General features: G+C 40.7%; 2 protein-coding genes across 3 annotated transcripts; both read right to left on the reverse strand.

Moving 5' to 3' along the window:
- Positions 1 to 56,851: 56,851 nt before the first annotated feature.
- On the reverse strand, positions 56,852 to 99,518 carry IDO2 (indoleamine 2,3-dioxygenase 2; the record flags this gene model as incomplete). Of its 2 annotated transcripts, XM_079909256.1 has the most annotated exons (10): positions 56,852 to 57,409; positions 58,689 to 58,837; positions 64,850 to 64,901; positions 75,078 to 75,195; positions 76,484 to 76,583; positions 78,019 to 78,033; positions 78,978 to 79,096; positions 81,268 to 81,387; positions 88,443 to 88,538; positions 99,420 to 99,518. In XM_079909256.1, 10 exons carry the CDS (start codon positions 99,516 to 99,518, stop codon positions 57,054 to 57,056), a joined length of 1,224 nt encoding a protein of 407 aa, XP_079765382.1. In that variant the 3' UTR covers positions 56,852 to 57,053. The 2 variants fall into 2 exon arrangements, with proteins under 2 accessions (XP_079765382.1, XP_079765381.1); XM_079909255.1 differs by lacking the exon at positions 78,019 to 78,033.
- A 6,550-nt stretch (positions 99,519 to 106,068) lies between these two features.
- IDO1 (indoleamine 2,3-dioxygenase 1) lies at positions 106,069 to 119,313 on the reverse strand. The gene is made up of 11 exons (XM_079909262.1): positions 119,219 to 119,313; positions 118,509 to 118,772; positions 114,361 to 114,456; positions 114,130 to 114,249; positions 113,539 to 113,657; positions 112,868 to 112,882; positions 110,678 to 110,777; positions 110,006 to 110,123; positions 108,876 to 108,927; positions 108,276 to 108,424; positions 106,069 to 107,112 (listed from the first exon to the last, which is right to left on the reverse strand). Exons 2-11 carry the CDS (start codon positions 118,605 to 118,607, stop codon positions 106,748 to 106,750), a joined length of 1,233 nt encoding a protein of 410 aa, XP_079765388.1. The 5' UTR covers positions 118,608 to 118,772; positions 119,219 to 119,313; the 3' UTR covers positions 106,069 to 106,747.
- Between the last annotated feature and the right edge of the window lie 15,752 nt (positions 119,314 to 135,065).

Genomic DNA, 135,065 nt, shown 5'->3' on the forward strand with positions numbered 1-135,065 from the left:
TCCACAGTTATGAATCATGAAAAGGTAGCATACACCAGACATCAAGGCACATGTAAATGAAGGTTGTCAGTCACAACCCTGGAGGTGGGGGGCGCTGTGTTTTGGTAGTGAATTCCTCACAACAGCCCCAAGAACAGCTGTCCTTCCAGGAAAGGACAGTCCATCTCTGTCTATCTCTGCCCAACTCCTAAGAACCAGAACCAGACGGCATGCATAGAATCTCAACAACAATGTACTTAACCTTGTTCATACAAATCAATTAATGGGAAATAGTATCACCCCACCAAGCAGGAAAGGCCTCATTATTGTGGAGTGAAGATTTGTACTTGGAAATTTAATATTTCTCAATGTAGGAACTTTTTCAGAGTTTGACTTTTTTTTTTTTTAATTAATTAACTATTTAGTTACTTTTGGCTGTGTTGGGTCTTCGCTGCTGTGTAGGCTTTCTCTAATTGCGGTGCGCGGGCTTCTCATTGCGGTGGCTTCTCTTGCTGCAGAGCACGGGCTCTAGGCACGCGGGCTTCAGTAGTTGCGGCACGCGGGATCAGTCGTTGTGGCTCTCGGGCTTAGTTGCTCCACGGCATGTGGGATCTTCCCGGACCAGGGCTCGAACCCGTGTCCCCTGCATCGGCAGGCGGATTCTTAACCACTGAGCCACCAGGGAAGTCCCCAGAGTTTGACTTTTTAATAAAAGAGTGTCCTCAAATAAAGGGCAAAATCCGTATATTTTGCTAGTGGCTAGCTCTTCGTATCCCGTTATTGGCCTCTGAGCCATTCTTCGAAGAATATGGTGAAATAAAAATGAAATAATGTATGTGCAAGTTCTTTGAAGAGGTAAAGACTACCTGATGTTTAGTAAAGATAGCGATAGTCTTCACTCTCTCTGCAAAGTCCTGCAAAGTGCTCAGGGTGTGAGGAAGAGTCCAGAAAAAGGAAGGGGCTCCTAGAACAGAAGGAGTTTGCATTCGCCTGCAGCTCTTGTTTCTTTTTAAATTATGCCACACCCTGAAATAGTGTGTGATTCTCTTTTCAAAATATTTGCAATGGTTTTCCATAGCGTGAAGCGTATGCTTTTTAGTTGGAGTAGTCTTACCTAAAGGGTTATTCGGCTATACGTGTGTACAGGGGTATTGAAAGCTGTAAGGTAAAATATTTGCCTACAGGTTGGATTTTCTAGAAGTTTTGGTAAAAGAATGCCAAAATTATTATCGTAAAATGAAAATAAATAGAATGGAGTTATTTTATTTTATTTTGAAAATTATCCATACAAATTGTTATCATAAAACTTGAAATTTTTCCCTTTACAGTCAAAAGAGAATAGAAGTGTGAATGAAAAGTGTTGCCTGTCATACCAGCAAACAAAGATGCTGAGGCCACCAAGCTATCAGCCACTGCTGCCGCCAACCGTGAGCCTGAGGGCACTCAGGATGAGAAGCACAGGATACTGGCCCCAGTAGCTGAGGTGCATTTCAAAGGAATGATTTCAGTAAGCCCAGACTCTTGAATCTCCTCATACATAGAAAAACTCTCAATTCCTTAACTTGAGGTGTCTGGTTTTCTTTAACCAACAGTAATCTTTTGATGCTCTGACTATCTGCTTTTTGTTGCAAAAACTCCTGTATATCCCAGCTCCCCCCTTGCCTCTTGGGAGCAGCCCCTCAGAGCTATATGACATGCTGTGTCCTGGGCTTGAAGTCTTCAGAATGTCTGCTGAATAGAACATAATTCTCAACGTTTAGGTTGTGCATTTTTTTTCTTCAGTCAATAGAAACATTCCTATATTCTCACCAGCCTTGGGCATACTTCTGTGGAAAATTTTGAGAGGCATGAACCTAAGAGTAGAGGACAGACTCCCAGCCTGGTATTCAAGCCCCTTCATAATGTGTTCTCCATATTCCTTTTTGAACTTTTCCCACTACCTTTCTCTCTGAAATCTGAACAGCAGTTGGCAAGTCCACCCCTGGACTGGATAATGAGCCATGCCAAGCTCTACACACGCCTCACCCAGTTTCCCTCCCAGGAAACTTCCCTTCTGTCACGTCTGGTTCTCCAAATTCAGCTCCAGTAAACTCTTCTGTAACCCCCAATCCCTTGGTGGTTAGTCCCTCCTCTGTACCACATCTTTACTTTTTTTCACCTTGTTTGTCATTAGTGGCAAAATACATTACCTGGTTACAAAGCATATAGCTTCTCATTTTCACTGTATGTACTGTCTACCCAATTTAGACTGAATATTCCCAGAAGGGAGGACTTTTATTATTCTTCCTAACTCTTGATACAGTGTCAAGCACTTTGGAAAATCGATGACAATACATGGACAGCACTTTAGAAACCATTGAATCCGAGTTCCTCCTTTTATAGATAGAAAATAGAGACCAAAATTAGAGAAAAATGAGAAAACCTGGAGGATAATACAGAAGAGGGATGTTCATTTACTCTTTTGCCTTTACTTCTGTTAGAGATTAGTTTTACATGAAGCCCCGTAGCAACTGAGAGAGAGAGAGGCTGTTACTATAGCCTGTGGTACATAGGTTAAGTCAGAAATATGGAATTTTGTCTAATAGAAAAGATTGTTTCCTTCTGGCCTCTGAGGATCTTTCATGTAGATCTGAAATAAGTCTGGTATTTCCTGAAAGCAGGAGGCATGCATTCTTGTAATTTTGCTCATCTCTCCCCAGCATTAGTGTGGCCTTCATTTTGGGCATGGATCTGTGCTTGGAGTTTTACCCGTCCCTATGCAAAACCATAAATCTCACACCAATCCTCTGCAAAGTTCTCTACAGTCCTTTCTGAGATTCTTACATCACCACTAAATGTGTTTGTTTAGGTGTGTCAAGTCTCCTAACTTAGGGTGATGTCATTTGAGAAGTTGGTGGAGGGTGAAAGTTGAGAGAAGTGAAGATGTTGGAGATTGGAAGTGAGACTTGTGGATACTGGTGAACAACTTGAGAGAGAGGGCAGGCAAAGTAAGAGGAAATCAGTCATGTATTATTTTCTTTAGAAGAATAACATTGGTATATGCACCCTGTATTTATTAGCTCATTGAATCCTCATAACTAACCTATGAGGCAGGTACCATTAGAGTGAGAAACTGGGTTCCAGAAAGGTTAGAACCCAAGTAGGCCAGCTGAATAGGTGTCAGCACCCATATCTGAGCCCAGGAAGTCCAGGTCCAGAGCTACGTACGCTTCTATCTATGACACTACAGTGCCTCTCAAAGGAGATAAGGTGTACACACACACACACACACACACACACACACACACTCACACACAGAGGAATATTACTCAGCCATAAAAAAGAATGAAATGCTAATTGTTAATCAACTATACTCCAATATAAAATAAAAATGAAAAAAAGAATGAAATCATGCCAGTTGCAGCAACATGGATGGACCCAGAGATGATCAAACCAAGAGATGTCAGACAGAGAAAGACAAATATCATGTGATATCACTTATATGTGGAATCCAAAAAAAAGGATACAAATGAACTTACTTACAAAACAGAAATAGACTCACAGACATAGAAAACACACTTATGGTTACCAAAGGGGAAAGGGGGGTGGAAAGAGATAAATTGGGAATTGAGGATTAACAGATACACACTACCATATATAAAATAGATTAAAAAAACAAGGACCTACTGTATAGCACAGGGAATTATATTTGATATCTCTAATAACCAAGTGAGATGGATAGGAGGTGAGTGAGGCAAAGAACTGGAAAAGGAGAAGCCCACTAGAAGATGATGCCTGTCATCCAGTGATTCATTGGTACTCAGGTTAAACGGGAAAAAACATGGCCATGAAAGACTGGAAATCTAGGACTGACCAGAATGAAAGTTGAAAAAAGGAAAATGACCCAAAGTTTGCAATCAGAGAGTTGAAATAGTGGAAGTGTTAGCAACAGGAATGAGTCTGTGTGGGATGTGTGGAATGTGAGAGCTCTGAGCGGGAACTGTGACTGAGTCACATTTGTACCCCAACTCCCATCACTTGTGACTTCTCAGTAAACAAAGAATATGAGAATGAAAGAATGAGCTTGAAATTTTCTTTTTTGAGAAAGAGGAATCACTTTTAGGGGAAGGGGATGTGCTCAGTTTTGTAAAATGACTTTGCTTGGGCTGCCATAACGTAGTACCACAGACTAGCTGGCTTAAACAACAGACCTCTATTTTCTTGTAATTCTGGAGAGCAGAAGTCCACGAGCAAGGTGTCGGCAGGTTTGGTTTCTTCTGACGCCTCTCTCCTTGGCTTACAGATGGTCGTCCTCTCCCTGTGTCCTCACAAGATCTTCCCTCTGTGTTAGTCTGTGTCCTAATTTCCTCCTGTTTTTTTTTTTGTTGTTGTTTGTTTGTTTGTTTGTTTTTGCAGTATGCGGGCCTCTCACTGCTGTGGCCTCTCCCGTCGCGGAGCGCAGGTTCCGGACGCGCAGGCTCAGCGGCCATGGCTCACGGGCCCAGCCGCTCCGCGGCATGTGGGATCTTCCCGGACCGGGGCACGAACCCGTGTCCCCTGCATCGGCAGGCAGACTCTCAACCACTGCGCCACCAGGGAAGTCCCCTAATTTCCTCTTTTTGCAAGAACACACTCATATATGGTAGTAGAACACCAGTCATATTTTTAAGAACACCAGCCATAGGACTTCCTTTTACCTTAATTACCACTTTAAATGCCCCATCTCTAAATGCAGTCACATTCTGAAGGTACTGGAGGTTAAGACTTTAACATATAAATTTAGAGGGAGACACAATTCTGCCTATAACAGATGGTTACCCAAATGCACATTCCACAAGAAACAGGATATTCAAGATTATAACCTGGGGAAGAGTACCACACTGAAGAGAGTGATTTGAAGAACTTAAAAGTGGATGAATATGTACAATGGAATATTATTCAGCCATAAAAAAGAATGAAACCATGCCATTTGCAGCAACATGGATGGATCTAGAGATGATCCTACTAAGTGAAGTAAGACAGAAAGAGAAAGACAAATACCATATGACATCACTTATGTGTAGAATATAAAAAAAAGATACAAATGATTTCATTACATGATTAAAACTGTTTTATAGTATTAATAAAAATGAATAAAGTTTATTTTACCTTTTAAAAAACTGCTTATGATATGTGGACTTTAAAAGCATCTTTAAACTGATTTCTAGCTGCATTTTACTGTAATCAGAAAAAATATTCCGCATGGTATTCTTTGAAATTTGTTGAGATTTGTCTTATGGATAAGAACATAATCTTATTTTGCAAATAATCTATGTACTCTATAATGATATACTCTATAGTTTTGGCTTATAGGATTATAACCACGACAATTTCATCAGGTTTGCTAGTCATGTTATTCAAATCTTCCATATGCTTACTGATTTTTTTTTGTATACTAGTTTAATCAATTACTGATAAATTTGTGTTGAACTTTCTCACTATATAAAAAAAAGGGATAATGAAGCCATGAGAGTTATAGTCTTGCATGCCAAATTGCTTCTAATAGAAAAAATATATATATATATACATACATATATAAACAAACATGGGAGTTTCTCAGATAAGATTTGGGATTGACTGAAGCTAGGTGGGTCCAGGAAATAATGCAGAGAATGGAGCTAAGTCATTAGTACACTCACAATCCAAACAGTGCCTATCAGAGGAGTTCCCAACCTCTGCCCCAGCTGTGTGGGTTTCAGGACCATTACTCAGCTGAGCTGCACCATTGTCCCTAGGCAAAGACTCATGTGGCAAACAGATTTGGTGAGTTCCCCGTCTACAAGAGAAATGTTAGGTGTGTGACTGTCACCCTAACTATTACTGAAACAAGATTAACACTGTTTTCTCAAAAGAAAAATTTGTGTGTTTGCTGCATCTTAAAATCAAAGGCACTGTCTCTTCCATCCTGGTATCTTTCACTGTCCTCTCTTCTAATACTGCGTTTGTATAGTTGGGTCCACCTGGTAGGATTGCGCCAGTAGCGTTCTCCCAGCAACTAGCTCTCAGATTTGTGCCAAGTCATGGCTATTTTGATGTCAGTGTTACAAAGGTAAGTCCAGTGGTCTCTAAATTGGCTTAGTGAAGAGGAAGAAAGGAAAAAAAATAGTTGCACTTTGCTACCAGGAAAAGCCATAATGTTGATTTTCCTGTTTGAAGCACTGCTGTTCATTGCTAAGGGTCTCAGGAAGGTGTAGGAATTAAATATAAAATCAATACCTTGTAAAGGCTTCGCCTTACACAGGAGATCTTAAACAAAGACCTACAAACATGGCTTTTTTTAACATAATCTGGCCCATGTTGACCTCTCCTGGACGTCCCTAGCTTGTCAGCACTCAACAGGGTTTCTCCTATCACCTGTCAGCACTCAACAGGGTTTCTCCTATCATCACCTGTCAGCCCCAACCAAGCTCATCCCATCTCACCGACTGCTGCCTCTCTGGAGATTTCTGTTCCAATAGATTCCATCATTGAATTTCATACCAAGTTGGGTCCTTCTTCTTATATCCTTCTAGAACCCCGTGTTACTTTTCCTCCATAGCTCTTGTTAAATATGACTATTTGATTAATATCTAGCAACTTCATAGGACTGGAAGCTCCACAAGGGGCAGACATCATACCTACTTTATTGGCCAGTCGATGCCCAGTGTCTAGATCAGTGAAGAATCTACCAGCTGTGGGATCAACATATAATTAGTGCATATATTTCTATGCCTATAGGTATTTGACTTGTCTTTTCAGGACCTCGGGTTTCTTTGTACGTTTGTTTGATTTTAATAACAAGTAGCATGGAACGGTGGAAAGATCACAGATTGTGGAATTAGACACGCCTAGTTTAAATTGAGCTGTTACATTTTATTTGTCTAGATTCAGATGAGAGAGATACCAGTAACCGATGTTCAATTCTCATCCTCTTTGATCTTTCAATCGAATGTTCACTTTTACTTGAAAGTGTCCCCTTGGCTTTGTGGTCTCACTGTCTTATATTCTCTTCCTAAATCTCTGAACACTTCCTAGGTTTTCTTTCCTTGTCCCCAGAGTTGCATTCTGTGTCTTCTTCACATTGGGCACCCTTTATACAGAGCACTCATTTTTCTCTTGTAGCTTTAGCAGTCCCAATCTGAATTTTTCAGCTGCCTCACTGATACCTTCACGAGAACACAATAGGAAAGTATTGTAGTTAACCCCAGAACCATGCTGTAGTGATGTTTGCCCATCACTTGCAATTCTGTATAGTTTGAAGCTTTAGGTAATATTTTAGTGAATCACTTATAGTTTATTCTTAATTGCTGTGGAAAATGTATTTTGCACAGTATTAGTTCAGGTTCACTTACTTTGTAATAAGGACAATTCCTGTGTGTGTAATATATAATATACAGCTGCATCCATCATCTATTACAAAAAGAATCATCTAATATTTCACTGAATTACCTCAGAGACCACGGATCTCTTCTAATCCATCCATAGGACTTTCTGAGTGTAAATACTCTTCAATCAGATATTCAGACAACTTTTCAGGGCACTCAAACCTATAGCGAGGGAGATATGTATTCTAAAAATAATTCCAATAGAAGCAGATATTAGGATAAGAAATATATTCTGGACATATTTCTGTGTTATGGAAGACATCCCCAAACTTACTAAAACGATCTGAAATGGAATAACCTTCCTTGATGGGGAGGATAAAGATTTGACTGATGATGATCTAGCAAAAATCAAACCTGCCATCAGCAAGATAAATGATTTTTTGTGTGTGTTTGAATAACTTCTGATAAGTCAAGGCATTTTCTTTTGATAAAAAATGTATTAGTTACATTTTGAGCTTCACATTACGCACTTTGGAGTGAGCCACATATGCTTTTAAGTTACTCTGCAGCCCTAGAGAACAAGAGAGACAAAAAATAATCAGGTCCTGGCTGTGGAAGGTACAATTGGACACCTTAGACATTGAGACTTACTCTCCAAGGTACTTTTGCCCAACTACTTTCTCATGTCATCTCTAAAATCAGTTGCTGCTTGGAGACACGTGGAGACCAGGTAAATAAGAAGATAAAAATTTTCCCATGAGAGCTTCCCTGGTGGCGCAGTGGTTGAGAGTCCGCCTGCCGATGCAGGGGCACAGGTTCGTGCCCTGGTCCGGGAAGATCCCACATGCCGCGGAGCGGCTGGGCCCGTGAGCCATGGCCGCTGAGCCTGCGCGTCCGGAACCTGTGTTCCGCAACGGGAGAGGCCACAACAGTGAGAGGCCCGCGTACCACAAAAAAAAAGAAAAAAAAAATTTGCTATGGCTCTTCTAAATACCTACCCACCTAAAGTAATAAGACAACCATATACTAGAAAAACAGCTGTCTTCAAAGTTAAAGCCTAACTTCTTTTCCTAAACAGAAAAAAGAAGGAATAGAGAAAAAAAGAGAGAAATACTGAAAACATTCTATACTTAATACTACCCCAAATCAGAAATCAGGTGTTCAACAGGCTTACATATCCAGAACTTAGAAGCAAAGCCTCTAGGTAACTATAAAGGATGATGGTGCCTCCAATGAGATTTAGCCATTTGACTTGTACACAAACCCTTCGGGAATTTATTCAAGCCCATTTATGGTTATTTTATGCCACACTAAATACATTTTCACATTTGAGAGCTAAGTCAGTATCAGTTTAAAATAAAGACATTAGAATAAAGAAATAGGCAGGGTTCAGTTTCAGCAATGATGTAACTCGTTTGAACCTATTCAACAGACAGAAGAAAAAAACTAAACAATCAGTAGTATCTCAAAGAATACAGAACATGTGATATTGGGGGAGGGACATGGAATCTTATCCAGCAAAATAGGTCCTGAGGAAACAATATATGATAAACAGCAAAAAACCCTGCTGATCATAAGACACCAAGAAAAATTAAATTTAGAATCTTCTGTGAAAAAGAGTGCAATTTTTAATTTTTATTTAAAATGGATACAATTCGGGACTTCCCTGGTGGCGCAGTGGTTAAGAATCCACCTGCCAATGCAAGGGACATGGGTTCCATCCCTGATCCGGGAAGATCACACATACCATGGAGCGACTGAGCCCACGAGCCACAACTACTGAGCCCACATGCCACAGCTACTGAAGCTGGTGCGCTTAGAGCCCGTGTCCGCAACAAGAGTAGCCCCCTCTCACTGCAACTAGAGAAAGCCCGCGCGCAGCAACAAAGACCCAACGCAGCCAAAAAATTAATTTAAAAAAAATGGATACAATTCAAGGTTTGATGTTCAAAGAAGTCTTCAGCAGTTCATAATTTTTCCTGTGCTATTTACTTACTCTCATTCCCAAGCCCATCCTCTGTCCTCTGCATGTGATGCTGGGGCTTCCCATTTTGCTTCTGATGAGCATCTGACAATGAGAGGCAGTGGGAGACAGAACGGAAGAAGGAAGGAAGAAGGCACTTCCTCCTGCTTTCCAGCACCCTTTAGCTCTTCTCAAGCAGCAACAGACAGTTGGGGCCAGCCTATCAACGCTCTTAGCACTCGCGACACCTGCCTCTGCTGAGTTCTTCCTCAATAACCAATTCGCAAAAGAGTGAGCACAGTTAGAAGGCTGCTGTTTTGTACCACTACATTTTGGGATAACTTCCTGTGCAGCAATAGTAACCAGAACATCAGACTTCTAAAATTTGTCCTCCACAGGAGGTGCTCAAGTAATATTTTATTGAGTAAAAAATAAATGCTGAGAAACTAGATGGCAGAAGATGGTGGCAGTATACCAATGGTATTCTCCATTTAGTCCCTAAGTTGGCATTACATTGACCCTAGAATGAACAAACTATCCCAGAAACAGTTCAGAAAGCAAATTCCACTCTACAAACTGAGTAGGTTGTTTTCCTTTTCTTTTTAATGAAGAGGAAGGTATTTTTCTTACCTTACAATTGAGGAAGCCTACTTGTGAAATATTGAACAGGAATTCCCACATTTCCCATACTACAACCTCAAATTCCCTTTTATTCTCATCCTTTCCTGAGACTGGACTTGATTTTCACGGTATTTGAAGAATTTCTAGGAATTGGTATTAATGAAGTGCTTATACTACCTCATCATCCTAGAATTTAATTGATTAGCATCAACATTCCAGATGAAACTCAGATTTTAAATATTTACATGAATGACAGTAGCAAGGCGCACAGCTAGCACCCAGATCTTGGTTTCTAATATCATTCTCCAGCCAAATAAACCAAGGCTCCCTGGAGACATGGCTGACTGTTGGATTAGGACAGGAAATGTACAAGATGAGCCTGGGTCATCTTATAGTTCCAGAAAGTAAAAAACTGCTCAAAATTTTAAAAGCCCAAACTGATGGGGGTATGTTGAAGGAACATGGGCACCAAAGAAAAGAAGTCCCAATAGTCAAAGCTAGAAAAATTTGAGCAACAGAATAAATAAAGTAGTATTGGATTATAATCCAAAGTATAAAATTAGTATCCATTAATCCATACTTATACAAATAAATGATTGAATAAATAAATAAATGGAGACAATAGATAAATTCCTCAGGCAGAAAAATTCCAAATAATTTATACACACACTCCACTTTTAAGGAAATGTACTATAACTTCCCACTCCTTAAGTGTGGGCTCCACAGAGCAATTTCTTTCCAAGGAGTACAGTATAGAAAAAGACAGGGGAAGAAGAGTAACTTGACATTGGTGAAAGATATCAAGGAAGAAACAAATAAATGGAAAGATAGCTTATGCTCATAGATTGGAAGAATTAATACCGTTAAAATGTCAATACTACCAGAAGCCATCTGTAGATTCAGTGCAATCACTATGAATATTCCAATGGCATTACTTAACAGAAATAGAAAAAAGTACTCCTAAGATATATATGGGACCTCAAAAGACCCTGAGCAGCTAAAGAAATCCTGAGAAAGAACAAAGCAGGAGGCATCACATTTCCTTATTTCAAGCTATACTATAAAGCTAAATTAATTAAAACAGTGTGGTACTTGCATAAAAACAGACAAATAGACCAATAGAACAGAACTGAGAGCCTGTAAATAAACCCAAGTATATACAGTCAACTAATATTTGATGAGAGAGCCAAGAATACTCGGTGGAGAAATGACAGTCCCTTTAATAAATGGTGCTGGGAAAATTGGATATCCACATGTAAAAGAATGAAACTTAAAATCTATCTTACACCACTCACAAAAATTAACTTAAATGAACTGAAGGAAAAAACCTACTTACTTTGTATAGTGGAACTTGCTTTCTGAACTGTTTCTGGATTGTTTATTCATTCTAGGGCCAATGTAATGCAAACTTTCTTTTCAAGTTAGTGTTTTTGGATATATTCCCAGAAGTGAAATTGCTGGATCATATGGTAGTTCTATTTTTAATTTGTTGAGGAACATCCATGCTGTTTTCCATAGTAGCTGAACCAATTTACATTCCCAACAGTGCACAAGTGTTCCCTTTTCTCCACATCCACTCCAGCATTTGTTATCTCTTGTCTTTTTGATGACAGCTGTGCTAATAGACATGAGGTGATACCTTATTTTGGTTTTAATTTGTATTTTCCTAATAACTAGTGATGTTGAGCATCCTTTCATGTACCTATTAGTCTTTTATATATCTTCTTTGGAAAAAATGTCTCTTCAAGTCCTTCACTTATTTTTTAATTAGGTTATTTGGGTTTTTGTTTTTGCTATTGAGTTGTATGAGATCTTTATATGTTATGGATATTAACCCCTTATCAGATATACGGTTTGCAAATATTTTTTCCCATTCTGTAATTCGTCTTTTCACATTGTCAATGTCTTCTTTTGCTGTGCAGATGCTTTTTTTAGTTTGATACAGTACCATTTGTTTATTTTTTATTTGTTGCTTGTGCTTCAGGTGTAATTTCCAAAAAATTGTAACTAAGGCCCACATCAAGGATCTTTTTCGTTTTAATTAATAATAATGTATTAATATTGGTTCATTAATTGTGACAAATGTACCATACTAATAAAATATTATAATCATAATCAAAATGGCAAACAGGTTGGAGTATATGGGATCTGTCTGTACTACCACCACAATAATTTTGTACCTCTAAAACCATTCTAAAATAAAAAGTTTATTTAAAAAATGTTCACATGTGCTGAGTTTTGTCAACATAAAAAAAAATTGACAAAACTCAATAAAGTAACTTCACCATGTGTACAACTGCCCTGTTGACTGTCGTCTCAATGACTAGACTTACAAGTTAAAAGCCTACACAAGTGTCCACTCATAAAGGGCAACATTAAAATCCTGCCAAGTTTGCTGATTAATAGTCTGGGTGCTGTCATAGCCAGGCTGTTCCAAGTACTTAGAAAAAGGAGCTTAGTCATCTGCCTACTCTCTCCTTTATTGTTTAATTTATGGACTGTGAGTTTCACTGGAGCGGAATCTTGAGCACAACAGCAAATTGTTGAACAGAAAAGGGACGGCATGGAGGCTGAGGCCCACGCTTCTCAGAAACAAAGTGGAGATACAATTGTTGAAAGACAATAAGGGCTCCACATTGTTGAGATGGTCCCGGAACAGAATAACCACACCTAACTTTGTCCCCACCCCTTCCCACTTAGCCCGGCCCAAAGAGTCCTTTGAAGGTCCTAGATTTTCACTGTTGCCTTAAATTTTGTGAAACAAATAAAATAGCACTTAAAAAAAAAGGTTAAAGCAGCAACATATCTTAATTGTATTCATACATTTGCAGGAATTTAAATAATTTTTCATCTGTAATATTTAAAATAAACTCCTAAAAATATGTGGTACTAACAGGAAAAGTCTAGGCACCCTTCCAGAAGGGACCTTGAAGACCATCTTTGTACCACCTGGGCCACATGTCTCTATTAGAGGACAGGAAAAATAAATCAAGACCTAATAACTGAGGAGGGGTGAAGGCCATCATTCAGGGTGTTGCATTCATCGTAGAGCTTTGTGGCTTTCCACTGGCTTCAGGTCAATTTGCTTTAAGAGCAGGGTCCTGTGAATCCAACTGAATGATCAATTTATTCAACTATTGTATTTCATAAATTTAATAAATTATTTAATTGTCGAAGTGTCTTTCAAAGTTTTCTTTTCAGTTTCAACCCTTACCCCTGCTCCTCCTACCTTTTCCAGCAACCCTGCCCCTGCATTTTCTTCTACTCCAGCCTGTTAATTTTTTACGAACGTAGTTGGCCTTTCCTTTAATCACTGGCACAGAAAGAGTCATGGCATAGTGCCAGACCCTGTAGAAGTGTAAAATTTCTCATAACGTCTCGGGCTAAAGTAAGGACAGAATCAAGACCCAAATCTACAAAAATAAAGAGACTAAAAATCGTAAAAGAAAAGGCTCTCCATCGACATATAAAATGGCAAGAATAGGAACAAGAAAAGATGTAGGTGCAAGGGCTGAATAGGAGCTGAAACAATGTCAAAACTTTGAAATATCCTCACTACTTGGCAAATAGGATTTTAAAAAAAACCTGATCTATTGGCAAAATGGCTTTCTGCAAATTGACCAATTCTCTTTTGACAATACTATACGGCCTCATCATCAAAGCAAACTGGACTCCTCTTGGCTTTACCAAGGACACATAAGAAATTAATTGAGAAATAAATGTTCAAACAGCCATGCACATAATCCCATTTCTGGTTTTCCTTTGCACCTTACTGTGTGCCTTGAGTAAGAAGCCAGAGCTGGCTGAATTTCAACATTTCTATTGATTTAAGAAAAGGGAGAAGAAGGAGAGACAAACTTCTTTCATTTTCCTAACTTCTGAATAAAATCACCTGACATATAATTTGTGCCTGCTTTTGTTGCTTGAAATGAACCCACTATGATGCCAGAAACCTCTTGAAAAGAATAATAGGACTTATTGATTGTCTATTTTATATGCAGTAGTGTGTATATTCAATCCCAATCTCCCAATTTCTCCCACCCCTCTAAACCCCAGTAACCATAAGTTTGGTTTTCTACATCTGTAACTCTACTTCTGTTTTGTAAATAAGTTCATTTGTACTCTTTTTTTAATATTCCACATATAAGCAATATCATATGATATTTGTCTTTCTCTGTCTGACTTACTTCACTCAGTATGACAATCTCTAGGTCCATCCATGTTGCTGCAAATTATTTTGTTCTTTTTTAGGGCTGAGTAATATTCCATTGTATATATGTACCACATCTTCTTTATCCATTCCTCTGCTGATGGGCATTTAGGTTGTTTCCATGTCCTGGCTATTTTCCATGTACATAGTGCTGCAATGAACATTGGGGTGCATGTATCTTTTCGAATTATGGAGAAAACTAATAAGGACCTACTGTAGGGCACAGGGAACTCTACTACTCAATAATGGCCTGTATGGGAAAAGAATCTAAAAAAAGAGTGGGTATATGTGTATGTATAACTGATTCACTGTGCTGTGCACCTGAAACTAACATGACACTGTAAATCAACTATACTCCAATAAAAATTAAAAAAAAAAAAAAGAATAATGGGATTCTCCAGTTATAAAATCATTTAGGAACTGGTAAAGACAGTGGAAGAGGGGACTTGCCTGGCGGTCCAGTGGTTAAGACTCCTCACTGCTTTCACTGCAGGGGGTATGAGTTCGATTCCTGGTCAGGGAACTAAGCTCCCATATGCCACGTGGCCCAAAAAAAAAAAAAAAAAGACAGTGGAGGAGGGTACGCTAGGAATTTAAGGCAGCACAACCCCCAACGTTTTATAGGCTAAATTCCCACATCCTTAGAATAATAATATGAAGTCATGAATAATAGAGTCTTGTTCTACCCAGCAATCTGTTGGAAGGAAGAAAAGACTGGAAGGAAGGAGAGAGAGAGGAAAAAAGAGGACATGGAAGGACGTTGTGTTACATTCTTGATACGGCCACCAGGGAGCCCAGCGTTGTGGCCACGACAAGATAAACATTTTCCCACTTTTTTCACACTAGTCACCCCCAGGAACAACCTCGTCACTGTTCCCTGAGCACACTGTCATTAATCGGACCTCTCACCCGTGATTACCTTTTCATTCTGACTTTCTGAATCCCACCTATTTTCAGGGTCCAGTGGAACGGTCCCTTTTCCAAGCCTCTCCCAGCCGTCCTGCTACCTTACCTTACCACCCTGGTATCTTCACCCCTGCCATAAATTGACAGTGAGTTTAGGAAAGAAATTCATCTGAATTTTGACCCCTTTTAGTTTGTATAACTTACTTAGAAATGAAGGAGCAACAAATGCCCTGGACATGATTATTTCCTGTGTGTATTGTCTAAGAGGTCACTAAAGTACAAGACTTTTTTCTTTCAGCAGTGCTGGACCCATTGCAGGGGCTCTGTGAACACCTGCTGGGTGAACATACAGATTAATGAATAAATGAACAAGTGAATGGGTGCCCTGAGCTAACAGTTGCAGACAAATGGAAGAAGCATGAGGACGTAGAGCAAAGAGTCAGGTCAGGGCCCTTTCGCTGGCTCAGCGGGCTCTTTCCCACAGAACTCTCAGCTTTCTTTAGAGATCAAAACTCAGTTGCTTTGAAATAGTCATGGCAAAGGAAGTGAGAAGACTTCAAAAGAAATATGAGTGATTTCAGAAACACGGATCCCTACATTAACAGCCCTTTATGGGCAATAAAAAGTCATAGGAGGCAAATTTAAAATAAGTCTCCTTTCCAGAGCCCAATGGAAAAATAACCCTTAAACATCTTTCTTCTATTAAGTCTACATTTCCAGTAATGAGGAAGCTCAAACAACTCCATTTCCTGTTTATGTAAAATTTTTTATCACTGGATGCAGGGAAAAATATTCATTTTGTTGGCCTTCTCATGAAGGTATCACCCACTCACCAATGCCCTATTCTTTCAAAGGACAACTCATTAATGTCACCACCAGTCACCCAAAGACTAAATTGAGGCAAACCTCATGTTTTCTTTGTGTCCTGCAGTTTCACAAGGGAAGAGATTGCACTTGCCTAATATTTCATCTTGTCCCATGTCTAGGGGTTTTGGAAGGTGTACTGTAAAGTTCCACCTGGGGTCTGTGTGAGTGATTCCTGGATTTGGACTGGTTTCATTTTCTAAAGCAAGCCGGCCTGCCTTGGTGCCCTTTTAGTGATGGTCTTTGCTGTAAACTGAGCCAAGATTGATAACTATTTATGTGGCATTCGCTCATCGCCTGCTTTCAGCTGGCAAATGCCAAAACTCTGCATTTGTTCAAACTATATTCTTGTTCTGCCAACACACTGTAGAGATAGCATCGTCTAGAGCTGGCCGCTGTTCCTGCTAACTCCCTCATTCAAGAGGGCAGGGAAGCATGTGATTCTGGTAATTTGCCTGTGATGGAACTTTCATAGCCTGCATCCTTTTGCTTGCTGTGCCCAGATGTTACATGATACTTCACCAATAATGCATATTTGAAGGAATTTGTCTTATGTGTTTGTTTTGAAAAAATTTTATGCTTACTCCATGTTTTATCATTCCCTCTCTTTCTCTGTCTCTCTCTCTCTTAATGTCTGTCTATGTAAATTCTTTTCTCAACCATTTGAGAGTAATTTGCAAAGACAATGCCCCTTTCCCTCCGTGTGTATTTCCTAAAAAACAAGAACATTCTCTTACGAATCCAGAGTGTGTACAGTTTTCCAAATCAGGGAATTCGCATCAGTACAGCACTGTTATGTAATCTACAGGCCTTAGTCAAGTTTTGTCATTTGTCCTACTGACTACTTTATAGCACAAGGATTTTATACTTTTTTCTGGTCCAGGATCCAAGCCAGGATTAATGTTGCATTTGGTTTACTTGTGTCTTTATTCTCTAATGATTCAAAATAGTTCTTCAGCCTTTCTTGGTCTTTCATGGTCCTCTAATATTTTTGAAGAGTAGTGGCCATTTATGTTGTAGAATAACCCTCAGCTGGGAATTTTCTGAAGCCTCTTCATGGTTAGATTGACGGAACTGCCATCAGGAGGTGTCTGTTTTTCTCATTAATGGTGATGCTAACTTCGTTCACTTTGTTAAGGTTCCTCATCAAATTTTCACCCACCTGTTTTCGTATCTGTTGATGATTCTTGACTAAAACAATTATTACTGTGGTGGGTTTCAAATTGTGGTTTTCTGAATATATTATGCCATCTGCACTTGTTATTTGCCTTTCTACTGTAAAAAAGGACTTTTCCCTCTTGTTTATTTATTTATGACTAATGTGCTTATTAATTTTAATATGCATATTCAACATGGATTCATGAATTCACATTTTATATGTTTATGTTGATGCCCAAGTTACCTCAGATTTGGCCGGAGGGGGTCTGTTCAAGCTGGCTCCTCTGTGCTTTTGATGCATCCCATTATTCTGTGAGCACTTCCTTACTTTTTGGTATAAAAATATATTCCAAAATTATCTTGAACTTTTCCAGCCCCAGCTTTAGAATTGGTGATTTCTATAAGGGACCTTTTTTTTTTTTTTTTAATTGGAAAACGGTACTTAAAATCCAAGATCTGGGGCTAGGTATGCTAATTGGCAGTGTCACTGTTCTAAGAAACTCCCAGTGGGCAGAGTTAAGAACAGTATGCATGTATGTGTGTGTGCGTGTGTGTGTGTATGTATACACAAATTCACATTTATATTTATTTAAAAATCTATGTATTTTATATCAAAAACTGAGTTCTAACTGATAACCTCATTTCCAATCTAAGATATAAGTTCTCAAAATGAAAGGTCTAAAGAATCCCGAGCAAGATAAACGAAACAAACGTTTTTAAAAAAATCCCATTCAGGGCTTCCCTGGTGGTGCAGTGGTTGGGAGTCCGCCTGCCGATGCAGGGGACGCGGGTTCGTGCCCCGGTCCGGGAAGATCCCACATGCCGCGGAGCGGCTGGGCCCGTGAGCCATGGCCGCTGAACCTGCGCGTCCGGAGCCTGTGCTCCGCAATGGGAGAGGCCACAGCAGTGAGAGGCCCGCGTACCAAAAAAAAAAAAAAAAATCCCATTCAATTCATATCTATTAGAATGTTTCAGCACATCGATTAGAAAGAGAAACTCAAAATGGGATTTGATAGAATGCCTGGAAAAAATGAGAATCTAATTAGATTTAAAAAAAGAAAAAAAGAAGCTATTTGGGTTTGTAGTTCTCTACCCAGAAAAATCTGTATTTTTTAAGGTTAATAATATGAATAAATCTTTGGTGACTGTGGTCAAAAGAGAGAGGAAAAAATCATGAACAAAGGGGGGATTTTCATGGAACTTGGTAAGCTATTTCTAAAATTCAAGCAAAAGAGAAATGTGTAAGAATAACTAAGATAGCTTTAAAAAAAAAAAAAAGAGGGAAGTCTTGTCCTAACAAATACCATGACATACTATAAACTTTTCAATAGCAAAGCGGTCTGCTAATAGAAAAAATAAATGCAAACAAGCCAATAGAAAAAATCAGGAAATCCAGAAGCAGAAATTATGTATACAAGGGAATTTCTTACATGATAAATGTTGTCTTCATATTGAAGAGAAATTCTAATACATTAAATGGTATTGGAAAAACTAGCTACACATTTGGGAAAATATTAAATTAATCCATAGTTTTCAACATTCACAGAAATACATTTTATTTTTAATTTGTTTTAACATCTTTATTGGAGTATAATTGCTTTACAATGTTGTGTTAGTTTCTGCTTTATAACAAAGTGAATCAGCTATATGTATACATATATCCCCATGAAATACATTTTACATGGGTTTTAGACCTACAGGTAAAAAAGTATACAAAATACAAGAAGAAATATGAGATAATATATTTATCAACATAGGGCATGGTGTACATAAAGCAATTGATATAATGAAAAATATTGAGGTCAATAAACTTTCAAATTTTGTGAGGTAAAACAAAAGCCAAAAAAATTGTAAATCATAGACTGTAGGAAATATTGATTGTAGCACTGTAACAAAAATTATTTTCTCATGAATTAATAAAAAAATCAAATAAACAATGAGCAGTTCATAAGAAAACTGGCAATATATATTAAGAAGAAATTCAAGAGGAAAAAATATAAATGACCATTAAACATATAAAAACTAAAAGAAAAAAATGTTAACCTCTCTAGTGATCAAGAAAAATGCAAATGAAAATAGAAATGAACCTTTTCTACCCAACAGTCTAACAACACATGAAGTTTGATAATAGAAAATACTGGCAGATCCATGGAAACTGGTTGCCATAGATGGGACATTGGTATGGCCCTTTTTTGTTGAAAATTTAACAGTATCTATTAAAAGAAAAAATGCATATCTTAAGTCTCAGCAATTCCACTTTCAAGACCTACTCTGGAGAATTATTTCAATGTTCAAGACAATGTATACAATGATATTAATTGCAGATTTATTTGTTGTAAGGAAATATTGGAAAAATCCTGTGTCTATCAATGTGGGAATTACTATCAAATACTATAAAACAGTTAACATGTATTTGTAAGGTATATTGTTTAGTGAAAAAAAAAGCAAATTTCAGAGTGAAATACACAATATTCTATGTCAAGAAAACAATCCAACCAATACAAATTCAGTGGAACAAACAGATGCATTGTGAACATACAAAACATTATTTAGAATACATCTCACACAATGGTAAAACCTGGGTATCTCATTAAAACCTGGGAATGGATTAAGGTATCTCAGAGTAAAAGTTCATTTATGGTTGTAGCAGATCTTAGTAAAGATCTGCATTCAAGAAGAAATGAGGGATGAAGTTACCAGTAAGAAGCTGAGCGACCATCATACCTCAGTGCTAATGTATCAGTTTTATAGGCTCTCTTGTAGCTATGATCACGTCCAACATAAGATTCACCTCCACCCCTACCAACTTTCCAGGAATTGTTTTGGAATCCATAAGATTTTTAAAAAGTAAAAACAACAACAAACAATATAAATTTGCATATGATTTATTTTCCTTCTCTAGAGGTTGACTGCTTGCCTTCTCCCATCAGAGCATAAGCTCCACAATGAAGACAGAGACTTCTTGTTCTCACCAATCTATTCCCAAAGCCTAGAACAGAGACGAGTACTCTCATAGAAGTTTGACTCCCATTTATGAATTGAAAGAGAGGGAAATTTGATGATGATGATTATCATTATTATATTATTGTGATGTTCCACATTATTAGTGACATTACATTTCTGAGGGATGACAAAATTTCTTTTGTACCCAGGTTTCAGATCATCTGGCTTCCCAAGAACACTAGGAAATGCCGCTTCTCTCAAGAAATCAATGATAAATCTGTGTCATGGGGAAAAAAGTCCCTTCACCTGTGTTTCAGCCACTGTTACTGCCCCATGGTGGTGGTGGTGAGGTGTTTGCAGAAGGACCAGATAAGGCCTCTCAGGGGTTATTGGTGGAACAGGAAGGACAGATAATATATATTTGAAACCAATTCAAGCACACATTTTGAAAAAGGGAAGTGATAATAAAGGAAACCAGATATACAATTTGAAAGCAAGGGCAGTCCGAGTGAATAAGGTAAAATATATACATAAAGATAAATTTCGATAAATGTTTGAAAAAGAAAATGGTCCCAGTATAATATTCATTCAGAAAGACATACAAGAGTATGATATTTAATGTAGGTAAAAGCATCATGACAGTTGTTCGAGGGATAAAAGTTGCATTTTCTTATTAGTGTCTTATCTATTGATTCCAATCAGGTCCACGTGGCGGCAGGCACACTTAGAGGCAACCAGACACTCCACATTTAATGGAGCTTTGCACCAAATATTCTGAAAGTTAAAAGCTCAATTAACAAAACTCTAAAAGAATTTTTGTTTGAATTTTATTGTCAAAAGACTCATCTGCTTGCACTAAAGGAGATTGTCTGTTGTTTTTTTAAAATTTTTATTTTATATTGCAGTATAGTCGATTTACAATGTTGTGTTAGTTTCAGGTGTACTGCAAAGTGATTCAGTTATACATATATCTATCCTTTTTCAGATTCTTTTCCCATATAAGTTATTACAGAATATTGAGTGTAGTTGCCTGTGCTATGCAGGAGGTCCTTGTTGATTATCTATTTTACATATAGTAGTGTGTATATGTTAATCTCAAACTGTCTGTTTCTTTGAAATTAACCCTTGTACCAGCCTGCAGTTTCTGGGCAAGAAGTGGAATGAAGAAAAGCCTCTTAGTTCCTAAGGAGGGCAATATTCCACAATGCCCTTTCCATCATTAGGGAAGGAGGATAATCAAAAAAGTACTTTCAGAGGACCACAGAGAACAAAGGACAAGTGAGCCCAAGCTACTCCCAGGGCACTGACTGAGGACCTAATCGGGGAACATTCCAAACATTCCACACTCCCCAGATAGGGGGCCTCTGAATACATTCTCCCCGTGGAATTTAGGAATTGCTGCAGACCTTTGCCAACTGCGTGTCTCCCATTCTTCTTTCGGAAAAGCAGGGCTTGGTGTGTTGGGAGGAGCCAGGTAGGTTTGCTATCTATCTCCTAAGCCTCAAGAGGTCCCAGATTTCGACCAGAGCTGGAGACGACCGCACACTCTCCCTGGTGATGAGATGATTCAGTATCCTCCAGAGATGCTGGACCTTGAGCTCAATGCCACTTCAGGACTTCAGCTGGTTACCTGTGGAAGAGGTGTGAGTATTTGCACATGGAAAGGCGAAGGGACAGAAGGTTTGGTTTTCAGAAGAGAAAACCTCGATTCCTCATTAAAGTTGTTGAGAAATATTCAATTTCTCCTCCTTCCAGGCATACAGTAGGAACGAATTCTATATTTTATTCCCACCCTTGTAGTGAAATGTGGCCACGTGCCCTGTGCTGACCGATGGAATGTAAAGCAGGAGTCTGTGTCCCTCAACGTGTAAACTTTCAGGGCGGTTGTGCTTATCACTAAATACTTCTCTCTGCCCTGGCACTGCCTGTGCTCTGGATCCTCCAGATGGTGGATCGTGGCTGCCCCAGTAGCCTGTGTCCTGAAGTGAAGGACAGAGCAAAATAGAACCCAAGATGGCCCTCAGGGCCTGCATCAGGGGGAAGAAATAAACCTCACGGCTCTGTCACTGAGATTTTAATATTTTTTATTAATGCAGCATTTCCTAATCTATGCTGACTAGTTCACTGATGATCATTTTTTTACATAAAAATGCAATTAAATATTACCTATATAATTATCTTTTTTTTAAAGGAAGATCAGAACAATGTCTAAAAGAAGAGAATTAAGAGAAAAGGCAGGTGATTTCTGTCTGTGAGGGGCTTGTCTAGGAAGGAAACTGGCAATACAGGGTGGAGCCCAAGCAGCTTTGTGATACCCTCGTGGTCATCCAAAAATAACTAATTTAGCCCTCAGTACAGGAGGTCATGTGCAAGGGGACTTCCTACAACCCGCTGAGCTGGGAAGATGGGAAAGCAAAACACCAGTCAAATCTCAAAATAACAAGGGTTAACTTCTTGGACTTTTTCTGACTTTAAAAGCTGTCTGTGGTTAAACACTAGAACAAAGAAAAATGGAATTTCTCTCTTTTCTCACTATCAGCAAAAACTTCTGGGAGATAGGCGTGAGCAAGTCTTGTTGACCTTTACATTCCTCTGCCAGGCAATAAATTATTAGTAAATCAATAAATAATCAATAAATTATTATTAACTGGGAAAGTAAATGTGAAAGAAAGGATAATTGAATGAAATGTATATCAATGGTTTGGGCTAAAGGCGTAACATTTGGGGTATGTATAACTCATTTTTTGGTAGCCAAGTGGAGGATATAATGTAACACCTCACTGTATACACACTTAACATGTACACATTTAGTTCTTCTTGAAGGCTATGGATTCCATCACTTAAATACGCCATACCTACCTGCTCTCCAACTCCAGTGACTTAATTTGGAAACCATTATCTCTTGCTTAGACTACGGCCATTGCTTGCTAATTGGACTACAAATCTTTACCCTGCGATGCATCTCTCGCAGCCCTCTGAATGTAAAGCAGACTAAGCTTCTTTCCTAATAAAAAATATTTTAAGTTTCAGCTACAACAGAATCAACTTCAACTCCTTAGCAGACTAAGCTTCTTTCCTAATAAAAAATATTTTAAGTTTCAGCTACAACAGAATCAACTTCAACTCCTTAGCAGGCTAAAGGAAGCTTCATCTGGGTCCACTTACATTCTTCAGTAAAATTTTAACTCATTCTGGGCCGAGCACTAAATTTACGGCATCACTTAGTTTATTGCTTTTTCTTCAACATGTTGTAAGTGTGCATGAACTGTGCCACAGGGCATACTATTCCTTTAGCAAAGACCTATCCTGAAGGTGCCCTCCGTATAACAGAACATAACATCAGCTGACTACTGCTGTTTATTAAGTGCCTACAGTGTCCCAGGCAGTGTGTTGTACATTATACGCATCCTATTATTTAATTTCCACAACCTTCTGAGATGAGTATCATTAGGGGCGTTGGACAGCGAGGAAACTGATGCTTAGAGATAAAGAATAACCTCACCTAACTTCACACAGCTAATAGATTTGAGAGGTCGAGTAGACCCTGGGCTGACTCCAAGTCCATTAACCGCTATGTGATACTGCTTCAGACCAAGCTCAGACGTTAACTCCTACCTCTATACTGCCTTTTCTGGCACCTTGAGGCAAAGTTAGCCATAAATTTTGCCCAGAATTACCTTACAGAACGTAATATATTATAGTTATTTGTTACGCATCTTTCTCTTTAAGTAGACTATGAGTTCTTGAAAATAGGTAATATATCTTATTCAACTTTGAATTTTCTTTTTGGACATCACTGTTGAGCATAGTGGTTGGGCAAGAGAACGTAACAAGTGTTTGGGATAAGAAAAGTGGAGAAAGTATGAGAGCAGAAGTTTGTTTACAGTGCAGAGAAAGAGAGAGGAATATGTACTATTTCAAAAAAAATGGTATAAGCACTGGAACCCTCTATGGGTGTGAAGATACTGTTTTATAGAGAGACTGCATTCTCAAAGGAAGGAAGGAGATGTAGCAGAGATTAGAAATGACAATATAAGACATTATAGAGTTAATGGATTTGGGCATTTTTTGACTTGGACTTTTTTTTATAAATACACCTTTAGAAATATCACAGCCTTTACGGTTGCCACTGTAATGGGTGGTCAAAGTGGCAAGTAGATTCAAAATAGGTATAAATGGAAGAGATTTCCAATGCAGCAAGCCAAAAAGAAAAACATAAAATTAAGATTCCGAATTAAGGGTGCCAAAGACTTGCAGAGGGAAATAATAATAACATATTGACTTTGAGCAAAGATAATTTGGATAAATCACTAATCAAGAGAGCAATTCAAAGAACTTAAGGATGCCATTAGACACTTCAGGAATGTCAACCAAGGAATATTATCACGACTGGAAAAGCCTTCCAAACATCGAGGAGATAGGCTAAATTGAATATTAATTAATATTAATGGAGATCCTAACAGTGCAAATATGGACCAAAGCACCCCTGACTTGGAAAGCTAGGGCAGAGGTATTCTCTACACAATTTGCTGAAAAACAAACCAACATCAACAACAAGGCTAGAATCATCTGACGCATCCACAAGATCTGGTTCTAGGACATTAACTAAACGTGATAGAAACAGTTAAAATCAGGAAGCATCTCCAATCCAAGTGTTTTCAACCCAGGTCAATTGCAGATAAGCAGGAATAAAAAGTAAAAGAAGGCAAGCAGGAAGAAGATGTATTTGTTCTGTGCAGATGGATTCAGGGACCGTGGAATATCCCCAAGGAAGGCAAGTGGAATCACCGTGAGGACCAGGCAACTACTGTAAGTGGTGGGAACCGTTTCAGAAGCCCTAGGCTGTACTTGAAATGCAAATTTCACTTTGTGCCATTCTCAGCATGGGGGAAGGGTGTCCAAGGTTAGCCAGAGCCGGAGCCGGAGCCGGCTGAAGAGAGACATCAGATGAGTGTGTGAGCAGAGAGTGAAACGCTTAGAGTCAGCAAACATCCCAGACTTTTCAAAGGAATCTTTTTTTTTTAAATTTATTTATTTATTTTATATATTTTTTATTTTTGGCTGCGTTGGGTCTTCGTTTCTGTGCGAGGGCTTTCTCCAGTTGCGGCGAGCTGGGGCCACTCTTCATCGCGGTGCACGGGCCTCTCACTGTTGCGGCCTCTCCCGTTGCGGAGCACAGGCTCCAGACGCGCAGCCTCAGTTGTTGTGGCTCACGGGCCCAGCCGCTCCGCGGCACGTGAGATCCTCCCGGACCGGGGCACGAACCCGTGTCCCCTGCATCGGCAGGCGGACTCTCAACCACTGCGCCACCAGGGAAGCCCTATCTCCTCCCTCTTGAGCTTCCCTCCCACCCTCCCTATCCCACCCCTCTAGGTGGACACAAAGCACCGGGCTGATGTCCCTGTGCTATGCAGCTGCTTCCCACTAGCTATCTATTCTACATTAGGTAGTGCATATATGTCGATGCTGCTCTCACTTCATCCCAGCTTACCCTTCCCCCGCCCCATGTCTTCAAGTCCATTCTCTATGTCTACGTCTTTATTCCTGCCCTGCCACTAGGTTCATCAGTACCATTTTTTTTAGATTCCATATATATGTGTTAGCATACGGTATTTGTCTTTCTCTTTCTGACTTACTTGACTCTGTATGACAGACTCTAGGTCCATCCACCTCACTACAAATAACTCAGTTTCGTTTCTTTTTATGGCTGAGTAATATTCCATTGTATATATGTGCCACATCTTCTTTATCTATTCCTCTGTTGATGGACATTTAGGTTGCTTCCGTGTCCTGGCTATTTTAAATAGTGCTGCAATGAATATTTTGGTACATGTCTCTTTTTGAATTATGGTTTTCTCAGGATATAGGTCCGGTAGTGGGATTGCTGGGTCGTATGGTAGTTCTATTTTTAGTTTTTTAAGGAACCTCCGTACTGTTCTTCATAGTGTTCATTTGTTTTTATTGCTCATTCCTGCATCTAACAACACTCTCCTGACTAGTAGCCTTATGGTAAATTTCACCTCTTCTCCCTCTTTTGTGTAGTTTGGCAATTCTTGGCCCTTTATTCTTCCATGTTAATTTTAGTATCCATTAGTTAAATTTGTTTGTAAACAACAAACAAAAATCCACTGTGAGAGTACTGGTTACTATTACAGATATTTAATGTTTCCATTCATAAATATGACTGATATCACCAATTATTTTGATCCTTTTAGAATATCCTTCAATAACATATTATAACTTTTCCATAAAGTTTATTCTCTACCTTTCTAAAATATATCCCTATGTACTCTTGCTGCTATCATGGATTTGTTAAATTATATTTTCTGAATTTTTACTGTCAGTGTTAGACATTATGGTTTTTCGAGTAATGCTGATGCACTTTTATTAATTTTAGTAGTTTGTATTTTCTTTCTGTGTAGATAACCATATCACCTTTGAATTATGTTCATTCTGTTTCTTATAAATTGCACACCTTTTACGTTTTCCTATCTTATTGGTCTGGCTAAGACTGAGGGTTTAATTCTGAAAGGAATTGCTGATAGCAGGCAGCCTATATTTTTCTTTACTTTGGAGGGAATGTGTTAATGTTTTAACATGAAATACAATATTTGGTTTTGGATGTTGATTGACAAGCTTTGTAAGGTTGATGCCATTTTATGTCTTGTTTGTTAAGAGATTTTTAAAAATCATGAATAGAGAATTTTAACACATGCTTTTTTGCAGGTGTTAAGATAACCATAGTTTATCTCCTTTAATCATTAATTTGTTAAAGTAGCGAGTGAATTATAGTTGTACATTTTATAATGTTAAACTCTCTATGAATTACTGGGATGCGCCCTGCTCATTCACTGAAAAAATGGCTGAATTCAGAATCATTTGCTAGTATTTTATTTAGGAGTAATGCATCTGTGTTCCTCTATAAGAAAAGACTGTCCTACAATTTTTCCTTTTGATATTTACTTGGTCCAATTTAAGAACTGAGATTATATTAGCTTTATAGAGTGATTTGGAGAGCTTCTTCTCTTTGCTTGTTTCCTGGAATATATCGTGTACTGTTGCTTCATGTTACTTTCTAGGTAGGATTTTTTGGAGGGGTTTGGGAAAAAGGAGGGATGGGTAGATTTTTGACCATCAATTGAATAACTTTAATGACAATTTCTAACAAGGTCTCTCTCTCTCAGGGATGTGCCTATATCATTAATCTTTTCAAAGAACTGGCTTTGATTCTTGTTCATCCTCTTTGTTTTTCTTGCTGTTGTCTTTCTCCTCTTTATTATTTCCCCTTCCTTTCCTCATGTTCACTCTCTTAGTCTTTGCATGCTTCATGAATTGAACAGAGAGCTCACTAAATTTTTTATTCTGTGTTCATTCTTCATTTGTGCATTTAAAGCTCCAATCTTCTATATTACTTCGGTTGCTACTCATGAGCTTTGATATATGGCTTTTCAGTTCTCTATTTTAATATCCATTCTGAATTCCTCTTTGACTTGTGAAATACTCAAATGTTCAAATTTTTAAAATTTTTGAATGAGTTGTTTGGGTATTTGTGGTCATATTTTTGGTACTTGGATTTTACAAAGTAAAATGTTGTCCATTCCTATCAAATTCTGGCACATTGTGAAACATGGTCGATTTTTATCAGTATTCTATATCTGTTAGGAAACAACGAATATTTTAATTGTTGGGTATAACAATTAAAATTTAATTGTTTAAATTTAATTTAATTGTTTTGTACAACAATTTAGGCAAATTTGTTATTGTGCTTTTCTGATGCTTTTTTACTTTTTTCCATTTTTCCTGGTTGTACTGTTTGTGACAAGCGAAATCTTCTATGATTTTATTTTATCAATTTTTCTTGTAATTTTGTCTACATTTTGCTTGATATATTTTGAGGTTAGACAATAGTTTTAGAGATGGATGGGTTTAGTATTATTTTATTTTCCTGGGAAATTGCTTATTTTATAATTAAGCTCTATGGTTATCTTTATTGCAAATATTCATTTATATCTTTAAGTCTGATTGGCTGACATTAATGTTGTCATACAATTCAACATCTTTATTTAGATTTGTATTTGCCTAATGTATCTTTTCCCATTTTTCATTAGTATCTTTTCTCTGATGCCTGTAAATTGCATATAACTTAATTTTTCTATATCAACTAGAGGATCTTTATCTTTCAACTGATGAGCATGCTCTATATTTATTGGAATTATGGATATGTTTGGAATTATTTGTATTTTTTGTGTGTTTTCATGCTATTTCTTGATATTTTTTCTTTTTTAAAATCATCCTTCTGTTGGGTTATTAGAACTTCTTTCTGCTTTTTCCCTCTCTGCCAACTTAAAAGATATGGTTTGTATTTTTTCTGATATAATGACATCATGTTAAAATGTTAACAGGTTCTTCTCATGAACAATAAAGGACTTTCATATTATTGTTGTGTAGCACTTTAGCGACATCCTGTGTTACCCCTCCTCCACAAGTAGGTGTTATTTTAATTATAATCATTAGTTTTTACAATAAAGTTTATTTAGATGTACTCATGTTTTCCTGATTTATTTTCTAACCATACATTTTTGCTTCCTTTTCCTTTCTTAGGTTCAATTTCCATCTTTATGAGATAAACCCTTTAGTGGCTCTTTCAGCAGGATATCTGAGTGGTAAAGTCAGCATTTGTGTGAAAATATTTCTATTTTACATTTGCTTTTGAAAGAGAAATTTAACTGGGCATAGAAGTCCAAGTTCACATTATATTCCTTAGCAACTTTAAGATATTATTCAGTAATCTCTACTTTCCATTTTAGTTGATGGAGCATCTAACTGACAACCTAATTATTCCCTATTTTGCAGGTAAAATGTCATTTCTATCTGATTATTTCTGAGTTATTTTGCTTTTCCTTTCCTCTGCAATTCCACTATGATGCATCTCATTAAATGTTTATTTTTATTTACCCAGCTCAGGAATTCATATCATTTTTATAATGAAGATTCATAGTTTTTAAAATCAAGTCTGAAAATTCTTAGCTAGTTATCATTTTTTTTCCCCCAGCTGTTCCCCTGTTCTTTTCTTCTGGAGCTCTTACTAGACACACATCAGTTACCTTTATTCTACTTCCCATGACACTCAGTCTTCACTCTTTCCATTCCTCTGTCTCACTGGGTTATTATTTCCTGTAGTAATTGCTATAGACTATTCTTTCAGTTCACTAATTTTTTGTGTTCAGATTCTTTATTCAATTGTGTTCAACATGATATTTAACTAAACCTTTGAACACCTAATTTTGATGACTACATTTTCTTTTTCCTTAAAGTTCATTTTGTTTTTCTTTCAAAAACATTATTTCAAAAATGTTGCCTTGGGCTTCCCTGGTGGCGCAGTGGTTGAGAGTCCGCCTGCTGATTCAGGGCACACGGGTTCGTGCCCCGGTCCGGGAGGATCCCACATGCCGCGGGGTGGCTGGGCCCGTGAGCCATGGTCACTGGGCGTGCGCGTCCGGAGCCTGTGCTCCGCAACGGGAGAGGCCACAACAGTGAGAGGCCTGGGTACCGCAAAAAAAAAAAAAATGTTGCCTTTTATTATAATTTTATTACATCTTTAAATCTTTAACAATTTTAAGCACATTTTATGATTTTTCTATTACTTCTAATTCTTGAAATCTTATTCCTACTTTTTGCTTTTAACCTGCTTTTAACCAGATTCTCCCTCAGGGTAGATTATTTTCTTGTGTGGTTTGTAATTTGTGTGTGTGCCTATTTAGCTGAGATGTGTGTGTGTGTGTGTGTGTGTGTGTGTGTGTGTGTGTATGCTAGGAGAAAAATCCTCCTAAATAACGTTTTGTTTTGTTTTGTTTTCCTGAAGGATCCTGTTTCCTTAAATCAGGATCTCAGCACATCTTTATGGGACCAGTATTTATGCCAGCTTTTTCTCCTGCTTTATCTAGAGCATAAACTGGGGCTTCCATTTCCCACAGAATATTTTTTCCCAGTTATATTTCCAGGAAGTAATCAGAATTTTGTCTGTTCCTCTAGTTAGTGATAGATACAATTTAGCTTTCCTTTTAGTCCGTGAGCAGCCCTCCCCTGTTCTGGACTTTATGCAGGAGTCTGGATTACATATTGCTTTTTCAAATGTGCCTGAAAAAGGCACATTTTTCAGAACCCCTCGGCTACTCAGACACCATTGCCCCAGCCCCCAAGATTGAGTCATATCAGGAGTCAATTCCCTCCTGGCTACCAGGACATCGCGCGTGAGCTTTGACTTGGTTGACCTCCCCCAGCTTCATCTCTTCTTCTCTGCCCGGATTTTCTGTGATGCTGCTGTGCTCACATCACCCCAACCTTCTTTCAGCTTTCTTCTTCCTGCAGGTCTTCAGTGTATGGGTTCTTGTGTCTGGAATGCTTTTTCCTCTTTCCTTTTCCCAGCTGACTCCCACTTGGTCCTCCGATATCCACTTCACCAGACCTTCCTCAGAGATGCCATCTCGGACATGATGAACTAACTATAAAACCCGTATCTCAACTGCATGTCACACAATGGGCAACTGTGTGTATGTTTTATTTTTAAAATGTCAATCCCGTTCATCAGGGGGAAAGTCTACTTTATGCATCATTATATATGCAGAGCCCAACTTACATTAGGTACTTCATAAATTCGTATGGCCAGATGAATATCAAAATAATGTAATACACAAAGATAGCTGACTTCAAAAGTCAGGTTGACTGCATGCCTCAACTAATAAGTCCTCGAGCTGCAACTAAGACCCGGCGCAGGCAAAGTAAATAAATAAATAAATAAATATTTGAAAGTCAAGTTGAGCCCTTAAACTACTGATTATCTAACTGTCCTTTCCTGGAAAGCATGCTTTCTCATGGTTACTTTCGAATCTGCCACCTTGACCTTTAATGATGGTCTGGGATGTGTACACCAGAAATAATTCTTCATCTTGTGTAATCCTGCCACATTTTATCCTAGAGACAGCCCCCAGAGGAGCCTGTTAGATAACTTCCTGATTCTGGGACTCTACCGCTGACAAGGTGTAAATCACATCCCAAAACGGAGAACAATCTCTTTACGGCAAGATCCCAACGCTTTAGATCAGCAAGCCCAGGTAGACTGTGCTGCTGCTACTACAAATAATAACGTTGTCATGATTGAGTAATGCCTGCGTCTCAGTCATTTTACATATAATTTCATTCATTTCATTCGTTCACTTATTTCAGCTAACTGTGAGTTAAATACTGTGGTGGATGTTATTGTTTTCGGTGTTCATACCTGAAAAATGAGGACAATAGTACCACACTATTTGCTTCCAGATGAGTCGACTGAGCAACAGAACAGTTGATTGCATGGCGGGCTTTGAAGCCAGAGGGGTCTGACTCAGAACTTCCTAACTCTTGACTTTTGGACACTCTCTATTATTCTAAGGCAGGTTCTGTCCGAACTGCCTACACATTCATACAATGTATACATACAACAAACGTCTAAAAGGGCTTGTGAAGTAAAATTCATATTTTATGGCAAGAAAAGAGAAATTTAAACATAAAAATTTTTCTCTGCCCTTTGGCCTCCTCTCTCCCCGCACTGTGCACTGTATATCTGCATTAGGCATCGACCAAACCTCCCCCATCGGCAGAAATACCTGCTCAACCATGGAGAGCAGCATTCTCCTAGCATCAGCAAGACAACTCCTTAAAAGATAACATTCCTTCCTGATCTTGCAAGGGGTCACATGACCCACCATGATGATGCTTAGATCTGGATTATGTCAACTGTCAATCATACATCATTTGATGTACAACCCTCTGTCTCAAAAAACTTATATAATGGAAGGAACAGTTCTCAGAGCTTTCTGAGAAGCTCTTTTTGGGTCATAATCTTCAAATTTGGCTGGAATAAAATTTTCCATTTCTTTCTTAGATAGACTGATTAATTTTTCATTGACAGGCTAAAACACAAGGAGAAAGCATAAGCCCTCTAACGTATGATTTGCCACATCTGTTGCTAAAAGAAGCCTCTTCCAGAATTGTGTGTGTCGGGGGAGGATCTTTTCTAAATCTCATCACCCTTCACACTTCCTCACCTGGCCCTTTCTCAGCGTCGGGAACTACATGCCTCACTGCAGCTACATCTCCATTCTGGGCTCAAAAGAGGGAACCTCGAGGGAACGGGGGATTTGCCTGTTTCAGACTCTTGGGGAAGATCTCTGACATTCATTTTCCCTTTCTAAGTGCTTCTACTGAGGTCTGGGAGTGAAAAGCCCCAGGCTTCCCTGAAGTGTCACAGAGTTAGTCAGCCCTTCCTGAAAGCAAAAGGTACTCCCATGGAAGAGTCACCAGGCTGAATCACCTGTTGTTAGCACTTTCTAAAAGGAAGTGCCTGCAGACAAGTGCCTTCATTTGCAGAAACCACTGGTGTTTGTTTTGGAGACTGCTTGCTCCAGAAACTCCAAGGAAACTAGCCTTGGACTAAACATTCTAACAACCTGTTACAATTGCTGGTACGCTGACTTCCGGACTTGGGCGCTGTGGTTTTAATGGTTTTTTTTTACGTTGAAATCGGAGTGACAAAGTGGTCACATGTTTCCATCTTGCAAAGTTATTTCCCATGAGTGGAACAATGCTCCCCTTTACTTGCTTCTTACCTTAGAGACTAAGATTTGATAACCTTATGAGAAAGTTCATCACCCATAAATTTTGGACGTGTGATGGTGATTTCTGGTTTCATTAGACATTGACAGAAATTAGAATAAAGTTTTTGTTAGAGCCTGGAAGTATTTTTAAACCATAACAGTATCGGCTTTGTAGGATGTCCATCTCCAATTAAAATCATATATTTTATATTCTGACATCCAAGTACTATGGTTAAGTACCAAAGTTGGTATTGTGTCTCATTCTGTGAAAGACTTGAGTCTTGCTTGCAAGATTGCTTGCAAAATTGCAAAGGAAAATTTTGATTGGAATATAAGATTGAGCTTGTGGGGAGTGTAAGAAAACAGTCTCGTGACTGATGGGGGTGGGAAATGTGTCTTGACTGAAAAAAAAAAAGCCTGTAAAGAAATGAGGCAACATACCTGAGCAAAAGCCCACCCCAGGCTCTGCTGGACTGTGACAGAACAATGGGAAGGTTTTACCTTTCGTGTCTCTTCCCCTCTACCCCAGTTACATGTCCAATGCTAATGAGTTGACTTTGGGAGCCTCTGTGGAAAGGTGCCACGTGGGTCCTGTGTCACCCAGACCAGGGTGGGCCTGCAGCATGGTGGATGGAGACCATATCTCAGCCACCTGAGACGTATATATATATATATATATATATACGTTTTTAAGAATACTCATATAGATATATGAATCACTTTACTGTACACCAGAAACTAACACAACATGGTAAATCAACTGTATGAAGCAAGGATAAAGATCTTGGTTGGTGTGAGGTCTGCAGGAGCTGTGGGGAAGGCAGCCCTGTGTCAGAAGAGATGCTCTGCGGGAGGTAGTTCTGGTTATCCAGCTCCAGTGGTGGCCTCGCTGCAAAGCCATGGGATCAGGACAGTCACATCCATAGTCAGCTTTTCCTCTGTCCGCAGCCAAGGTGATTTTTCTGTGCTACAAAACAGAATTACGTCTCCTCTTTCCAAAAAAAATGTCCTTGAGTCCCTATTGCCCTCCAGATAAAGTCACACCCCCGATACGGCTCCAAAGTCTTTGTCATCAGAACGCTGGGGACCTCTAGGTCCCACCCTCTCCTGCCTTTCCCACCCCTCACTCCCTAACTGCTCACTCCAGCCCTCCTGGACCGTGTTCAGATCCTTAGTTATATTATATTCCCTTAGATCTAGGCTGGGCCTTCGCATGCTTCAGGTCCCCTCTGTCCCCACGCCTCTCCATCAGCCCTTGTTGAAACACTCCTTTCCCTGTTCACCAGGCTAACTCCTCGTCTTCCTGTAGGACTCCGCCTAGACACTGCGTCTTCCAGGAAGCTTTTCTTGAGCCTCCTCGAGCTTGAATAATGTGCTCCTCTTTGCATGCCTCTAGTACCTTATACTTATGCCATTATGGCTACACTTCTGCTGTGACCACACTTCATTAAACTTCCTTTCTTTTCTTGATTTATATCCTCCAACAGACTACAAGCTCCATGAGAACGAGAACTATAGTGGTCTTATTTACTGTCCTACCTTTAACGTTTAGCACAGATTCTGACATGTAGTAGGCAGGCATTCAATAATATTGGTGGAATAAATAAATTCAGTGTATAACACTGTTTGGTTTTATGCAAATATCTACACAAGTACTTTCTCATTTTGTTCTCTTAAAACTTCTGCCAGCGAGACCGCACAGATCTTACAGATTTCATTTCACAGACATGGAAATTGAGACCTAAAAACACTCAGGCAACAGTGTAGAGACACAAAGAAAGAAAGTGGTGGAGTGACTACCCGTTCCATCGTTCCATCGCAAGCGCCTTGTTTATATCACAACACTTCTTGCCCTGGCTTCTTCTTTCATATAACGGAAATTCCTCCCCTCTAGGTATCTCTTCAGATGCAAATTTTGTGTGTATCTGCTGACTGCAGCAGACACTACTGATGCCCCAGTTCCCTGTCCCCATGGCCCACCTCTGAGTCCACCTGTGGTGGCAGTAGACAGCTTCCAGAATGTCGAGAACTTTCCACCTCAAGCCCCTCCATGTCTCTTACCCTCTCCCCCGGGATTTCTTCGGCACCCCTTGTGCTCGCTGTCTGCATACCAGTGCAACCCAGCGGTGTGTGGAAGGGGTTTCAGTGACCTTGGGAGCAATCCGCAATTAATGGGGACGGAACCTGCTGCAGACATCATGCAAGCTTCCGCACTCTCTGGTGGCACAGGTCTGAGGTGAGTTCCCTTCTCATGTTTCCTTACAGGGTCTCCATCGGGGTGGAGCTCAGCCGCCTGCAGAGCTGAATCCCCACAATAGCGCACCTCTTAATGGTCATCACTCTCTCATCTGTGCTTCTACAGATTACGTCACAGATAAACTACGGGCACCCAAGCCTTTGCCTCAGGGACTTCTTTTGGAGAAAACCAATCCAAGATATTGATAAATCCATAACAAGTAGGAAGGACATGGGGAAAGGACACTCTCCCGCCACGTTCCCCTCCTGCCTCCTTACCAGATGATCTTTCGGAACCCCTTTCATCTCTGAAAGGTCACCCATTCTACCCTGGGTCCTTCTGGTCCATCAAATGCCAAGCTTGGAGGTAATTGTCCTTCCCAATGCAGTGTTCCTATAGATACCCAGGCCCCCTCAGGGCACTGGCCTGTGGCAGCCTGGTAACTGGCACAGAGCAAGCAGTTTCCTACCACTGTGCCAGTTCTCTCTGTCCTTTGTTTATCAGAACTGGCTGGAATTACTGCCTAGATTCCCTGGGGGAGGACAGACATTGCAAACAACCATGGCCATCACCACTTCAAGAGCTGAAGCAGACAGAGCCGGCAGCACAAGAGGGCATTAACTTCCAGACACACACATTTAATTGCAGAGAGTCTATGAACAAGGGTGGACGGTGCACAGGAGAAAACATCCCCACGCAGCAAAACGCCAAGGAGCGGCACACCAACCGTCCTGGGTCAACTCTTGCACAACGGGTTCCTGAAACCAGTGTTCCCAGAGTTGCTGAAATGTTTGTTTGTTCAAGGGGCCTTTCTCTAAATTCCAAAGGTCAATTTCGTTGATGCATGTCAATGCCATCTCCACCAAGAGATGTGTGCTTCTGACTCGCGTCCTTCTCTCCCCTCTCCCCGGGGATAAGGGTGGCTACCTGCTTAGCGCCACTGGGCACCAGCTTACTCTCTTCTTCACCCCCAACTACCTTAACTGACTCTTTGAACCCTGCTCCACCACGCACTTGGCCCCAGCAGGAAGAACTCGCAGGCACAAGAAGGCAAATGAGTTTCACAGGCAGTGCGTTATATTGGATCAAACTTTGGGCATCTGACTAAATTTGCCTGTTTTATCTTCATATCCCTTTCCTAAGTAGAGGCTCTGGCCCTTAGCAGTTGCTCATTAAATATGTGTTGAGTCTCATTAAATGTGTGTGGATGCACGCAGGAGTGGATTCATGAATATATGCATAATTCTTTCAGTTTGAAGGATTGGGGCTAATGCTATGAATATATTTCCTGAATAATTAGCTTTGTGCATAGTGGGTGCTCCATAAATGTGCATTAATGGATCAATAATGTGCCTAGAGAAGAACAAATCACTACGGAAGCCTGTGGGTATGCTCCCACCTTGCTGTCGGAGGGCTTCACGCTGTACCTCCTGAATGATTATAGTCTCGTGTAAGTGATTTTCATGGTAGTTTGCACTTCTGAGACTGGGAAAGCATCATTTGAGTTGGGCTTTCCATTTTGGCATATACCCTTTATCCGTATCCTGTTCTATATTAGTCTTTTGAGGCATCTAGGAAGAATTAGATAGTGGGGGGAGATCAGGGCTATAATTAGGTTCCAGACAAATTCCCTAATTGAATAAGAGTTTATCTGTGATCTTAAGTGTAGCCAGTTAGTCCCCACGGGCAAGTACCAGCTATGTTATCTATAGTACACTGTGGGCACACAATACATTTTATAAAACCATAATAGAGTAATGGGTACAATCATTCATTGTTATCTTTATCCATTTAAGGCTGTTTCAAAGTGTCATATCAAATACAGCTTTTTTTCACTTTATAATAATACTATAGAATTGAGGTAAATTTTTCTTCTCTCATATAGCATTGAATATTTCCAGAAAGCTGTATAGCTTGGGCCAACCTCTCTTATGTAATAATAATAATAATAGTGCTAGCACCTGCCATTTTTGAGCCTTTACTGTGTGTTAGACTCTGTACTAAATGTTTTATATATGCATCATCTTATTTATTCCTTGAATTAAGCTTTTGAAGCATTTATCGTAATTTTCAGTTTACATATGAGGAAATGGAAATTTAGAGCAGTAAGTAATTTGATCAGTATCTTATAGTTGGTAAATAGAAGTCTGTTTGATTCGAAATCCTTTGCTGTTAATTACCTTACTAGTATGCATGCAGGAATACTTTACAGAAGGCTGAAATTAGGGCCATCACTTTAAAAACTGGGACTTAGACTAACAACAGCTGTCATAAGATGCTGTGCTATTATGTAAGTTGTCTCAGTTAAAATTTAGGCTGTGTGCCTAATAAATTAGGTACTATAGCCCCTTTATACAGATGAGAAAATTGGAGCTCCCAAAGGTCATGCGATTTGCTACAGACAATCAGAAACTAGGTAGTAGAACTGTGACCTACACCAACTCTGTCTGACCTTGCAGCTGTATCAGCACCCTGATAACACTCTACTGCATCTAATTGCCAAAGCGTCTATCTAATAGACATTTGTCATTCTTTTGTCTGTATAGCATCTGTTCCCCCTTCTTAACAACACCTTGATTTTGCATTTTACTTTTTTGTGGGAGATTACCTCTTCTCGTGTATCTGGAGCTGTTGGGATAATGAACCCATGTTTCTACATTTTACTAAAGAAGCTGAAAGGACCAGATTTTACCTTCAATCAACTCATGTTGACAAAATGTGGACAGAAGATCTAACTTGACAATTGGAATACGTTTTGTTTGTTTGTTTGTTTTTTCAGGAACTTGAATCTTGACAGTCTGATGCAGGTAGTGGAACATTGTTGGAATGTGTTAATCGCACTTCTTTTCCATCAAGTTTCCCTGCTATGAGATTATTCTTGTGATCCCCACATCACTTTAACTTCCCTCTGGCATAGCCCTGAAGCATAATGAAAAAAGAAAATACTTCCATGAGCCGAATTCTAAAGAGCTCATTTCATCAGCTTTGATTAGGAGAGATGGTCAGAGACGAGACCCTGCCTTAAACATGGGCAGTGGCTAACAGTCTGCTCAGACAATGAGGATCTTGGAAGGATCCTGGTTAGGGAATCGATGACAAGGACCTTTTGAGAAGTATGTCGACGGATCTTGATGAATAGATCCTATATTACATATTTAGGATTCGTTGCAGCTTACTACAACAGAAAACCCTACAAAACAGTAACCAAACAACATGGAAAGTCAGTTTTTGGTTTGCTTTGTTTTCTGTTCACATAAAAAAGAATTTGTAGGTGGGTGTCCAGGACTGATATAACTGCTCCACGGTCATCATGGTTACTTCCTGGTCCAAGATGTCTGCTGGAACTCCAGCCATCATGATGGAAAGAAAGAAGAGGAGAAAAGCAAAAAGGGAAGCATGTCTCAGCTGAGTCAGCTTCTGTTAAGCAATCTTCCTGGATATTCCATATGGTATTTCCGTTTCCATCTCACTGGCCAGAAGTTAGTTACATGGCTACACTTCGGTACAATGGCAGCTAGGAAGTACAGTTTTGTCAGGTAGATGGTTTGATACTCTAAATAAAATCAACATTCTATTTCACATAAATTAGCACCAGCAATTCACCACTGCAAAAGGGAATCTTAATAATCAGGTGGACAAACTTGTTTTGTGCAATGCTAAGTTCCTTTACTGGTCACCCCAATTTGCTCAGTACACTCTTGAGCAAAGACCAATTTCTTGAAAAGCATAAACCATCCAGTGGTTTGAGTTGAAAAGCACAACTCATCCAATAGAAAATATATTTTAAGGAGAATTGAATACTCCTATAACTATTGAGGAGATCAGTTACCAAAAACAAAACAAACCACTCTCAAATAGAAATCTCTAGGCCCAGATGGTTTTTCCAGAGAATTCTATCAAATATTTAAAAATTTATTTTCTACATAATCTGCTCCAGAAAATAAAATAAGAGGGAACACTATGCAATTATTTTATGAAACCAGTATTTACCTAAAACCAAAATCAGACAAAGCCTGTACCAAAAAACAAAGCAAACAAAAAAGACCCACAAATTATAGAACCTGCATAAAGATTGTTCCTTGCAGCTCTATTTGTAATAGCCAAGAACCGGAAACAGTTAACATCGTCCACAATGAGTGGATGGTTAAGCAAACTGTGCTCCATCAGTATAATGGAATACTGCACAGCAATCCAAAGAAACTAGCTTTTGACAAACAACAACTCGGATGGATCTCAAAGGCATTATGCTGAGTGAAGAAAGCCAATCTTAAAGGGTCACATACAGTGTGATTCCATTTATATAACAATTTTGAAAAGACAAAATTATAGAGATGGAAGACAGGTAAGTGACTTTTGGGAGTTAGGGATGTTGAGGGGTGGGGATGAGTGTGACCATAAAAAGAAATAAAAGGAATCCCTTGGTGGCGACTGAATAGTTCCGTATCTTAAGTGCAGTGGTGGTTGCATGAATTTAGGTAAGACCATACCAATATGCCAATTTCAATGTTCTGTTTCAATATGTTACACTGTTAATTACATAAGATGTAACCTTTGAGGGAAACTGGGCATAGGTTACATAGAACCCTTCTGTACTACCTTTGCAACGTTTTGTGACTCTGTGAGTATATAAATAAAGTTTTGACAGAGCTGGTTATCTAGGCTTCCTTCAGTTCCATTAATTCCTAATATCTTTTCAATAAATCCCTCTTTTGTTTAATATAGCATGTCTTGCTTTCATCTGAATTATCCTGATATGCAACATTGATGTAAGTGATTCATCTTACCCTGGGAAGGGTGAGCAGGAAAAAAACTTCTAGAAGATACGCATTGGAAAAAGGGATCAGAAATCACCTGTCTCTTTCTTCTAAGTCAGGTTGCGTTAAATTTGACTCGTGTTTTCCTGTCTGCTGAACACAATTATACATTTCACACACACACCCTCACCGCCAGATCCCACCCCATGCCACTGTGTCTTCGTCTGTCGGGACAATCACAGTCATCTTTATCTTTGGTAAAGAAGACACTACAATTTTATAACACTTACTGGACTTTTATGGTTGGTTGCAAGGGGCAGAGAGTCACTGCGCTAGGTAAGCACCAGGAGCTCAGTGGGAGAATATTAATTTCTTTCGTGTAGAGTAGTTTGGGAAATGGGCTTTCCATAGATATCCAAAATCAGGATCTTCACACTGTATTTTTTGAGTCAAAGTGATTATTCACGGACTTTCTTTGAAATTGTCTAGTGTTCCTTCTTCGGCATGCATCAAATATTCAAAATGTAGGTGCTTCTCTCTGTCTTTTCTACTGTCACCTGTTTGACTCCGGATCCCAAGAGGACAGGGTAACACAGTACAAAACATGCCCCGTTAGTTATCAGGAACCATAGGTGGAGCAGATTTCCTTAGAAGGGAATGTGAACAGAGCAGGAAGTGACCAACATCACGAACGTGGCTTTGCTTGGAGAAGCCTGGGAAAGCTTCCAACCCCGCTGACCTGTCGCACTGCTTGAAATCTCATCTGTACTCCTTTTCAGTTGAACACATCTTGGGTTTCAGAATGCAGACGTACCACTGGAGTACTAATGTGGACATACGCCTTCAATTAGGGTATTTTCTTTTCCAGGGTTACCTGATATCCTGAATGGGGATTCAATATCATCTGTCCATGCATAGACACAATCTGTGTGCTTTCAGGACAAGTGAGAAAAGTAAAGAAAACCAGGAATGGGATGAGATAGAATGTGAGCTTAAATGGGCTGGTGGGCTTAAATGGGCTGGGGTCATGGGGGCAAGTGAGACTCTCAAACATACTTATGAAGAAAAAACAGAGCCAAGGGCGTGGTCAGCATGAGAAACCTGCTTATCACCAGGGAGGATATAAAACCTTATCCTGGAATCTGTGAGTGTGAAATTCTCTTGATAGCTTTGAGGTCACATCTAGCAGAGTTTAAGAAAGAAGCCATGTACAAATTCCAGGACAGGTACATAGTGAGGAGAAATAGCTGTAGACAGCAGTTCATTGTGTCTAGACCTTTTTTTTTTTTTTTTTTTTAATGTAATGGAATTTATTGGCTTATGTAACCGGGAAGTCCAAGGGCAGAGCTGGCTTCAGTTGCTATGGCTTGGAAGGTGTTTTCTAGGTTCACTCTCTCTCCCTCCCACTTCTTCAGGCCCTGCCCCTCCCACTCTTGACTCCCTTCTCTTTTTCTGTTGGTTTTGTTCTCAGACAGGTTCTGTCCACAGCCATCCCCAAAGTGACTTTTCCATTAATTTCTCTCAGCACCCAGATATCTAAAGTAAGAAAAGTGTCCATTGACCCTGTGGGTCTGGCCTGGGTAACAGAACACTCTGTTCAAATGTGATCATGTCACCTATCCATCTCTGTGGGCAGGAGAATTGCAATTGGCTCCACTGTAATACATGAAATGGAAAAAAGCCACTCTCACCTTGACCTTAAACGACTCATGGGACTGGAAGGTGCTCTTACAGGTAAGATAGACCCAGTCTGGAGAATTAGGACTTGGGCATAAAAGCGTTAAAATGCTTGAGGGATGACAGAAAAGTAAACATAGATGGGGGAGGGCACTGCAGGCCAAAAACATTTCCTTCAGCGTTTTGTCAGAAAAGATGTGTGTGGGAGTGAAACCGTGCAACTCAGACGGGGACTCAAACCCACATTCTTTTAACTGAGATCACACACCTGGTCTCAGGACTTAATGAAGCTCAGGCTCTTGATGTCTCATCGCAGAAAGAATTCAGTGAGAGACAAAGTGATAGGCAAGGAGTGGATTTATCTAGAGAGAAACACACTCCACAGACAGAGTGTGGGCCACCTAGAAGGCCCCATGGGACGGGGTTGTCAGTTTTTATAGGAGTGGGTAATTCCATAGGCTAATTAGTGGGAAGAGTATTCCAGCTATTTTGGGGAAAGGGTGGGGATTTCCAGAAATTGAGCCACAGCCCACTTTTTGACCTTTATGGTTGGCCTTGGAACTGTCATGTCACCTGTGGGTGTGTCACTTAGCATGCTGATGTGTGGCACTGAGCAGCTACTAAGGCTCAAGGTCTAGTGGAAGTGGATTCGTCCTCCATATTGGACTTATTTGGTCCTAATCAGTTTATATCGTGTCCTCAGGCTATGTCATTCTTTTACAGGTTGTGCCCTGCCCCCTTCCCTCCTGTTTCAGGAGGAGGCCACACGTGGAACAATTTTGACATACAGATGCCACATTGGGAGAGTGACACAGAAGATCAAAGGAGGAAACATGGGAGCTCTGTTTCCCTGTGTCCACACCAGGCTGTCTCTGCACTTAACAGTTACCCTTAGGGAGTGCTGACATGGAGTAAAAGTCATCCAGCTCAGGAAGAAATGGAAGACAGATGTGCTAGGCCAGCCTGGAATACTCCTCAGCACTGAAGTGAAGGAACTGAAAATCTGGACCCTGGAGTAGCTTTTAGCTACGCTTCAAACACGTGTGAAATAGCAAAGGAACAGGTCAGGGGTACAGCTCATAGAGCAAGTCCTATTAAAACACTTAGTACTCACGCAGTGAAGGATGCTTTGGAGCTTTTCACCTGATAATACCACCAAAAGCTAATGCATCATTTTATGCCTGAATCTCATGGTTTTTAGGTACAAGACAAGGCACAGAGTTAGTTCTGGTGTTTTGAAAGTTGCCCCATAACACCAGCAGTTGATCCACACTCTTCCTTTTTTCTTTTAAACATCTTTATTGGAGTATAATTGCTTTAGATCCACACTCTTTATCTGACTTTCTGTGTAGGATCACAGCTCTTTGAGGACATGTCTTGAGACGATGCTATATGTATAGAGTATAGAATGTATATTATCTAGCGCCTGACATGTGAAAGGTGCTTTAAAATTTATCATAAGATGATACAGAAATGAATGCTCTAAAGACAGGCACCTGAGGTATGTCTTTGGTTTGGAAGCATAAAATCTAGTGTCTATTGTTTTTTTTTTTTTTTTTTTTTTGCGGTACGCGAGCCTCTCACTGTTGTGGCCTCTCCCGTTGCAGAGCACAGGCTCCGGACGCGCAGGCTCAGCGGCCATGGCTCACGGGCCCAGCCGCTCCGCGACATGTGGGATCTTCCCGGACCGGGGCACGAACCCGTGTCCCCTGCATCGGCAGGCGGACTCTCAACCACTGCGCCGCCAGGGAAGCCCGTGTCTATCGTTTCTAGCCCTTTCTAAAATCACAAGATGATTTTACTGGGCTCTATTGAAAGGTTATACGCTGACACTGATTCCGCCCCTTAGCTGTAGGCAGCACCCACCTCAGGCGGCTCTTTGACCGTGTGGCTGAGAATTTCAGTCTAGGATCTACCCCTCTGTGCTTGGGACAGGAAATCAAGCCTTCCTCTCCTCTTTGGACAGAATAATCGAGGTATATAGCTTTTTGATAATACCATTAGGGTTTCAGAAATGGGCACTAAATGGAACCATGCAGAACCCTGTGGGGCTCCGGGGCAAGGGGGCGGTTCAACCAGTTGCTCATCAGGGAAGGGAGGGGATGCGGAGACAAGGGAGGAGCAGCCAGGAAACAATAGTGCAGGCTCGGGGCAGGTCCTGGTTCTGCCTCAAGGGACACACGTGACAATGTCTTTGCGCTTCTACAGCACAAAACCCCCACCAGATGGAAGATGTTCCAGAGAAAAGGTCACAGTTTGATAAACACAGAAGCTCATCAGGAGACCACCTGAGGCCAGACTAAAGGAGTGCAGGTCCTGCACACACCCTGATCCTTAGCAGCAACCCAGCCCTGGAACTATTCCTATGAAACGCCTCACCAAATCCCCCTGAGTTGGACACAGAGTTTTGAGAGGCATGAGCCTGCTGTGTCCCCACTTTGCCTGGCAAAGCAATAAAGCTATCCTTTTCTACTTCATCCAAAACTCTTGTCTCCAAGATTCAATTCAGCTCTGCTGCACAGAGGCCGAGGTTTTGGTATCATAAAGAAGCCCCGAACCAAATCTTGCTCTGTTTTCTCCACCCAGGGCAGCCCTGTTGAAAGCTGGGGAACATACTTCAAAGCCACATCTGTGGAATTCCTCTGTCACTGCTGCAATAAAGGGTGATTTATGGCGATGCCTGTCCTTGGTTTATCCCAGAGCTAGGAGGACAGATGACGAAGGCACTCTGTATTACTACCTCTCTCACCATCGAGGAGTCCTGGAGGTGACCACGAGGATGGGCATGGTGGAGAAGATGCTATATTAATGGTGATTTTTACTGAGAACAAAAGGGGACCTCTGCTTTCCTCTTCTGTTCTCTTTTCTCTCTGTAAGGGGACTTCTGGCAATGGGCATTGCCATTGCTCCCGACTTTTAAATGAAAGGCTTCTGAAGTAACTGGCACTGTTTATGGAGTATGAATTAAAGATGGAGTCAAGTGGGCTGACTCACTGGCGATTGGTGGGTGATTCACTGCAGGGGAATCGCTCCCCAAAGCCCTTAGTGTCGAGTCACCAATTAGGGCCATCACGTTGGGACCCTGTGTCTCTGTGTTTCGGCGGCCAGAGCAGCACAGAAGCTCAGAAATGGACACCGGGACAGGAGAAAAAGCTACAGAAAGCTGACGCTAATGGACTGGGTCTGTTTAAAATAAAGAATGTTGCAAAAGACAAGGAAGCACACTACATGATGATCAAGGGATCAATCCAAGAAGATATAACAATTATAAATATCTATGCACCCAACATAGGAGCACCTCAATACATAAGGCAACTGCCAACAGCTATACAAGAGGAAATCGACAATAACACAATAATAGTGGGGGACTTTAACACCTCACTTACACCAATGGACAGATCATCCAGACAGAAAATTAATAAGGAAACACAAGCTTTAAATGACACAATAGACCAGGTAGATTTAATTGATATTTATAGGACATTCCATCCAAAAACAGCATATTACACTTTCTTCTCAAGTGCACATGGAACATTCTCCAGGATAGATCACATCTTGGGTCACAAATCAAGCCTCGGTAAATTTAAGAAAATTGAAATCATATCAAGCATCTTTTCTGACCACAACGCTATGAGATTAGAAATCAATTACAGGGAAAAAAATGTAAAAAACACAAACACATGGAGGCGAGACAATACATTACTAAATAACCAAGAGATCACTGAAGAAATCAAAGAGGAAATCAAAAAATACCTAGAGACAAATTGCAATGAAAGCACAATAATCCAAAACCTACGGGGTGCAGCAAAAGCAGTTCTAAGAGGGAAGATTATAACAATACAAGCCTACTTTAAGAAACAAGAAAAATCGCAAATGAACAGTCTAACCTTACACTAAAGGAACTAGAGAAAGAAGAATAAACAAAATCCAAAGTTAGTAGAAGGAAAGAAGTCATAAAGATAAGAGCAGAAATAAATGAAATAGAAACAAAGAAAAGAATAACAAAGATCAATGAAGCTAAAAGCTGGTTCTTTGAGAAGATAAAAAAAATTGATAAAACTTTAGCCAGACTCATCAAGAAAAAGAGGGAGAGGACTCAAATCAATACAATTAGAAATGCAAAAGGAAGCGTTACAATAGACACCACAGAAATACAAAGCATCATAAGAGACTACTACAAGCAACTCTATGCCAATAAAATGGACAACCTGGAGGAAATGGACAAATTCTTAGAAAGGTGTAACCTTCCAAGACTGTACCAGGAAGAAATAGAAAATGTGAACAGATCAATCACAAGTAATGAAATTGAAACTGTGATTAAAAATCTTCCAACAAACAAAGGTCCAGGACCAGATGGCTTCACAGGTGAATTCTACCAAACACTTACAGAAGAGCCAACACCCATCCTTCTCAAACTCCTCCAAAATATTGCAGAGGAAGGAACATTCCCAAACTCATTCTATGAGGCCACCATTACCCTGATACCAAAACCAGACAAAGATACTACAAAAAAAGAAAATTACAGACCAATATCACTGATGAATATAGATGCAAAAATCCTCAATAAAATACTAGCACACAGAATCCAACAACACATTAAAAGGATCACACAGCATGACCAAGTAGGATTTATCCCAGGGCCACAAGGATTCTCCAATATATGCAAATCCATCAATGTGATACACCATATTAACAAATTAAAGAATAAAAACCGTATCATCACCTCAATAGATGCAGAAAAAGCTTTTGACAAAATTCAACACCCATTTATGATAAAAACTCTCCAGAAAGTGGGCAAAGAGGGAACCTACCTCAACATAATAAAGGCCATACATGACAAACCCACAGCAAACATCATTCTCAACAGTGAAAAACTGAAAGCACTTCCTCTAAGATCAGTAACAAGACAAGGATGTCCTCTCCCGCCACTATTATTCAACAAAGTTTTGGAAGTCCTAGCCACGGCAATCAGAGAAGAAAAAGAAATAAAAGGAATACCAAGCGGAAAAGAAGTAAAACTGTCACTGTTTGCAGATGACATGATATTATACATAGAGAATCCTAAAGATGCCACCAGAAAGCTAATCAATGAATTTGGTAAAGTTGCAGGATACAAAATTAATACACAGAAATCTCTTGCATTCTTATACACTAACAAGGAAAGATCAGAAAGAGAAATTAAGGAAACAATCCCATTCACAACTGCAACAAAAAGAATAAAATACCTAGGAATAAACCTACCTAAGGAGGTAAAAGACCTGTACTCAGAAAACTATAAGACACTGATGGAAGAAATCCAAGATGACACAAACAGATAGATGTTCTTGGATTGGAAGAGTCAATATTGTGAAAATGACTAACTACCCAAAGCAATCTACAGAACCTTGCAGATCCTCCAGCCCAGCTCACTCTCTTCACAATTGAGGACCCTAACTCTCAGTGAGGAGGGGTGACTGGCCTGCGATTGGCAGGCAGAGGGAAGTAATGCAACCATCCCACCAGGCAGTTTATATTTATTTGCAGAAGAATCCTGATTTATATGGAACATTTTTCCAGTGCTGTCTTTTCTCACTAACAATTTCTTTTTTAATTTTTACCTTATATTGGAGTATGGTCGATTTACAATGTTGTATTAGTTTCAGGTGTACAGCAAACTGATTCAGTTTTATATATATATATGTGTGTGTGTGTATATATATATATATATTTTTATATATATATATATATATATATATATATATATATATATACACACACACACACACACATCCATTCTTTTTCAGAATCTTTTCCCATATAGGTTAATATAGATTATTGAGCAGAGTTCCCTGTGCTATACAGTAGGTCCTTGTTGTTTATTTTATATATAGTGTGAATCCCAAACTCCTAATTTATCCCTCTCCCCCCTACCCCCCCCTTCCCCTTTTGGTAATGATAAGCTTGTTTTCTGTCTGTGAGTCTGTTTCTGTTTTGTAAATAAGTTCATTTGTATCATTTTTTAGATTCCACATATAAGTGATATCATATGATATTTGTCTTTCTCTGTCTGAACTTTTGAAGGCGTATTTTATCCATTAATTTTAGCACCACTTAAGAAATATGCCAAACTTGTTTCAACTCAAGTACCAGAATCAGTCTCCCCTCAGATAAAATCATGGTTAGTCAGCAGCTGATTTGGAATTTTACCATTTTGAGGAAACTCTTCATCTCCTTTCCTGTGTCTTTTGGCCCAAGCTGTCTTGCATTTTTTTTACTATGTCCTTCGTTTAACAGTAGTATTGTTTTTTTCTTTTTTTTCCTGAAACTTGAATTTGTGTTCTATTTCAGTTGAGACTTAATGGTGCAAGAGAATGATCAGAAAGAATTGCCTTTTACATAATAAAAACAAACACTTTTATGCAAGTTTTTGGAGAGGGTTGGGTAGCCAGGCTATCAGAAGAGACGTAGGCATTTTTTGCTTCTTATTCAGATGATGATAAAGAATTTATGTTTTCTGCTTCAGAAAACAAAACTCTTTTTCATTAAATGTGAGGTGAATTATAGGTAATGGTTCATGGTCTCCTTGCCAACAAGGGAAAGAGGAGAACGCCATTAACCAGTGGGTCTCAAACTTTAGCTTATAATGCCGTCACCTGGAAACGTGTTAGAAAAGCAAATAATCAGGTTGAACTCCAAATCTACGGATCAGAAACCCTGCGAGTGCTCCAACCCCATGTTTTATCAAATTTCAGGCAATTCTGACGTAAGCCTAAAATTTGAGACATACTGGGTCAGCCAAAAAGTTCGTTCAGTTTTAAGTAAAAATAAAAGATGCAGGCTTCCCTGGTGGCGCAGTGGTTGAGAGTCCGCCTGCCGATGCAGGGGACACGGGTTCATGCGCGGGTCCGGGAGGATCCCACATGCCGCAGAGAGGCTGGGCCCGTGAGCCATGGCCGCTGAGCCTGTGCGTCCGGAGCCTGTGCTCCGCAACGGGAGAGGCCACAACAGCGAGAGGCCGGCGTACGGTAAAAAAAAAAAAAAAAAAAAAAAAAAATGCATTTTTCATTTTCACAAAGAACTTTACTGAACACCATATTCACTAACCAAACGAACTTTTTGACCAACCCAATAGATTGCTGGAAACTAAGGAATACAACCCATTTAAGAATTTACTCCTGACTATGAGAACAGGTAGAATTTCTTCCAATCTGAGAGCAGCTATTTTACCGAGGCAGGACCTTTTCCATATCAGTGTAGCTGCAAGGTAAAGATAATATTACAGCTTTTAGTGCAGGCTGACTGGCCCGAGGGGAGGAATGAGTTGTCAGTGTGCGGTGATTTCATACTCTGCTCCTATCAGACACTGCCTCTGCTCCCTGTATTTGCCTCTCCCTCCCTTGAAAGTTTACTAGTAACATTTAATAACTATACTTAAGGCTTTAATCTTATTATACGTCAAATACCTTAGGGAGGAATACTTTCATCCTTTACCAATCTCTTATACAATGAACTGAGTTTTGGACTCCTTTCTGAGGAAAAGTTTGGAGAACCATGAAAGACACAGAGAAAATTAGACTATTTAAGGAAGGTATAATAAAAATATGTCTTGTTGCCTACCTCAACAGGCATTCATGCCTTCTTCCTTTTTTTAACAGAATCCTATTTTTTGTTAGGTATACGGCAATTCTGCCTCTGTTGTAGCTGGGAAAGCTATGAGATTAAGATATAGTCAGCAGAAAGTAAAACATCCATAGAGGGCTTCGTGGAAGTCTTCTAAAAAAAGAAATTGTGGGGGCTTCCCTGGTGGCGCAGTGGTTGAGAGTCCGCCTGCCAATGCAGGGGACACGGGTTCGTGTCCCGGTCCAGGAAGATCCCACATGCCGTGGAGCGGCTGGGCCCGTGAGCCATGGCTGCTGAGCCTGCGTGTCCGGAGCCTGTGCTCTGCAATGGGAGAGGCCACAACAGTGAGAGGCCCGCATACCACAAAAAAAAAAAAAGAAAGAAATTGTCCGTATTTCCCTTTTTCTTCCCATCACCTGGAAGGCAGATATAAAGGCTGGAGCTCCAGCAGCCATATTAAACCATGAGGCGGCAGAAATGTCTTGAGATGTCTGAGTGGAGAGAGAGCAACTTGAATTATTAATGACTGAATGGAACCAGCATTCCATTCCTAGATATGTTAAAACATGAGAGAGAAACAAACTTCTATTCTTGGGATTTTTTTTTTGATTATATAAAATACAACATGATATAAAAGATGGTGCCAAGATGGGAGTGGACAGCACAGAAAGGGGGGATTAGGAGTGTGGAAGCTAAATTTTCCTACTTACAGCTTAGCCAACCCTGTCAAGCAGTAGGATATTAAATTCCTTCTCCCAGAAAATTAGCTCCCCCTTGCCAACCAGCTCATGAGTCTTTAACTCTGTAAGTACTTGTTCTAGTTTTTCAAACTCTATAGTATCTCCACTTCCCTCAAAGAGTGTTGTAAGGTCTCACAACAACACTGACATGATTTCAGTTATATGTTTTAAAGCTAGATATTTTATGTCATTTAGAATCTAGGAGTGGGATTGGAGAAGGTCTTTTATAGTGAACTTGACAGTAATCAAACAGTCAGAAAAATATTTCTCTAAAAAGATGACAATGTAATACCATAGAAATTTCTCAGTTTTCCCCGCGGCCTTCCTCTGGGGTTCTTAGGGCAAAAATTCCCTTCCAGGTGAACAGAAATGAGCAGAGCTCTTCTATGACTCTATGCCTCGGGTCTAAGAAAGCACGTTTCCTTCCACACTGTTCAACTGTGAGTCTAGCAGTCCCTGGAAATTCCTAATAGCACCAATCATAGCAGCAAATAGTTACATGGTGTTTGCTCTTTGTAGACACTGGTCCAAACGTTTTATATACAGTATAGTAACTCATATAATCATCATTCCCTATCATGTATGAATCGTCATCACCCTGAAATTGACTCACAAAGATGTCACAAACACATTGAATGGAGGAACTGGAATTTGTACCCAGGCAAGTGACATGGAAAGGAGGATGTTATGAGGAGATTTCCGTGGGCTTCGTGCTCTGTATCGAAATCCGTAATCCCAGATTTGTTTACTACGTGGCTAAGGGGCATTTGCAGCATAGAGTCTACATTTGCCTTTTTTCATTAGCTTCACATCAGAATTGATTCTCTGTTTTAATTTCTGTATTGGAAATTAATGGACAAGGGAGATGATAAATACGGACTCTTTAAGTTTGTTTTCTTTTTATGCTTGTTTTGTATTTTAGAAGAAGGGTGAACATGGTGACAAGGAGCAGATCGGTGGGATGTCACATTGTCTGTTCCTTCTCCTGTCTCTGTCCACCCGAAAGTTCCCCTCCAGAGTCTGAATACAATTTCAGTGATTGCCCTGATAGGACACGTTTAAGTGAAGCGTCTATTTGCCTGTGCAGATTTCATCCCTGTGTTCTTACCACAGTAGGAATTCCACAGGAGTCACACATGGCTCCGCGTGCAGTGGATCGGGGTGGGGGGTGAAGGAGGCAAAGAGGAGAGAAATATGTCATCAGTGATGACATTTTTCCTTTCCTGTAGGCAAAGCCCCAACTAGTCTCTTTCTAAGCCCAAGGCAGTTATTTGGCTTTTCCTGTTTGTAGTATTTATGTGATCTTCCTTTTCAATCCTTAGTTGTGTTATTAATCTTCTTTTCCCAATCCGCCAGCATTTAAGCTTCCCTGACAGTAAAGATTCTCATATAACAGTGGTCACTGAGGTAGGAAGAAGAATTCCTCTCCAACTTTCAAAACAACAGGGAGTAGAGTTTTCTTTTTGATAAAGGAAACTCTTAAGAAGAGGAATCCAAGTTATCCACAGTTCTACCACCCAGAATACCCCTATTAAAAAATTTACAAATAAATAAAATAAGATTTGCTTTTATTTATTATTTTTGGCTGTGTTCAGTCTTCATTGTTGTGCACAGGCTTTCTCTACTTGCGGCGAGCAGGAGCTACTCTTCGTTGCGGTGCGCAGGCTTCTCATTGCGGTGGCTTCTCTTGTTGCGGAGCACGGGCTCTAGTCGCGCGGGCTTCAGTAGTTGTGGCTCGTGGGCTCTAGAGCGCAGGCTCAGTAGTTGTGGCGCCCGAGCTTAGTTGCTCCGCGGCATGTGAGATCTTCCCGGACCAGGGCTCGAAACCGTGTCCCTGCAGTGGCAGGCGGATTCTTAACCACTGCACCACCAGAGAAGCCCTGATTTGCTTTTGGACACACAGAGAGCTGTCTGGATGGATTACTGTGGCTCTGTCTGGTGCCATGGCCCTGGGGGATAACCTCTCAAAATTCCCCAAGTCCTACTGTGGAGAAAGAGTTAATTCTACAACATAGGAAAAGCTTTTGTAAGGTACTTGGGAAACCACCCTTGCTCGGGCTGGTGCTGTCTTGCAGGTCGCTGTTGCCCTCTGGTGGTGACAGGGCAGACTTGCAAGCAAAGTTTAAACTTTTCAAGCCTGGGACAGAGCGAGGCAATCCCCACCCCTGATGTCTGCCAGGGCCTTTGGGGTAAATGGACATCCACATGTCATGTCTACACATATGTAAAAGTGATAAATCAAGATAGCAAATTATTTAAAAAGGTTTCCATCATCCCACCTCGAAAAAGATACTTTTGTAATGAGCTGGGGGCCCATCTTCAAGTTAAAATTCCCAGACCCCTGAGAATCCCATATGAAACCCAGAGGCCTGGAGACAGTGGGTGTCAGGCGTGGCTCACTCTTCCCAGCCCCGCTCTGTTGCACATCTCCAGGGACCGCACCATCGCACCATGACACCCCAGCCTCCTGGCCAAACACCATCCCCATCCCTGCTCTGCAAAGAGCCCCTCCTTCCCACGCACTCGCTGTGCGTCCACGGAACGAACAGCACTGACCTCATCAGGACCAAGCCCAGCAGAGGACTATGCAGGTTTCAGAAGCAGTCTTGGGACCCCTTGTGCAAGGATTCTGTGTTTCTCGTACCCAGAGCATGATCTAGAAGGTGGCAGTGGTGGAAGTGGTGTGGACTCTTGGGGGCAATTAGGGTGACCTGACTGGGTTGCCTGCGTCTGTCCTGCTCTCAACACTGAAGTTCCATGTCCTGGGAAACCCTTCATCGGGATGTGAAACGTCCCACTTTTCAATCTTGTGTCCAAAGATTAAAGGAGAAGGGCAAAATGCACATGACAGTCGCCTAAATGGGAGCTGAAAGTAACACTGTTTTCAACGTCAAACCGATGTGTTGTAGCTTATCCCTCTTCTACAGTCGTGGTCACGGATGTTGGCAACTGTGGTCTGTGGTTCACAGCCATAGGTCCCCCACGGATGCTCACTCCGAGGGATGTGCCTTATAATTCCAAGTGTTCACAATCCGTCCAACTTTGCCTGTGGACTGACTATGGTGTCTTCTTTGTATTGAGACAGTAAGAGAGTTTGATTTTTCACAGTGTTTGCAATCATGTTTACTGAACCCTATTGAAAAGTTTAGATAATTAAAGTGAGAATAAATACATATTATTGGTTTAATCAGTCCTACTCTTAACCACTACTATTCCCACAGTTAAGTATATTTTTGACGATGCTTATGTTCAAGAACTCAGTTTTTTAATGTTGCAGGCAAGCAGATGCTAAGCTGCAAAAATTAGAGATGGCATTTCAGAAAGCGATGATATCCGACTTCTTTATTAAGTTTGCTGTTAAGCGAACAAAGAGAAAAACATTTCTTCCATTAGCAAAGCAAATAGGACATCTGTGCACAAGGAAATGCAACACACAATTTGGTGGGTGAAATTCATTGTCGTGGAAGGAATAATTGGCTTGTGGGTACAGAGAGTTTTCTATCCCAGATCTTAAATTGGATAAGATCTCACAGTCTTTAAACATTTCTTTGTTGTCATAGTTTAGTTTCATTTTGATTTTAACCCTGGTTCGGAAACAACGGAAAGCAAAGTACAGATTAACAGTGAGGAAAGGGGAACTCAGTCTCTGAACCTCTCTGTCTTGATATCCTATAAGTTGAGAGACCTTTGCAGATCTTTGCATCCAAGTTTGACCCAAAGGCAGGCCGGGGATCAGGCTGGCCCGGGGCTTGTGAGCCCACAGAGAGAGCATGACATGTTAGCTGTGTTTGTTTTCTTGTAAAATCATTCCGGAGTCTTCAAGTCCTCCCTTTCTTTCAGGCATTGTTGTCGCTCTTTCTTCTGAAAAAGACAAATAAAATTAAGTCTTGCCCCGAATAAACGCATCATTTTGAATGAAACAGTGGCTAATCCTTCATGTCCCTGAGGCCCCATCTAAGTAAAGACACTCATTTTTCAAAAATAAAAAAATTGTCATGACAAAAATAAATAAATAACCAACATTTTTGGTTATTTATTTATTTTTGTCATGACAATTTTATCAAAAATAAAAATAAAATTGTCATGACAAAAATAAATAAATAACCAACATTTTGGGGGGGTTACAAAACTTCCTGTAGTCTGAAAGCCTGAATCTTTAAAGTCTCTTAAAAAATGACCACACCCATCCTAGCCAGACAAGGGCACAGGATGGAAAGGACTCAGTGCTTCCTTGTCACCAGCAGTGGTGGGCGGTGGCAGCTGCCAAAGGGAAGCTGAGTCTCGTGTACGAGGCTTAGCACTTGAAGGCCTCGTCCCTCCTTCTCAGGTGAAGATTTGTCCTACATTCTCAATCTCGGAGCAGTGGGGTTTTATTGTTATTAAGAGAAGCAATGGGGACTTCCCTGGTGGTCCAATGGCTAAGACACTGGGCTCCCAAGGCAGGGGGCCCCGGGTTCGATCCCTGGTCGGGGAACGAGATCCCACATGCAGCAACTAAGACCTGGTGCAGCCAGATAGACAAACTAACAAATAAATAAATAAGTGAGGCAATGGTGCCATTCCACGCAGATCACCCAGCGTGGTGGAGCCTTTAGTTGTGCCCTAAGTCAGCTTCCTCTAGGTGGTGTTCCTTGCTTCCCCCTAGTGGCTTCTACCCAGTCCACGGCTGCATCCCTCCCTGGCATGTCTTAGACAATAGCTCTACTCGGTACCATTTTTTACCTCCTTGCCATCGTTACAGAGGAAGATTCTTCTGCTAATACAGAGTGTGGGGAGAGTGTGGCGTTAGACACCATAACTTCTCAAGGAAGCTGGGGATGGCTAAGTTTAGACATCCGCTGGGCTGGGCCATGATGCCCAGATATTTGGTCAAACACTATTCTGGATGTTTTGGAGGGGGGTTGGGGATGAAATTAACATTTAATTCTGAGGACTCTGAGTCAAGCAGATTGCCCTAACCCTAGGAGGGTAGGCCTCGCCCAATCAGATGAAGGCCTGAATAGAACAAAAAGGCTGATCTTCCCCATGAGAGAGAAGAAATTCTCCAACAGTGACCTTCAGACTTGAACCACAGCATTGGTTCTTCCCTGGGTCTTCAGCCTGGGATATATATAGATGTGGATATAGGTACAGATACAGATATATATGTAGATGTAGGTATAGGTATAGATACAGATACAGATGTAGAAAGAGTTTCTAAGCCTTCACTTTGGCCTTTTCTTCGAGCTTGCGCTAACATCCTCACCTCATCATGGTCATGATCAAATCATTTCTACCATTAGTTATTTTTCCCACTGATACGGATTCCCTTTATCTCTAGAAATCTTGAGGAAAATGCATTCTCTTTTGTTCTGGAAGCTTTATTTTCACACTATGCCATAACGCTGCACATGGAACTCACTGGCCCTGGAAATCAAAGCTTGAACGTGAATTAGGAGTTGGTTCTTTGGCGAAGGAGCTCTTTGGTTTGCATTGATTTCATTCTTGTGTAAAGACAACAAACAAACAAACAAACAAACAAAACATTCTGAAAGCTTTGAAAGACTACACTTTGTTCACTCCCGTTTCAGCCCCCTTTAATCTATCTGGTTTTCTAATTCTTCAACATTTACTGAAAACCTGCTCAGAGCCAGGCCCTGTGGTCTCTTTGTGTGGACTTGGCTCTGTTGAAAGGATACCAGGGAAGAGGAATCTCTGTTAATCCTGTCACTCTCAGGGAAATTTTTTTTTTTTTTATTCATACAAACCTAGATTTAAAACATAGACTGAACTGGCATGCTTTTTTTGTTTGTTTGTTTGTTTTCGGTACGCGGCCCTCTCACTGTTGTGGCCTCTCCCGTCGCGGAGCACAGGCTCCGGACGCGCAGGCTCAGCGGCCATGGCTCACGGGCCCAGCCGCTCCGCGGCATGTGGGATCTTCCCGGACCGGGGCACAAACCTGTGTCCCCTGCATCGGCAGGTGGACTCTCAACCACTGCGCTTTTTGAGTGATGAGAGTCTCGGTCTTCTGAGCTGCAACTCTGACTTAAACGGTAGGCAGAGAGGACCTCATCAGACCCAGAGTTTCCCTTGGTCCGCTCTGACCACATGCTCTTGGCCCCTTCATGCCCACCTCCCCATTTTTTTGGAAAGGCCACGCCCTGGGAGGACGTGGGGCAGTAGGAGCCTTCCTGGCACCCCAAGAAATATACTGGTTCGTGACTTCTCACCAAGGGCCCTGGGCATTGAGGAGAGTCCAGAAGCCCCTGCCCCACCCCCCACTGCACTGAAGAGTGGAGACTGTGCCTACAGCTCTGGGAGATGCTCTGAGCCGGTCTGGTAGTCGCCCAACATTCCTGGGGGCTGTGGGAATAAGTCGGTACTTCTCCAGGTGGCGCGATAGGACCTTGAGGGCTGAGCAGCTTTTCTGGCTTAGACAGGATGAGGCACGCTGCGGGCTCCATTAGACCACTACCCACACAGGGAGGGGGCCTGCTTCGCAGATGCTCACTTGCCCACCAGCCCGACGATCAGGTGCCTCTCCCTGATGCTGTGATATAGATCAGCCCTCCGGAATTTAGGACTAGCCCAGGGACGTGTGTGCACAGTGAGGGCAACCCTAAATTAATGGAATTCATCCGAAGATTAACGTTTTCTAGTTTTCAAACCAAGTCAATAAAAAGTGACATTTATTTGCCCACCACACATGTGGATTTCCCATGTATTCCCATTTCACTCATTTACTTCCAAAGGGTTCATTCATTTTACAAATACAAACTTTCAGCGTAAGGAGGAAGAATCATTCTTCTAAAAAGAAAGAAAGAAACCAAAATAGAAAGTACAAATTTCTGAACTTTGTGGCTAAGCCTCACCCGTTCCCATATCATTAACTTCTCGTTTCCACACTGGTGATTTCAGAGTCTTATCAGCAGCTGCCTCTTCCCTTCACATCTCCACTGGAGCATCTCCAAACTTCTGCCCCCAAATTCTGCACATGTGGGGAGAGAGGACTGTAAAATCCCTGCTGTAACCCCTAAGCCAGGACTCAGTATGGGCTGAATAAGTCAGTAAGTGAACCAACGAATGCAGGAATTTAAATTTTATTTTTTTTGAGAAATCAGCAAGGTGATCTGTCCACAAGCAATTTTATTTGATTTGTGAAATTATGTTAGTTTTCTAGAATAGGGGTACACTCACTCCTCCGTGGGGTTCTGAATGAGGGGCTCTCCAGAGCTGTTTGCTATTACCCAGTGATCAGGGAGGGAAAGACAAGTTCCTGGCCATGAAAATTCTCTCAACATAGGAGAAGATGGTGCTCTGTGCAGCGAGAACATGAACAGGTCTGAGGTCCCTTTCAGATTATTCCAGACAGAACCCTCGTCCTCATTCTCCAGGCCCACCTGCTGTCCAGTGAAAGGAGGATAAGGAAAGACCTGTGTGGTTTGCGTTGCTGGGGAGAAGGGCAGTCTCTTAGCCACTTTGGTGGAGAATCGCCTCTATCGTCTTATCCCTGACACTCTTCAGGAATCTCACGACTGCCGTTCCGCCAGTGCCCCTCTCTTCTAAGGCCTGAGGTGGCCCCGGGAGATGGCTCGTCTTCCTGCCCTTTGCTTTGGGTGCAGCCGTGATGAGGTACTTGGTCACCATGGCGAGGTGATAGCTGCGCAGGGCTGCCAGGGCCTCCACGCACTGGTTATAGGCTGTCAGAAGCTGGCTGTTTCCAGAGGACAGGATGTGGTCCCTCAGGGAAGGAGCGGAGTGAATTTCTTCTATGAAGGCCCTATGGGAAGGAGGCATGTAATCCCTCATCCTGTGCAGAAAATCAGCTGAAAGAAACAAGGCAGAGCAATGCCATGAAACAAGGCAGAACGATGCTGGAGCTCCACGTGGAAAGGTAAGAGAGCCTGTCTGCCTTCCCAGACATCAACACAGCAGATGCTGCTGCTGCCCTCCTAACCGCTCATCCCAATGGTGTCTAATCAACTTGGCTGGCTCTTTTGCATACAGACATCAGATCCTCCAAACGTAGATTGGAGATGAGGCAGGAAAAGAAGCAAGCCCGTCACAAATAACTAAGATGGAACCAGCTCTACCGGCCAAGGTATAAATATTTATCATCTACCACATGTGGGCCACATATCTTGCTAGTTACACATGAGGTATATCTACAAATGTAAGGCATGAACCCTTAAACTGATGAGCTAAATACTCTGCTGAATTTTGTTTCCTGAGTGCTTCGTTGTGGAGGGAGTGCTAAGGAAGAGGAAGGTAATAGGGTTTCTAAGGACAGGAAGATAAAGAACGATCAACTGTTTTAGCAGCAGCCTCTTGAAGTCAAATGGTTTAAAAATCAAATCAATAGATATTTATGGGAAATACCGGTAGACGAGAGATCATTTACAGGAAACTCATTATGGGATTAATATTAGGCATGGTACATCAACTACTAACCTCATCAAACCAAAAGTCTGTGAAAAGTGATCATGGTTCTATAGAACAGACTTTTGTGGATGAGACTGGACCCTATGACACCGAATTCTAGTCATTTCTTTTTTCTTAATCCAACTTGAAAACTCTGTACCAGGAAGTGCCTTTTTGCAGCTGTTGAGCATTAGGCTTGATGCCGGCAGGTAAGGAAAGAAGCCATTTCAAGCTTGTAAAATGGCAGAACCCCTCTTCTGGTCTACGTAGCCTTGGCTCGCGGCCACACCATTTTTACGGAATGGGCTTCACGGGAGGAGCCCATCCCCATCCCCAGCTGCATCCAGACCTGGCAACATAGTATCACAGCCCTGGATCTGCAGATCTCTCCCCCACTCTGCAGAAGCAAGCTACTGCCTAAGGACCCAAACAAAGTTACAGGGAACAGCTGGAAATATAGGAATGTTTTAAGATTTGGAAATAAAACCCAATATTCAGCTGAGCTCTGATACTGATTGGCTTGACAGCCCCAGATGGCAGGTGCACAGTCTCCTGGTTGATCTGGAGAAGTATAGACTTCCTGAGAGTTTCATTTACTTACTTGGACATATCAGTCGATAAAAACACCACTGTTCTTCCTCCCTGTTAAGGAAAAAACAAGAAAAAGAAAAACGTCCGACTTACCACTTTCCTTGCTGTGACGAACACCCAAGAATTCATCAAAGGCATGCAGCACTGTGCTCTGAGCAGCGCTCGCGCCGGAGTAATGCAGGGGCTCTTTGGAGACGCCTTCATATAACAACCCCGCAGGCATTGCTGGGTTATCCTTCCAGCTAGGCAAGAGTGAAAGTCAGAGAGAAGAAGTGGACGCTAGGAGTTAAGAGTATATTTTCTGATATGGAAACAGAGATTGAGCGAGAAAGTGAACACAATTTCAATGGCAACTTTAGGGCAAGAGGCTGGATATCTTTGTAGGATGTGTACTTAAGCATTATCTTGACCCAACTTCCTAACAGGCCAGCCCTTCTCTTTGCTCATATAAAGGACTGTTCCAGAGAAGTAAAAGATATTTAGAGAGAAATCATTGGCATCGGTCCTATGACATGTTTTTGGAAAAATTCAATTATAAAGATGACGTCAGTGCCGATCAACAGGAACCATTAACATAGGGGATCTGGAACAATCTTCACTCCCTCTGCTAATCTCAACCTTGATGACCTTGATGCCCGTAACTCCACAAGTAGAGTTTTGAAAATACATGCACGTGCACACACACACACCCCCCCCCAAACACCGACACAAACACACAAATATACATACAAATACACACACATCTTTTCCCTTCCCTAAAAGTTATAGCTATAACAGTTTTCACATTAAACTTCAGTTCTAAATGCTACCTAACTTCATGGGAATGCCTTTATCAGATAGTTTGTTGATGGTAGGTGTTAATAATAAGGGTAGCCGCAAACAGAACACAATATAGCCATGCAGATCACCAGAATCTACGGTCAAGGACAGGAGGAAGGACCGGAATTAAGGCTCAGATTAAATGGTTTTTCCTTCCTTCTCTCTCCTCTCTTCTCTTCTTTTCTCTCCTCTTCTGTCGCCCTGATTCCACGTCTTCATCTTTTTGTCCTTGAGTCCCCCTCTTCCTGAGGACCCAAGCCACTTTACTCAGTTCGCTGTCTGACTTTTTATAGGGTCTTGAACCGTCACAGAGTGTATGTGGGTGACTCCACAATGAGACAGTCAGCAGCGCCAAGAACACACCACATCTGCCCTTACGACGCTTTACAGTTTACGTATCATATTCACATCCATTTTCTCGTTTGTCCTCTTTGGAGTAGATCAAGGCAGGCATTTTAAAATCCATTTTACAGATAAAGAAATAAAGACTCAAGGCACTAAGTCTCTAGGACCACGTTGTTAGAGAGAGAGGGAACCAGAACTTGACCCCCAAACTTGACATTTTCTAGTTTCACTTCCCAAGACCACCCACGGGTAAATTTCTACTTTTACTAAAGAACAGAATCGTTTCCTTTTATTGCCGGGAACCCTGTTGTTAATGGTTTTAAACAACAGGCTTATGTTGATGTCTCTCCTTCTTCCTGTAATTCTACAAGTCATTCTGCTGGAGAGAAGGGAAACACACACATCTCGCACACACAAAAGCCGCAGACAGACTGCTCAACTCGCATCCGTGACCTTCTCCAAATACTTCCCTGAGGTAGGAAATGCTATTGTTTTCTTTGGGGGCTGTTTTGCGTTGCCTGTTCTGTGGTTTCACTGGATGAATATCATAGTGGCCTCTGCAGTTGTCGCAATATCACTATGGAAAGAGTTGACACATGCACAGCAGGGCAGGGGACAAGTTAGAGGAAACCAGGGAGGATTCTGAGTCTAAGATCACAACCTGCTGTAGCTCTTAGGAGAGAGCGCTCTATCTTAAGCAGATATGGAATGGAATCTCAGCTTTGATACTTAGTAACTCTGAGCCTTGGGTGAGTTAATTAACTTCCTGGAGCGTCAGTTTCCTCATCCCAGTAATATTAGTATCTACCTTACTGGGTTGTGAGAACTAATTAAAATAATACCTGGTCCGTGCCTGAAAACTATTAAGCATTTGATAAATATTAGCCGTTTTATCATATTATTCACAGTGAATTTTAACCTCTGCTCCCTCCTTTTGTAACTTTGTACAAACCCTTCTGAGTCTCAGTTCTCCTGACTTGTACCTACTTCCTGAAGCTGCTGGAAGAATCAGGTGGATTCCACAAAGGTCTACTGACTCCGCAGAGTTCAGGACACTGGTCCAATAAAATTTCTAAGCAACATTTCATGGGGCAGAAATATTGAAGACCAGACCACTATTGTGTGGTAAGTGGACCAAACACGATGGCTGTACTGGTTCAGGTTTTTTTCTCTGTAATCCTGTTGATGGTCTCATATAGTCACTTTGGTTTCCTTCTCTAGTTCCTTCCCTTCACGACCACTTCTAAGTGCTGGACACTCTCAGGACTCATTCCTTGGGCTTCTCACTACTCTCACTTCCCAAGTGATCTCATCTAAGTCTCCTGGATTTCAAAGCCAACTATATTAGGATTACTGACAAATGTGCACCTGGACCTGGATCTCTGCCCTATATTCCAGAGACGTGTATTCAACTGCCTGCTAGACATCTCCATGGGAGGGGACACATCCCAAACTGACCTCTCGATTCCCCCTTCCTTTGGCCAGACCTGCCCCTCCCATGTCTCCACCTTCAGAGAAAGGAAAATGGCAGCTCCATTCTTTCCATGGATCCGGCCACACACCTCGAGTCCTCTCTGAAGGACCTCATTCTCTTCCATTCTACGTGCAATCCCAGAGCAGATAACTTCAGTCCACATCCAGAACTGCCTGTTTCTCAAGGCCTCTTCTGCTCCTGCCTGGTCCAGGCCACCACCCTGGACTGTAGTCAGAGTTTCTTAGGTGCGTTCCTCGGTCCATTCTATTCCCCACTCAGAAGACAGCGTGGCGATTTGCAACTTCACACGGCTTGTGTCATTCTTCTCAAAACTTGCCTGTGGTGCTCACCCCACTCAGAAAAGGAGCCAATGAGCCTCTACGTGATCTGGTCCCCCACCGCTTGTAGTTCTCATTCTCCCCACATTTACTCCATGCGAGCACTGCTGGGCTCGGTGCAGCTCTTCCTCCAAAAGTGCTTCCACCCCAGGGTCATTATGATGCTTGTTCCTTTCAGGCAGAGCAGGTACCTGGGTGGTTTGCTACTCTTCCTCACCTCCGTCACATATCTGCTTAAGCATCCTTTAGAAATGTGGCATTCGCAGATCACAATAAATAAATAAGGACTTCGGCTACCACCCCTAACACTGCATAATGCTCTATTATCCTACTTTCAAGTTTCCTGTATCTCTTCTTGTTGTAACACATCGAGTATGGTATTGCCTTTGTTATATTTATTTATTCATTATCTGTCTCCCATGATTAAACTGTAAGCGCCACACAGAAATGAAGTGGCTGTTTTTACTGCTCCATCCCCAGCACCTAGAACTGTGCCTGGCATTTTGTCAACCCTCGCTAAGTATTTGGTCAATGAGTGAATGAAAAACTAGCCCTCTATAATTAGGTATTATCTACGTAGAATATGTAAATCCAAGTGTATTTGTTGAAAGGACCTGGTCAGCTTAAAAGAAGATGATCGAGAAAAAAAGAGCATGAAAGTCAAAAAAAAAATAAAAGGAAGGCATCTACTTTCAAAACCCATATTCTCCAACTATGATGAGATTAATATGAGGAAGAAAAATTGGGTTTCTCTGAATAGCCCAAGGATTGCTCCCATGCATTCTCAGGCCCAAACTGCTGTTTGTGAAGAAAAGGAATTAGTTTCCTTACAAATCTCTGTAGGCAAGTTTATTTTTAACATTTCTTGTAGCATATTTCTAGCAAACCCCAGAAAAGGGGAAGTTTAAACAGGAAAAAAAAAAAGAAAGGAAAAGAGATGACTTTTATCCATAGGGGCTAACTTCCCTGAGGAATTTGATGTGAGTGAGAAATAAAGGGACTATGTTTCATTTACAGATGGAATTTCTTAATGCTCCTAAATAAAAATGTTTTTTTAAAAAGTCAACAAAAATAATGAGTCAAGCATAAGACAAATCAAGAACACAGGAGCAGATTTAGACTTTTCAAGACAGCCCTACTGGGAACTCTCAACAACCCAGATGCTTTTGGCCACCAACACATTTAGGATTGGCTACTGGCCACTTAGTTGAGCTACGTGGGAAATAATTTTGAGGATCAGAAATAGAAAAGAGGCCTTTATGTAGATCACAGATAAAATGCATCACTGACTCAGAACTTATCTTAATGAAAATGAAGTCACCCTTTGGTATCCATTTAACTATGATAGATGGAATTCTAAAAATGTTGTCCCAAGATTCCCATTCTAACTCCTAGAACTATTAATATGATAAGAAAGCATGCCTGTCGATATGATATATCATAAGGCAAGGCAAAAGGGACCTTGAAGGTGTAATTAAGGTCACTAATGAGAGACCTTAACATAGGCAGTTATCCTGGATTATCTAGGGGAGCTTGATCTAATCACACAAGACCTTAAAAGCAGGGAGTTTTCTCTGGCTGATGACAGGAGATCTCTGAGAGATCTGAATTACCAGAAGGATGGGAAATATCACTGCTGACTTGGAAAGGATACTGAAGGCTTCTAGAAGCTGACAGCAGTTTCTGCCAGGAAAGAATGAGAGACCTCAGTTCCCAACCCACAAAGAGCTGATTCTACCAAAGACCTGGATGAGTTTGGAAGTGAATTCTCCCCCAGATTCTCCAGATAAGAGCTCAAGCCCAGCAGATCCCGACTTCAGCCTTTTGAGACCCTAAACAGAGAACCAAGCCAAGCTCACCCAGACTTGTGACCTACAGGGATGTGAGGTAATAAGTGAGCCTTGCTAAGTTGTGGTCATTTGTTATGGAACAGTGGCAACTAACCCCAACTCAGAGAGCAAACTGAAGCACGAGGAGATTTTCCAGAATTAGGTCTTCCTAAAACACAGTCTATTTAAAACGTTTTGGAAAAATGGCCCTTTTGTTCTCCCCTCTGATCCTACCAAAGCCTAGCTGCATGCTTTGCTTAATATTTGTTGCTAGAATCTCTATTTTACGATCAGATCTTTGTATTGACCCTGGCTACATGCAAAAGATACAGAGAGCAAAATGAATACAGGATGAATAGTCCCTTTGTCGGGGGTTCAGGAGTGAAGGGTACATAGGAAGGTGTAAATTGTGAGATACGCTCTCAATTCCATTCCTTTGCTCTTCCCCTTTCCTTCTCTTTTCCCCATAAACCAGGTATCTGTTACTCTCAAGTTATTCTCTAGAAACTTTGCTTCCACTCACTACCCCTACAATGAGGGGTCCCCACCCAGGCTGGCCTCCCCTGAGAATGTCTCATACTACAGACCTACCCAATCTAGAGAAAATACTTCATACACATGGTCACCCCCTTCGTGCACCCATGGAATATACCACTAGATCTACGGATGAATCCGTACATCTATTGATGTTGGAATTCGGCATGACTCTTGCTACATCCAGACACAGCTTCATATTCTTCCTACCAGCAGCGTTTCAGGCACCTCCTAGTTATCAAGATGGTGCTTTAGATGATGTCTATTTCACATTTTCACCTCTTCCATCCATCACCTCCACCTTTAACTCTTCACCATTAAAACAAAAACAAAAACTTAGTTTCTCTCAGTTAATGTGAATAGGAAAGCAATCTTATTAAAACATGTCACGTTATGACAAATGTATTTAAAATAAGACATGTATCTAAGAGTAGAGTTCTCTATCTGGAGAAATTGCAGGCCAGGTGACCAAAGAAGAACACCAGAAGTATGAAAAACTGTCTCTGTTGTAGCTATTCCAAGAATGGTAGAAGGAAGCTTTTAAGCTACAGCCTATGCCTCCACCTGCCTGCATAACAGGCGGGAGAAAAGATACACATAATCGAGCTTTGTGGGTGGCACACTGGGCTGTGTTCCCCTCTGTCATCCAGTGGTTTTCTAAGGTGAGTACATTGAATCGAAAGTGATGGCCTCAGGACAATTACCCTAAACTTAAATATTCAATCCTTCAGTGTCATTTATCATGCAAATGGTTCCCCACTTCTTTTATCCAGGAACGGATCCTGGTGATTCCTTTGTTAGCAAGGGTTACTTGGTGTGTTTCTTCCTCTGGGAAGCTTCTGTCTGTTTCTCCCCTCATAAATCTGGGAAAGGCTACAGATGTCTCATGCAGGAGAAGAGTTGAACTGTACTTACCCAGAGAAGAAGATCCGGATGACTGCGTAAAAGATGTCTGGATCTACATAATCTAGAGGAGCAATCAAAATGTGAACTTTACTACAGGCAAAAAAAGCAATTGGTTCCACATGCACGGGCTCTGCTGCCCTCCCAGGACACCCCCTCTATCTGATCTGCACAGAAACCTGGAGGGAACACAGCAGCAGGAGGGGGAGGAATGTTCCCTTCTGTCGCCCCCCTCACGGGAGGGTTAAACGGTTCCAAATGCTGCCTTTTTCTATTTGTGGTTACTTCCCTCTTCTGCACTTAACAACAATCACCAAAAAGAGAGGTCAAGGCCATCTTTAAAAAATTAGTATTTTAAACAGCCAGAGAGAATGAAAGAATGTGGGAAGCAGAAAGGAGAAAAGCAGAGAGAAAGAATCTGGTCTCTTCAAGGCTTTCAGAAGAGAGGACCACTGAACCCCTGGGTGCATTTCTGTGTCGTCAACAAAGGGCAGAGAGTGGAGGATCCTCTGCTCAGGCTCTGCCACACTTGGTCGGACACAGGCTCACTCATTAGTCCGTGCAGCTCGTTGTGTGTGTCTGTTGTTGTTGTTGTTTCTGTTTGGGGGGGTTTTTCTTTTGACGGTGCCACATGTGGGACCTTAGTTCCCCAACCAGGGATCCAACCCACGGCCTCTGCATTGGAAGCACCTAGTCTTAACCACTGGACCACAGGGAAGTCCCTATGCTGCTATTTTGAATGTAAGCCAATGCGTGGGGATAACTGATCCCACTCGCTTGTTAACTTGTGTGTGTAAGGAAGCACGTCCTCACGTTTGCACCGAATTTCTTTTCATCCACTTTTGAACGTTATTCTCTCTTCTTCTCACAATGGGGCCCCTCTGGGAGCTGACATGTTCTTCTCATCCAGATTCCTGTCTATGTCTCTTTGTTTCGGAGAAAAAAAGAAACATCTTTTTGATGAGACCTAAATAATGGCATCTCTACACCATCAATTTACCTTTTCCACCATCACACCTGATCTCTGGTCTTCCATCTCTGTCTTCTCTGAAGCCCCCTGGGCTCAGGTAACTCACATCTCCCATCAGCCTCAGGGCTTCCCAGGGCCTCTGAGGGCTGTCACATCCTCCCTGCTCATTTGCGACACCATCCCATGTGCTGGACTTTTCTCTGGGCCCTATTTCTGGGTCTTTCCCATTTGGTGCTCTGTTCCCACAAATATGCTAAGTACTATGTACAAATTTTTGCTGAAGCAGTAATGACTGGAGATAATTTAATGTTTTACCCAACTTATCATATTTAAGGAGGAAAAGCCAAATGATTACTTCAGTAAATGTGAGATAATTTTTTCTTTTTTTTTTTTTTGGCTGTACCACATGGCTTGCAGAATCTCAGTTCCCTGATCAGGAACTGAATCCAGGCCCTCGGCAGTGAAAGCGCAGAGTCCTAACCACTGACTGCCAGGGAATTCCCACATGTGAGATAAGTTTGATGTAAAATTTTCAATAGATATAAAAAAATCCATTCATGATTAAGACAAACAAAAACTTTTAGCTAATTAGGAATAGGAGGGAACATCCTTAAGCTGATCAAAGGAAGCCACAGAAAGCCTCCAGTGCATGTTACACTTAACGTTGAAATATTAAAAATGTCTTTTAAAATGTCAGACAAAACCAAGTATCAGCACGTCCATTCAACACCGTGTTAGGCATCCCCTCGCCTGAAGAATAAGAATAAAAATTGAAAGAAAAAAGTTATGAGTATTAAAATGAAAAAACAAAACAATGTTATTCTCAAATAATATGATTTCTACATAGAAAACCTAGATAATCAACAGATCATCATTAGAATGAATAAGAGTGTTTATCAAAGGGCTAGATTCAAGGTTCACACTAAATATCAATTTCATTCTATAAACCAAGAACAAACAGGAATTAGTTCAGTCAAAATACGCCATATTGGCTAGAAACAAAAATATAAAGTAACTATGAATAAAGCAGAATGTATCTAAATCTCTTATGTTGAAATAAGTCAAAGTAATTTAAGAAAATGTGTCTTTGTTCATGGACAAGAAAACTCAGTATCAATATCCAGGAAAATAAATGTATCTCAAGAAGAGTTTTTTGTTTTGTTTTGTTTATTTTGTTTTTATTGTATATTCAAATATTTAATGTAATTACTGATATATTTGGGTTATATATACACTTTTATTTATTTTGTCTTTGTCTCCTATTCTCTGTTCCCTTTTTTCTTCTTTTTTGACTTTCATGAAAAAGATGTTTTAAATTATTTTATTTCCCCCCTTATTATCATTAGTTTCCCCCTCTTAATGCTATTCTTTTAGTAGTCATTCTTGAGATTACAACAGGTAGCTTTGATTCAATAGATCTACGAAATTTAGTACTTTGACCACTTCCCAATCAATACAAGGTCTGTAGAATACTTTATCCTCTTTAACCCCTTTGCCTTTTGTGCTATTGTTATCATTTATTTTATTTCGACGTACATTTTAAACCTACATTATTATTGTTGTATAAATTCAATAATCATCTGAATTTAACCACATAGTTACCATCTCTTGCTCTTCATTCTGTCCTGTATTTCTGTGCTTACATCTGGAATCTTTGTACTTTTGCCCGAAGAACTCAATCGAATATTTATTTTAGTGTGGGTCCTTTGGCAATAAGTTTTCAGAGTTTTTATTTGCCTGAAAATATCTTTGTTTTAATTTCAAATTTGAAAGATATTTTGGCTAGGTGTGTAATGCCAAATTGGAAGTTATTTTCTTTCTGCACTTCAGTGGTACCATTCCATTTTCTTGGTTTCTTTTTTTCTGTTGACGAGTCTTCTTATTTCTTTAAAGAAGAGTTTTCTATCTGGATAAATTTCAGGCCATGTGGGAAGAGAAGAACGCCCAGCAATATGAAGACATGATTCCGAGAGCACGTTAATGTCTTTACATTAGTCTCCACCTGTCCATCCGCCCTGATCAGAGGACAGAAGGACCAGATAGAATATCAAAATCAGGTAATTTTTCTCCAAATTAATATACAGATTTAATGCCATTTGAGCAAAATTCTTAACAGAATTTTTTAATTGGGATTTGACAAGCTGATTCTAAGTTTATATGAAAAGCAAAGGGTCAAAGACAGGATGCGCGCCCCTGGAGAAGAGACAAGTGAGGGGGATTTTCTCTACCTGAAAATGAGAAATACTATGAAGCTATGGTTCATTTAAGACAGATGGTTTTTGTGTGGGGAAAGACAAACAGACAATGAAACAGAATAGGGAGCCTGGAAAGAGATCGAATCATTTAAGAAAATCTGCTGTAAGACAGTGTTAATATTGTAGGTTAGTGATTATTCACAGAAGGGAAATTGAATTTATTTCCTATGTCATACTGTATAGAGATAATAATTATATGTGTATTAAGGGGTGAAAGGTGACAGACAAACAACATCAACTACAGAAAAAAGTGTAGAAAAATATATCTATGACCTCTGATTATGAAATTATATCTTATGCCACACTTCCTAAAAATAAACTGTTACAAAAGAAACTACAAATACTTTGACTATACTTAAATTAAGAACTTCTGCTTTCACAAGGCAGAATGAGAAAAACCACAACACTTGCAATCCATAACTAACAAAGATCACCCTCCAGAGTGCACCCAAAAACTTATTAAAGGCAATGAGTAAAAGATAAAAGACATTTCCAAAAATAAGGAAAGCCATGCATTTCGCAAATCAGGGACACACGCGATGAGCACGCAGGAGCACAGGCCCTTCCACCCCCATCCCAGACACACAGACGGTTAACTCATTAGAAAACAGGGAGATGCAAGAGTGACATCATCAGCATGGCAGAATAAGAGTTTTCGACTGTCTTCCCCCCAAAGAACATTGTTTTAGACAGTCACCCGTGGATAAGACAGCATTTGTGGAAGTCCAGGAGTCCAGCAAAAGGTTCCAGAACACCACTGGAGCAAAAAAAAAAAAAAAAATCTAAGAGTAGATGCACTGAAGAGGGTAAGAAGAATATTTCACTTTACCCACATCACCCCTTCCCCAGGGCAGCACAGCACAGGGCCAAGAGAGACCTTCTTGGCACACTCCTGAGGGTGGCAAGAGTGAGCCTTTGCAGATAGGTAGCGAGCAAGTACAGCGGGACTCTGTGGGATTGGGAGAAAGCAAACACACTTGAGAGTTTAGCCCTGCCCTAGGGGAAGCAAAGGAAGAATGTCAGCTCCTGGCCTGGCTTTACAGGATCCAAAGAAGGCATGCACGACGATGAGTACTAGAAATTCTGCCACAAGAGGGAGCAAAAAGATTGGAGCAGGTGTATCCATAGACGTGTGAAAAAGCCTCAGAATCCCTACCGGGGCTGACGGAAGGTATTTCTCTCCCTAAACCAGATAGAGAACATCTATTAACGTGGGGCTGGTGAGGGACAAGGGCCACATAAAAACTCTTGCTTCTGGATCTGATGTGTGTACACTTGGGCTGAGAAGGGCAGTTCCTGAAAGCCAGTGCCATTATCCTGCAGGGAGCACAGAAGACCCAAGAAGACACCTGAGTTACGTCTCCCCCCTTTCCTCCCCTGTGTCTTCCTAGAGGAGTGGAAAAATGGCCCCATGGACTGCAGTTTCTGCCCCGATGGCCAAGCCCAGGTGCACTTAGTGGATGGGGCTAGACGTCTTCCAAAGTTGCTGTTGTTATTGTTCAGAAAAACACAAAACACTTTGGTCAAGTATCTTGTTCTTTTAAATCTAAGTGACTCTCAAGAAAAAAACAATGTCTGCTTTTGATTAGTTCACTCTCATCTCATTCTATCATAAGCATTATTTTTGTTTCGCTTGGAAAACCTAAGGAAACTTGTTTTTTCAACTTTTCAGGGGTAGGGATTTAGGTTTTATACTGAGAAGTGGCCTTTAAACAAAACAAAACTCAGCAAATCCTTGCTTTGGGTCAGTACTAAAGCCACAGACCCAGAATCACCGCAGTATTTTCATATGACATCATTAACGTTCATTATGGTCATCCTACCCAGAAAGGTAAGGCAGTCAATGCTCCATTACTGACACCCAAAACGAAGCCCTGTAGGTACATAACTGAAATATACATCTGATCGACCTGACCACCAATCTGTCTTTTTTGGGTAATTCCCACTTTTTTTTTTTTTTTTTTTTTTTTTTGCGGTACACGGGCCTCTCACTGCTGTGGCCTCTCTCGTTGCGGAGCACAGGCTCCGGACGCGCAGGCTCAGCGGTCATGGCTCACGGGCCCAGCCGCTCCGCGGCATGTGGGATCCTCCCGGACCGGGGCACGAACCCGCGTCTCCTGCATCAGCAGGCGGACTCTCAACCACTGCGCCACCAGGGAAGCCCGTAATTCCCACTTTTAAAGCCACATATTTCCACTGAGTGTCTCACCATCACCTTAAATGTGACATGTTTCAAAGCAAGTATTGTTTCCTTTCCCTGTGTTCCCTATTTACTTTGAAAATCAACCTGCCAACCAAGCAGAACTTGATTCAATCTTCCAAATAACAGATCTTTGCCAGAGGCCTCGTGACTTTTTTCAACCAGCTTTGAAATCATACGTATGTGTATACCCTTGACCCCTCCTCCTGCCTTGGCTCACACCTAAGCTCTGCCAATCCTCAGCCCTTCTCCTCGGGGAGTCTTGTTTATTTCTCCTGTGGCTCCATCCCTTGCCCCATTCCTGGGTGTGGCAGCATTGCTGATAGGGTTTAAGCAGCTATAGATGCCTGGATGAGACCGGGGCTTAAATCTGAGGGTAAACAGGAGTTAAGTAGGCAGAGGGTGAGTTAGGAAGAATGTCTGAGGCAGAAGGAATAGTCCGTACACGAGCCTTGAAGTGGAAGAAGTTCTTTTCAGGAGCTAAAAGCTAGTGTCAGAAAGAATAAGTGAAGGGAAAGATGATGTGAAATAAATTAAAATAGCCTGGGGTCAGTTCATCTTGGGTCTTGCAGAATAGGTTAAGGATTTTGGCCTTATCCTTAGAATAATGGATAAACTAGTGCTTTCGGTTGAAATCTAATGTGATAGACACGTGTAGTTTTAAATTTTCTAGTAGCCATATTTCAAAAGGTAAAAAGAAAAGGAAAAATTAATATCAATACTATATTTTAGTTAACTCCAAATATCAAAAATACTATCATTTCGGTATGTAATCAATATAAAAATTATCAATGTGGTTTTTAAAATTAATTGTTTGAAATCCTGGGTATATTCTTATAGATTTAAAATTTATTTTATACTTAGAGTGCATTTTAATTCGATGCTGAATTTTCCACAGTTAAGTGAAAGGTAATCTTTCTAACAATGAAGCTGCATCTAACAGAAAAGTATGTGACACTGATTCAGTTTTTCGACTTCAATTTCAATTAGCTAAATTTAAATACAATTAAAAATTTAGGGCTTCCCTGGTGGCGCAGTGGTTGAGAGTCCGCCTGCCTATGCAGGGGACACGGGTTCGTGCCCCGGTCCGGGAGGATCCCACATGCCGCGGAGCGGCTGGGCCCGTGAGCCATGGCCGCTGAGCCTGTGCGTCCAGAGCCTGTGCTCCGCAACGGGAGAGGCCACAGCGGTGAGAGGCCCGCGTACCAAAAAAAAAAAAAAAAAATTTAGTTCCTCAATCACACCGTCCATATAGCAAGTGTTCAGTGGCCGTGTGTGGCTGGAGGTTACCATATTGGACTGTGCCAGGAGGGCAACGGGAGGGTTTTAAGAGTCAAAGTGATGCAACCGATCTGCACTCCTAAGAGTTGATTCAGGCTTCTGTGAAGAGCATGGATTCGACTAGGTAAAGGACAGATGAGAGAAAGGATTGAGAAGGCCACTGCAGGAGTGCTGGCGGGAGATATGATAGCCAGGTGCAGAGGAAGTGATGGTGGAAACACAGGGAAAGGAAGAGATGACAACAGTACGCCAGAAAGAGACTTCCCTTTGTGGTAATGGAATGTTGTTTTACTTGGACCTATCCTTCCCCTGACAAAAACAACAGAAAGCTGGGTAAATGTGAAAACATCCTAAAGGCCATCAAAGAGCTCAAAAGACAGCAAGGAACCACCGAGCAAACATTGCAAGGGAAAGCAGAAACCCAAGGAGGTAGAAAACAAGACCAGCAGAGATAGTGTTCCCTGAAATCACTTGCCCATCCGGGTTCGCCAGGGCTCTGGTTAGGTGGCTTCTCTGTGCGATGGGAGCCCTGGTCCCAGCTTTGGTGAGGAATTTTACACCAGACTCTCCTCATATTATCCGCAGAGCCCCAAATGCCTATACTCACAACTCCGAGTGAATCAGGGCCCCCCTGTACCCCCGTTTGCCACAGGAGACAGAATTAGAACTAACTTTGGCACCAAGCCAAAGAGGATTAAAAAAAAAATCTGTCCCTGAAAAGTCGTGACCTTTTCTTTTGCACATTTTTAGCCCAAGTTCAGTTGTCGGGTCCTTACGTGTTCAACATGATTTAAGATGATCCAGAATTTTAGAGTGCCAAAGAACCAGGAAGAACCAAATACAAATATTTCTCTCTCCTAGCCCCAAAAGTCTGCCTACAGATGATGTTTCAAAGACAATGAACATTACAAGGTGAAAACAAAATCAAGCATAGAAAAAAACATGGCAACCACTGTGAGGACTGAAAAAGGAAGAGAAGGTTAAAAAACAAGAAGGAAACAGAAACCAGTTTCAAATATTAGAATGACCACATCTTTAGGCGTGACTTTGAAAATTCCTGGAAAGGAGGGTTTGTACAGGAAGGGAGTACACAATTCGTGCTAAAGTTTGGCTCCGAAAGAAGAATGGTTGGGTAAGCTCCATTTGGGGGAGGACAGCAGTGCAGCTGGGCTCTATTTATCAGGCAGAAGAAATTCAACAACCATAAACCACAATCAATCACTAACAAGTCCGTGTGATTCCTTACCCCTTGAAGTTTTTATTGTTCGTGATCATTTTTTTTTTTTAATTGCTGTACGCAGGCCTCTCACTGTTGTGGCCTCTCCCGCTGCGGAGCACGGGCTCCAGACGCGCAAGCTCAGCGGCCATGGCTCACAGGCCCAGCCGCTCCGCGGCATGTGGGATCCTCCCGGACACGGGAGGGGCACGAACCTGTGTCCCCTGCATCGGCAGGCGGACTCTCAACCACTGCGCCACCAGGGAAGACTGTTATCATTTTTATAATTTTACTTTTCTGGTTACTGTGGCTGCATAACAAACCACTCCAAACTCTGTATTATGCTCACGGACTCAGGGCAGGAATCAGGGCGAGACACAGTGGAGATGGCCTGTCTCTGCTTCTCAGTGGTTGGGTCCTCCGCTGAGGAAATGGAAGAGTGAGGATGCCTGGAGAGTGGGAACTCAGACTCATCTGAGGGCTTATTCGCCCCTGTGCTAGGCGCTAATTGGAGCAGCTACAGTTGGCCTCCCTGTGTGGTTTGACATCTTCATTCACAGCCCTGGTGGCCACAGAGTAGATGGAGTTTTCAGTATACAGGGTGGCAGCTGCAACACTTTTTCTAGCCTTGTCTGGGAAGTCACGCTGTGTCACTTCCGCTGAGTTCTACTGATCGCGAGCATGTCACAAGCCCGCCTACGTCACAAGCCAGAACACGGGCTTTGATGAGAGGAATATCCGGACCACATTGTAAAGGAGCCCTGAGGATGGATGGCGGTGGTGTGGCCATTTTTGAAAACTGCAGGCTGATACATTCATCTATTTCACTGCAGTGACTAGTAGTGAAACCTTTAAAATACAGGATGTCGGGCTTCCCTGGTGGCGCAGTGGTTAAGAGTCCGCCTGCCAACACAGGGGACACGGGTTCGTGCCCCGGTCCGGGAGGATCCCACATGCCGCGGAGCGGCTGGGCCCGTGAGCCATGGCAGCTGAGCCTGCGCATCCGGAGCCTGTGCTCCGCAGTGGGAGAGGCCACAGCAGTGAGGGGCCCGCGTACCGCAAATAAATAAATAAAATAAAATAAAATAAAATACATGATGTCTGTGTGGGAAAATTTGCCTTTGGGGGACACAAGGGAAATCACCCCATCACCTGCCCAGGCCATCAGACCTCCTGCAGAGGATGATCAAGAAAGCATCAGGGTTGGCCTGGGTTGAATACGTGACTTTGAAAATGAGTGCTAGGGAAGTGTGTGAGAGCCAGACAGGGCTGTGCCACCTTACTGGGACACGCCCTGGGACAGGGTGGAGGGCCTCCTGTGACCTTCCAAACCACTCACTGCTGCTTATGCCTAAGCTCTGAAGACCCTGCAACGCGCCTCTAGCGGTCTTCACATCCTGAGTAATAAACGCAGGCCATCTTGCAAAACTAAAATCCATCTCCCTGAGCTGGGAGAGCTTGTTTGGCAGGAGACCTACTGATGTGATCGGGAGGAATTTACAATTAAAAATCAGGGCAATGGGGAGATGTGAGTCAAACGTGTAAAACAGGGGCCTTGAATGGAAAGAATACATAACCCGGTGACTTCCGATGGACGTCCCAGAGAGTCTGGGATGACAAAGAAATCTATCCTTTGAATGAAAAGTCACAAAGCTGAGTACCATCCGGTCTCCGGCTCCCTCCCTCCTGCCCCGTTTCCTACAAACACTCTCTTTTTCCAGAATCTGTTTTGTTTTCCAGTGAAGAAGGACTTAGGGGAACTGATACTTAGCTGCTTTTCCCTTGCTAAACAGATCATGCCCATTTTCCCCCTTAAATTTTTGAGATTCTTCTGCTAGGGGAAGTTGAAGAGCTGCCCAGACATTGGAGAGGAAGGCAGTTGCCAGAATAATATGTAACCAGTTGCAGCAGGGGTGGGCCCCTTAAGTGGCCACACTTGTGGTAACCCATCCCTGCACTGGTCACAGACGAGGGCTGAAGAAGCCAAGGTCAGTCATGTCCTCCGGTACCAAGGTCACTGCTGGATAAAGCAGGTACAAGCCATGTAGTGTGCCCTTCCCCTCCTCCCAAGCTTCGTGCAAGACCTCAACGCACAAAGAAATACATGGCAGCCGAAGAGAGGAAATTAGCCTAATCACATGAAAATAGAAAGACTATACCAGGAGAATATCCCTGCCAACTGAGAGATCATTTTCCAATAGCATGAGCGGCAGTTACCTAAAACAAAGCTAGCACAGCAGTGCCATCTCATGGACGTTGCCAACCTCCAGGCCCTTTCTGCCCCGCAAGCGATCCCTCAGCCTTCAGGAGCCCCTTACCATGCATTTGTCCCAAGGCTCTGGTGATGTCCTGAATGGAGAGCCGCAGTTGCTGCAGGGCTTGGAGCAGGGAGTCTGGGCTGGGCAGCAAGACGGCATTCACCGCCTGAACCAGGGCCTGGGGATGAGATTCAGTCTCGTAATGCATTAGCATTCACTGAAGGCCCACTGAGATGCAGTGAGCCTCAGAGATGGGGGAATCCAGGAAGGGCAGCCCTCCGCCTGCTGGACTGTGTGACAGGGCTCCCCAGGGAGTGCTTCTAAACTACATTTGGCCATGAGGTCCTTCTCAAAGGAGAATCTTCCTGGTCACCTCCCAGATGGACCTGGTTAGGTCTTTCTGGATCTTTCCACTGGCTGATACTTCGTGTGCCTCTCAGGGGCCTCACTCTGTCATTTTCCTCCTTTCTGCTTCTTGAGTTATTACACATAATACTCCTGCGTCTTGACTCCTGCGTCTTGACTCAGGACGGCCTCACCCCTGAGCTCTGTCTCACAGAAAATCAGAATTGTGGAGCCCTCAGCTCAGACCCCCCTTCATTAGCAGTCTCGACCTTATCTGAGCTATATTTGGAAGACCAGTATTTTATTCTGTATCTTTCTATGGAATAAACACACGGATGAGAAGTAAAGTGACCCCATAGTTTCACTTCTGAGAGTGCAAGAGGGAGCTATAATAATTGTAGCCCGATCTGGTCACCCTACAGTAGGTACAGTAGGCACCCAGGGAAGGTGGTGAGGAAGGACAGAGATCTAACTTCAATATCTTCAGGCAGGGCATGGATTCTCTGACAGACACCTGACCTTTCTGGGACCTGCCTGACCCCTAAAGGAATTCAAGTTTACAACCCCAGGGCCAGGTAATCTCAAGGATGGTTCATTTGAACTCAGAGCCCTTGCATGGTAGTTCCAGGCATCAGCATCTCTCTCTGTCTCTGTCTCTCTCTCTCTGCTTAATTCCTTTACATTACTCAGGTATTAACTTTCAGACCTGTCATTTCCCTTGGAAAGCTTTGCCCGACCCTTCAAGTCTGAATTAGGTTTTAGACGTCTTTTCATGAAACACGGCACTTTTTTTCATGTTACTCCCTCCATCGATGCACCCTCCTCCACTGGATCCTGAGCCTCTGTGGAAGCCAGAGCAATGTCTGTCTTATTCCCCCAGATATCCCACTGCCTAGAACAATGCTCGTTTGTTGATGGGTAAACGGTCAACTGCGTGTTTTACAGTAGTTTAGGAAAGGTAGATACCTCTGTGGGCCAGAACTTAAATCTCTTTGCTCAACTAACCAAGTAAGATGAGGCCTGTATTGATGAATTCATGCAGGGAAAGGGCCTGGGTGGGAAGCAAAGCTCAGACTGACTTTTCATTTAGAAAAAAAAAAGCTCTGTGTGTGGGAAGATACCTTAATCCCGGGTACAGCTGCTTTCTCCACCAAAACAGTCACCAGTATAAAACCACGCAGGCTTTCTCCCCCTGGGAATAAGACAATGGGGTCCAAGTTCCTTGGGAGGGACATGACCACGTGGTTAGAAAGGTCTGGACACAGTGAGTGCGCACGGCCCAGCGGTGGCCTCGAGTCAGGTAACTGCTATAGTCCAAGGTGGAACCAGAGGTTGATGCTCTCCTCTCCACAGGGCAGCCCGAAGATGGGCCTCTTCCCTCCAGCAACATTCAGGTAGGAAAGAGACAGATCTGCTCCAGCCCAAGTTCACCTGAGGACTCCCAAGCTAGCATGGCCCGGATGGTCCCAGACCATCTCCCCCACCCCCCACCCCCGCCCCTGCTGTGGAACTGCTAAATCACGAGGGGGCAAGTAGGGCTGATTCTTCACAGGGCCAGTCCGGGGCCCATCACACCCTTCCCGTTAGGAGCACAGTGTCTTAATGCTGCAGTGACCACAGGCAACAGCTAATTCCATGCTCCTTTCTTACAGACAGAAAACTATGGCCCAAAGAAGCAAAATCGCTTCCCCAGTTGCATCCAGCTGCTTAGTCACTGGACCTGGTCCAGAGCAGTTTCATAGCTCAGGCTAGTGCTCTCTCTCATTAGTCATTTTCCCCCCCAAATTCTGTATTATAATAGTGAAAGCTGAAGACTGTTATAGAGGGATCATTCTTAAATGATCTGTTATCACACGGATTCAAATAGCCCAGAGGCGGATCCAGTCTACAAAACATAAAACTTCATTCCATAAGTCACTTCTGCCTCTAAAACATGAGAAGATATGAAAATCAAACACAAAAGATAACTCAGTCAGGGACCCCCGTGGTTTCAGCAGAGTCACGTTAGTGTGGAAATGGGGTCTTCAGGCTTCATCTCTCCATCTTCTGAGGTACATCTTTTATACTGAGCCCCTTTATGGAGCTGAGGTTTGGTGACCGGAGAGGCAGTGTCAACTTAGAGGTTAACTGTGCTCCCTGGGGAAACAGGAGCCTAAGAACATCTGGACCAGACTTGCCCCACGAGCTCCAGTCTATGTAATATTTCAAAGGGATTCTGTACCTGTAGCAGCCACAGCCTGCAATTCGGCCTTTCGGAGAAGTTACAGTGAGACCAGAGATCATCCTCAGATCATTAGACTTCAAAAAATCACAGAGAATTGGAGAACTGGTGAAGTTTTGGTGTTTGGGGGGGTTTTGGTTTGTTGTTTTGCTCTTCTTACATTGCATTTTACTTGTTTTATTATGTACAAATTGGAAAATGTAGTCAAGAAAAATTAATCCCTTAATCTCTACAAAGCAGAGACAACTACTGTTAACTTTGGGGCTGTTGATTTGGGGTACATTTCCTTCTACTATTTTTTCAGGCATTTTTATATGTTTTATGTACTATACGTACAATGCGGTATGCTTTCTCTTTTTTTGCTTGTTGGTTTTATTGTAAGCTTTTACAGTTAGCAAGGATCCTGAAGTGAGGGAAGGATTTCTGAGAACTTACCTGATTTCCAGGGGTCTAGTCCAATTTCAGTTATTGACAAAAGGAAAGAAAAAGAAGAGAACAAATCAGTTTGCAAACCTGATGTGCCTTCTAGGGTCACGTGGACACAGGCACTCACACTTGTGTGCAAATGCACGTGCAGACACACACACATCGTGCACAGTTTGGATGTCACGGGTTGTGACTAGACCGTGGGCCTGAGGGGAGCAGAATAGACCACCCCAAATAAGGAAATAAATCTCCCATGTGAAGGCCCCCCTCCCTGTACCAGGAAGTAGAGAGAGACAGGCTTATCACCAGAGACAGGAATTCAGGGCTGAGAAGCCTGTATAAACGAACATTATTACTTCTTCCCTAGTTAGCTAACCCAAGCCCCAAAGCCTGTGTCTTGTCAATTCTTCATAAATGCATTGCTGCCTCATCTAGAAGATATACAAGCTTCCGGCTTTAGTCGCATATTCGAGTCTCATCTTTTTATGGGGATCTAATACGTACAAAATTAAATTTGTTGTTCTCCTGTTCCCCTATCTGATGTCAATTTGATTATCAGACCAGCTAAGCAGCCTAAATGGGAAGAAGGGCAAGGTTTTCCTCCCCTACGGTCCTCAGTCCTCGGAGCAACCAAGAGGCAGATAGATCTCAATTTACATATCAGCCCCAGAGCATTTAGCCTGTGGCCATCCTGACAATTGGAATTGCTCCTTTTATATACTTGCAATTACCTGCCCCAATGTTTTCAGAGTGGGTTGAGAGGAAGCTCCTGGGAACTGTGATTATTGAACTTGCGTTCAAGTTCACCCCTTCTCTGGCACCATAAATCGGGTAATAAATATGAACATCCCTAATCACAACATAGCTGACAAAGCCTGGATTTTTCCTGCAGAGAGAAGGAAAAGTCAAGACTCTCCCTTACCCGCTTTTAATCTGTGCAAATCCCAAGCGCCTTCTCCCGCTCTTACCTTCCTGGGTTCCTAGTAGCCCAGTTGGCCAGAACCACGTCCGAGTGAAGCAGGATAGGAGGGAGCCCCAAGGTCCTGGAGACCTCGACCAAGGGAAGGGCAAGGGTTCTCGGCAGAACCTTGAAGATACAAATCCAGACAATTAGCACATTCTAGAAAGAATGCGGCAGAGGAAGCAATCTGTCTTTTATTCTGGCAATCTTGGGGTAGAGCAACGAGCCGGGGATAAAACTGGAATTATATGAGTGATCCACATACACACCTCGTTCTCATATTTATTCTGTTAACGACCTAGTGGGTATACTGTTTATGAGTGCGGTCTGAAATATATGTGAAAATTACGAAACTGGAACACACACACTCACACATAGAGTATAAAATAATCTCTGAATATTGTGCAGAGAAGGGCCTGAGCAAATGTTTAAGCATAAATGGGGGCTGAGTTGATGAGCAGTGGGAAAAAATCTCTCTCTATCTATATATATATCTCCAGAGAAATAGATCAGACAGATATGTAGCTATCTAGATATATGTGTGTTTTTGTGTATAGTCTTAGTTTTAGGAACATATGCGTATGTGTTTGTATGCAAGCGTGTGTGTGTGTGTGTGTGTGTGTGTGTGTGTGTGTATCCTCTCCTCAGGGAGAGGGATGGGAAGGATAGAACGCTTCATCAAACCCAATAACAACTTCGAGTAAGTCACCTCAAGACAGTCCCCATTCAACCCCTGAGTTATCCTAGGACACTCTAAAGAACCCTATATGCCCCCAAATCTAGAAAAACTACCCGGACCCATGCGGGTACCAGTGGGGGACTCCAACCACGGACAAGGCTAAACTAGTCCAGATCCAAAAGAACATTCTTATGCTTCCTGTCTCCCACTTCCATTTTCCTTCCCCTTAATCTACTCAAAGAAGTCCAGCTTCTGCCTTAGTTTTCCCTTAGATTTTTAGAGAGAGTTGGGACAGAACTGTTTCTCAGGTAGAAAACAATAAAGAGCTTTAAAGAGTTGTCAGATTCAAACCTAAGGCCAGCTTCCCTTGGGGGGCAGTGGATGAGTAGGGCAGCGCAGAAGCGAGGTGTCTCCACAGTGAGGAAGCGAAAGGAGGAGATACAAAGAAGGTAAGAGATGGCCCGAGGCGGGGGTGGGGTGTGACAGGGGGCTCCCACCCCTTCCCCTCATTGAGGATTGTGGTTTGGAGAACGGAAGGAGGGAAGCCCGTTGGGATGTCCTGTCGTATATGCCTAGATCTCAGACTTTCCAACATCAGACACATGACTCTTTTTAAAGAGTCTGAAGCAGCTCTATGCCTTCCTCTTCTCTCCTCTCTTACTTTCCTTTCTTTTTCTCACTGGGAGTCTCCTGTATTTACTTGAGAGAGAAAAGGTAGAATCAACCCAGCAAACAAGATAAGCACAGGCTGCTGACTCAAGAAGCAGGAAGTACTAGAACAAGGGTAACACCCGCATTTCTGGAGAATGTCCATTTATAAAAAAATGCAGCTAATAGGAATTTATCCTGCAGTTAGGGAAACAAAGACTTCACGTTCCAAGTTTCAGATTGAAACTGTAAACAGTTATGAAAAGATTCAGAAGAGATTTACATGAACTATTGAGAGACACAGACCAATATTTGGTAGATAGCAAGCAACATTCAAGAAAGGAAGGTTAGGGTTATAAATGGCAATGCACGCTCTTCCCCGCTGGGGAAAGCAGGTCACATAGTGAAATCAGAAGGTCTGAGTTGTGGCCCTGGATTTTCCACGAACTTGCTATCTGACCTTGGGCAAGGAGTTTAACTCCTGTAGTCCTCAGCCATCTGTAAAATGGGCACAGCATTGCTGTACTTACCTTATGGGATTGTGAACATTGACTGTGATTACGGATGTGTATAAGAGCACAAGCTGCTGTAAAATGGAAATCATTAAGTTTTCCGTGACACCTCAGAGCTTGCCTTCAAATGCAGCTCTTCACAATTCTTGGAAGAGGGTGAGTGCCAGAAAAAACAATATTCAAAAACTAATGAGAGGGCTACCAGTTCTAAGGAAAATTAACCTCCTGGCCAGGGGAAAAAGGTGTTTTCATTTAAATGGGCCCTTTGCCCTTCCTTCACCTCATACCCAAAGGAAAGTACAAGAAAGGACCCATTTTCCAGGCAAACAGAGAGCGTTTGCCAGGTGCAGCAGACCTTTGTAGAGAGCGTCCTCCAGGTGCAGCAGACCTTTGTAGAGAGCGTCCTCCAGGTGCAGCAGACCTGCCAGATGACAGGACAGGTGTCCCTTTGTCCCTACCTCTTTGGGCTGTGCCTCTCCATCCTGCCAGACATATCCCATGGTAATAAAGGTTAGGACCAGGTGTGCCAGCCGCTGTTCCCGGTAACCCGTGAGGAACTGGCAGTTCAAGAGGGGCATCTGTTCAAGAGAATTTCCAGAGATTACCAGCTGCAGGGGTGTGAAGGGTGCAGGGGTTCTGTGGCTTGAAGCGGTTATATTTCAGTGACGGGGATCCACACACCCCCTCTCTACCCTGATCTTAGGACACTGCGGTAGAGGAGGTATCCCAGATGATATTGTTCACGAAGTACCTACACCAAATTGTCCCCATGGTTGTGCCGGACACTGGTCACCATCACTGACAGCTTGGTTAGAGTGTTCTAGAATAACTCAGTCCCAAGACTGACATCATTTATTAAACGGGAGTCTCCCGGGGCAACTTTTACAATCCTGCCTTATCAAAGCATCTCTGCGTAACGGGTACAATTTAACCCTAATAACAGCCCTGCTGCTGTGGGCGTTACTGTCTCTGTTTACTCTGTTTAATTCGTAGGTAAAGAGTACACGGAGGCCAGTGGAGTTAGGAATCCGATCAAATTCCTTAAGGGAGGTTGCTGAGCGGGAATAAGAGGTTGTTCAGTCCTTGTCCGAACACTCCCCGTGACCCTGTGACCTCTCCACGCCCGCTCCCTCCCTGTCAAGATGCGTCATAGAGAGGTGTAAAGGTGATGTCGTTGAAAGCAACACCCTGTACACAAGTTAGTTATTACTGACAGCCCTGCCTAAGCAAATATTACCAGTTTCTCAGTTTTCCCCCGGCCAACCCTGCCTGTCTCGGTTGACGTCAACAGCCTCTGAGCTCCAGCTTCCCTGTACTTCCTCCTCGGCTTTCCTCCGTCCCCTATCCCTTCCCCAGCTCTAGACACAGTCTGATCTAGTTCTTCCCAGGTGCCCCTCTCCAGGATCCGAAGCGCCAGAAGGGGCGGCGGTGGATGTGTGTATCTCTTTAAGCTCCGGGCTCTTAAACGATGAGTGACAAGTGGGCTGGGACCGCGGTTCCCCACGCCCAGCGCCCGGCAGCCGGAGCCGCAGCCTCCCCGATGGTAATCCTTCCTCCGCTGGCCCCTAGGGGGCAGACTTTCTGAGTCTGTCCTCACTGTGCCAGTCTGTTTATTTCACCCTTAAAATTGGCTCTGAGATAGAATCGCGAAAGTTCTGTGCAGAATCGCGAAAGTTCTGTGCCTTAGGGTGTGTGTGTGTCTATTGGAGGGATTGCTGAGATGTTGCATTTTAACAGGAACCAGCCTGAGAATTATAACCACAGTTATAATGTATTCAGTTATTTCTTCAGCACTTATTCTAAGGCAGTTACTAAAGTGTCCAAGGCATAGTGCGAAAAGCGTCCCAAGCAGGTTGATACTCCATTTTCCCCCAAACCCACAGGCCAAAACTGAGGGTCAGAGCGGGTAAGATATTTGCCCAGAGCCACAGAGCCAGGAGGGACTGAGCCAGGGTGCTAGTTCAGTTCTGCTGACCACAGCCTTGCCCTCTGAAGTCAGCACTGCCCGAAAGAAATATGAGCCATACGTGTAATTTGACATTTTCTACCAGCCACATTTTAAAAATAGCAAAAAACAAAAAAGCCCCAGGTGGAATTAGTTTTAATAACATTTTATCTAGGTCAATGTATGCAAAATGTTTACACATAATCAATATTAAAAATATCGAGATTTTTACACTCTTTCTAGTAAGTCTTCAAAATCTAGCGAGTGTCTCACATGCCAACTTGTCCTGGCCACATTTCCACTGCTCAGTAGCCATGAGTGGCTACTGGCTACCTACAGTGCAGCCTCAAGGTAAAGGAATAAGGTCCCAAGATGTTCTGGGGTCACCTTCTATTTTTCCCTGTTCCGGGTTTATAATCAGCTCTTTCTCCGAGAAGCCCCAGTTCCATTTATTGGCAAAGAGTTCCAATAAATGGACACTGGGTTTGCTCTTTGCTAGTGGAATGCTACTGTTTCTAGATCCCTCACAGTGGACAAAGCTAGGAAATGTGTGTTCTCTGTGTGTGTATACACGTATTACGCACACATACATATAATGCTTGTTTACCCATCTATATATCCACAAAATGTGTGTGTGTGTATATAGACATTTTAGTATCATATGTATATATGATGCTAAAATGCTAAACATGTCAGACGTCTCCAACTCTTATCTGGTGTCACAGGTTGATCTTATCTTTCCCCCCTTGCTAATTTATAACTTTCATCTCTGATGGTGAAATATTATCCACCATTCATTTACTTATTTATTCATCCTAACGTTGGGTTGGCCAAAAAGTTCGTTTGGTTTTAAGTACAAATAAAAGACATTTTTCATTTTCACGAAGAACTTTATCGAACAACATATTCACTAACCGAACGAACTTTTTGGCCAACCATATATATATATATATATATATATATATATATATATATATATATATATATATATATGTCACATGAATGGAATCATACGATATGTAGCCTTTTGGTTCTGACATGTTTCATTTGGTAAAATGTATTTGAGGTTTATCCATATGTTGAATAAATCAATAGCTTATTCATTTTTGTCACTGTACAGCATTCCAATGTATGAATACAGGAGTCCTCGTTCAGACTGCTGTAACAAAGTACCACAGACTAGCTGGCTTATAAACAATGGAAATTTGATTCTTACAGTTTTGGAAGCTGAACGTCCCAGATCAGGGTGCCAGCATGATTGGGTTCTGGGGAGAACCGTTCTGCTGTCTTCTTGCTTCATCCTCACGTGACAGCAGAAGAGGGCCAGAGAGTCCTGGGGTCACTTTTATAAGGACATTCATCCCATTTATGAATATCCCATTCTACTTTCATGACCTAATTACCTTCTGTGTTGGTCAATTTGATGTGTCAACTTGACTGGGCTAAGGGATGCCCAGATACATTATTTTTGGGTGTGTCTTTGAGAATGTTTCCAGAAGAGATTCTGGAAGAGATTGGGAAACTGAGTAAAGCCCATCACCCTCACCAATTCGGGTGGCATCATCCACCCTGTTTAGGGCCTGAATAGAGCAGAAAAGTGGAAAAAGGGTGCATTTGCTCTCTGGTTGAGCTGGGACAGCCATCTTCCCCCAACATTGGCACTCTTAGTCCTTGGATTTTCAGACTCGGACTGGCAATTGCACCACTGGCTCCTCTGGTTCTTGGCTTTCCTGGGCCTCCAACTTGCAGGTAGAAGGAAGATTGTGGGACTTCTCAGACTCCATAATCATAATCATGTGAGTCAGCCACTCCCAATAAATCTCATTCTACACATCTCTGTATTGGTTCTGTTTCTTGGGAGAACCCTGACTAATACACCTCCCAAAGGCCCCAGCCCTGACAACATCATGTTGGGGATTAGTATTTCAACATATGAATTTGGGGACCACACACACACTCAGGCCATTGTACTCGGTCTAACCATTCCCCTGTTGAGGGACATCTTGGTGGTTTCCGGCTTACGGGATCATTTACCCACAAGCTTCTCCAGGCACATAAATTTTCAGTTTATTTGGGTAAATACTTAGGAATGTGATTGCTGGGTCATATGGTAAGTCGATGTTTGCCTTTAAAAGATTCTGCCAGACTCTTCTGCATTCCCATCAGCAAGGTGAAGTAGAGTCTCTTTTGGTTTATAGCCTCACCAGTGTTTGATGTTGCCAGAGTTTTAAAAAAACGTTAGCTGTTCAAATAGGTTTTAAATTGCCTTTCAGTACTTATGAACATAGATACATCGTCCTATGTTTCTCTGTAAGTCACCTAGTTTCATTTTTCTTCCTTCCTGATTAAGGCTTGCAAAACTTTCCTCTTATTCTACAAACTCTGAAGTTTCACCAGGATATCCATGGGTGGTCCCCCGCCCCCATTGTCTTTCTGATAGAAATACTCCAATCTTTCATAAGAGCTGAAAAGTTCTGTTTTTATGCGTTTAAAGCTTTGCTTTTTCTTCACCCACACTAGTCTACTTGTGGGACTTCTGTTTTGTGGAATTTAGATCATCAATTTCTCTTTTTCGTATACTTTTATTTTTCTGATGCTGGCATTTAATTTTTGCTTTCTGCTTTATAAAACCGTTTCAAGGAAGTCCCTAAATCACCATTATTTTCTATAATCAGTGTTTCCCTCATTTACTCGGGTCGCTATTGAGCTTTTTGGTTATTTCTTTGCTTTCCAATAGTTCCTTTTACCGAGCAACTTTATTGATTTTTATGAAGTACATATACTGAAGACATTAATGCAATTTTTAAAAGCACTGATCTCATCTTTTGGCTTCTGTCGGAGACCAAATGTCCTGTGTCTCCCTCATCCTTCTTGACTTGCTTATTCTCTTCATATCGTTTGGTCATTTGGGGTTATCCATTCGTGTTCAGGAATGGAGGCCAGGGTTATCAGAATTAGTAACTAATAGAGCTTCCCTTATCATGTTTCCAGAATACTTCTGAGCTTCCTCTTGTGACCTTCCTGTGAGTCCACCAGCTGTCTGTAGTGTTTTGTCCCAGAGGGCTGGAGAAGGGGGACCCTTCCTGGAAGAAGATGGTTGAGTCTAAGCCAGTTAACAAGTTTTTGTCTGTCTTGTTTTGTTTTTTACCAACATACGGATAGGGGCCTTGGGGGCCTTCTAAGAGTAAGGTGGTTGGCCTGGAGGTACTGTGAGATTAGAAGTGCAAATTCACTTTCTGTCTTGTCTGTGCCAAGTAAAGGCCTCAAGAGGACAAATGTCTTAGTCTGTAGCTCTATGTGTGGTCCTGGAAGCCACAGTATTTGCTTCTCATGACGGTTTTCCAATGGATTCAGTCTCCATCTGTGGTGGTGAAGTCTAGAGAGTGGTTTTATCCAGTTAGTTGTTTTAGAACTAATTAGAAGCATAGGGAATGGCCACGGATGTTATATTAGTTTCCTGGGGCTGCCCCAAAGAAGGAACACAACAGAAATTTATGCTCTCACAATTCTGGGAGATGAAAGTCTGAAATTAAGGTGTTGGTGAGGTTTGTTCCTTCCGGAGGCTCTCGGGGGAGAATCTGTTCCCTGTTTCAGTCCAAGTTTCAGGTGGTTGCCAGCAACTCTTGGGAGGGGCCTGTAGATGCAACACTCCAGTCTCTGCCTCTGTCTCCACATGATGTTCTAACCTGTGTATCTGTGTCTCTGTGTCCAAATTCCCTTCTTGCTCTAAGCATGACAGTCCTAGCGAACTTAGAGTGCATCCTAATACAACACACATGACCTAATTTAACTTGATGACATCTGCAGAGACCCTATTTCCAAATGAGGTCATCTTCACAGGTTCCAAGACACAATTTCTGGAGAGAAACTATTCAACACAGGAGAAGTATCAGGGGGATTAATTCCACGGCAGTACTGAGCTGTATCCCCCATGCCCATGTTTACAGTGACCAGAAATTAGCTGCACACTCCTGGCCTTTCCTCATTGACACTTAACCTATGAGAAGCACCGATTCAACAAGTTCTTCACTTCGTTTATGGAGGTTGAGTTACATAAAGCCCGAGGAAAGCCTTGTACAGAGGACCGTGAAGTTCACATATTGAACTTGAATCTACCTTCCTGCAAACTGCCCCTTGCCTCTGTGCGCTCTTACTCTGAGATGGGAGAGGGAGCCTCGGGGGTGTTCTTTGTGCTTTGGTTGAATGCTTGGCATGGGTACAATAGACTCATTTCTGGATCTGATATAATTTGATTAATATGGTACGAAAGTCCTGAAGGGTTTTATTCCATCATTTCTCTGGTTTTCCCTCACTCAGATATCTCCTTTTTTCTTCTTTTTGTATTTCTTTGGTCATTTTAATGAGACTTTAGGCAGCAGGAAAATAAATTCTTAGGCTTAGTTTCCCATCTTCATAGACACTGAAGACAGTGTCTTACATCTCTTACAGGGTTTTAAACCTTGTGCTTGCACTTAGCAGGCATTCCATAAGTATTTTTAAATGAATTTGTAATTATAGACATGAAATATGCATACGTCAGTGAAGGAGAATTTTGGAGGGAAAACCTCTTATATGTCTAAAATCACATGGCACGCCAATTGGTGAGATTAAAACAGATGGAAAAGAGACGAGATGGAAGTGTAAATATAAATATCGAACACTGTTGTGTGGCAGGAAATACAAAAGCACTATTGCAAAAGTCATTTAGTTTTCACAACAATTCTAGGGGCCCCGAATTTCTCCCATTTTATAAATATGGAAACAGAATAAGTAACTCGTTAAGTCAAAGTTTATAGCGACTAAGTGATAAAACCAAGAGTCCAACTCAGGTCCTCCTGAGTCAAATCTGTGTTCTTCCTATAACACCTTCTTCTTATTCCTGTGGGGTCATGTCAGTTCTCCCAGGACCAAGGAGTTTCACCGTTCCTTACATAATTTGGGGAAACATTGCTCATCTTGTCTCATATGTGGCATTTACAGACTTATCAATGATTTCTGAAGAATCTGCCAGCCCTGAGTTTATAACTGGGAAAGTCTCTTGACTCAACTATTCTGTGAAACGCCGACAGTAAATCAATGTGGCTTCACTCATGGGGAGGGGAGCCCTGACCATGTGGCTTGGCGTGAGGGCACTGAGAATTTTCACACCTGTCCTTCCCCAGCTAGGTCTTATTCATCAGTTTCCTGACACTTCTCAACCAGACTGTCTTTCTTCTTTAAACACATGCTTATTGAGTGCCCAGGAACTGTTCTGTGCAGGCACTGGAAATTTTAGGGAAACACACTTGTCATACCAGAAGCAAGTGTCATTCTGCTCATGATGAAGGGTGAGATAGTTTTAGTTTCGTGGATAAACTCAACAGCAGTGATTGGTCAGCTGACCCACTTCCACAATGCTGAAAAAGGAAAATGGTGTGAGGATGAAAATAGGGTAGTGAGAAGGGGTTAAGGAGAAGAATACAAAATGTTTGGGGCTTCCCTGGTGGCGCAGTGGTTGAGAGTCCGCCTGCCGATGCCAGGGACGCGGGTTCGTGCCCCGGTCCGGGAAGATCCCACATACCGCGGAGCGGCGGGGCCCGTGAGCCATGACCGCTGAGCCTGCGTGTCCAGAGCCTGTGCTCCGCAACGGGAGAGGCCACAGCAGTGAGAGGCCCGCGTACCGCCAAAAAACAATACAAAACCTTTTACCTCGTTCACTTGAGCTCGAAGCTGGTGACTCCCAATCAAGTGAGGCAGTCGGTTGGCAATTTCCATCCAAGGTCTATAGTGATCAGGGAGTTCTTTCTGCATTGAAAAAATAAAAATGTCTCGGTATTTTAGAGCTCTCTGGGAAGCAGCTTCGTGTAGTAGCTGTTTTCAGATTTCAGTCTTAAGGCAGAATTCAGGTCAATTCCGTTCAACAAATATTGAGAATTCACTATCTGCTGTACCCTATGCTAGGCACTGCAGATACACAGGTGACTGATATACAGTCCTTGTGGTGAGGGAGCATATGGTCTAGTAAGGATAAATAAAATGCAATCAGACATACCCAATGCAGTATAATATGTTCAATTAAGGATATGTGTAAACTTAACAACCAGCTGAAGAGGAAGTAGTTAATTCCATAAACTGTGCTAGGGAATAATGGGAAATGTTCATAGCAATATGATAGTTGGGGCCAGTAGTAGGGTCTGAAAGTGACTTTTCTAGTTGGAACTTTTAAGATGGGAAGCCAGTGAAACAGAGGAGATAGTGGATAAATAGAGATAACTGTGCTTCTTGGGATTACAGATGATTCAGTGTCACTAGAATATAAAGTTCAAGAGAAAGGATGATGGAAGATTTGACCAGAAAATCAGATCAAATATGCTTTTTATTGACTACATAAGAACTTTATTTTTTATGTATGTTGGTGACATGATTCAATCTGAATTTTAGGAAGATAACTTTGCTTTGGGATTTTAAGGTATAAAGTCAGATTAGGAAACCTTTGAAATATTGTCTGAAAATTAAGCTTAGGCCATGGCAGTGAATTTGGAAAGGAGAAGGTATGTATTCAAAAATATTTGGAAAATAAAATTGAAATAATTAAATTTAGAGGCAGGGATGGGGCTAAAGGCGAGGTGATCCCTAGCCCAATAGCACAGTTTATTTGCCCACTCTGGGTCGTTGGTTTAGCCAAGAAGAACACAGGTTGGATTTCAGCAACCCTGACTCTATCCCAAGAAATGGCAAACTGCAGCAAACTACACTCATGAATAAGCTTTTATTAGGACACAGCCAAGTTCATTTGTTTCCACATTGTCTACAGTGGCTGTCACTTTACAATGGCAGAGTTGCATAATGGCAACAGAGATCATATGGTCTGCAAAGCTTAAAATATTTACTATTTGACCCTTTACAGGAAAAGTTTGCCAACTCGTGACCTGTCCCCAGGGTCTGGGCCTCCTTTTACAGAGTACAGTCTGCAAGACTGAAATGTTGTGTCTCTGGGTTAAGAAGGAGAGGCAGAGAGGATGATTTCCATGTTTCTGAATCAGATGACTGAATGAATTGTTGAGAAGACAGATTGAAACAGAAATGCAGGTGGAAGTCAAAGAGAGGACATGCAATAGTGAATTTGTTTTTACATATGTCCAACCTAAAATATCTGTGGAATGTCAAGATATGGCTATGTACTCGGCAGTTGGATATACAGTTGGAAGCTCAGGAGAGAATTAATATTAGAAATATACAATCAGGAGGCGTCATAGTAGTGCAAATTCTGCATTGTGGTAAAAACCACAAGTGGGTACAAGACCATTCGGGAGAAGTTGCCAAGTGGAGGGAGAAGGCTTAGATCAGCGCACTGGGGGGATACTTACAAGGCAGGCAGAGGAACTGAATCCAGCACAAAGAGATATGTACAGAGGCTAAATGAGCCAGAAGAGAATCACCCTATAAAAGTCAAGACATTAGAGGATCTCTCGGAAGCAGGGATTCATCAGATGGCCAAATGCATCATTTAAGTAAGGTTACCCCTTTGGAAGACAAAACTAAAGAGTCACTAATATATCAATATATACACCAGTCTTTCCACGTATATGGCATAGAAATTCAGGTCAGGGCCATGGAAACAGGGTTCAAATTTTAGTGTGCTGAGGAGGGAAGAAAACAGAGATTGGAAATGTGAATTACTTTTTTGGGAGAGCCATAAGCCATCACAAGGCGACAGTTTGTGTCTGAGAGCTGTTTCCACTTTCGAATGGGAAACTTGAGTGGTTTACAGCCTGCTAGTGTATAAGAGGCAGAGACTAAAGAGAAAGGAGAGAGGGAATAATTAAAAGTAAAGGGTCGTGAGGAAGAAGAGGAGGAGAGGAAGAGCCCAAATGCAGCGCCTGGCTGCGAAGAGCTGGAAGGAGAAAGTCTGGAGTTTGAGGGATTCATTTCTTATGAACTCAATTTCTCCGCAAATGGTGAAGATTCAGGTTACATGACTTGGGGAGAGGGGTGGGTGTTCAATTAATTATCGGAGGGAAGGGAACAGGAAATTAAACATAAAAATGCAAACAACATAATATATTGCAATATAGAATATGTGTATTATAATACACTATAATGACTTTCAAAACCCAGGGAAGTTTGAAAACTATAAGTTTGGAGTGCTGTAGATCTGTAAGTTACCAATAAGTCACTTGCTGGAGATCCTCCGTCTCTCAGCCTCTAAAATAAAACTGGGTGAATCTAACATCCAATACACAATCTTTGAAAATTATAGACTTTACTTAATCCTCTGCTTCCTATCTTTGCCCCTGAATCAATTTAGGACAAATTGGGCACCCTTTACTACCTTTCTCGACAAATCAAATTACACCAAACATCATAATTTAACATTTTTAATATAGATATTGTGCAGGAGGGGGCGATTTAACCCTCTACTCCTCTTGAGTTCTTGTGTCAGGAGTCAATAAAATTGACGCAAAACAGATTAACAGGAGAAACAGAAAGAAATGTTAGTTTGTGCGTACAGAGGTCTCATAGAAATGGGACCTAAGAAGTGGCCAAAGCAGGCTTTTATACTTTGTAGACAAAGAGACAATAAATCTGTAAGGAATGGACAAGACAAAGAAACTTAGGCTTCAGGTGCTTATCTAAACAGAGTTTGGTCTTGGGGTCGTCAGTTAAAGAAGTAACAGGTTTTTATTTATTCAGGCCTCTCGGCTTGAATTCCCTACCTCTGGTGGTAAGGGTGTCCTATCTCCAGATGCGTGGAGGGTACCTTTCATAGGAGAGATTTATTTCCTGCTTTTAGGGAGACAGAGAAGAGGGTCAAGTTTCCTCTTAAACTGACTGTTTCTTAAGTAACTTTCACCCAAAATAATCAATATGCATTGAGGCATATTCGTGGGTGACTTGCCCCGGGCCCCAACAATACAGATATTCACAAAGAGGAAATCACACCGTTCTCCTCATGCATTCCGCATCCAGTACCTCAGCTTCTGAGAGGTAGAGTCCACTATGCTCCCCTACTCTTCTCCCAGAGACAACATTTATAAGCATAATGGTATAATTTTCCCTAGCAGTGCTCAGCGGTAGTGCAGAATTGAAGAAAGCCGCTAATTGACCCGAGTTTGGGGATTTACAGAACAGTGGCCCAGCTGAGAATGTTCGCACACATAAAGGCAGAGAGATTTATGGTAAACTGACTCTGAACTGGCAGCTTGTTTTTCTTCTCGTCTATATGATGCATATGTTTTATGAACAAAAACTGAATGCATCTACAGAGACAAAGGAATATAATATTTATAAAAGAAAATCGCAGAAGCAGACTCATAGTATTCAGAACCCCTTTTAAAGTGGGTTTGAAGAAAAGCTGTAACTAAATCTGTCCTTCCTTCTTTGATGCCTAGAGAGGGGATCGTATTCTGAGAATTAATTTAGAGCACCCTGGAGAATTCCCTGGCAATCTAGGGGTTATGACTTGGCACTTTCACTGCGGTGGCCCAGGTTCCATCCCTGTCTGAGGAACTACGGTCCTGCAAGCCATGATGAATAGCCAAAAAAAAAAAAAAAAAAAATTCAAGCATCCTGGATTTCTGGTTCCTGGCTTGCGTGCGAATCCTTAAATACTACACTTTGCCTCAATCTAAACAGCACTCTATTCTTGAATATCTCTTTTTCTTTCCCCTTAGATTCCTAGAGGCTTCTTTTCCTTCCTTCTTCTCTTCATCCTCTCCCTTCTTTAAAGAGTTCTAGTCTTTGGACTCTGGTATCACCCCGCAAATGTAAGAAAACCGTGAGCTTTGAGAACCTCTGGGTTCTCCGAGTGTGGTTCCCATCCAGCACCATCAGCATGATGTGGAAACTTGTTAGACATGCAAATTCTCGGGCTCTACCCCAGACGTACTGAACCTGAAACCAGCTGCCTGTGCTTTAGCAAGCCCTGTAGGTGAAGCTACAAAGTTAGAAAGTTTGGTGTACCCCAAAGCTTGAAAACCACTGATGTGGGGACCTCAAAGGAAAGGGAGAAAGGATTTTAAAGCTAGTTCATAATCCATTAAACATGTATTCACCCTAAGTGTCCATCGACAGATGAATGGATAAAGAAGATGTGGCACATATATACAATGGAATATTACGCAGCCATAAAAAGAAATGAAATTGAGTTATGTGTAGTGAGGTGGATGGACCTAGAGTCTGTCATACAGAGTGAAGTAAGTCAGAAAGAGAAAAACAAATACCATATGCTAACACACATATATGGAATCTAAAAAAAAATGGTTCTGATGAACCTAGGGGCAGGACAGGAATAAAGATGCAGACGTAGAGAATGGACTTGAGGACACGGGGAGGGGGAAGGGTAAGCTGGAACAAAGTGAGAGAGTGGCATGGACATATATACACTACCAAGTGTAAAATAGATAGCTAGTGGGAAGCAGCTGCATAGCACAGGGAGTTCAGCTCGGTGTTTTGTGACCACCTAGAGGGGTGGGACAGGGAGGGTGGGAGGGAGACACAAGAGGGAGGGGATATGGGGATATATGTATATGTATAGCTGATTCACTTTGTTATACAGCAGCAACTAACACACCATTGTAAAGCAATTATACTCCAATAAAGATGTTAAAAAATAAAATGTACTCACCCTTTCAATGGGATTTTCCTCTAGAGACTGAATAAAATATTGAATTATGTTACTTACTTTTTGATTGCCAGATCTTGTTTTAAGTTACAGTATGGGGGGACAGGATCAGCTGATGAGTTTTTCACTAAATAGCACCCCTTTTGGTATTAGTTAATACTTATCTATCACATCTATTTCAAAACCTATATACAATTTCAATATTCTATTAATGAATATTGGTAATTGCTTACAATTTTTCACTATCATTAACAAGTTTGAAAGAGTCATCCTTATACATGTGTTTTTAGATGTTTTCTCATTATTAGGACAAATTTATAAATGTGGATTTACTGGATTAAAGATTTTGCACATAGAAAGGTTAAGAGCTACTTCTTGGTTTTCTTACAGAAAAGTTACATGAATTTATAATCACATTTATAGTATGTAATATATAATGGGAGTGCCAGTTTATTTATGATTCTAACAACAGAGCATCACCAAACTTTTTTGTTATTTTTAAAGATATAATACGTATTATCTGCACTAAAATTCTATAATTATTTCAATATTTAATAACAATAAAATAACCACCCAAAAATATACCTTTCACAGAAATGATTAAAATAATGTAATCAATATTTATGGCAAGACAGTCAAAAAGCACAAAATTTATAAAGTGGAAAGTAAAATTATTCTTATTCTCATCTAGTGATGATGACCCTTGGAAGTTTGAGTGGTTTTCCAGAAATTTTGTATGCTATCATTTTATTGTTTAAATTTACATTTCTGTGATTATTAATGAGTTTGAATATCTTGTCATGCTTTGGTCATTGCATTTTGTGTGCGGGTGTGCAATGCCAGGGTAGTCAAATGAACCAACATTTTCATTTATGCCATTGGGTTTTCGATGATGCTTAGAAATTTCTTCCCATCCCAATATCGTTTCTTTTAGAAAATTTCTAGTTTAATTGTTGGTGCTTACATCTTTCATCTATCTACAGTTGTGTTGTGAGTTAGGATAGATTATCTCATTATTTCCATTTCAAAATAGAGGAAGTTCAAGCCAGAGAAGTTTTATAACTTTCCCGAGTTTACACATCTGGTCAGTGGTCAGGTCAAACCTCTTCTGACTCAGAGTTCAGTGTACTTTCCAGTACCTCCTGAGAGTAAACACATGGAGAACGGTGACTGCGGAGGTGGTTAGTACAAAGGGACAAGAAATCGAAAGAAACTTTACATGTTTTTCTTCCCCTCATTCCAATAATCCGAAGACCCAGAAGTGGGATGGACACAAATAATAAAATCTATGACCTTCTTTTCTATTTTTTCAGTTTCCTATTTTATGTTATTCTTTTTCTGCACTTTTATATCTGTCAAAGTACAATTTTCAAAAAGTTAAAACAGACTCATGCAAATATGGAACGTGTGTCCAAAATATATTTAGTTTATTAATGAGGAACTCAGCAGGATGGTCCAGTTGATTCAAAAGCACTTGATAAACTGAAGTGTTTAGAGTTTTGATAAAAAGAATGTTAAAATTAAATTGCTAAGGTAAAGACACAGTAATTGGTTAACGTCCTCTATGGCAGGACAATCGTAAGCTTTAGGGTTTTATTTTCTACTCAGCGGAAATCACTGGCAGCTCTTTTGAACAAAAATCTGCAAGCTAATGTGCAGCTTCGGAGATTCGGTCCTAATCGATAGGAAGCAGCATGTCAAGAAAGGAGCATCCCTTAGGTAGTTAAGTAACCTTAAGGGGAGACTGCTTAGTTAGACAGGGCTCCGCATGGCACTAAATAAAAGCCCTCCTTTTGCTCTGTTTTGGATAATTCTTCTCGACACATTTATAATCTAGAAAAGAACAGACTTTTAAAAAAAAATAGACTGTATTAGCACTGATGAAGTTAGTGAAACCAGCTTCTGGTTAAGAAAATGGCACAGAAAGTTTAAAAAATGAAAGTTTAAGTGAAGTTAAAGCGGGCGAACGTCAACAAAGGAAGTTGGGTGACAGTATTATGATCATAAAAATTAGAATGTAAACTATGGGACAGAGTAGAATGTGAAGGAGAGGGTTTTAAGTGAAATAAAAGACAAGTTTCAATGGAAAGAGGCTGGTGTGTCATTGCTGCAAACTAAAGAGGAGAAAGATATTAGATGACTTTGAAGGGATGGGTAAGCAGCATGAGAGGGCCTTGGAGTCTACACTAAAACATAGGATTTTGTTCCAAAGAGCGGAGTGATGTGATTTGATTTTTGTGTTTTTTTTGTTTTTTTGTTTTGTTTTGTTTTTTTTTTTGATTTTTGTTTTAAAGGGTCACTCTGACTGCCATGTGGAGACTGTACTATGGCAAGAGGGGAAATAAGAAGACGGGTTACAAGGCAATAGTCCAGGGAGAAATAGTGGTGGATGGGACTAGGGTGGAAAAGAGAAAGGTGGGCAGCTAAAAGACAGTTTTCAGAGACAGGGCTGAACTCCTTAATTAGCACATGAGTCATTTGAGAATAATGAAGATCACTGTGAGACTCAAATGGGAAATGTGCAGTTAACACAAGGCCTAGTACAAAGTGAGCACCTATTAAATAATAATTACTACTCTTATTGTATATTATAAGAAGGTTACCATAGGAAATAAGAAAAACTCCATTCTTAATGAAATATAGGAGAACGCTATCAATAAATTTTGCTAATACTTTGAAAATCTGAATTAAAACCACTGCTTCTCTCAAGTGCTTTGAATTACTACAGGAGAGTATATATGACTTTATTTTTCCTAAATCGTTGCTTGGCCGCTATACAGAACAAGGTTCCCAGCATCCTGATTCCTTTTCTTCTGCTCCATGGCACCCTTACAATTTGTTTTTGTTTTTCCCTTTCCTTTGTTTTTGTAGTTAAACTACTTCCAAGCTCTTCTCACTGTTTCTCATAGTTACGACACCTTTCTTTCCACAAACAACCTCCTACGTGTAGCCCCTCAGCCCTCACCTGGACCTTCACTGTCCTTTACGTATTCTGTCGTTTTCAAGTACCAAGCTAGTTAGGCTAGAGGTTCTGAGTTAACTCCCGGCTGGGGTTCTGGCATCAGTAATTTTTAAGCTTCCCAGCCAATTTTGATATGCAGTTCAGGAACCATTGCTGGAACCCACCCTGCACGTAACCTTCTGCTAGGAATATATTCACACACCAGGGCATTGTTGCTTACCAGACACATGAAATCCAAATTCCTGAGCCTAACGTTTGAGTTCCCTTGGTCTCACTCCAATCTAATCTCGTGCTATAAACTCTCTTGGTTCCTCCCTTCCTGCCAAGCAAATTTCCTCACATTCTTTATGCCTAAAGAAAAATTACTCCTCACCCACGCACCAACCCAAACACACATACACAACAGACACACGATCTGGCAATGGATTTCTGTGGCTTCCTTATGGACATAGGTCTGAAAGGTATACATTTTCCTCACTGAAACATTAGACCCTGGAGGTGTTTGAGAGTTTATAGAAACAGTGGGATGGAGTACTTGAAACCAAGTCAGACCCATCCCCCAAAGCCAGAATGATTGCTTATTCATTAGTTTGACTGTGTTTTCTTTTCTTTTTTGTTATTATTAAAAATCAGAACCGTTTCCGATATTTGTTCGTTTTAGTCATAAAAATGCTATTAGAAATAGCATACAGATTGGTCCAATATCCATAAAATCATTGAAATATAACAAAATATTTACTACCTGTGGTACATGATGACACTCACATGCTTTAAGTGTTTCTGGTAAACAGCCAAGCTTGCTGAAAGAGTATGTTTGGGCTCATTGACATGAAGGGATAGCCAGCCCATCACTTACCTAAAGGCAAACAAATCCTACTCATGCCCTTAGCAAAGTCAGCGGCTCCTATTTCACAATTTGTGATCTATTGCGACACCACTGTTCTCCGATGACGGGTGATAGATTCTCTCCTGATCAGTTGAATAAGCTGAGGCAGATTCTGGTGTAAACTCTTTTCCCTTTCCTCTTCCCAGAAAGGGAGATGTTTAAAATTCTTCCACAAGTGAAGGAAAATTAAAACTGAAACAAAGAATCGCATTCTTCAGAACTCTGGCACATGACTGCAAGAGTAGGCCCAGTTTGCCAGGAAATTCTGAGCTCCAGAATGGAAATTTCTTCTAAGGAGTATCCATCAACCAAACTACAGGGCAGATAGAGTCCTGTGTTTCCTCAGAAAGTCACAAACACTTGATGTTCCTCTTGTTTCCCGTCTGGTTTTCTTATTTATAAGAAAGGAAACACCAAAGAAAGGAACACAATCGTGGTGGCCCTATCCAATGTTTACATACTTTTAAATATTATTTTTCTCAGCTCAGTGTATATATTTAATCCCAATAAGAGAGCGTTGGCCTGTTGACAGACTCTTCCTTGTGAACTAGGGATGATAGAAATATTCCTGAATCAAGTTATACACACAGAATGGAATTTTGAATAAGCACTGGACTGAGGGTTGTGCAAACTAGCTTCTATCCTTCCACTGGATTTATGGAAGTGCTTTCATACTCCACAGCAATCCAGTGGCGGGGGGGCACTAAATCTCTCCAAGTACATGTGAAAACTGAGGGTCAGGCAATGCTGGTGGTTCATTCTAGGTCACGAGAGTTAGTAAGTGAAACTTAGGGTGACTAAATAATTCTGTTTTGCCCAGGACTTTCCTGGTTTACCATGGAAAGTCCTGCGTCTTGGAATCCCCTTCGGCCTGTAGCAAATGGACGTTCTTGATCACCCTAGTGGCAGGGTCAGAGAACACAGTCCAGTGTTCTGGGCCACAACCCTCCTCTGCATAACACCCTAGAGTCATTACTTTTAATGCTCAAGTTACTTGCAGATCTGTGACTTGGTCTCACAACTAACAGCTCTACAGAGGGCTTTGGGGATCAGCAGATAGATCCTATCTTCATTTTTATTCTTCTATTCACACTCAGAAGAAGGTATTCCATAAAAGCTCCTTAAATGCCAGGTCATTGATCACAGTTAAACCCCCTATTAGACCCCTAGAAGGAAAAACTGGATCTAATAAATGGTGGCAGTGATTGTAACTTTGGATCCCTAGATTCTTAGCTGAGTAGGCTTGGCCCTTATTTAGAATGTAGTAGAAAAAAAGATGTCAAGGGTCCTGAGTACTGCTTCTGCTTTTTCCAGTAATATAACTTTGGGCAAGAACCCCTGACCTTCAGCTATGGTTTCTAAGGACTCTTGCAGTTTTGACATTTTAGACCTGACCATTAAAGTGTTGAAAAGGAATTGCATTACAGGTTGAGCCTTAAGAACAATTAAGAAAGAGGTACTGGGGCTTCCCTGGTGGCGCAGTGGTTAAGAATCCGCCTGCCAACACAGGGGACACGGGTTCCAGCCCTGGTCCAGGAAGATCCCACATGCCATGGAGCAACAAAGCCCATGCACCACAACTACTGAGCCTGTGCGCCACAACTACTGAAGCCCACGCACCTAGAGCCTGTGCTCCGCAACAAGAGAAGCCACCGCAATGAGAAGCCTGCGCACCGCAACGAAGACCCAACACAGCCAAAAATAAATAAATAAATATTTTTAAAAAGAAAGAAATAGGTACTGTTTGTCCTCAAAGGTTCTTTCCTCTTCTCAGCACTTTCTGTGAATATCTAATCCCTCCTACGAACCTCGAACACAGCCAGGGTCCCTTGTGATCTCTTTTCTCTCCCACTAGCAAGTCAAGATAAACTGATTTACTCATATAATTGATCTTTATCTAAATTCTCTCTCTCTCTCTCTCGTTTTTTTTTTTTTTTTTTTTTTTGATAACTGCACATTGGCTCATGAATTTGCTGGAATGATTGACAATCCATTAAAAAAAAAACTGACATTAAAACATTCCATTTGCTCTATCCCCTGCTGCAGCGGTCTCTTCTCCTTTGTTGGTAATCACACTGTGCCTTATTTGAATTATCTGTCCCAAATCAATGGCTTGGCATTTATATTGCATCAATTGCATCAATTAAACAGACAAACACCCAAGTCAGCATCTCAAGAAACCTATACTGACCTGCTTTAAGACCCTATCCTTACCAGAGGATTTGGAAGAAGAAAGCCATAATCTTCAGAAATATGAAATCTTCCTAAAGTCAAAGATGGTGCTGTCTTCAAATTCTGACTTTGAGGCTCCATAATTTTGTTTGAAGTATCTGCGCAGAGGCTGCTGCCAAAGAGACAACTGCTCCAAATACATCAAAGACCCGGGGTAAGGGAGCTTCAAAACAGCATCTCTTCCTCCCAGTAAGCTGTACAGTTGTCTCGGGAACAGGGGAGAACCTTGCTCTCAGGTTGAATTCCACACTGCCATAGACTTCCTCTGACATAAGGTTGAGTAAATTATTAAAGACTGCTGATTAAAACAAACAGGCAAACAAAATCACCTCGGGAGGGGGGGAAACTCCTTTCTTTTCATATATGTGAATATAAGAAGATTGATTTTAAACCCAGAGACAAATCTGCTCTATTTTAGGAAATGGGAAATGAACAAGCGTTTTGGCTGTCGATGATCCCAAACACCCCGACGGGAACCTGGTCCATGATAAACTTTGACAACTGGGTCTTTATTTCAAAGGTGTAAACTATTTAAACTAGAAGTTAGTTACATTCAGATATTTCGGTGGATGGGCCATGGGTAGAGTGGGAATGAGGACTCTGAACGCACATCAGACCCTCAGAAGTGTTCTGCACGTATTTGAACAGTGTATTGTAAAGATTATTATTGCTTTGATTTACCTTAAGAAATATTATTGTTTTTGAAACCTTCCATGACATTAAAGGAGAATATATACTTTTGTGAAGTTTAACAAATGAGGTATAGCAGATACTAATGAATTTGAGAAAAGCCTAACAGATCATTTGATTTAACCTTCTACTTTTATTAAACATCTTTTGAGAACCGACCACTGAGATGAAAGACTTTACCTATGAACCAGGTACAGATTAGTACACTGAGGCATACGCATATGAATAATCCTGTCCACTGTCACTCCACTAATTATGTACTAGAGCTGAGGTAGCTTGATCTCCAAGCCATTCCTTTGTTCACTCGATCAGGCTGCCAGGCTGTCTGTCAAAGGCGCCATCGTGGTTTGAATTCACATCAGTATGGAGCTCATCGGTAAGTTCCAGGCCATAAATCCGCACCGTGAAAATTCCGAAGCCTCTACCTTTTGCCCAGTTGGACCCTGAACTTAGGTCGTCAGGTTGTCATCAAATTTATTTGGAAGCTGATTTGTCTATACACATCTTCTCCTCCCCACCTTTCTCTAAGATAAGTATAAAAGCTAAAGCAGGAAGTGCTCTGATAACTCCTGTAACTGTTCCCATGGAGCGTTCAACTTTGAAGGTAGGATGTCAAAAGTAACCTAATTGATTTATGGTTCATTAGATCCTAAGAGCCATCCTCAATTAACCACTTCCTCTTAGCCCAGTACCCAACCAGTTTTGAAGATTCGTTTCTTATGCCTCCTAAAGGCAGTTTGTCAAACTTAATTTGTTGAATCATCTTCTTGTTTCTTCCTTCAATCTCAGGTGAAAAGAAGGCACAGGTATCTTTGTTTACGCTAGTCCTGTTATTTTTCATCCATTCCCTATGCAGCCTCTTAAGGATTTGCTGTAACATTATAAGACAGTGGCATCAAAATACCAAAACTAAAAAGAGCATGACAGAGTAAGCGACCTAGTCCAATGCTCTCAGCAAATATGAAAAACCTGAGGTTTATTGGAGTGAAATGACTTACCAAATGTCACCCTGGGTATTACCATCAGAATTGGACTAGAATTTGGACTTCTCAGCCCAGAACTTTCCACTCAGCCCACTCAGCTTGGCCTACCCGAGTGTGAATTTCTACTCCGTCTCCTATTAGCTATGTGGCTTTTTAAACAAGTGGCTTAAAATTCTAAGCTTCTGTTTCCACATCTACAGGAAATAGTAATGTTTATCCCAGTGAATAAATGAGGAACATTAAGTAAAGCACTTATCAAATGGGTAACAGTAAATACTGTTTTTCTCATGTTCTTTTCCCCTCATTCTGGAAGTACATTTTTAATATCTTATTTTTTCTGATATCCTTCCCTATCATTCTGAATATATCTTTTCTGTTTCAGTAGCTGACTCCTTTCCCTACTTCAGACCTAAATGTATAGATATTTGCAGCATTATTATAACCATTTCCCCACCTCAGTATTCTTATGTATTTCCACCTGATCTTAACCATCAATTCTATGCTCAAGTATCCAAGCCTGCATATTCAGCCTTGACTTTTCTTACTTCCAAGGTCTAGGTCCATGGAACTTGTGGGTCAGTGAACATCTCAGATTCTGCCACAAAATCATTAAGAACTCCTCCCTGTAAATTAAATAAAGTTCAAATTTCCTTGCCCTGACATTCAAGGATGTCCATCTCCTGACCTCTAAACACCCTCTAGCTGTGCAAAATTCTTCTATCACCTTGAACCTGTTTTACATCGTGTTTCAAGTTCTACCTAGTTGACGGTTACTAACACTCAAACATTGTATTTATCTAATCTTTTCTTTTTTTATATAAATTTATTGATGGATTTTTGACTGTGTTGGGTCTTTGTTGCGCGCGGGCTTTTCTCTAGTTGCGGCGGAGCGGGGCCTGCTCTTCGTTGCGGTGCGTAGGCTTCTCATTGCGGTGGCTTCTCTTGCTGCGGAACACGGGCTCTAGGAGCACAGGCTTCAGTAGTTGTGGCACGCGGGCTCAGTAGTTGTAGCTCGCGGGCTTTAGAGAGCAGGCTCAGTAGTTGTGGTGCATGGGCTTAGTTGCTTCGTAGGATGTGGGATCTCCCCGGACCAGGGCTCAAACTCATGTCCCCTGCATTGGCAGGCAGATTCTTTACCACTGCGCCACCAGGGAAGCCCCTCTAATCTTTTCTATTAGATTGTAAGTTCCTTGACGAACCCATATTTAACACAACTTTGTAGTTTCCTTTATCAGCAAGTTCTGTGTCTGAAGTTCAATAAATGTTGGTTAAATGAATGATGTCTCTCAGCATCTCATTTTTAGATTTGTTGTCTTGATGCCAGGCAGAAGTTTGTGCTGTTCTCTGTTACACCCTTGTAACCCTAGTCCCAGAGACATATTCTGAAGTAGGGAACACAGTGGCCTCATGAAACTTTGCTTGGCATCTTTCTTATTTACCAAGAGGAAGTTGGTTAAACATAATTGTGCCCAAGAACTCCCTCTCCTAATAGTAAGGTTGGTCATTTCAGAGTCCTGGGTTCTATAATCAGCTTTCCCATGAGTTATTGTAGTTTCAGTACACAACGAAGGTTCCCCATCTCTTAAACAGGGCATTAAGGCCTTTTGGAGATGTACCAAGAAATGTTCAAAAAAGAAAGAAAAACATTCACAATGGAAAATTTTCTGTGTGTGATTTCAGATATACTCAGCTTTAGTTTCAAATTGATAAAGTCCCAAATCTGAATTGTCAAAAGCAATCAGCCCAGACAGCACTGGTACACTGAGGTTAATCTGGTACAGCTCATTAATTACACCTTTGTTCATAAATTCAATGGGAATTTCTAGTCCTTTCTAATTGTTCAAGCATCTGGCATTTTGCTTTTTTTTTTTAACTCTCTTCTCTTTTTGACCTTTCCTATGACATGTATTCCTTCTGGTTGCACTATACTTAAAACTAATAAGATAAAACCGATACTTAACACTCCTGATTTTTTTCCTCTGTGCCAAGTCCTATGGTAAGCATCTCCCATGGAGCACCTTACTTAACGTTCACAACAGCCCTGTGAGTTAGGTGCTATTATTATCCCCATCATTCAACTGAGGAAACCGCAGCTTGGGAAAGTTAAGTAAGAGCCCAAGGTCATATTTTTGTAAGTGGTAGAGTCAGGGCTGGAGCCATTTGACTTGAAAGTCATCACTTTTAACCACTAAAGGCATGGCTTCTCTTCTCTGGCTTTTCTTTCTCATTGTTCTGGTTACAGTTTACCATTGGTGCCCTCCCTAGTTCAGGTCCTGACTTCCCTCTCGCTGGGTGATTGCCTCTGTTCAAAGACTTTAGCCATCATCTCTAGGCTAAGGACTCCCAACATTTTGTTTGTAGTTGGGTCTCTCCTACCATCTACTAGACATCTTTACTCAACTGCTCTGTAGACGCTTCATAAGAAATACCTTAACACATCAGTCATAGACTAGACACCTTCCATTAAGACCAGGGCAAATGCTTACAAAACCTCCAGCAACTAGTTCAAGCTCTTGAGCAGAGAGCCCACTGCCAAGCAACAAATCCAAGGCTTACTTATTACTTATTCTCTGATAATAAGAACCAAGCTCATCTCCCCCATCGATGCCGTGTCTTGGTGAATGGTATCTTTCGGAACTGGCAATATAATTTGTGGGGCGCAGAGAAGAATAAAAATGTAAGGACCCTTGTTCAAACTTATTCAGAATTTCAAGACAGTGACAGTAGAGTATGAAGCCAAGTGTGGGCCCTCCTGCATGCAAGACCCTACCTGACAGCATGGGCTGGTCCTAGTAACTCTGTTGACGTAGCTGATCGTTAGAGACCTAAAAGTCATCCCTTATCACATCCAACAGAACACCAGTCCTGCCACTCCTACTGCCATGATAGTTCTTATGTTTCCATGATCTCCAATGCCACTGCCATTGTTTTCAATTCCTCACCATTTACCATTGGAAGAGTATATATTCCAATCCTTAACTGATCCCTTTGCCTCAAATCTAAGCCCATGATACTTTCCCATCGTTGCAGGTTTGGATTCCTTTTACAACCTCCAAACTCATCCCCCTGCCTTCATTATCACTCCCCATTTTATCCCACCCCTACTATTTTTTCCCCCAATACTACCAGTCATTTAAATGCATATTTCTTTACAATGGGCAATGCTTCATTTAAATATGATTCAAATAGACGAATATAATAAAGTCATTTCTCTGCTTAAAAACATTCCCTCTGTTTTCAGGATAAATTGAAACGCCTTTATCGCATGGCCCTTTTTATTCTTTAATGCTTCAGCCGTATTGAGCTCTGTGTCTTCCTCAATAGACCTTGTTGAGCTGCTAGCCTTTGAACACCCTTCTTCCTCTTCCTGGAATTTTCTAGCCTTTGGTTTGCATATTGTACAGTAATCACCCTTTAAAACTCATCTCATGTATTGCCTCAACTAGGAAAATCTATTCTTACCACGTACTTTTTTCAGTACCCTCCCCTTCCCTGCTTTGTCCATGGAAAGCCCCACCCCCTCTGCTGCCCTCTAGTCTGGGTTGGGGACTCTATACTGCTAAACTGTCTGCTTATGTTTATATAGCCCTTATTTCATTGTGTTGAAACAATCCATTTGTCCATTTCTCCACTAGTGGGCTCCTTGAAGGTAGGGTTGGTGCCCTTAATCTTTTCTACTATCTAGCTCAGGAGGTAGCATCCTAGGTTTGCTTATTAATGGTTATTGAACAAATGAGTCATTAGAGCAGAGATTCTGGTGCTTACAGGGTTAGGTCTAACCCGGTTAATGAAACAATACTTGAGTCAACGCAGTATTCATCTGCAAATGATCCTTGAACAACATGGGTTTGGACTGCATGGGTCCACTTACACGTGGATTCTTTTCCATATTCAATACTGCAGTGCTACAGTGTTCCGCAGTTAGGGTCAGGATTAGGGTTAGGGTTAGGGTTGAATCCCAGGATGCGAATTTCAGATACTGAGGAACCACATGTACAGAGGCCTGATCAAAAGTTATATGCGGATTTTTCACTGTGGGGAAGGTTTGTGTCCCTAACCCCCAAGTTGTTCAAGGGTCAAATGTATTTCTTCTCTTAACGGATGATATTTTAAGTACACTGCTAAGTGCTGTAATGTAAAAATGAGAAAGCCATGGATCTTTTCTACAGGGAACTGACAAATTAGCAGGTGAAATAAGACACACACACACACAGCCATGATCACTACATAAGAGAAAAGCGACATGTACTAAAAGAGAATAAAAAATCTGTGGGGACAGAGACAGAGTTGAGAGAGAATTCCCTACATTCAGGTGGTTTGGGTAATGGCCTAAATTAGTGTGTCTCTAATAGATATGGGTGGGAAGTGGTTGTTTTGGCATGATCATTGGAGATCTTCCCAGGGTCCATGAGGCTTTGACTATCCTTGGAGAATTAGGCAGCCTGTTGTGTGTACTCTTCAAACGACACTCTCTTCAAAGGACAAGTTTTCCTGGTGTTGCCCTTTACTCATTCACCGCGCCTCCACCACGTTAGAAAACCACCAGCAAAAAATAAGAAACATAATTCCTGTTCTGACTTACCGACAGTGTTATAGACAGGAAAAAAAATGCCATTGAGGGAAAACGCGTTGTAAACTTTTAAAAATTATAGATATATAAAATAATTGTTACATCAAAATCATTGTCTTTATGATCTGGAAGAAATAGAAGAGCTATTCTACTTTTGAACGCATGTTGTTTAAAATTTCCATAGATTAACGTAGCCTATCAGTTGATTTTTTTTGTGGATGAATTTGCAGGTCACATACAGGATTGAATCATAGCTGGAAAACATCTTAATCTATTTACCTCTGATTATTTTTAGATGTGTGAAAACAGACGAGAGAGGTAAGTGAATTATTGAAGGCCACAGAGCAGTTTTCTTTTTAACAGACTTTATTTTTTTAGATCAGTTTTAGCCCACAGCAAAATTGAACAGAAAATACAGAGTCCCCATGTATCTTCTACCCAACACACGCACAGCTCTGCACACCAGAATGGTACCCTTGTTACAACTGATAAACCTACATTGACACATTATGAGAATCCAAAGTTCACAATTTACATTAAGGTTCACTGCTGGTGGTGTGGGTTTTGGGAAATGTATGGCATGTGTCCACCATTATACTACCATACAGAATAGTTTCACTGCCCTAAACATGCTCTGTGCTTCTCCTGTTCATCACTCCCTCTGCCCTAACCCCTGGCAATCACTGATCCTTTTACTGCCTCCATGGTTCTACCTTTTTCCAGAACGTCACATAGTTGGAATCACACAGTCTGTAGCCTTTTCAGAGTGACACCTTTCACTTAATAACATGCATGTCATGTTTCTGCAGGTCTTTTCCTGGCTTGATCACTCATTTCTTTTTAGCCCTGAATAATATTCTACTGTAAGGATGGGTACCTTGGTTTATTTCATGCTTCCAAGTTTTGGCAATTATGAATCAAGCTGCTATAAACACCCATTGGAGGGTTTTTTTTTTATGGACATTAGTTTTATTTTCCTCTCCTCAAGTTATGAATGTTAATGCTATTTCTGATATAATGGGAAGTGACATTACCACGTGTGGTAGCAATATAAGCACTTTCTTGGATTAATCTTCCTTCAACAGGGAATTCACAGTTGTATCTCTTACAGTCTTTAGAAACCCCATGAAATCGGTGCCTCCAGTTCCTTTATTTTTTGGTTCTGAAGGCTCTTCCGAGGTTGGTTTTCTCTTGGATGACTGGCTTGCAGGAATCACAATGTACTTAGCTACTACTTGCAAGTGGTAGTTTCTCAGAGAGACCATGGCTTGCACACATTCATTGTAAATTTCCTGCAGGGTAGCATCACCTTTTGAAAGGACAAACTTGCGGACCGAGGGGCCTGACTCTAACGAGCGAAGAAAGTTCTGGTGAGCTGATGGCATATATGTTCTCATTTCCTGGAGGAATTTAGCAGCAGAGTCTGAAGGAACTAAAGACAAAAATGGATTAGTAAGGAGGCCAAAGCATTCTCCGATCCAGGGAAGAAGGGCAGAGTGAGGTCGGAGCGGGCGGCCACGAATCTACAACCATCTTGTTAGCATCCTACTAGTCTCGCTACTAGTAAAGGTAATTATTGTAAAATATACTTAATTCTGAAAACCACATGAACTAAACTCTTAATATTTTTGTTTTGCTTCCTTTCTCACTTTCCTACTGGATTTGATCCTTCTAAGAAGGACAGAGTATATGTACTATACCTGACAGATCATGTTGCTGAATCCAAGAGAATATAAGGGATCTTTTTTTTTTTCAGTACGCGGGCCTCTCACTGTTGCGCCCTCTCCTGTTGCGGAGCACAGGCTCCGGACGCACAGGCTCAGCGGCCATGGCTCACGGACCCAGCCGCTCCGCGGCATGTGGGATCTTCCCGGACCGGGGCACGAACCTGTGTCCCCTGCATTGGCAGGCGGACTCTTAACCACTGCGCCACCAGGGAAGCCCAAGGGATCATTTTTAAATAAGTGAATGAGCTCAGGAAAAAGCGTATTATCATGCAGCCCAAAGCTTTCCCCTTTGACTATTCAATAGAAGTTTAGGAAGACAAAGAAAAGTAGAAAGAAGTTCTTCCTGGAGCTTCTTCCTCTGCCCCCTTAATCCTCTAGAAGGAATATAATGAGTGTGGCTCATCTTTAAACTCTGGCGCAGGCATTGCCCCGGGACCCCCAAGGCAGTAGGACGGTGGAACTAGACAGTGCCAAGCCCCTCCACTCCCCAGTTTCAACTCATGGTCTTATCTCATTTGCAGGAGACTTTCTTTTTCTGAATCTGGTCTTACATTTTCAGAACATGTGATATTGGTTTCACCACAGTCAATCAGACCTCACAGACATGTTCAAAGGTCAAGATCAAGACAGTGTTGAACTTGGTCTAAGTTCTGGCTTCACCGCTTTCTAGCTCGTTAACAGGGAGCCTGGCTATTATCCTCTTTAAGTTTCTGCTTCTTCATCTGTGAAATGGGATGATTGCAATAAAGTCCCTACTATTCTCCTAAAAGCATCAGATAAGCTCAGATAAGGTGCTGATGGGAAAGTACTTTTTAGATACTATTCTAGTAGCATAAGAGATGATGATTATTTGTCATGTGCCACTCACCTCCACCAACAGTATGCTGAATGCCCAGCACAATATCGAAGCACTGGAAGATGCTGCTTTGCGCTGCACTGCCTCCGGCAAACTTCTTTGGGGTGTCCCAGACACCTTCATACAGCAGACCCTCTGACAGCAAAGGGTTGCCTTTCCACCTAAACCAGGAAGGAAAGAATAATTGTTATTTTATGAATTGCCAAATTTTCATATGTCAAATCTTGCAATAGAGGATGAATGGAAGGTGAAATGAGATAGGTTTCATTATACTTCTTCCACATTCTCCCTTCTACTCATGTTCATGCATGAGAATAATAAATAATACGGTTCTGAGCAAATCTGACGTAAGTATTCTATGCATGAAACCTTACGTTTGCACTACCAAAGATTATTCCACTCTCTTTAAAATGACTAGCTTTCCTGTCCATACTCCAGCGTATGCCTGGCCAAGTAATAACCCAGAGAACAGTCTGTTGTTTCTTACAATGTATATTTTAGGATATAAATGGATTCTTAAACTGGATTGATAGTAGGGACCATCAGTGGAAACGTCGTCTTCTTTACGTTAATTGTCTAAGAGAAAACAGATTCAAGCATAAGGCTACGTACCCAGACAAGTATATGCGAAGAACATTGAAAAACAGATTTGGGTCCACATATTCTGAAAAAAAGATGAGATATGTTTAATTAAGTAGCATCAGATAGATTGGGAAAAATCAAGGTGTTATAAACAAGTGATCATGGATTTCAGCATAGGATATGAGAAAGGCGTTAGGTCGGCCTGTGCAGAGACATTCCCTGAGGACAAGCTCTCCCTCACTTGCCCACTCTCAACACCCGTGTCCACTGAACGGGGTCTACCTTGGGGCTAACACACAGCTTGTAACAAAGAGCCTGGGCCCACCACCACTTATCCTCAGGAGACCTATTAAGCTGCCAATATTTACTTAAGGCTACTTCATGTGTTTACTGATACAACAGATAAAATACAACAGATAAATTTATCTGATACAACAGATAAATTCCTTACATAAAGAAAGCAACAAGCGGAAACAAAAAGAAAACTGAAAACAAAACCTCCAGGAGCCCTGTGGACAACGGGTGTCCCTCCCCAAAGGTTGCTAATGTCTTTGGTTTGAAGGTCTATCTTCTTGCCAAAGCCCAGTGATACACAGTCACCTGTTTGTTAGGAGCATCCCAGTAGGGCACATTTCCTTTCGCAAATCCTTGTTTCTATACTCTTTTGGTTATTGCTGGGTTTTAGCTGTTAATTTGCAATAACTTTTGAGCTCAATGGCTTTTCTATTTTTCTTTTTTTTTTTCCTTTTTTAGTTAGCTTGTGAAAAAGCAGAATTTGCAGACGGTTCCTATCAAGCAAAAGCTAAGTTTTTCAGAACTTAAAACATCCTGTACTTTTGGTAAGTTTCTCCACAGTTTTTAGTGAGAGACAAGGATGTTCTTCAGAGGTAAATAGCCCTAGCTTGGAATTCTGGCTTCACTATTTACTACTTATGTAATCTTGAGTCATTTATCTTATCCTTCCAAATTTAGATTCCCTTATATGTAAAATGGACATAATAAAACCTGCCATATGGAAAGTATAATGATTTAGTGAGATAAAATAAAGCGCAAACACACCCACTATGTGAGAGTTGGTTTTGCTTCTGTTTTCTCTACATCTTAGATAACTAGAAACATTTGACTGTGGCCTGGCATGTTGTAAGGCATACAATACTTGCCATGAATTTGGTGAAATATTTCACGGGCTTTGCGCAGACAAGAAGCTATATCAAGCAATGCCTTTCGCAAAGTGTCTGGGTCTTCACGTTGTATTGCATTAAATATAATGGGGATCACCTTTAAAAAAAAAGAAAAAGAAAACAAACACTTAAGATTTCCTAACACTAAATATTGGCATAGAATAGAATTCTCCTAAATCTTAATCCCCCAATTAAATTTCATATTTCCATTTCTTTCTTGGGCTGAGTACCGTCTGATTGTTTGACTAATTTCCATATATTTAATTAAGCTTGGATTTGTCCTTATTCACTTATCACTTAGAGATAAGTTTATATAATTCTATATATTTCTATTTCTGAGGGACGAAACCATTAGATTTATGTCACTGTGTGATAGAGTTCCAATGCCAAGTTTCATTGAGAATACTTCTCTCTTACTGGGGTTTCAAATTTTATTCTAAATATATGGCTTCTACATTTTATCTTTTAGGTAATACACAAAACCAAATAAAATATTTATTTCTTCCAGATGATCCCTTGTCTCCAATTCAGTCATCAAACGCTCTATTCAGTCAGGATAAAGTTATTTCATGCACAATATAGTTCAGCTACTAAGTGATTGCTCTGCTTATGTGAATCAAGATACACATTTTCCAGGATAGACGGACATACTTTGATTGCAGAAGCAGCTGCTGTTTCCACCACCAGAGAGACCAGGAAGAACCCTTTACCACAGTCTCCGCCAGGAAATGAGAATAGGATGTCCATGTTCCTAAGAAAAGTAATCCAGGAAGTCAAGAATTTAGAAAAATATAAAACAAAAACACTAAAAACAAAAGAATTTAACAAAAATATTGATATATTTGTTGAATATTTATTAGTTTTCAAGTCTTTTTATTTATCCTACATTTTCAAAATAATCTTGTGAGATAAGTATGGCAGGTTTTACTGTATCCATTATGTAGTTAGGAGTAGTAGTGTTAGGTCTATTGTCTAAGGTCATATAATTAACAGTAGATTAAGCTGAGACTTGAAATTCCTTTCTAGAACTTGAAACTAAAAACTTTAAGACTAGTTCTTTCTCTATTATCCCATCAATTTTTCACACACACATGTATTACTGTATATATATATAGACACATACATATATATATATATATATATAAGCTCAATGTTTATAGAGATATCTGTGAGGTATGGTTTTTAAAAGTAGAATTTTGGCTTAAATAAGTGTATTCATATCCATATTTTTATCTGTGAGCCTGATTCAATTTCTCAGTGATTTATCTGCCTAACAAAGGAATTGACTGGGAAATTCAAATAACTGATTACCCCCTATTTTCTTTTTCACTGAAGTTTTGCATTGATGCAAACGTGGTCTCAGTTATCTGTATATATCTGAGTTTCATGGCAGTTAAATTTATGGTCTCAACCCAGACGACTTGCTGTGTGACCTTGAATAAGATTATTTCATCAGTTTCAGCCTCAGCGTTCTCATCTGTCAAATGGGACTGGTGATATCATTCTCCCATTTGAAAACCTTCCGTAACTTCCCATTTAAGATACTGTTTAAACCCCATATCAGAGCCAAAAGTCCTACATAATATTTTTAAGTTTATTTTTTCATCCGTTTCCTGTACTGTTACTTTCGTCATTCATTATTTATCAGCGACACTAGCCTTCCTTCGGTTCTGAAATGCACCAAGATTTTTGTTACTTCAAAGCCCTCACTCTTGCTGTTTTCTCCACTGTGAACATGCTCAGGCTTTCCTTCTTCTAACTGATGCCTAGTCACTCTTCAGGACTCAGCTTCAATAACTTGTTGTAAGGATTCTTCCCTCATGCCTTTTGTTTGGTTAGAACTCTTAGCACTTTACTTTCTTAATCCTTCTCTTAATCATATAGTAATTTACATAATTTTCATATATCTTCTTTCCTCCACATTAGCCCAGGTTCATCAGGGCAGGCTTATTCCAATGATAATGACTTTTGTTTCCTTAGCTCTTAGCCTCTATTTAGTACACAGGCCAAAAATAGTAAGAATTGGGTCAAAAGGAATAGATTTATATTTCTGGCCTCTGAAGTCATTGAGTCATAGATGCGTAGGTGTATGTGCATTTTGTATATATGCGTATTAATTAAATTTACTGACAGATCTTCCTCAACTTATGATGGTGTTACAGCTCAATAAACCCATCTTAAGGTGAAAATATTTTCAGTTGAAAATTCATTTAGTACACCTAACCTACCAAACATCATAGCTTAGCCTAGCCCCCCTTAAACGTGCTCAGCACGCTTACATTAGCCTACAGTTGGGCAAAGTCATCTAACACAAAGCCTATTTTATAATAAAGTGTGGAATATCTCACTTAATTTACTGAATAATGAAAGCGAAAAACAGAATGGTTGTCTGGGTGCAGAATGGTTGTAACTGTATCAGTTGCTTATCCTGTGATTGCGGGGCTGCTGGGGAGCCGTGACCATTGCCCAGCATCACAAGAGACTATGTACTGCGTATCTATCTCAGGAAAAGATCAAAAAAGTACGGTTTCTAGTGAATGTGTACTGCTTTTGCACCATATTAAAGTCAAAAAAATCTTAAGTCAAACCATCCTTAAGTGAGGTATCATCTGCATATGCAAGTATATATATTAATAGCTATAATATCAAACAGATACAGTCTCATCACAGTCATAGATATTATTAAGGACCAGAACTACTTGCTCTTTCAACAATCATTTGAATTACTTTTTGCCTAAAATCAATTGGTGTTTCAAAAGAACACATTTGGAGGGTATTGATACACCTATGTTTACTTTGAATAACAAATAATTCTTAGAATAAAAAAGATCGAATACTCACTCATAAGTCATGGGCCTTAGGAAAACAGCCATGAAGCAGCGGATCAATTGGAAGAGAGAAAGGAAACCAGTGTAAACATTAAATGCTTTTGAATTATTGTTATTCCATTTAATACTACTGATCTAGCAAAGGTAAAAACAATAGATAAAAACTAGAAAAAATATGTTTTCTGATATTTATCAAGTAGGCATCACAAACGCCTAATTTAGGACTTTTATAAGTGAAATAAAAAATTAAATATGCAAGGAGCACACGTGGAGAGTCAAAACTAGTTGTCACTCATAAGAAAGCTTTCTAGATGAAATAATTTCATTTTGTGGTATTCCCACATCTAGAATACTCCTCTGTAGATACACACTGAGAGCCTCTGACCCTTCACTGCAGCAGGGTCCATCACTCAGTGCTTAGGAAGTGCCTAGTTTCAAGCAGGCTGCTTTGAAAGCCCAGGCATTGCCATCTATCTAGCCAGTCAAATTAATCAAACTGAACACTTAAGATGTGTGCACTTCACTGTATGCTAATTAGACACCTCTCTCTCACATGCATATGCATTTTACACCCCAACAGCAGAAAAGAAAGCCCCGCTGCCAAAGATTAAACGAATGACTAGCTCCCCTTGATTCAAATGGTGTGCACTCCTTTCATTCCTGTTATAATCGCTGTTTACGTACCCACTGGGATCCTTTTTCTTCCAGTTTGCCAAGACACAATCTGCATAAACCAGAATAGGGGGCAGTCCTAGCTTCTCCGATACCTTGCAGTAAGGAACAGCAATATTGCTCGGCAAGACCTAATTAAAACACGATAGTTAGCGTTCACATTTGAAATGTCTCACCCTTTCTTCTGCTTTCTGGGTGTCAAAACATTAACTGTTATACCTAAGGGCACTGTGGAACCAAACAAAGGTCATTTTCTCTTCCTCATTTCGTAACTTAATCCCAGTGCTTGTTAAACCCTTACGTTTTAGATTTGTGATGATGCAGACATAATCTGGGCATGGAGAGAACAAAACAGTAGAGGGCGAAAGGAAATAAAAGCTGTATCTTGATTTTCTAATGGCCAGTGAACCATTTGCAGCCATTCGCTCATGCATCCATCCATCTCACAAATATTCGTTAGGCAACTCCTCTGTGCAAGGTACTCATTCTGTTTCCCAAGCTTCACAAAATGCAGTTACAATACTTTTAGAATGTTTTACATTAACTGTAAACTGGATGTAAATCTGTCATGTTAGCATAAGAAATATGAGAAAATCTCCAAACCTTCCGGACGTCTCCATCACCTTCACCCCACACGTACGCCATGGTGATATACCCCAGAACCAGATGTGCAAGGCGCTGCAACTTGTGTCCTTGGAGGCCGTCAATGCTGAAGGTTGTTAACTGAGAATAAACAGAGAGGTTGACCCAACTCAAAATGCATGTTGTGATAGCTGCAAAGCCAAGTTAACACTTTGAAGACGCTAAAACAGAAAACGTCATATTTTTTCAAACCTTCTCAACTTCTGCACGTAGTTGGCCATTCTTAATCAGTTCAGGCAGATTTTTAGCAATGGAAATCCAGGCATCATAAGGGTGAGGTAGCTCCTCCTTGAAAAGAAGAAACAGGACTTTGAGTTACTAGTGGAAGGTATCATAAAATAGTTTTGCCTCCGCGGATGGTCCGTCTTGCCTCTTTCGCAGTGCTGTGCAATGCTGACACTCTCTTACCTGTCGAGTGACACCAGCCCATGCATTGTCATCTGCACACTCAGGGCTCAGGACCTTCTCTGTGCCCTTCTTCTTCCTCTCATCTACTTCTTTTTCAGAGGTCACTTCAAAAGTTTCACTGAAATCTTCCTGACTATTCCATTCTATTCTTATACCTCCAGTGAGGAATCCTGTGGATTCTACCTTTTCACATTAAGTAATTTATTGCTATCTGCTATTATTTTTTTCTCTTCTCAGCTAGATTTTAAGGTTTTTTAATGGAAGAGAAATGAGATTTATTAAATGTCAGTAGGAGACTAGGCAGTTTTACTCAGTAATTTCTCATTTAGTTATAATAATGGCCCCAAAAGTTGATTGTTATCTCCATGTCATAAATAAGAAAAGCAAGTGTTGGGCAGTTTTTGTAACTTGTTTTGTACATACAGTTCATTGTGATTCAAACATGAGGGTTTCCAGCTTTTAAAAAATCTTGCCCTTTTTACATCTCACTACCTGATGGCAAGGATTTTATCATGCTTTTTATCCTATTTTTCTTAGCACAGTACTGGACATGTACGAGGTGCTGTATATATACATGTTGATTGCTTCCTTTGGCACTACAGGCTAATTTTTTGCCCAGCAAGTAAAAGTGAAATCCAAATAAAAGAGTGTTAAAAACAAGACAACAGGCCCCAAATGGAGTAACTTAAGTCCCATGTCACCAAATCAAGACAATACTTATCACAGTTTCTGCCTCTCCCAAAATGGAATCTTAAACCAGTCAATTCAGGATTACCTGGCCAACAAGTAGTGCGGTCATCTGCTCACAGACTGCTGCCATTCCCTAAAGGAACATGACCTTGACACCCCAATCTACTTTTTGCTGGTGTAACTTCCGTGTTCCTGCTCTCTTCTGCCTAGAGAAGTCTTTCATTTTTGTGCAGCTCCTGAGACCTCCTTTCTTTCTGCTAGTTGGGATGCTGCCTGATTCATGATTCCCTGAAGGAAGCCAATGACATCTTTAAAATTTACTCAGTTGGGTTTTGTTTTTTAACACGTGTCTCCCTGGATCTTATATTTATAATCACATCTCAAGGGAAAACATAAAAACCAAAGGCCTAGGCCACACCCTGGAATGAGATTCACATCCCTGAACAACTCCCCTAGCAACAATTAAGCTGCTTCCAGACATGCTCTTAGCAGCACCAATACTATGGGGATGGAGGACACATCAAGGTGAAACCAAGGTGAGTGAGGCTTTAAGCTTCAAAACCAAGTTAATATTATAAAGAAACTATAAAACACAAAGACAAATGTAACATAAACTTCAAACATGTTCAGGGGCTGCAGATAATTGGCTAGACTTAATCTGTCAGGGCAGATTTTTAGGAATGAAAGATCCAGGCAGTATATTCACTAGATAGTCACCTTTCTTGTTTGCTCTGAGTTTTTCTCCCTAACCACACAAATACTGTGCTCTGGTGTTTTTAGTAATACAGATACATTTTCTTTGTTGTGTATTTCACTGTGTAGCATGCCCGACTTTTTGATTATTGCTATTTCCCCAAAATAACAGAGATACTTTATTATGTGTCAAGATTAGTGTCTTATTGGACAGAACTTTCAACACATGTAAAATTCAATCAGTAATATCCTTCTGGTTCAGAGGATGCCTAAATGATAGAATATAAATTAATAAAGAGTGACACAGAGGGCCATTCAACTCCTGCTAGATTAGAGAATGTATTTTGCATCTACATGGAATCAGAAGACATATTATTTTCCTTTAGAATAGGAAGCTGATAGATTATAAGAGATGAAATAGACATTTTTGAACACATAATTTCCAGGAAAGATCTTCAGTGAGGAAATAAAAGTAACCTCTTTTTTTTTTTTTCCATCCTGTTTTAGGATATTGAATCTAACTTCCTAAGCATCTCAAGTAGCAACATTATTTTTTAAGTAGCTCAGGAAGAGTTTTGTTTTGCTTTAGTTTTCGGGTTTTGCTTTAACCCTTGGAATCTGTTTTAGAGGTCTACATAATTACTGTGATTTTTTTTATTTTCCAAAAGAACCAACTTTTTAGGAAAAAAAAGAATAAATTTGATATAAGGCTTTGCAGTTTCTGAAAAAGTTTTTTTTGGTACCATTGATAAATACATCCTTGAAACATCCAATCCTGGCACTATGGCACTTGTGTGCTTGTATGAAGGGGAAGTAAGTCTGAATATTATGGATTTGCAAATATAAAGTAAACCAGTGCTTTTAGTAAAAAAATTAAAACATACTTCATTTTCTTCAATTAACTTAATTATGCGAAGAGGAAGACTAGACTGGGGAAAAAAAATTGTTTCAGATTTGCCTGAATTACCCAAGGTAGTTACAGGATGTGACTTCTAAGTACAGTTAGATTGGAATCTCTGAGTAAATTATACATACGCTGCCTTTAAAGGTTCCCTTTAGAGTGTGCACTCATCCATTTGAGCCACAAACAAATAGAGACATCCTGGTATACAGCATTGTCACAACATGTAACTGGTTCCTAGAAATCCTCTCCTGGAATCTCATGTACCTTGTTAAACCCAAGAGTAGGGAAAAAACCCAACAAAAAATGCCTTGTGATCTCTCCTTCTCTTGAGTGAGGCTGTGTAGCATAATTGATAACAGTTTTAAGATCACAGACTCTGCTGTAAAGAGAGAAGTAAGTCAGAAAGAGAAAAACAAATACCGTATGCTAACACATATATGGAATCTAAAAAAAAAAAAAAAGGTTCTGAAGAACATAGGGGCAGGACAGGAATAAAGACGCAGACATAGAGGATGGGCTTGAGAACACGGGGAAGGGTAAGCTGGGACGAAGTGAGAGAGTGGCATGGATATATATACACTACCAAATGTAAACTAGATAACTAGTGGGAAGCAGCTGCATAGCACAGGGAGATCACCTGTGACCACCTGGAGGGGTGGGATAGGGACGCTGGGAGGGAGACGCAAGAGGGAGGAGATATGGGGATATATGTATATGTATAGCTGATCACTTTGTTATACAGCAGCAACTAACACACCATTGTAAAGCAATTATACTCCAATAAAGATGTTAAAAAAAGAAAAAAAAGATCACAGACTCTGGAACCAGACTGATTAGGCTCACATCCTATCTCTGCTATCACTAGCTGTGTGAGTTCGGATAATTACTTAAATTCTGCATTCTACATTTCTCATCAGGAAAACAAGATTAATAACATACATACCTTTCAGGATGATTGTAAAGATGGAGTAAGTTAATATTTGTAAATTTGCTAAAAAAATGCGATGTTAAGTGTTTGATGATTACAATATTAATGATAAGATGCTTTTCATGACACTCTTAGGAAGATAACTTAGGAAAATGTAGTTTTAAGGCACACCTTCACTCTAATGCCTTGCCCTTTGTAGGCAAAACTTGTGGAAATAAAAAGGTAGCTCTAATTCTCTCTAACCCTGAATCTTAGGCTCAGTAAACACCGAGCAATATTAATACAACACAAAGTTGCTTGGTGGCCCACCTCAAAAACATTATCAAAGCAGGAACACATATTTTATACAATCTAAGGTATATCAGCTGAGAAAGGGGGTTCTTTGACTCATGGGTCATTTAATCCTTTTTTTTTATTTTCAAAATATCCTCTGAAATTCAATTGCCTTAAACCAAAATACTTCTGTAGTCTCCTTAACTCATCACACTCTGTGCCTGTGTAAGATAAGCAAGAAGTGCTTCTAAGGCTAAGTTTCTAGGTAGAAAATTTTAAGAAAGTTGAGACCCCTTTTTTCAAACTCTGCCTCCAATTTTGGTAATGCTTTATCCACTTGTTCAATAGAAATTACTGAACCACATTTGTTCTATAGAAGTTAACTTGTCCAGGTAAATCATGATAAGAAAATATTCTTGCCCAGATTTCAGTGCCCTTTCTTACCAATGGATTGGGCAGAGCAAAGCCCACATCTTCATCTATGTGGTATTCTTCAAAGATCTTCCAAGAAGTTGCCACAGGAGATGACTTGCCAGGTGCCATTCTTACAGCCTGCTCCTCTGGTACTTCTCAGTCTCTTGAGTAGTTTCAGATCATCTATTTATTAGAGAGGCTGTCATAGCCAATGACCACAACTCACCTCACAGGCAGCAAGAAATTACTTCCACTTTTAGAATAGTTTCATTTTCTACTTTCTTTAGGTGTAATCTGATGAAAAATAAAACTAAAAAAGTCTCACTATTCATCATACGAAGAAACTGAAAGTTTATATTCTGGCAAACATTTATTACTAGGAACATCTACTGCCTTAAGGAAATCAGAAAGGGCCTGAAACAACAAAAACCATAAAAATAGGTGACCAGAAAGAACATTTTTATTTTATGGGAACTTTTGAATCTTTGAATCAAAATAATGAATTTAATCATGGCTAACGTCCTAAACCATCATTTAGTTATTAGTTACTGGCCTTCTTTAAACCCCCAGGGTTCTTTGAACATATTAGTGTCTTGTTTCAGTAGCCATGAAAGAAAATCTCTGGTACCCAGAGTCAGTGCCTCTGAAATAGAAAAAAAAAAAGAAAGAAAGAAAAAAGCAAGCACATGAAGAATTTAGAAACATAGCATCTCTTCACCCCCTAGCTCCATTTTTCTTACCCAGTCTTTTATGTGCATTCACAATGATACTGTTCTTTCTTCTTCATATTCCTAATGAGTCATTTTTAAGGAAGATTTTCCTGCATCTCTACTTTATCTGATCTCTAAGGGACTGATAAAGAAACAGTCCACATGTGGAGACTCTGGAATATGTTCATAGTTGAAAGAAAGGATAAAACACCTTGAAAAAGGTTCTTTCAAAATGCAATTAAGATTGCATTTGGGGGCTTCCCTGGTGGCGCAGTGGTTGAGAGTCTGCCTGCCGATGCAGGGGACGCGGGTTCGTGCCCCGGTCCGGGAAGATCCCACATGCCGCAGAGCGGCTGGGCCCGTGAGCCATGGCCGCTGAGCCTGCGCGTCCGGAGCCTGTGCTCCGCACCGGGAGGGGGCCGCAGCGGTGAGAGGCCCGCGAACAGCAGAAAAAAAAAAAAAAAAAAGATTGCATTTGGTAAAGATTTTCAGGGTTACTGCAGGTCTGTGGTCACTTACAGGCATCATGTGATCTTATAATCTCATACAAGAAGCTGAAGCAAGAGAAGAAGCCATGTTGCTCCTTATGACGGTCAAAAGGAAAAAAAGGAGTTAGTGTTCAGTATATTAAAAGACAATGCAGTGCTGTCATCCAGCTTGTCAGTACTTAAAATACATTTCAATAGTACATTACATTGGAATGACTACATTATAGAATGTTTTTCACACTATTCTTCCTTATTACATTATGGCTTTTTTTTTTTAAGATGTAGTTTTCCAAGAATAGGTTCTCTTTACAGTAAAGATAGAGAAAACTGAAACTAAAATTACACAGCCAAGAGAACACAATGGCGACTCTTCTTTAAAATGAATTACTCATCCTCCTACACTGTTGGTGGGAATGTAAGTTGGTACAGCTACTGTGGAAACCAGCATGCAGGTTCCTCAGAAGACTAAACATAGAATTACCATATGATTCAGTAATCCCACTTCAGGGCATATATCCAGACCAAAACTCTAATTCAAAAAGATACATGCACCCCTATGTTCATAGAAGCACTATTCACAAGAGCCAAGACATGGAAACAACCTAAATGTCCATTGACAGAGGAATGGATAAAGAAGATATGGTACATATATAATGGAATACTACTCGTCAATAAAAAAGAACAAAATAATGCCACTTGCAGCAACATGGATGCAACTAGAGATTATCATACTAAGTGAAGTCAGAAAGAAAAAGAAAAATACTATATGATATCACTTACGTGTGGAATCTAAAATATGACACAAATGAACCTATCTACAAAACAGAAACAGACTCACGGACATAGAGAACAGACTTGTGGTTGCCAAGGGAGAGTGGATTGGGGGAAGGATGGAGTGGGGGGTTGGGATTAGCAGATGTAAGCTATTATATGAAGAATGGATAAACAACAAGGTTCTACTGTGTAGTACAGAGAACTATATTCAATATCCTATGATAAACCGTAATGGAAAAGAATATAAAAAATGTGTATATATATATATATATATATATATATATATATATATAAAACTGAATCACTTTGCTGTACAGAAGAAATTAGTACAACATTGTAAACCAACTATAATTCAATAAAAGATAAAAATATTTTAAAAAATGAATGGTTCATGAGGCTAAAACTGCTGAAATCAGGCCCAAGGGAGAAAACAAAAAATATGATGTTGGCCTATCCATATGGAAGCCAAAAATACCAGCAAAATTTTATTTATTTATTTAGATAGATACATGATAGATAGAATTAAATATATCACAACAATAGCATGAATATGAGAATAGATATAAATGTTATTAAAATTCTTGCATTTTCTGGAATGATAAATGAGAACTAATTTATAAGCGTTTTGAAAAGTTACAGATGTTTGTTCTAATCTTTACGGTAATCAGTAGGTAAATGCTGTTACAATTATAAGCAATAAGCCAATAGATGGAAAAACTGATTAAGAAGTAAATCTTAATCAATACAAGAGAAGACATAAAAAGAGAAAAATGGATGCTAAACAGAGCTCTCACAAAGAAAATAGTTCAATGGTAGATTTAAAATCATGTATATCAATAAATACATCATATGTAACTTGACTAAGCATTCCAATTTAAAACTACAAAGATTGTCAGACTGGGCTTTTAAAAACATCATTTTTATATGTTATTTAAAATATAAAAATCCAAAATATAAGGATGCAGAAAGGTTGAAAAGTAAAATGATAAAGATATACGTCACAGAAAACAAATAAAAATAAGTAGCATAGCTGTGTAAATATTTAGTGTAGACTTTAAGGCAAAAAGTATCATTAGATACTGTATCAACTCAGGATTCTCCAGAGAAACAGAACCAGTAAGTAGGAGATATTTCAGATAGATATGACTAGATTATAGATAGATAGACACATATCAGGGTATGGGTTTATTTGATATGATTGTGGGCACTAGGAAGTCTGAAATCCAGAGGGAGAGGCAGAAAACTGGAAAGTCTCTGACAGAATCTCATGTTGCAGTTCACAGGCAGAATTTCTCCTATGTTTTTGCTCTTAAGACCTTTCAACGTATTGGATAAGGCCGACTCAAGTTATTAGGCTTAATCTCCTTTACTCAAAGCTAACTATAGATGTTAGCCATACCTACAAAATACCTTCACTGCAACCTAGATTAGTGTTTAATTGAAGAAGTGGGTACTATAGCCTATGCAAGTTGACATAAAACTAATCATCACAGTGATAAAAGGGGAGTACTTTATAACATAAAGCATTCAAGTTACCAGGAAGATATGCCGATTTTAAATTTCTATACATTCAAAAACATAACCTCAAAATGTGTAAAGCAAAATTGATGGAGATGAAACAAGCTAGCCAAAAATCACTGAATATATGTGCAATTAAAAAAACAGAATGAACTTGATCTATTTAAGAAACAGAGGATATCAAACTCGACAATTTCAAGATACATATTATATTCAAGTACACTGGAGCATTTAAAAAAATTGACCATATATGTGCAGGTTCATAAACAAGTCTCAAAAATTTCATAAGACTAAATCATACAGAAAATATTTTTTAACCAAGACAAATTAAGATAGAAATAAATAACAAAAATTAACTGAAAAATCCCCATACGTTTGAAAATGAAGAAACATATTTTTACATAACTCACAGGTCAAAAAAACCCTAACAAAATGGAGACTAGAAACTATTTTTGACTTGAATAATGGTTTAAAATGACATAAAATGTCTGGGACACAGCTAATGGCATACTTAGAGGAAACTATATAGTCTACAAGGCATAGATCATTTAAAAGAAAGGCTATGCTTCCACCTCATGATTTTGGAAAAATAAACACCACATTAAGCTCAAAGAATGTAAAAGGAAGAATATAATGTAAGAGGAAGTAAATAAGTGAAGACATTAGTGGAATAGAAAAGTATATACCTATATTTGAAAACAAAAATTCTAAGCCCCTAATAAGACTAATAAAGAAAAAATAAAGGAGCAAATACCTAATGTCAAGAATGAAAAAGGGCACATCGCTGCAATGCTACAGTAATTACAAATATATTAATATTCCAGTGAGAGTCTGAGCCACTTTTTTGTTGTTGCAAGCTTTAACCAAAAAGAAGTGCAAGGCATTTAGGGTAAATATGTTTTCCTTAATAACTACATTTCCCTAATTTGTCTTTTAAAGAATGCCACACACACCAAATAATTATCAACATTTTAATTCTCAAATATTTAAATAGCATTTTACTAAACAATTTACAAATGTTAACCCATTCCATTCTTGCACACATCCTAAAAGGTATATATGTTATCCTTATTTTCCTTATGATAAATGTAAGACACGTAGAATTTAAGTAATGGTCCAGTCTCACAGTTAGTAAGTGGAAAGACAGGATTTCAGCCTAAGCAGTCTGGTTCAAGAATCATGATCTTAAGATCATTATGATGGGCAGCCTTTCTTAAGAGAAGAGATTAAAAAAGTACTGCTTTTTTTTTTTTTTCTTTTACTCTTGGGTTTAACAAGGAACATGAGTTTCCAGAAGAGGATTTCTACAAACTAGTTACACATTGTGACAATTCTGTGAGTTTTATGCTAGTATATCTTTATTTGTTTATAGTTCAGATAGTCCACACTCTACAGAGCACTTTCAAATTCAGCAAATAGATTTTTAATCAAAGAACCCAACATAACTGTACTTAGAAATCTCAGCATATTACATAGTAAAAGGAAAGGTGAAAAGCAAAATGCAATAAGAACAAAACAGGGAAAGAGAATAGGAACAAAGCACAAATGTGCTCAGGTCCCATAGTCAGCCTTCCACTTCTGTGGTTCTACATCTGCAGATACAACCAACCAACCGACCAACATAGTTTAGTATTGTATGTATTTACTGAAAAAAAATCTGTGTATAAGTGGACCCGTGCAGTTCAAACCTGTGTTGTTCACAGGAAAAGAAAACTACAGGACAATATTCTTGATTGAATATAGGTGCAGAAATCCTCAACAAAATACAAGCAAATCAAATTCAACAGCACATTAAAAATATTATAAACCATGACCAAGTGGGATTTATCCCAGGGATGCAAGGATGGTTTAGTATATGAAATAAGCTAACATGATACACCACATTAAGAGAATGAAGAACAAAAATCGAATGATCAACTAAACTGATGCAGAAAAATAATCTGACAAACTTCAACACGTATTTCATTATAAAAAGACACAGCAAATTAGGAATTTCAGGAAATTATCTCAACAAAATAAAGGCATTGATGAAAAGCTCACTGATGACATTACAGTCAATGGTATAAAACTGAAAGTACTTCCTCTAAGATCAAGAGCAAGGCAAAGTTGCCCATACTTGCCCCTGCTATTCAGCATAGTACCAGAAGTCTAAGCCAGAGCAACTAGTTAAGAAAAAGATAAAAGGCATCCAAATAAGATATAAGGAAGCAAAATTATTTTTGCTCACAGATGACATGATCTTATACATAGAAAACCCTACAGATTACACACACACACACACACACATACACACACACACACAAATCTGTCAGTAATAATAAATGAATTGACCAAAGTTTCACAATATGAAATGAATAATACAAAAATCAGCTGAACTTCTATATATTCATAGAGAACAATCTAAAAAGGAAATTAAGAAAATAGTTTCATTTTTAATACAGCAAAGAGAATAAAATACATAGAAATGAACTTAACTAGGGAGATGAAAGTCTTATACATTGAAAACTACAAACATTGCTGTAGAGATTTTTAAAAGACACTAATGGAAAGATGTCCTGTTTTCATGATTGGAAGACTTAATATTACTAAAATGTCTATAGTACCCAAGCAATCTACAGATCCAGTGCAATCTCTACAAAAATTTCAATAGCAGTTTTTACAGAAACAGAAAAAAACCCAACCCTAACATTTGTATGCAACCACAAAGGAATAGCCAAGAATGTTCTTGAAAAAGAAAAACAATTCTGGAGGCCTCACATTTTCTGATTTCAAAACATATTACAAAGCTACAGTAATTAAAACAGTATGGTCCTGACATAAAGATAGACTTGTAGAGCAATAGAATGGAAGAAATAGCCTAGAAATAAATCCACACATATCACCTGATCTTGATAAGGATGCCAAAAATACAGAATGAGGAAAGGAAAACCTCTTCAACAAATGGTGTTTTGAAAACTGGATATCCACATGCAAAAGAATGAAATTCGGTGCTTATTTTACATTTTCTGTATCTATTCATCCACTGATGGACGTTTAGTTTGTTTCTGCCTCTAGTTATTGTGAATAATGCTGCAAAGAACATGGGTGTGCATGTTCATGGGACACCCTGATTTCCATTCTTTTGGCTAAATGCATGAAAGTGGGATTGCTAGATCATATAGTATTTTTTTAATTTTTTGAGCCACCTCCATACTATTTTCCATAGTAGTGGCTGCCCCATTTTACATTCCCACCAACAGTTTTCAAGCAGCTAATTAGCAGCTAATTCTCCAATGTTGAACCTCTAAAGACACAAGACATAGGTACAAACCTCTCCTGGCTGATCCACAAGTTTACAGACTGAATTAAACCCATTCCAGGCAATCTACAGTCACAGGAACTAGAAATGAAACATTGTTTCTGTGTTTTGTGTCTGTTTCGTGATATTATTGTAACAGCTCACTGATACATACACTATGACCCATCAAGTTAATTTCTTTGTACTTTCCCAAGAGAAATGCATGTAAATATCCACCAAAAGGCATGAATTAGAATGTCTACAGTGTCACTAGTTTCCATAGGAAACTACCCAAAAGTCCATAGATAAATGGACAAATAAATGTTGAGCAAAAGATGCCAGATACAAAATGATAGATACATCATCGTCACATTACAAACGTAGCAACATAAGAAAAACTAATATATAGTGATAGAAGTGAAATAATGCTTACTTCTGAGGATAATGAATAGAAGTGAGCATTATAGTGGGATTCTAGGGGTGATGGTAATGTTCTATTTCTTTCTCTGAGCTCTTTTTTACAGCTAAGCTTTGTGAATAAAAACTGATTGATAGTGATGTCAGCATAATGGCAGAGTGAGTCACTCATTTTTTCTCTCCCCTTTGATTTACAGCTAAGTAAACATCCATAACCAAACCTAAGTACCTCTGTACATTACACCAGGAGGCCAAGGAAGTGTCAACTCATCTGTGCATCTGAAAGTGGGAAGACAGGACTTCAGTGGTGGCTGCAGAACCAAGGGAGCTGGTGAGCCTGCCCCACCCCCACTTGCCATGATCAGAGGAAAAAGGAAACCTATAGAGAGCAAAACTGGGCAGATACCCACAGCCAACAGAGAATTTAGAGAATTTGTGGAGGTCCAGGTTGCCTGGACAGTGGGACCTGGCACACCATCAGAGTGGGATAGAAATGAAATTTTTTTTTTTTTTTTTTTTTTGCGGTACGCGGGCCTCTCACTGCTGTGGCCTCTCCCGCTGCGGAGCACAGGCTCCAGACGCGCAGGCTCAGCGGCCAGGGCTCACGGGCCCAGCCGCTCCGTGGCATGTGGGATCTTCCCGGACTGGGGCACGAACCCGTGTCCCCTGCATCGGCAGGCGGACTCTCAACCACTGCACCACCAGGGAAGCCCTAGAAATGAATTTTGAGGCCGAAGAGGTGGAGGAGCCCTCCAAGTGTGTCCCTGCTCCAGAGTGCCACTGCAAGGAGTGGGTTTGGGGGAGCATCAGAGGTGACCACTCCTGACTGAGGAGGAGTACGGTGAAAGTAGTGCTGCCCAGTAGTGTGAGTTGCAGCTGCAGGGGCCTGTTTCTCTCCAGCAGCACCCAGATTTCTGATGAGGGGCCTCTGTGACTGGTGGGGGGGAGAAGAGAGAGGAGCGGGCACACAGGAATATCAATGGGCATTGATATTCCTGAACAGATTTCCTGCTGTCCACTTTGAGATTTCAGCAGGGGGCACACCCACAAATTGCCCCAATTGGAGTTCAAGCATCTCCAGAGCCTGAGGCGCTAGCCCAAACCTTCTCCCACTCTGATGACAGCTCCTTTTGCACAATCCCCAGTGCATCCCAAAGAGACAGCTCCTGTAGGAGAAACCACAAACTTGAGCTGTAGTGCCACCTCCTGGAATAAATAAATAGAGTTCTAATTGCCAGTTTGTTGAATCTTGAGAAGCAAAGTAAACGTAAATTCTTAATTAAGGAAGGTGTCAGGCTACATCAAATGAGAAAGTACAAGCTCATATCATCACACGCTATGAAAAATCAAGGAAATATGGTATTACAAAAACAAATTAATAATTCTCCAGCAACTGAACTCAAAGACAATGGAATACTGTAATCTAACTGATAAAGAACTGAAAATAGCTCTCAAGAAGAAATTCAATGAGTTGCAAGAAAATTTAGAAAAACAACTTATTGAACTTAGGAATAAAATTAATGAAGAGAAGGAGTTATTTACTAAAAATTAAAATTATGAAAGAGGACCAAATGGAAATTCTCAAGCTGAAGAATTCAATAAATGAGATGAAGAATGCGATAGAGAGCATAGGTAACAGGGCAGATGACATGGAAGACGGAATAAGTAACTGGAAGAATAGAAATATAGAGATAATTCAGTTAGAAGAGGGTAGAGAACTTAGAGTTTTTAAAAAGTGAAGAAACCCTATGAGAGCTGTTGGATCCAGTCAGAAAGGCAGATATAAACATAACTGGTGTACCAGAAGGAAAAAAAAGGGAGAAGGGGGCAAATAGTTTATTTAAAGAAAGAAGAGCTGAAAACTCCCCAAATTTGAAATAGGAATTGGACATACAAGTCCATGAAGCTAATAAAACACCCTATTATATCAATGCAAAAAGCCCTTCTCTAAGACTTATTGTATGAAACTGTCAAAAATCAATGATAAACAACCTTAAGTGCAGAAAAAAAGTAAGCAACTTACAAAGAAACCCCAGTCAGGCTGTAAGCAGATTTCTCAGCAGAAACTACAGACCAGGAGAGAGTGGAATGACATATTCAAAGGGCTGAAATATAAAAATTGCCAGTCAATGTATTCAGCAAATTTGTCCTTCGGATATGAAGAAGAAATAAAGGCTTTCCCAGACAAATAAAAGCTGAGAAAGTTCATCACCATTAGGCTGGCCTTGCAGGAAGTGCTACAAGTAGTTCAAGCTTAAATAAAAAGATGCTGCTCAGTGGGCTTCCCTTGGTGGCGCAGTGGTTGGGAGTCCGCCTGCCGATGCAGGGGACGCAGGTTCGTGCCCCGTTCTAGGAAGATCCCACATGCCGCGGAGCGGCAGGGCCCGTGATCCATGGCTGCTGAGCCTGCGCGTCCGGAGCCTGTGCTCTGCAACAGGAGAGGCCACAGCAGTGAGAAGCCCGCGTACCGCAAAAAAAAAAAAAAAAAATGCTACTCAGTAACAAAAAGCCTGTGAAAGTACACAACACTCATTCGTCTATTTTTCACCTTTTGAGACTCTAAATCTCAAAAATAAAGAGACTTAGAAAATGTAACTCTGTATTAAAATGGTGTGTCAACCACTTAACTATAGTATGAGGGTTAAAGGAAAAAAGTATTTAAAATAGGTATAGCTACTATAATTTGTTAAATAAAAAATAAATTGTGACATCAACATATAAAAGGAAAGGAGTAAAAGGGTGGAGCCTTTATGGGTGAACAAAGATATGTTGCTATCAGCATAAAATGGACTGTCATATCTATGAGGCGTTTTGTGTAAGCCTCCTGGTAACCACAAAGCAAAAATCTAGAGTGGATTCACGGAACATTAAAAAAAAGGGGAGACTGATCATATCACCAGATGCAATACTTTCTCTGTTTCTTTGAAGACCTTATGGATAATTTCTTTCTCTCCTTTCTTCCTTCAGCTCTGCAGATTGTCTTTCTTTCACTTAAGCTTCTTTTTTGTCTTGGTCTCTTTTTGTCATAATCAATGCTTTCCTCAGATGTCTTGTCATTCCTAAATGTCTGCTTGTGATCAAAAATGAGTCATTACAAATCTGATTGGAAGCTCTGTTCACATAGTTGAAGCTTGCTAATTTGACACCTCACCATGGAATAATTTTTCTGGATACTTTCACTGGATAACCTCAGAAGTCTCTGTCTTAACATCTTTTCTCTTGGCCTGTAAGGTAAACAAAAGAACATTCTTTTCCTATCTCACTTGAAAAGTAGATCTGGATGTAGTGTAGGGGAATAAGACATTTTTAAACTTAATTTCTGTGTTTTCGATATGACACTCTAGTCTTCAAGGGTCCTTGAGTCCTAAGAATCCTCATTTTCCCTTCCCAGAGAATGGTTCTCCAAGTGTTCATTTAGACCAAACAAGGGGAGTGTGTGTGTGTGTGTGTGTGTGTTGGTTGGAGGAGAGGGTATAACTACTTTTAAAACAGGTTCTCAAACAATCTTCTATTTTTAGTTCCACGTTTACTTCTACTTCCAATGTAATAAATGTTATCAAATCCCTTAACATTTCATGGTTCTCCAAGTTGTTTGACTGCTTCTACAGGCTCCTGATGCAAATTGTTGTATTTACTAAATCATTCATCTAGTTTTCACCTTTCAAATTTTGCTGCTTTTGTCTTCATCTTGGTGTTTTGTCCTTGTGAGGTTTTTGCTTTTATATAAATACCTTTGTCATCAAGAACATGAAAACACATCTACAGAATGGCAGAAAAAAAATATATACATACATATACAGAATATACAAAAAACTTGCAATTAACAACAAAAAACTCTACTCAAAATGTGTAAAGGACTTGAATAGACAATTTTCCAAAGAAGATATCAAAATGCCTAAATATGCACATGAAAAGATGCTCAGCATCTTACTCATTAGGGAAATGCTACTCAGAACCATATGAGGTACCAATTCACATCCACCAGAACAGCTATAATAAAAGAATAAAAGAAGCACGTGTTGGCCAGATTGGAACCCTCATACATTGCCACTGAGGATGTAAAATGGTTTGGCCACTGGAAAAGAGTTTGGGTGTTCCTGAAAAAGGTAAACATGGAATTACCATATGACCCAGCAATTCCACTCCTAGGTATATACCCCAAAGAATTAAAAACAGGTCCTCAAACATATACATATAAACACATATTCATAGCAGCATTATTCTCAATAGCCAGAAGGTAGAAACAGTTCAAATGCCTATCAACGGACAAACGAATCAACAAATTATGGCATATATATGTGGTATAAGTGGAGCATTAATCAGTCATAAAAAATAAATGAAATTCTGATACATGCTATAAAGTGGGTGAACCTCTAAAACATTATGCTAAGTGAAAGAAACCAGACACAAAAGGTATTCTTAATTCTATTTTTATTACTTATCTAGAATAATTTTCTTTATAGAAACAAAATGCAGATTAGTGGTTGCCAGGTGCTGGTGGGACGATGCAATGGGATGAGATTGTTTAATGGACATGGGGTTTTGTTTCTGGAGTGATGGAAAGGTTTTGGAACTTCATAGAAGTAGTGCTTGCACAACATTGTGAATGTCCTAGATGCCACAGAATTGTTCACTTAGAAATGATTTTATGTTATGTGAATTCCACCTTCATAAATAAAAAACAACAATTGAGTGTACAATTAGCCTCTCATCTGTACAGCAGTCAGAACACTACTCTGAACTGGAACTGTAAGTAACAGATAGACCACACTTCATTGGTGTGATTTAATGATTGGTACATATTTTCAAGGACCTATTCCTTTTTATCAGTAGCTACATTATTCTTATGTTGCAACAGTATGACATCAACAATGAATCCTTTTAATCAGGAAAATTATATTTTGGAAATAAGTTGGTATAACTGTGTCACGAAAGTGTGCTGCATTTTGTCAAATGCTGTTTTTGCATCTCTGACAGGCTCATGTGGCTCTTTTCTTTCATTCTGTTAATGTGGTGTACTACACTGATTGCTTTTGTATGCTGAACTTCATGATGGAATTCATATTTGCCACAAACTGTATAGGAAACAAACCAATAGAATATTTCTTTTAGTATCTGTCGTGGTCCAAGCGCAGGTTGGAAGAAGAATTTCCGGACACGAAGTATTTTAGAAAAAAGTGAGTTTATTGAGTACAAAGAGCAGAGTTAGTGAGGGGCACACTAACGAGAGGCGAATGCAGCAGGCCCACTTCCTGACAGACCAGGGAGAGCCGACCCCCTTTGTGGGCTAGTAGCCAACTTTTATAGCCTCAAGACAAAGAAAATTCCTGCTGGCAGGATGGCATTAGGTGATTGGTCAGGATGCTTCAAGATTACTGCATGGTGATTATTTTGCCTAATATGGAGTCAGGGGGCTGTCCGGTTTAGGTCAGGAGAGCCCATGGCAACTGTTGCTATGGGGGCTCCGTTAATTCCGGGATTTTTGTCCTGTGTCCTTGATGTAGGGTGTCCTTGATGTAGGGCTCCACATTCCCCCCTCTTTTTATTTATGGGCCAAATCTTTGGCCCCTTAACACCCTGCTCATGACTACCTGCCTATCCCCATCTCGGGTCATAGGGACCCAGGTCACTGCGGAAAGGGGCGATGACCGTTCCTAGCTTCTTCCTGCTGGACGGGGCATCGTGGAGCCCTGGGTCCCTATGTCCGCTCTCTGTCAGGGTGTATTTACAGAGGGAGATGAGAGCCCGTGGAATGGTAAGGCAGCTTGTTCCAACGTAGTCCCTGTGCCAACTGGCTGGTATCCTTGTTGTAGCACCATCTGGAATTGAATCTTTTGAACCTGCCGGGAGACGAACTTAGATAATGTGTTAATAATGCAGGAGCCAAGCAACACAACAAAGGCTATCAGGATTAATGGTCCCAACAAGGGTGATAGCCACGTGCGTATCTGGATCCCCAGAGAGGCGAGGAGGCTGGAAAGCCAGCTGGGGCCCCGTCCTGCTCTCTCTTTTAAATCTTCTATTAATCTGATGTTTTTCTTTAGAATCTGAACGTCTTCTTCAATGTGGGCGGAGGTATTAATATAGAAGCAGCATGTCTCATTTAGTAGGGCACAGACACACCCCGCCTCAGCTGTTATAACATTAAGGGCCGTCCTATTTTGTAAAACCCCCTCGGCCAGAGAGCCTAGGGCTGACTGCTGTTCCTCGGTGGCTGCTACCGCTGCCTTCCAAGGTTCCTGGACCATGATGGTGAGATGGAGAACGCTCTTCTCTAAGGGGTATGCCTGCAAACCAAGAGCCTCTAAAGACACTGTGTATTATTTCGGGGCCGATCAAGAACTGGGTTATCGTAAGCATGTCCCCGCCAATCAGCAGTTCGTTTTTGTCTCTCCTGGACAGGTCTTAAGGCCTCCTTGAGGAAGGACCTAAGGTTGGGAATGCCTCCTGAGGAAGCTAAATCCTTTGTAGTCTTAATGGTAGCCTCTGGGGCCACAGCAATAATTGTGCAGGAGCCCCCGCAAAGTGTGGGAAGATCCAGATAGACACCGTTACCGCATAGAGATGAAAATCCGGTGCCCCTCAAGGATACCCCCGTGTGGGTCCCCAGATCCAGGCCCTGACCTTTTGGGAGTTTTCCTCTGGAAATAGACTGGGGTCCCATGACCTAGGATTATATTAGGAAGGCCGAGCTTCGAGGAAGTAATCATCTACACGTAAAGGGGAGAATCCGGGCTCTGACTGATGATGGGTGTGATGGGGGAACTGGCATAACAAATTTCTGAATATTAGTTGAATTATGTTGTATTTTGGAGGAGAGTCTTGTCGGAGGTTAAACTAAGTAAGTGTCCGGTGGTCACACCAATTCCCACATATTTAGTTCCCAGGGCCGAGCTGTTTATGGGGATGTGGTCCTCATTAACATATTTCTTAGTCGCAGCATTTTTCCTTGAATTTCCCCAACGCAAAGTGAAATTATCTTCATGTATATCATATTCAGCCTCCTTTGACCAGGGACCCCACTCCAGGCTAGTCTGATTAAAATTGAGGGCATGGTTACAAAGAGAGTCATTTAGCCAGCCCAGAATGGATCCCCATCCATCCAGGTTGGAGACAGTCTTTTAAATTATGTCTTTTCCAGTATGCATAATCCCCATTGTAGGTCATGGGTATCTGATCTTCATCTGAAAATAGATTACTGAGATTAGCTTTAAAAAAGAGTATCCTTTAATAATTGAATTCAACTTTTTAGCAACATAACATAACAGCAAAGAACTATCTGGGAAGTGAGTCTTGGTAACACAGACCTTAAATAACAAAACCAGAATTTAATATTCAGTGAAATGTAATTTTTTTTTTCATTGTGAGGGCATTAACCCTGCAGCCAGGGAAGGCTTATCCCATCAAATACAAAAAATGAGCTTTGTCAGGGAGCCAGAAAAAGCCAAGTGGCCGTCTTGGATTTCCCATAGCCCCGACTCTTAGATTTACAGCTATTGTTTACCCATTTTTAATTCCCTGATTTAGGAGTAGACTGTTGTCATGTTTTAAGGACATCAGGATGGCAAAAGTCTGGCAATGAGGGGTTCATTTTTGTAAAAGCAGAATGAACTTTATCTACATGCGCCACAATCTTCATAGATCATTGTGAAATACTACTTATTTACTCAACCAAAGTAACAAAAGGATTTTAAAAGCAAATATAAATCACTTAAATGCAAGGTAATTCACACAGTCTGTTATCCAAAGCAGCATTCCAAGAAAAGTTTGTTCTTTTACCAGAGAGACAGAACCAAATTCCCGTCTGGAACCAGCTTACTGTTAATAACAAAATTTATTTACCTAATTAATTTTAATTCAATCTTAGAAATTCCTTTCTGTAAATCTTGAAGAGGTAGTATTTTTGCAAAGGCAGTTCAACGTCTTAAGAAAACTTGTACCATGTATAAAACTCTTTTCTCGGGGTCCATTTTCCACAAACCTTTTTTATCACTTTCTGTATCCATCACTTCATTTCCTCATTCAGAAACAGCCACATGTAGGTCAGTCCTACTTCCTTTTTCCTTAATAAAATGCAATTCCATTCCTCATACCTTTTTTACTAAAAACATGCATCCTACTTTCCTACTTAAGCAACCATGAACTGTCCTTTATGTCAGCACTCTGTAGACTGGTAAACATACATCCAAATAATTGTTGAAGAATGTGCTTTCTTATAGAAAATATCTCAGTGTGGCACCAAACACATTTTTTTAATAGTTCCAAACCTTTTGTTTCTCTGTAAAAGGAGCCAGTGTTCAGTAATTAATGTTTCAGTATCTTATTTTATTTGGAAATGGACTAGTTATTTAATAAACTTCCATCCTCTCACTTAATTTAGCACAACTCTAAATGTTTTAAGTTGTCGAATATCTGGAGAGATTATTCTTAAGTAGACATTCCTAAAACATAATTATTCCTAAAAAGTTCACCCAAAGCTCTTATCTCATTTGTATTTTCTTTTCTTAAAAGTTTCTTCACATTGAGTTATTTTTATTGCGGACAAATTTGACAAATATAAAAAGATCTTTTTTAGTTTATATTAAACCTAGGCACAATAAAAGTATTATACTTAATGCTGATGGCTCGAAAGACATGTCTATATTAATTAGATCAAGAAATGTAAACATTAACATAGGTATTAATATTGAATATTTCCCAGTTCACGTGAATCTGAAATTTATTTAGCTTAATTTTCCTTGTATTTAGAACTGTTTGATTTGTAAGCGCTTACTTTTCTGTTAAGCCAGTTAAATAGAGCTCATTTACAAATTAACCTCAGCAGTATTATCCAAAGACAAAGACACATACTGAGACATAAACATATATCCAGGCCGTCAGAGATCTCATAGTTTCCACTTGAGATTTAAAATGTCTCTTTGCCTTTTTTTTTTTTTTCCTTGGCTTGAAGTTCTACTAATTAATCCAAGGCTGAAGTCTCAGGCAAAGGGGGTTGTGTTTGTAGCTCAAGGACATGGTAAGAGTTAACTTCAAGCCTTCTCCTAGGCGTATTTTTGTTCTCTCAGGGTCAGAATTCTGAAAAAGATATTTCAACAAGCTAGCTCTCTCTAATTGCATATGCAAAAAGAACCAGTTTTGCAATTTCAAAAAAATTTTTATCTTAACCAATTTTCTCTGGAGTCTAAAGAATATTGTGGCCATCCTGACTGAAGGAACCTAACTTGTTTTGCATTTGGGAAACATCAGACATGGGGAAGGGAACATGGACTCTAATAGTGCCCATGTTTCCATTTGCTACTTCCTGGCGTTGGGCAGTCCTCGATCTTGTGTGGGGAGGGGAGGGGAGGGGGGCCTTTGCCTTGATAAGGGGGTACCTGTTGGGGAGCTGTGGGTTGAGGTGGGG

The sequence above is a fragment of the Stenella coeruleoalba genome (genome assembly GCF_951394435.1).
Source record: "Stenella coeruleoalba genome assembly, chromosome: 21".
Classification (NCBI taxonomy): domain Eukaryota; kingdom Metazoa; phylum Chordata; class Mammalia; order Artiodactyla; family Delphinidae; genus Stenella; species Stenella coeruleoalba.

What these genes read in the sequence shown, in the direction of transcription:
- IDO1 (XM_079909262.1), bottom strand. Translation starts at nt 118,607, where the DNA reads ATGGCACCTGGCAAGTCATCTCCTGTGGCAACTTCTTGGAAGATCTTT. An exon ending in TTGCTCTGCCCAATCCATTG is followed by an intron (nt 114,457 to 118,508) that starts GTAAGAAAGGGC and finishes CTTCTTTTCAAG; the next exon opens with GAGGAGCTACCTCACCCTTA. An exon ending in TACGTGCAGAAGTTGAGAAG is followed by an intron (nt 114,250 to 114,360) that starts GTTTGAAAAAAT and finishes GTTTATTCTCAG; the next exon opens with TTAACAACCTTCAGCATTGA.